Consider the following 121,896-nt stretch of genomic DNA (forward strand, 5'->3'; position numbering starts at 1 on the left):
GGAATTGTTCCCTGGCCTGTAGGTACTGAACCTGCATTCATTCATCATTATTATTATATTATATGTTCACATTGATTTCCAAGAGACTGTACACAGCTAAGACTGAATGGGGATCTTGTCCCATTTCAAATAGAGATAGAGGGATGTAGAAGTTTGGAACATAAAGTGCTCAGCTTATATTCTCAGAAACTCTAAAATGATTCAAGATAGGCTTACCAAAAAAGTGAATCTTGAGATCTCTGAAAGGAGGGAGAGGGTCCTTGTTGTGGGAGAAGTGAAAAATTGATTGTGTTCCTCTTGACTTATTTGCAATATATTAAGATGAATTTCAGGGGGAAAGAAGGTCTTGTCTTATGCCCTTTGTGATGAATTGCACCTTTCTTTGTTGAAATAATAAACCAGGCTGTGCAAACCCTATAAAAATTACCACCTTGGGCTTTCATAATGTATGGTCTAAAATTATGGTTCTAAAAACTTTCTAAAATTACCTGCATATAACTGATGCCCTGATAGGCTAATTATAGGCCAGCTTCTTTAATCTTTCTGCACTTTGTTTTTAAAATGCATCCTTGACTGGCCTTTCCATATATTTTTATATATTCTGTTCCTCAGTATAACTTATAAGAGGCCATGACTCTCCAATTTTTGATATAAAAGAATTGGGATTTACTTCCTGGTGACAGCAGAGTGGTCCTCTAAATAAAATATTGACTTGAGGATCAGGAGACATGGGGCTCTTCCTGGGTCCACCATTGGCTGAATGTTGGAATTGGACAAGTTATGTAATGATAATAATGATAAATGTGGTATTTGTTAAGGGCTCACTATGTGCCAAACACTGTACTAAGCACTGGGTAGATAAAAGATAATCAGATCCCACATGGGGCCCACAGTCTAAGTAGGAGGTAGAAGGGGTATTGAGTTCCCGTTCTGTAGATGAGGGGACCTGAGGCACAGAGAAGTTAAGTGACTTGCCCAAGGTCACACAGCAGGTAAGTGGTGGAGTCAAGATTAGAACCCAGGTCCTCTGACTCCCAGGCCCATGTTTAAACATGCTATGACTGATTCCCTAGCTCATGAATACTTGCCTCTTATTCCACAAGGATATTTTGACGATTCACTTAAACATACACTAAAGGACAGCTGCCATCAATGTGGCTTTTTCCATTCATTCAATCATATTTATTGAGAACTTACTATGTGCAGAGCACTGTACTAAGTGCTCGGAAGGTACAATTCAGCAATAAAGAATGACAATCCCTGCCCACACCCAGCTGGCTTTGGCTCTCAAGAAATGCATAACAATCCACAAAACATACAAGACACATACACTCACAGAGCCCGCTACAACTACAATTCCACAAATATTCTTTTACAGAATTACAATTGTGATGCTTTTCTCCTGACCTTGGATGGCGGGAGTCCACAAAGGAGAATTCCAGACTAAGGGAAGACCTCCCACTACTGCAGTAGAAGTGTTCATTGGTAGGTCTCACTGTTGCTATTGCTTAGCTGAGTCAACATTAACAATACCATTCAATCAATCAATCAATCAATCATTTATTGAGCGCTTACTGTGTGCAGAGCACTGTACTAAGCGCTTGGGAAGTACAAGTTGGCAACATATAGAGACGGTCCCTACCCAACAGTGGGCTCACAGTCTAGAAGGGGGAGACAGAGAACAAAACCAAACATATTAATAAAATAAAATAAATAGAATAGATATGTACAAGTAAAAGAAATAAATAAATACAGTAATAAATATGTACAATCATATATACATATATACAGGTGCTGTGGGGAAGGGAAGGAGGCAAGACGGTGGGGTGGAGAGGGGGACGATTCAATATTCAACTCCTTCAATGTCTGTCCAACAGGAATAACAACACTTGCCAAGTCGTCACCTCAGAAATAGCCTTATTAAAGTGATCTTAGCCTTATTAAAAGCACATCTCCTCCAAGGGGCCTTCCCGACTAAGGCCTTATTTCCTCTTCCACTCCTTTCTGTCGTCCTTACACTTGGATTTGCACCTTTTATTCACCCCTCCCTCAGCCCCATAGCAGTTATGTATGTATCTGTAATTTATTTATTTATATCAATGTCTGTATTCCCCTCTAGACTGTAAACTCCTTGTGGGTGGGGAACATGTCTACCAACTCTGTTATGCTGTACTCTCCCAAGCCCTTAGTACGGTGTTCAGCACACAGTAAGTGTTCAATAAATACGACTGATTAAGGAGTGTGTTACCAGCTTTAGCAGGTCACATTTAAGACTGCCAGCTGTAAAGTGTACTAAAAGTTTCATTATCATATTTTTCCAGCTAAATTTGCTCAAGTGAATTCCTGGGCTGCATTCTCTTCCTTCTGATACAAATATGTATGTGCATTTTTTCATATTCATTTAATGATGTCACAATATTAAGTAGCCAAAAGGGAACCTTAATAATTGCAGGTCACTCAAAGATCAATCAATCAATCAATTATATTTATTGAGCACATACTACATGCAGAGCACTGTACTAAGCACTTGGGAGAGTAAAATAAAACAGAATTAGCAGACATGTTCCCTGCCCACAGTGAACTTGCAAGTCTAGAAGGGGAAACAGACAAAGATAACATGATTTTAAAAAAAACAGTGCTCGATAATTACAGTATGTCTTTCAGGCTGTCCCTTCACAGACCCTAAAAGATGCTATTGTGTCCATAAATGCCCAGATTGGTTAAAGAAAGAAGAGCAAGGGATAGAGGGAACAAAACTTGGGCTCTCTCAAAAATCTCAGATGTGAATCCATTGACTGTTGAAGGATGTGGGAGAAATGAATGGGAAATATGCTTTGGGTGGCAGGAAAAGCAATGGGAGCTGGAACTGAAAAATAATAGCAGAATAGAAAGGACTGTGAAAATCTGACCTAGGAGAGAGACTTGAGCAAGAGGGAGACTTTTCCCCACAGGTTAGAAAAAAATTACACAGGATCTCCTCGAAAGAGGAGAGAGGGGGCAGGAGAAATATGTAATAAATGCATATTATCTCACTTTAGGAGTGGGATTTGTCACCGGTTCCCACTGGCAAGTGCTTGTTTGTGTAAGTTAGGAATTGATCCAGGGAATGGAGACCTTGCCCCTCTGATCTATAAGAAAGTATGTCTCCTCTAGATTAATAGCTCTGGGAGCATTTTACAACAGCCCAGTAGCCCTGAATTTTTTCTCAAAAGTAATCCCAGAAGATAAATAATATGTACATGTACGCACCTTTTACCCCTCTCAAGATCACACCTGGAGAGTTTGCAGTACTCTACCAGTCTTGGCTACAGGAGGGAGAGTCAAGCAGAGGCATACACATTCCATTCCTAGCTTGGGAAGTGGCTAGCGAGTGGAAGGCTATTGGCTATAAGTCAAAACTCACCCATGCTGGGCAGCAGCGGCATGGGAGACAGTAGAAGGTAGAGACTCAAGTTTACTGCACGGAAGAAGGCAATGGTAAACCACTTCTGCATTTTCACCAAGAAAACTCTGTGGATAGACTACCAGAAGGATGGCAGATGGAGGCAGGCCATTCTGGGAGAGATGTGTCCATGGAGTTACTATGGGTTGGAAATGACTCGATAACATAAGGCAAGACACAACTTTTAGTCACCTATCCTGTTCTGTGTATTCATCTTGAAATGCTGATAAATGAATTCATTCATTAAACCTCTGAGCCTTTTACAAATTGGGAAGGGAAACAAATGTAATAAAGAAATAACATGCTGTTTTCAATAGGCAACAATTAATGGAAAATGCTCTGATATCTACAGAAAACTCAACTGCACACTGATTTACCTCCCTCCTAATTCCCTCAGGAAAGTTTATGAGTAAACAAATGTGCCAATTTGCTGCATGCATTTGAATAGACCCTGCTCCAGGAATTTGCCTAGAGTGGCAGAACTAAAGGAGGGGGATGAGTAAAATGAAATTTTAAAAGCGAAGGTGTGGCCTGATGTTATGGTTTGGGTTTGCAAAGCTCCATTTTTCCTATTCCACCACACACACACACACAAACACACATATTTTTGAAGATGAAGTTATTGATGGGGAAGTCCCACACAGCAGAAAAAAAAAAGTGATTCAGGACCGAAAAACTCTCCAGCATTGCTAACAGGTAAGGATAATACCTGTTGCACTAGTGGGTATCTACGAGTGGGTCTGTTTTTGTTTTCAACTCTGTCTTCCTACAACTCGGTGTTCACAAAGACTTAACTCTATGAGAGCAACCCCCTCTACCGATTTCTGCCCGCCCACTAGCCTGGTCCATCTGTCACAGTGGTCTTTCAGAAGTCCACTGCTACATGCATTGTTTGAGATTATGCTTCACCAAATTTTTAAAATTATTTTCTGCCATCGGGGGTGGTGTGTACCCTCTTTCAGTCACCCATACAGCAGCTGCTGGAGTATGCTGCTGTCATCCATTCTCTTCATGTCCCACCCAGCATTGTCTCAGTGCTGGTGAGCAGGCTGCATTTCAGAATCAATCCATCGATTTGTGGTATTTATTGAGTGCTTACTGAGTGCTATACTAAAAGCGCTTGAGAGAATACAGAATAACAGCACCGGTAACCATGTTTCCTGGCCCACAAGGAGCTTTTGTTTTTGGTAATCTCGTACTGCCATTTAACGTTGAGTGTGGTTCATAGATGATGATGCTGATAAAACTCAATCCAGCTGGACAGTAAACTCTTTGAGGTCAAAGATCATGTCTTCTATCTCTATTGTACTCTCCTAAGTGCTCAGTACAGTACTCTGCACAGAGTAAGGGCCCAATAAATACTACCGATTGATTGACTATTGATTGATTTATTCAAAGAGGAAATGAGCTGGGTTCCCTTCAAGGAGTTGCAGGGTCATTAACATTCATTTTGATTCACTGCAGAACATCAGCATGGCTCAGTGGAAAGAGCATGGGCTTGGGAGTCAGAGGTCGTGGGTTCTAATCCCAGCTCCGCCACTTGCCTATGTGACCTTGGGCAAGCCACTCAAATTATCTGTGCCTCAGTTGCCTCATCTGCAAAATGGGGATTAAGACTGTGAGCCCCACGTGGGACTACCTGATTGCCTGGTATCTCCCCCACTGCTTAAACAGTGCTTGGCACATAATAAGCACTTAACAAATACCATCATCATTATTATTATTTTGACTAGCAGGTACACATGTTCATCAGTAGCATAATAAGCACTGCCGCTAGCCTCTCAAAAGAGACAGACACATACCTCAAACCAAAGCTATATCTATGTAACTTACAGTCTTTCAAACTACATCCCAATGCATAGCCCTTTCTTCCAAAATACATATTTGTCTCAAGACCTCCTGTTCCCACTCATGTTCCCAATGAGTTCAGTCCCCTCCCCTTTCTGGAGGCCCAGTCCGTTGTCATACTCAATACTTACCTTGCTTACAGTACTTTCACTCTAGTAAATCACCTGCTCAGGCTCCTCCACTGATTCAAGGGCCCAGTCTGTTCATTCATTCAATCATATTTATTGAGGGCTTACTGTGTGCAGAGCACTGTACTAAGTGCCTGGAAAGTGCAATTCAATCTGAGGTGATAATAAAAGACTTTTAGTCTGTTGTCTCTTGTTATTCCAGGGTCTATTTTACTTACTACTTACTTTCAAACTAAGGCCACCCCAGTATAACACCCATTCGGCCCCCTCCCATCACTCAAGAGCCTAACTAAAAAGACCACCAATTAGGGTTCCAGGTGTGGAGGAGGGAGAGGCAGTGGGAGAATGAAGGAATCCCATCAGCATCCAGCTTATCTCTCATTCAAGTGTCCAAGCCTATTAGCTTCTGGGAGCTCAGAAAGTCAGGTGACTTTCCCTGAGAAGCACAGAAGCAGCATGGCTCAGTGGAAAGAGCACGGACTTGGGAGTCAGAGGTCATGGGTTCGAATCCTGGTTCTGCCACATGTCTGCTGTTGACCTTGGGCAAGTCACTTAACTTCTCTGAGCCTCAGTTACCTCATCTGTAAAATGGGGATTGACTGTGAGCCCCACATGGGATAACCTGATCACCTTGTAAACCCCCCCAGTGCTTAGAACAATGCTTTGCACATAGTAAGCACTTAACAAATGCCATCATTATTATTATTATTATTGTCAACTGTGTGACCTTGGGCAAGTCACTTAACTTCCCTGGGCCTCAGTTCCCTCATCTGTAAAACAGGGATGAAGACTGTGAGCCCCACATGGGACAACCTTGATCACCCTGTATCCCCCCCAGTGCTTAGAACAGTGCTAGGCACATAGTAAGCGCTTAACAAATACCACCATTATTATTATTATTATCATTTCCCTAGAAATTACCTTCTCTCCCATGATAATATAATCATTTAAAATTCCTTATTACAGAATCTTATCGAAGACCTTTTGAAAATCCCAGTATACCATGTACATTGGTTGCCTTCTCTTGCTGTGTTTACTGCCCTTTCAAAACACTCCAACGGTCTAGTGAGACATGATTTTCCCTTATAAAAACATGTGATTTCTCTCAGCAGGTTGTGTTTCTCTAAGGGCTCACTGGTTCCAAACAATCATTGATTCTAGCTGTTTGACAGATATGTATGTAAGATTCATTAGGGGATAACTCTGAGGCCACCTCTGGGGGCCCCTTGAGCCCCCCAGTTCAGGGGCCACTTGTAAGAATAGGTTGCACATTCATGCCATGAGTTCTGCAATATAACCACCAAGTTCCAAATCCAGTATATCAATTTGCTTAAAACCCCTGCTGTGGTCACCACAGCTGGATACAATTCCTCTGCCTGTCCAGGGGGTCACCACTTATCTGCTGTATGACCTTGGACAAGTCACTTCACTGTGCCTCAGTTTCCTCATCTGCAAAATGAGGACTTAATACCTGTTCTCCCTCCTACTTGGACTGTGAGCTCCATGAGGGACAGGGACTGTGCCAACCTGATTAGCTTTGTATTTACCCGAATGCTTAGAACACAGCTTGACATACAGTAACAACTTTACAAATATCATAATCATCGTTAGTCAATGGAACCTATTGAATATCTACAGTGTGCAGAGCACTGTACTGTGCACTTGGAAGAATATAACTGATGTAGGAGACATGATCCCTTTCCACAAGGAATTTACACTATTTTTACTGAACCAAACTTGGTTATTGCCCCAGTCTCAGCTCACATTTCCGACTCATTTTCCTCAGTCTGGCTGAGTGATCTGGTGTATAAACTATGGCATTTGTATTAAGTTTTGAATTTATACCCTTAGGAATTGCATAGTGCTCCTCTTGTCTGATAGAGTTTTTACATTGTTCTTCACACAGTGCCACTAGAGACCTACCTGCTCACCTCTGTCCTTATTTAGATCTTTGAAGACTTGAGACAACTGAATGACTCATCTTTTCAATAAACACGTTCTCTATTGCACAGAGCATTTAGTAATGGATAAAACCCAGCACCTTTGACTGTCCCCAGTTCTACTGTTCAGGGCAAAGGAATGCTACATATAGCGCCCCAGGTTTCTCCACCAATGAAGCATGACTGCTTCCAAGCTACTCCTCACAGGGTGTCTGTAGAGATTAATGAAAAAATGTTGTCAAACTACTCTCAACTTCCAAAAACAAAGGCACAATGTAAATGCAAGGTAGTACTGTCAATAGAGCAAGACTAATGGAAAACACATTTGTTATATTGGAAATGTCTTCAAAAGAGCAATAGAAAGAAATGAAACCATTTCCTTTGGAAAATAGGAGAATATAGTTCTAGATAATATATGCATAGATAAAAGAGCACATGCCAAACCTGATTTCAGTTGACATCATAAATGTACTAAATATGTATGTATATGTATGCATATACAATACTTGATGTGTAAGCATAAATCTAGATGCATCTACTGGAGTAAGAATGTGCCCCGAACATGATATTTCCCTGCCTGCTGTTAGGCTTGCTGGGTACTGTAATTGCCAGTCATTGTCACAAACCTTAAATTTGCTTTGACATCACAGCCTCAGCAAATTGTAGGCTATCTGCAGACACAGTTCACTGGTCTCTGCTCATTCATTTTCTTATGCAACACAATCATTTCCCAGCAAGAATACAATGGTAAGAGAGTCACTTCCCTGTCAGACCCATGCAACACTGTAGTTAAACTCCAGGGGGTTATACAAATACAAATAAAGTCTGAATTCTAAAATTTCTTGAGAAGAGTTTTAAAGTGCAGAACAAAGAGTAACTTTCTGAAGGAAGAAAGTAATTCAGGCTCCTCAATGGTAATTGGTTTATATTTTTATAAACTGTAGGAAAACCACAGAGTAGCTTGTTTTAGGGTACCCTCAGCATCAAGATGATAATCTCCTAAGTAAATTAGTAGGTTGATTGGATTTGGTGCTGGTAAAAGATGAACATAATAATAATAACAATAATGATAATAATAATGGTATTTATATAAATAAGGTCAAATGGCCAAAGCACTGGACAAGCTCTCCAGAGACTAAATCCTTCTCTACTCTTCCACTGATTCCTGGATCATATCTGCATTGGGAAATTGAAATAATAGCCAGAAGAAAAATTCAAGGATTCCAGAGATTGTCTTAAGAATGCTAATGATAACTGATTTATTAGTCAGCTGTCATTAAAGGAATATGATGCTAGTACTTAATTTCTAAAAGCATGCTCAAATTGCAACTATGCCATATGCTACCAGGCTATGTGGAAACAGTAGAGAAGCAGCGTGGCCTAGTGGATAGAGCATGGACCTGGGAATCAGAAGGATCCGGGTTCTAAACCTACTCCACCACTTTTCTGCTGTGTGACATTGGGTAAGTCATTTAACTTCTCTATGCCTCAGTTACCTCATTCATAAAATGGGGATTATGACTGTGAGCCCCATGTGGGACATGGACTGTGTGTAATCTGATTATTTTGTGTCTACACCAATAATTAGTACAGTGCCTGGCACATAATAAATCATCATCAATTGTATTTATTGAGCACTTACTGTGTGCAGAGCACTGTACTAAATGCTTAACAAATACCATAAAATAGAAAACAAGGCTTTTTTATTTTATTGCTACCTCATAATTATCTCTAATTGATCCAGGAGTCTTCCCGATTACATGCTCCATCACATAGCCTTATCCTATACTCTGGTGGCTGATCAGGAAACTGAGGCACAGAGAAGTTAAGTGATTTGCCCAAGGTCACAGAGCAGGTTAGCAGTGGAGCCGGGACTAGAACCCAGGTTCTCTGACTCCCGGCCCGTACTCTTTCCACTAGGTCATGCTGCTTCCTATTCATATTTCCTTCACCGCTCCTTATTCTACTCTGGATGGGAGGCATTGTGATAGCCAAGTTGGACAATACGCACACACAGAGATGCTCTGAAGTTTCTGGGAGAAGTAATTACTCACTCCTGGCTATTTCTTCCCAAAGGGAAAACTACTCTTCATTGGTACCAACACTTAATGGGTGGCTCCACCTGGAGCTCAGCCAATCATAGGATGAATTAAGGAAAAAGAGAAGGGGATTAACTAGGTAGCGGAACATTGTGAATTAGGAAAAAACACCAGCACTCTTGCAAGGAAGTAAGAGTGTCTAGGGGTGGAAAAGTCACCCCTTAGCTAAGGTATTAGCTGTAAGGGAAAGTGTTTGGATCCAGATTTTGTTTTAAATAACTGTTGTTAAAAATATTACTCTTTTGGTCATGTCTGTGTTGAAACCAAAGGGGCTATTCTGGTTCTCTATATATTTTAAATAACTGTTAACCAGAAATGAATTCAAACCTGGCTAAGATCATTAAATATAGAGTCTGTTGAGTGGCGGGTTGGTGTGGGGGGCTTGCAACCTCTCAGAAGTCACATTATAGGGGCAAAGCAGAGGAAGTAAGAGAGACATCTCTAAGCTTCAGCAACTAGCACTCAGGAAGTGCAACTAGCTAGCTGGAATTGAGATTTTATCCTTGGCATCAAGGGGAAACCACAGAGTAAACAGAAGGCTAGCAGTAGTAAATTGAGCCATTAATTGGGGGGTTACATTGTGGTATAACCTTGGGGTGTAAAACTAGATTGTAAACTCCTTGAGGGCAGGAGTCATGCCTATCAACTCTATTGTATTGTACTCTTCAACCCACAGAGTATAGTGCTCTGAACACAGTAACTGCTCAATAAATGCCTGATTGAGTGATCCATCCTGAGCCTTAAAAAAAGGAAGAAAGGGAAAGAAGAAAAAAACTTGGGGCTTTAAGACTTTGGGAACATCTCCTGCATCTGAGCCCTCTTACTGGGATCTTCAGGGCTAATTTCAGTCAGGGGTAAGAGTGGGAGATTACTGAACTGTCACAAATGCAAAGAAAGACTAGAACCCACTGTACATAGGAAAGAACTTTTAAGTTATCTCTGTTGCATGTGAAGGCTCCTAGTTTTAGCAGAATCACAACCACCAGGCCAACTATTGGGGTCTTACCGAAGAGATGCTTATAGATATCTCTTAATATAAAATTTGCCTGTAGTAATTCTGTAGGGTAATAAGGGTTGGGGAAAGGGAAGGGGCAAAAAAAAAAATAGATACAAAGACCTGAAAATCCAGGGGTGCTTGTGATGGCGGCAGTTGTTCCGGATGGCCACCAAGTCGCCGGGCGACTAAAGAATTAGTCAGACAGCATGTGACTGCCGAAAGTTTTAATAAAGTTTTATTGGTAAGGCCGAAGACCGAATCGGGGGTAACGCACCCGGCGGGCTCATTTCCTTAAGGGAAAAGGCCCCGAGTGCCCGATATAACGGGCTTATATACTGCTGTTGCTGATCACAGTGATTGGTAGATTTGAAAACAGTGGGGAATGGATTGGTGCAGATTTGGTACAGAGCTGGTCAGAGTCTACCTCCTTATTTGGTTTGGTTCCTGGACCCAGCCAGTGGGCTGCAAGGTCTAAGGCCCATACCAGATATGGCAACAGAACCGCGTACATTCGAACAATATCTGCAACCTTTCCATGGTGCATGAGGGGGCCCCCATCACTTGTATCTGTGGTAAACTCACAGGCTTTCTTTAAATTTTCACTTCAGCTTCACCCTCTTCACACTTCCCCAGCCGTGCTGCTGCCAAGAGCCCTGCACCAGGTTCCAAATATTCACACAGCCATTTGACTGGAACACAAATACAATGGAAATAGATGAATCCAGTAATTAATGCATTAATACCGGTGCATCTAAAAGCAGTGTTATTGGGATTTGAGACTACGTGATTTCTAATAAGTTTGGTTATGATTGAATGATGATCTTTTCTAATGCTCTTTTCTGTATAACACTTCACACACTGTTGCCACTCAAGAAGCATTCAATGGAGAGAATCGTTTGATTGAAAACATATTTTAAATAATCAGTTTTCACCTCCAGAAGCCAATTTATTCTTGGGCAGCTTCCACCTTGTCATTCCTTTCACAGATATTGCTCATATTTACCCCTTCCTGTTTGTACACTCTCAAATTCACACTACAACAGTTATAGAAATAGGTAATTTACATATAGATTAAAAATTACCCGGAAGCCCATTTACACGCTGAAGGGCCAAAAACAATATTGATGTATGGCTTCCATTAAACCTGAGCCCTGTGAAATATTAGAGGACTAAAGAATTGGGCTTCAGCATAGATACTCCCATCTACAAATGGGATACTAAAAAGTCACCACGATGGTGATAGTTAAAAAAGAGGCTCAATCAGACACTAGTTGTGATACTTTAGGGCAGGTGTAGACTTGAATTTTAAGCCACTGTCCACCTCCTTATTTACTTTTTGGTCTGACTGAAAGAGCCCACGGGTCTCAATTAACACTTGGTCTCACTTGTAGGTAAGTAAGATATTCTCAGTTATGACATAATGTGTGATATGTTTTCACTCTGCATTTTGGGCTAGGACATTGTTAGGGGATTGAGTAACATTCATTTGACAATGCGAGCCTATTCAGATACAGCAGCGTGAGAAGCAGTGTGGCCTAGTGGATAAAGCACGGGCCTGGGAGGCAGAAGGTCCTGGGTTCAAATCCTGGCTCTGCCACTTGCCTGCTGTGCGACCTTAGGCAAGTCACTTACTTCTCTGTGCCTCAGTTACCTCATCTGTAAAATGAGGATTAAGACTGTGAATCCATGTGGAACTGGAACCCCAACCAACTTGATTACTTTGTATCTACCCCAGTGCTTGGAACAGTGCCTGGCCTCCTAGTAAGTGTTTAACAAATACCATAAAAACCCAGCATGCCTCAGTGTTGGGGAAAAAATGGTTTGTGCATATGTAAGCATAAATCTAGCACTACACGGTGAGTTCTACAAATCGAATTTTTCTTAAAGCAGGACTTTGCAAGAATGCAGCTCCTGTGTTAGGGGAGAATTGTGTGTATTTTCAAAACCAACTCAGTCAACTAGCAGTGAGGGAAGTAACATGGCCTAGCGGAAAGAGCATGGGTTTGAGAGTCAAAGGACCTGGGTTCTAATCTGGCTCTACCATTTTTCTGCTGTGTGACCTGGGACAAGTTACTTTACTTCTCTGTGCCTCATTATCTTATTTGTAAAATGGGGATTTAGACTTTGAGCCCCATGTGGGACATGGATTGTGTCCAACCTGATTAGCTTCTATCTACTCCAGAGATCAACACAATTCCTGGCACATAGTAATTGCTTGACATATTAATAACAATAATAATTATGATCTGTGTTAAGCACTTACTATGTGCCAGGCACTGTACTAAGCACTGGGGTGGATACAAGCAAATCAGGTTGGTCCCATATGAGACTCATAGTCTCAATCCCCATTTTTTTCAGATGAGGTAACTGAGGCCCAGAGAAGTGAAGTGAGTTGCCCAAGGTCACACAGCAGACAAGTGGTGGAGCCAGGATTAGAACCCACAACCTTCTGACTCCCAAGCTCGTGCTCTATCCACTGCCGCGGTGTGAGCTCTATGTGGGACAGGGGACTGTGTCCAAACTGACGAACTTGAATCTTCCCCAGCACTTAGAACAGTGCTTTGCACATAGTTAGCACTTAACAAGTACCATAATTGTTAACTTGCCCCCCCCGCAAAAAAATCTGTATCTAGCATTTTTCAACAAACCAATTTTAATTAGACTCAAGGGGAAAAAAATGTTTCTTTTCAATAAGAGCTAGGGTTGACTGACTTGATTACCTGGTCCCTTGTCCTTGTACTTGTCTCTTCTCTAATTAAATCAAATAGAAATTCATTAAAAAGAAGGCTGTCAAGACAGAATTTCTAGATATGTGTCTTGCTTCTGTTATACTCTCCCAAATGCTTAGTACTGTCCTTTCCACTCTGCAGGAAATGCCATTAATGATAATGATGATGATGCAGACTGGCACTGGTCTGCAATTTCATTTTTATAATCCACTAATTCATTCATTAAATAATGCAATAGTATTTACTGAGTAGCTACTCTATGAAGGGCATTGTACTATATCCTGGGGAGGAACACACAAGGCTGATCATTCAGGTAGTATCCCTGCCCCACAGGATCTCATGATCTAGGAGTGAGTAAGGATGTGCGTTGGGGGCAATGAACACACAAGGAAAGACTGAAATGATAAAAACGCAAACAAGTATAGAAAACAAGGGCAACAATACAAATGATAAGAGCCACAGTTCAGTGGAGCAGAAGGAGTGGTTTTCCGGGTCCTCACCACTCCAGCAGGCAAGGGAGGATGGGCCTCCACTCTCCAATCACAGGCCTGGGGCTAATCCATCTTGCAGGGCCCTCTCAACTGGTGTCATTACTTCACATGGGGTCATTTTACATGTGGAGTCATCAGAGTCATCTCACTGAATTTGCCCCACTCCTGCCTCCATGCCAAAGCAATTCCCCTTCCATGTGTGGTGGGGTGGGCCACTGAGTGAAGCTGTGGGGCTCCAAATTATGTAAGCTCATGTCTCCTCTAGCATAAGAAAACCCTCCCTTGATCCTATGGCTCCCTTCTGTTATCACCCCATCTCCCTCCAACTGTTCCTCTCCAAACTCCTTGAGCATGTTGTCTACATACATTGCCACCACTTCCTCTCCTCCAACTTGCTCATCTACCCACCATGATCTGTCTTCCATACCCTTCAGTCCACGGAAACAGCCCTCTCTAAGGTCACCAATGACCTCCTACATGCAAGATCCAAAGACTCCTACACCATCCTAATCCTCCTCAACCTTTCTGCAGCCTCTGAAAGTGTGGGTCAGCCCCTCTCCTGGAAACATTATCTAACCTTAGTTTCACCGACACTGTCCTTTTCTGGTTCCCCTCCTATCTCTCTGACCGCCTTTTCTCAGTTTCTTTCTCTGGCTCCTCCCTCTGCCTCCTACTGCTGAGGTCCCTCATGGTTCAGTTCTGGTTCCTCTTATACTCTCCATCTACACCCACTCCCTTGGAGAACTCATTCCCTACCATAGCTTCAGCTATTACTTCTATGCAGATGATTCCCAAATCTGCCTCTCCAGCCCAGATTGCTCTACTTCTCTTCAGTCTCACATTTCCTCCTGCCTTCAAGACATCTCTACTTAGATGTCCCACCGACCACTCAAACTTAACATGTTCAAAACAGAGCTCCCCATCTTCCCACCCAAGCCCTCTCCTCCCCCTAACTTTCCTGTCGCCATAAACAATTCCACCATCCTTTCTGTCTCACAAGCCCATAATCTTGGCATTATCCTCAATTCATCTCAATCGGACATGAAATCTGTTCAATGTGACATGAATCTGTTGACATGAATCTGTTCAATCTGACATGAAATCAGTCAATCAATCAATCATATTTATTGAGCACTTACTGTGTGCACAACACTGTACTAGGACCTTGGGAGAGTACAATACAACAAGGGTGGTAGACTCATTTCCTGTCCAGGGTGAGTTTATAGTCTAGAGGGGGACACAGGCATTAATATATCTGTATTACTGATATGTACATAAATTTTGTCAGTTCTACCTTCACAGCATCTCTAGAATCTGCCCTTTTCTCTCCATCCACACTCCTACCATGCTGATGCAAACACTTATCATTTACCACCTTGAATACTGTATCAGCCTCCTCAATGACCTCCCTGCCTTCTGTCTCTCTCCCCTCTCCAGTCCATGATTGTCTCTGCTACACAGATCATTTTTTCTGAAAAAGTGCTCAGTCCATATCTCCCCACTCCTCAGAAATCTCCAGTAGTTGCCCATCCAACTCTGTATCAGAGACTCCTTACCATCAGCTTCAAGATCCTCAATCAGCTTTCTTCTTCCTAACTTACCTCACTGATCTCGTACTACAATGTAACCAGTACACTCTGCTCCTCTAACACCAACCTACTCTCTGTACCTTGATCTCATCTATCTCACCACCAACCCCTTGCCCACATCTTCCCTTGAGCCTAGAACTCTCTCCTCCTACATATCTGACAGCCCAAACACTCTCCTCTCCTTCGAAAGCCTCCTAAAATCACAACTCTTCCGAGAGGGCTTCCCTGAAAAAGCCCTCATTTCCCCTACCCACTGATCTCTCTGCATCCACTATGCACTTGGCACTTTGATACTCCAACTGCACAGCATGTATGCAAATATCCTTATACTTTGCCACTTCCTCTATCTGTAATTTATTTTAATGTCTGTAGGGATCACTTCTACCAACCCTATCATAGTGTACTTTCTCAAGTGTTTACTGTAGTGGTCTGCACACAATAAGTGCTCAATAAATACCATTGATCGATTGATTGATAGCACTTACACTCTGAGTTTCTGGATGCCAGGGCGCATGCAGATTCATCGTGGGACCCATTTCCTAGCTACAAACTGAACTTACAAGGTAGAAAAATGGCTCCAGGCTGTGGGGCTCTTTGGATGGGAAAAGTTTGGCAAGTCTGGTGGACTGTGACAAATTTTCAAAGCCGTCATTCACCTCGGTGACTTGACAAAACTTTTATTGCCCCATTGCATCTCAATCATCGTCACTATCATTATCATCAATGGTATTTCATTCACTCATTCAATCGTATTTGTTGAGCATTTACTCTGTGCAAAGCACTGTACTAAGCGCTTGGGAGAGTACAATATAACAGAGTTGATAGACATATTCTCTGCCCACAATGAGCTTACAATGCCTAAGTGCCACTTAAGGTATTGGCAACAGGCTTAGAGACAGCATCTTGGTTGTTGAATGTAATCATGGTAAAGTCTAGTTCTGAACTAACCAGCAAAGGGGCCAGTCACTTTTTTGACTTTCTGAGTCTGAAACTTCTTTAATGTTTTTGAATGGTTAAAATTATTTAATTCACTCCTCAGGAACATTAACATTCAGTTTACCATTTTATTAAGTGCAACTTTCCTTTCCTGTAGTCTTGGATGCTTAGCAATTTGGTTATCCCACTTTAACGAAGATGTAGAAAAATAGAGAGCATCCAAAGAAAAGAGAACTTTGCAAAAGGAATAAAGCATAAATTAAAACAGAGGAGATTTTGGTTAAAAAATAAGAAAGAATACAGAAATAGATTTCTGGGGGAAGTTACAGAATTTCTACAGGTCCGCGACAGAGGGCAGTTATTTGCACAAGAGGGAAGGATCCTTTCTGTGGACAAAGCGTCCCCCATGGACCCATAATAATAATAATAATAATAATAATAGTATTTGCTAAGCAATTACTATGTGTCAAGCACTGTTCTAAGTGCTGGGGTAGAAACAAGATAATCAGGTTGTCCCACATGGGGCTCACAGTCTTATTCCTCATTTTACAAATGAGGTAATTGAGGCATGGAGAAGTTAAGTGGCTTGGCCAAGGTCACTCAGCAGACAAGTGGCGGAGCAGGACTGGAACTCAGCTCTTCAGATTCCCAGGCTGTGCTCTTTCCACTATGCCACTCTGCTTCTCATAATAATAATAGTATTTGTTAAGTGCTTACTATGTGCCAGGCATTGTACTAAGCGCTGGGGTGGATACAAGCAAATTGGGTTGGACACAGTCCCTGTCCCACGTGGGGCCCACAGTATCGATCCCCATTTTACAGATGAGGTAACTGAGACACAGAGAAGTGAATTGGTTTGCCCAAGGTCACACAGCAGACAAATGGCAGAGCCGGGATTAGAAACCACGACTTTTAGGCTCCACTACACCATGCTTCGATCAATCAATCAATCAGTGGTAGTTATGGACCGCTTGAGAGAGTACAGAGTTGGTAGACACGTTCCCTGTCCACCTCATTCGGGATCACGATCAAACCCAGATGTATTTTTCCATCTCATTTTAAAAAACGAAAAAGAACACAAAACACAAGGGGGCGTGTGAACCCAACTTTCCCACTTTCCCCACTTCTGATGGGAATGGTGAGGCCTAGGTGCTTTCCTGCTTGCCTAGGTGCTTTCCTGCTTTCCCTGCTCCAGAGTCCGATCTGACCAGCTGGGACCGTGAAAGAAAACACGCGTGGGAGTCCCCAGTAGACAGTCTGTGTGCCCGCAGTTGGCTCGGGTTTCTTTCGGCCGAGTTTCACGGAAAGTCCCACCTTCCCTTTCCCTGGAGCCACCCCCACCTTGGGAGATGGGGTGACCTCGTAATTTAAACTATGAAGTGATCAGTCAGTGGGCATTATAAACTGCTCATTTATCATATCACCTTGAAGGATTTTGCCTAACGTTTTGAAATGCAAAAATGTGCCAATCTATCATGGAACTGTGTCTACCCCTGGAGGCCTTTCAGATAGAGATAGACAACTATCTTTCCTTGGATAGTTTAGTCTTGCACCAGCTTGGAGGTGGAGGGTAGATTATGATGCTTGCTCTCTGTCACTTCCAGCTCTATGATTCTATAATTCACTGTGTCTGTGAATCAACACAGGAACAGGAACTAATAGTCCAAAAGAAGAAATTGCAGAACTCTGATTTGAACTTTTGTCAGAAGAAAAGTGCAGTGAACATTTTGTAATTTTTAACACTGTTGTGAAATCTGTTACACTTAGATACAGAAAGTAGCCCACAAGCAAATTTGTTTTTTTCATGAATCTTCCATTCATCTTTTATAACAAATTGGAGCCAAGGCCTAACTAGCAGATTATTAGTCAGGTCACTAACTCTAATAATCATCTGAAATATTGCTATAAACACATGTACAGATACACAAGATGATGAAGAAATCTAGTTTCTTCACTGTGTTAATATACCTATCCAGCGAAGTGCTTGTAAATTCTAAGTCAGGCAAACTGCAGTTATCCAGGCTAATTAGGATCATTATCATTTAAATAATCTGCAATTTGGACAACAGAAGTGGACCACCGCCTGGCCAAGTGGGCTAACTAGCTCCCAAGTCACCTGAAAGAATAAATGATACTCTCCTATCCCCTTCTCTTTATCACTTTCCCTCTCCCTTCACTCTCCCTCTCCATTTGCCTCTTTCCTCTTCCTCTGCCCAAGAGTTGACTATAATTTACTACCAGAAACTTACTTAAGAAGCAGAGATGTTGGCACCATTAAAATAATTAATGTCTAATTCCTACTTCTTGCATTTTCCATCTACCTCATACCTAGTAATGCACTTAAAAGGGCCCAGGATTACAATCCTCCAGCATGTGTCTCACCTAATGATGCTTGTGCTTGCAATAAAAAAAAATAAAGTTTAGTATTAAGTCTTTGAAAGTCTGGTTTGGCTCTCTGGAATCTTAATTAAGTTTCACAGATATAGCCATAAACCTGCTTTTAAATTTTTCAATAGTCTCAGTGTATTTTTCTTTAATTTTTTTGGAGTCCTGTATGTTTTTCAATTGAGATACATAATAATTGAAAAGTGCTAAATGTTTGAGACTGGGTTAGGACTTTTGGACTTTAAATCAGGTCAAACGATTTGAAAGAACAGTCAGTTCTCCTGTAACATGGGATTGTGTTCTTGTGGAAGCCTGTGTTAAGGAAAACCCATGGTGTAAACTCAGCCCATGTCTGAAGCCACAAGCATGTACAGAACCACTTATTCCAACACCACATCACACTGTATCCAAACAGACAAGTGGAGAGGCAGTGTGGCCTAATGGATAAAGCACAGGTCTGGGACTTAGAAGGGCCTGGGTTCTAGTCCCAGCCCTGCCACTTGTCTATTGTGTGCCCTTGGGCAAGTCACTTAACTTCTCTGTGCCTCAGTTACCTCATCTGTAAAATGGGGATTAAGACTGTGAGCCTGAATGGGGAGACAGACAACAAAATAAATTACAGTTAGGGGAAGTAGCAGAGTACAAGGATATGTACATAAGTGCTGGGAGCTGGGGGTGAGGTGGTTATCAAAATGCTCATGGGGTACAGACCTAAGTGTATAGTGACATGGAAGGGAGGGAGAATAGGGGAAACGGGAGGTTAGTCAGGGCACACTTCTTGTAGGAGAACATCATCATCATCATCATTATCAGTGGTATTTATTAAGCTCTTAACTCTGGGCAGAGCACTGTACTAAATGATTTTATTAGGGCTCTAAAGGTGGGGAAAGTAGTGCTCTATCAGACATGAAGTGGGAGTTCCAGGTCAGAAGGAGTAAATGAGCAAGGGGTCAGCAATGAGAGAGACGAGGTGAGTAGGGTGGCATTAGAGGAGCAAAGCATACAGATTGGGTTGTAGTAGGAGATTAGTGAGGCTAGGTAGGAGGTGGTGAAGTGATTGAGTGGGGAGAGCTGATTTTAACCTAGACTGTAAGCTCGCTGTGGGCAGGGAATGTGTCTGTTTATTGTTATATTGCATTCTGCCAAGTCCTAAGTACAGTGCTCTGCACATAGTAAACACTCAACAAATACGATTGACTGACTGACTGCTTCAACCCATAGCTCCAAGCTGACTGAAAAATGGTTCACATTCAGTGCATGCCTCTAGAGCAGTCATTTGCTTTGAAAGAGTTTTCAAGGAGAATCAAAAGCTTATTCTACCACTGCCATCTAGATCCTTTGTTGCATCCTCCACCATGGCTGCACAGAATAAATTGAGTAGGGCTGGGCTTCCTATACAACCCTACTTTCTACCATCGATGAAAGGAAACAGATCAGACAGGGCATTCCTGGGTCTGACACAGTTAGCCATGCCACTGAGGTGCAGTTTTAGACTCTTAATTAACATCATAGGGCAGCCAAGTTACTAAGCAACTCCCAGGCCCCAAATCTACTGATGATGTTCAATTCTTTTGTAAAGTTTGTGAAAATAGTATAGAGGTCTTAGTGCTGTGCTTCCCTAAATCTGAAGGGCTATGAAGATCATGTCTGTTCTGCTACACTGTAGTAGAAAGCCACATTGTGATTCCAGGAGCGTATGGTCAATGATATTCTTCAGAAACTAGTCCAGCAGGACCCTAGCTAAGATTCTATGGGCAGTGGAGAGCAGTGAAATGCCTTAATAGTTGTCATAGTCTTACCTTTCACTGCGGCATTAGTGGTGACAACTTCAAGATCCTGTGGTATCCCCTCATTGTTCTATGTAGTGTATTTCACAAGAATAGCTTGTGAAAGTATTTAAGCAGGGTGTCCCCTCCCTGATTGTAGATCTTAGAAAGTATGCCATTGAGTCTTTTTTTAAAATGGCATTTGTTAAGTGCTTACTATGTGCCAGGCACTGTGTTTAGCACTGGGGTAGACACAAGCTAATCAGGTTGGAAACAGTTCCTTTCCCACATGAGGCTCAGTCTTAATCCCCATTTTACAGATGAGGTAACTGAAGCACAGAGCCATTAAGTCACTTTCCCAATGTCACACAGCAGACAAGTGGCAGAGCTGGGATTAGAACCCGGGTCCTTCTCACTCCCAGGGCCTGTATAACTACCTCTCTGAGATGACAATATTCCTTATCAGTTTCAGTAATGCCCATTTGAAAATGAAATTTAGTCCATCTATTTCTGGATCTTTGGAATGGGGGAATGGGGAAGAGAGGGGTAAATGTCATGTCTTCGCCTTGATAGGTTTTCTAGGCATTATAGAACCTCAGCTTCAATAGGAATAGGTGTTTTCAGGAGAACACTGAAGTACTGCTGCTATCTCCATAGGATGTCTGCCTTCCTTGCTTCTAATAAGTTTCCTTGTTCGTAATGAAACTAGAGGCAGCTTCACTCTTCAGAGATGTGATAGTATGTATGGGTAATTTAGATTCCTTAGGGATATGGAGAAGTGCTTGGTTTGCTGGCATTCTGCATCTCTTCACTTTTTTGTGTCCCTTAGCACCATTTGTATTCATTCATTCATTCAGTCAATTGTATTTATTGAGCGCTTATTGTGTGCAGAGCACTGTACTAAGAGCTTGGGAAGTACAAGTTGGCAACATATAGAGATGGTCCCTACCCAACAACGGGCTCACAGTCTAGAAGGGGGAGACAGACAACAAAACAAAACATGTGGACAGGTGTCAAGTCATCAGGATAAATAGAAATAAAGCTAGATGCACATCATTAAGAAAATAAATAGAATAGTAAATATGTACAAGTAAAATAAATAGAGTAATAAATCTGTACAAACATATATACAGGTGCTGTGGGGAGGGGAAGGAGGTAGGGCCTGGGGGATGGGGAGGAGGAGAGGAAAAAGGGGGCTCAGTCTGGGAAGGCCTCCTGGAGGAGGTGAGCTCTCAGTAGGGCTTTGAAGGGAGGAAGAGAGCTAGCTTGGCGGATCTGTGGAGGGAGGGCATTCCAAGCCAGGAGGAGGATGTGGGCCGGGGGTTGACGGCAGGACAGGTGCAAACGAGGTACAGTGAGGAGGTTAGTGGCAGAGGAGCAGAGGGTGCGAGCTGGGCTGTAGAAGGAGAGAAGGGAGGTGAGGTAGGAGGGGCGAGGTTATGGAGAACCTTGAAGCCGAGAGTGAGGAGTTTTTGCTTGATGCGTAGGTTGACTGGTAGCCACTGGAGATTTTTGAGGAGGGGAGTAACATGCCCAGAGCATTTCTGCACAAAGATGATCCAGGCAGCAGTGTGAAGTATAGACTGAAGTGGGGAGAGACAGGAGGATGGGAGATCAGAGAGGAGGCTGATGCAGTAATCCAGTTGACACATTTTGTATGACACAATATAGGCTTCTATGGGTGTCTGTCAGTTTTCAAGGTGCTGTAAGTCTATTCATTGTTTTGCGGTGATTTAAAAAATCAGTCAATCAATGGTATTTATTGAGTGTTTATTGTGTGCAAAGCCCTGTACTAAGCACTTGGGGAATAATCTTAATATCTCTGCCACTTTCATCTAGCCAGTCTTGATGGTAGAGGATTTGTTTGCTATTTATATTAGAGGTTTGTGTTTGGGGGTTCCTTGATCCATCAGGTCTGGTTCAATATTGCTGCTGAGCTCCCTGAAAGGAATCTTTGTTCTCTAAGAGCCTATCCTCCAGCTCTCTTGGTGATTTGGTGACCACTTTTTGATGCAAAACTGCATTAGCAGGGTAAACTTAGAGAGCATCAAGTGATAACCTGCTTCTGTTTTTCATATATATATTATATATATATATGTACACATATAAATTCACTATAGCACCATCTTCTAAATCAAAGTGTTCCGCACTATGAAATTTGTCCCATAATATGTAGGAGATGCAATAGATAATGGAATTAAATGAGATGCTACAGATAATGGAACTAAATGAGACACTATGGATAATAGCCCAGACATTCATACCTAGCCGTTCATAGGAACAGGTCAATAAAGGGTGACATAATGTATTAGAACAATGAGAATTATTGACTCTTTCTAGATTTATTTGCATAATCAACCACAATGTCAAAGGATAGGTCATAATAATGAGGTGATATAAACAGCAATAAAAAATGAAACTCGATTCAGTGCAGTAGAAGGGCCTAAATTTCATGGTGCTAGCATGCGATGCAGTGACAGTTATTATGTGTCCATTTCTAATTGCACAATATGTTCTCCAATGAAAACATAGTTCACTAAAGATCATGTCTCTCTCTGACCTTCAATGGCTTCTGTCAAGAACATTCTATGCTTCTCTCTAGGGAATGGATCACTTGGATAAAGAACTTTAGGGCTGCCACCTGAGCATATCTCACCTTCTTCATCAATATCATGATCACCACTAAGCCAATGACTCTACTGTATTGCTTTTGTTTACATGTATCTCTGCAGTACTGCACTTCGTGAAGACTGCAATGAAAGAAACAGAGAACAGAGAACAGGCAGCTGGTGTCAAGAAGTAAGGGGCATTTCTTGAGTGGCGTGTCTAGTTGGCTCAGACAACTAGAGGATTAATTCATTCATTCAATCGTATTTATTGAGCACTCACTGTGTGCAGAGCACTGTACTAAGCGCTTGGGAAGTACAAGCCGGCAACATATAGAGACGGTCCCTACCCAACAACGGGCTCACAGTCTAGAAGGGGGAGACAGACAACAAAACAAAGCATGTGGACAGGTGTCAGGTCATCAGAATAAGTAGAATAAAGATAGATGCACATCATTAACAAAATAAATAGAATAGTAAAAATGTACAAGTAAAATACATAGAGTAATAAATCTGTACAAACATATATACAGGTGCTGTGGGGAGGGGAAGGAGGTAGGGCCGGGGGGGGAGGAGAGGAAAAAAGGGGCTCAGTCAGGAACAGGCTAGGAAGATGATGTGCTATCCCAGAGAAAAGGCACACACAGAAGTAAATACTGACAGAATGGCAAGGAGAACCCACAGTGCACCCAGAAGAAGCCAGGGAGAGCCAGGTGCATGCTGAGTAGGCTGCATAGATGCATTCATTGGTAGCCATCAGAATAAATAGAGGATGCAGCCACTAGAGGATGCGTTCAAACCTGCAGCTGGTGTTACCTCAGGAAGAGGGCTATCATATACCCAAACACCAAAGCTCTCCAAGATCACTTATCTTCTTACCCGGATATGTATGTGTGCAGCCTTTGTAGTTAATATTTAGAAACATTCTCTTACATAGGATTCCATTTAGTAGAATGGGAATGGGTAGGTAGTCCCTAATTGGAAAAGCTCTCCCCATGATTGAAGTGTTCTTTCTCATTCATAATTATTTGTGATTAGTGAACCCAAAGATCATGGCATGGTGTCAAATGTGGTAATTGGGAAGGACACAGAAGGGAGAAAGAAACTTGCACGGGATTGGGTGAACTGAAAACATAGAGAAGAACCACAGCTCATGCAGAAGAGGAGAGGACAAAGATATTAGCTACTGATGTCTTAAAATCCCCATTAGGATGTCAATTGCCTTCCAATCTCGGAGGAAATGAGAGCTTTCAGGCAAAGGTTTGCATTTTGTAGTTATAAGGGTCAGGGGAAGGGGTTGAGTGAGAAAGTAAAATCTTCCATTTTCTTATGCAATGAGACAAGGCAGTACTGGGAATCTAAAATAATTTCAAATTTGAGAAAAATAAAAATAAGGAATTGATAATAGTTGTGGTAATAATTATGGTACTTGTTAAGTGCTTACTGTGAGCCGAGTGCTGTTCTAAGCACTGGAGCACTGAGCCACATTTTTTGGATTATTGCCTCCTCAGAGACAATTATGTTTGAAAGGCCCGAAAATCTTCATAGAAATGCGAAAACCAGATGAACGCATACAGCAATTATAGAGGCCATATTTTTCATTTTGAGCATTAGTTTTGAGCTGAGGGAAATGTGAGTGAGGGGATGGAGAAGGAGAGTGGATTGTGAGGTACAGTTAGTAGGCCATCTTGGGAGGAATGAAGACAGCAGGTTAAGGAGCAATAGGTTAAGAATGGAGATATATAAGGTGGGGTGAGTTGCTGAAGAGCCATGATGCCAAACGTGAGGAGTTTTTGCTTGATTAGGAGGGATATAGGGAGCTAGTGGTGGGTTTGAGGAAGCAAAGAGCTGTGTACTGAACATTTCTTTAGAAAAATGTACTGTGCTGCAACATGTGATGTAGATTGTAGAGGGGAGAGGCTGGAGTGAAGGAGGCCAGCAACAGGTCTGTTAAAATAATCTAGCCACAGTATGACTGCAGTAATAATTGCAATAATAATAATTACGGTATTTGTTAAGTGCTTACTAGGTGCCAGCCACTGTACCAAGAGTTGGGGTAGATACAGGACAATGAGGTCGGACATAAGTCCTTGTCCCACATGGTACTCACGGTCTAAGTACGGGGGAGAACAGGTATTGAATCTCTATTATACAGATGAGGAAATTGAGACGTGGAGAAATTAAATGACTAGTCTAAGGTCTCACAGTGGACAGCAGCACAGCTCGGATTAGAACCCAGGTCCTCTGGCTCCCAGGCCCATGTTCTTTCTACTAGGTCGCAAAGCTTCCACTTGGAAGCTTTTTAGGTAGAGAGAAAAGAGCAGATCCAGGAGACGTTAGTTAGGAATAACAGGCCAAATTTGTCAGGAGCTTGAATATGAGAGTTGAAGAAAGGCAAGGAGTCAAAAATGATGCTGAATTCATGGGCTCCTGGAACAAGCAGAATGATACTATTAGTGATTGCATAGAGCAAACAACATGTATTAGTGACAGACAGGAGCATCCATTTTCAAGAAGGTATCTGTAAAGTATCCTTATCAGTAGTATAGCGGGTTATCTTTACATTCTATGAAAGAAAGTTGAATGTGTGTTTAGAGATAAACCCATCTCCTTCCTTATTTGGATCTCAGAATTTTCTTCGTTCCCAGGAAAGATTCTATATCAGAGGCTGTGGCAAGGTTAACATATTATTGCTCAGCTGCATCTTCCATCATAAGAGTTTTATTTTTACCTTTTCCACTCATCCATAGACTGGAGCAAGTCAATTTGCATTCATGCGTTTAAGACTCAATTATTTCTTGATTGCAGCTAGCAGTTGTCTTGTGACAGTTTGTTTTGCTTTGTTTTCTTCTGATCCACCCTCTGTAATTAATAAGCCATAATGAGCCATAATGGGGGTCACCTAATACATCTTTTCTATTCCCCTTTCCCCCTTCTGCCAAAACTAAGTAATCCTTTGGGAAGCACAACCAACTGTTTCACAGAAGATCTTCAAGCTTCATTATGTTGTAGTTCATTGTGCACTGATAGGCAGGGTTTTCAGAGGGAGGGAGTACAGCAAACCTAAGATAAAGCACTTATTTGGGAATTTTATCCTGCGGGTACTCAAATACTGATTAACTGGACAACTGATGCAAATGACTAGAGGTGAATTTTGAGACTAAATATTTTCTCCTTTCTATAAAATGATCTTAAAAACAAATTCTAAAGGGTGAATGAAATGCAGTATAATACACTTGTTTTAAAAAAACTTCAGTGTCCTAGATTTCTTTGTTAATTGGAAAATGAGTTAGAATAAAATGAATTCTGCTTAACCTAGGAACATCTACAACCCAGTTTTTAATACGTTCTTAAAAATAAAAAAAAATTTAAGTGACATAGCAATCTCTCCAACCTATTACTGTTGGGTTATATTGGACTCTCCCAAGTGCTTAATACAATGCTCTGCACACAGGAAGTGCTCAATAAAATGACTGATTGATTGATTGATTGATTCTTCCTGAGGAAGTTGATAGGGAGCTGACATCCATACACAAAACTAAAACAAAAAACACTGATCCATCTTCACAATAATAATAATAATAATAATAATAATAATAATGTTTGTTAAGCACTTACTATGTGCCAAGCACTGTTCTAAGCACTGGGGTAGATTCAAGGTAATCAGGTGGTCCCACATGGGGCTCACAGCCTTAATCCCCATTTTAGAGATGAGGTAACTGAGGCACAGAGAAGTAAAGTGGCTTGCCTAAGGCCACACAGTAGATAAGTGGCAGAGCCAGGATTAGAACCCACATCCTATGACTTCCAAGCCTGTGCTCTTGCCATTAGGCCATGCTGCTTCTCAAGGCAATGAAGGTAGCAGGTTAAGTGACCATCAGGTTCCTAGTCTAAAAGACTCCACTCTCCAGATGAAGGGTCTAGAACATTTTTCTGCAGAAGAGGTAAATTAAATGCAGCCTTTGAGAAGTTGGTATGCCAAGAGCCAATTACACAACTTAAACAGAAGAAGAGGAAGAGGAGGAAAGGTAGAGAGAGAAAGCATGAGACACAGAGAGCACAAGAGACAGGGAAAATGAGAGGGCGTGAAAGTGAAATGAAAAGAGAGTAAAATAAGAAACTTATCTCAGGTTGATTGGGAAGGGTGGAGAGTAGGTGCCAGAGGGGCAGAGCATCTCACTCCCTTTCCTGTGGCCTTTTCCTGTGCCACCTCCACCATTCTGGACCTGGATCAAGTGGGGGCTGAATATTTTCCTCCAGCGCATGTGGAGATCCTGGCTCTTGCCATGGAGGATCTTCTTTTCCCTTGTCCAAAGTGCACCAGTGCCACGCCCAGCACAGGGGCAGTTTTTGCCCCCTGCTCCTGCATTTATATACCCAGCATACTGTTAGCCACGACTCCATCTTTTTACATTTCACGCAGCACCCATGGAAGGGTTGAGTACTCACCTTCCCTGACCAGCTTACCTCCCCTACCTCAACACCACTTCTGCTTGTACAGGTGCTAGAGGGGAAGGGCAAGAGCAGCTCCAACTGATCCTGCTATTCGGTGAGAACAGCAGGAACCCCACAGTTCTCTGACTGGGATCGCATCGTGCCAGAAGAGGTCAAAGAATGGAACCACCATCTTGACTCCCGCCTCAGCCCCTTTCTGGCAGGTAGGGAAAACTACTGCTTGCTCAGAAGGTTGTGAGGGAGAATGTAGTGGCATCGCCCTCATGGTGTAAAGTCTACCCATAGAGGGGACACCTATATTGAAGAGCCACATCTGGTATCATGAAGAACCACATCTATCTCACAAGCCATAGGCTCCCAACCCCTGATCTAGAACTCCAAATCAATCAACAAATTAATGGGATTTATTGAATGTTTGGTGTGTGTAAAGCACTGTACTAGGTGTTTGGGAAAGTATAATACAAAGTATAATAGAATACAGTCAGTGCTTAGTACATTGCCGGCACATAATAAGCACTTAAGAAAATACCATAAAAAAGGCACATATTATCTTGGTAGCCATAGATTAGTGATGGCTATGCTTGTTAACCACTTTCCAAGCAATGTTATTTTTCATTGGTCAATTCATCTATACCTCGTGAAGAATACACTTTAGCAAAGTAAAAGAACCTCACTAATTACCATTTAGACAGTGTTGTGGATAAGACTGTGTTTTTAGAATCTGATTTTTAATCTCTCTTTTTGGTTCTACAATTTAGCAACTATGTTTATTTGTATTTTCACACACATTTCCTTCTCAAAAACATTTTGAGATTTTTAATCTTTTCTAACTTTCCTTATGAATTAAAAGCTGAAAAAAACCCACAGAACTGTATCTTGCCATATACCCTTAAATTGGACTTAAAAGTGATAGTCACCTGCTTAATTCTGACTCATTTGTTCACCTTTGACCATTATTTGTTTCCTTAGGTCAACTTCTGAAGAGGAAAGACATAATTATTCCAATTTCTTTGCCCAGTTTTCATTCAAGCAGACTTCTTTCCTAAGGAAAATGGGTGCATTCTCATTGTCTGCTGCCTTTTAGCTATGATAATTTCTAGTCTTAGAAAAGCAGAACTAGCTGGAAGGAGATGGAAACCCCCTTCCCTCCAGACAAAATGAAAATTTAGGGAAGTAGAGGAAGGGAGGAGGAGTGGCACAGAAAGGATTATTAAGTGCTTTTTGGCACTGGCCACTAAATTGTCATTTAATTATGGCAGCCCTATTCTTAAACAGAACATTTTCCTCAAATGTGCTAAACATTTATAGACAAACATGCTTTATTAGCCTTGCATAAAGCCGGTGTCCAATCCAATAAAAATATTCATCTCTGGAAATCTTGAAACATAGTACTGAGGTGGTTTAGGTTTGGTTCTTGAAGAGGTCGGTCAAGAATCCCCCAAGTTCTCTAATTTTAAGTGATAACACTGTAGGCCCACCTCTGAAATAAAAGTACCTTTCCTACAAAACTATTTCTATCTTTTAAGTATTTCTGTATAGCACCTAGCACAAATGCTACCAGGAGCTTAATAATTGTTTTTAATAACAAAATCAACTTCAATGGCATTATCATTAATCCATGTGCCTGTTTACCCAGTGCTTTACTATTTTGGAAAAATGTATTCAGATCACAGATATGTGTGATCTGGTGTTAGAAGGTGAAGTCACAGCCAAAGCAGTTCACCTGAAAGTCCTTTCAATCAGGCTCAGCAGGATATTTGGAGGGAAATAAACACAAGTAAAATACAAAGTCCATAGTGCAAAGGTACTAGTTTCACCTAAACTTCCCAGAAGCTACTGGGACATTCTGTGAGGAATTTGCTTCTCTACAAATAGTGTGAGAGCTCCACTTCCCATGTGAGTGGGGTAGTATTTTTGTCAGTGGAAACTCAAAGAAGAAGATGCAATTTGTTTTCACTGCTGTATTGTGTTGTTCTCCTTCTACTCTGCTCCTGGTTGGAACCACACCAGAAGAAGAGTTCCCTGTGGTAATTCATTCCTCTGTGCTTAAACTATACCCGGAATTCAAAGGAAAGCTAGGGTGAGATAAATTGGAGTGATTTTTATCTCTTTATCATTTATTTTTTTGCTCTTTACCATACACTTCCTCCAAGCAAAGCTTTTAAGACAGCCATGCAGCCAAGCACATGGAAAGTGACTTCTGGTAATCAGGCAATCAAGCTTTGCATTTGCAGCGTTAAACCTCTATGGCTTTAATTGTCATTCTGTAAACCACAGCTTTCATATATTTTGTTGCTATTTCCAAGCTACAGCATTAAATGAATCTTGAATTTGGCCATCATTGTGTTTGTGAATCCGGTTAGGGCTTTCATAGAGGTATCAGCTGGATCTTGGCTGGAGTTGCTAATCCCTTATCTTCCTTAGATTGCTTTGAATACAGGATTTTTCACTTTAATAATAATAATGATGGCATTTGTTAAGCGCTTACTATGTGCCGAGCACTGTTCTAAGTGCTGGGGAAGATACAAGGTAATCAGGTTGTCCCACGTGGAGCTCACAGTCTTAATCCCCATTTTACAGATGAGGTAACTGACGCACAGAGAAGTCAAGTGACTTGCCCAAAGTCACACAGCAGACAAGTGGCAGAGGCAGGATTAGAACTCACGACCTCTGACTCCCAAGCCCATGCTCTTTCCACTGTGCCACACTGCTTCTCTAGTACCTAGGTTGGTGTTATACAGCTAAATTGAACCCAATATCAAACTCATGAAGTTTCCAGGTCTAATACCAGGACAGTTACTAATCCTATAAAACTTTAAAATGTAAGCCTTTGGTGTTTAGACTGTGTATGAGCAATCACTCTACGGAAAGGACCGTTATTATAAAAGAATATTTGCATTCTGTAGAGGCATTTCAAAGACTGCAATATCAACTAAAGCAGCATGGCCTAGCTCATAATGGACAGGGAACATGTCCACCAACTCTGTTATAGCATACTCTCCCAAGCGCTTAGTACAGTGTTCTGCACACAGTAAGCGCTCAATAAATACAAGTGCTGTGTGACCTTAAGTAACTCACTTAACTTCTCTGTATCTCAGTCACCTCCTCTGTAAAATGGGGATTAAGACTGTGAATCCCATGAAGGACATGGACTGTGTTCAACCCGATTAGCTTCAATCTACCCCAGCACTTGGTACAGTGCCTGGCACGTAGTAAGTGCATAGCAAATACCATTAAAAAACTGAAAATATTAATAACTAAAATGCTTCAGGCCCTTCAGTGAAAGTGTGACCATGTGGCATACACTAAGTACTGCACTAAGTACTACTACACTAAGTACTACACTAAGAAATAATTCTAAAGTTAGGGGGAATGTTTTAAAGCAGGACTCTCTCTCTCCCTCTCTCTCTCTCTCTCTCTCTCTCTCCCTCCCTTTATTTCATAGAAACTAAGACAATACAGACTGAATTAAAGTCAATAAATTGATTACATGACAGGTTCCAATTATTCACCAGATTTTCATTTGCCCCAGATTTCATGTTTCAGTCAAAATAGATAACCTATCTTGTGGCTCTTTCTCCTTTAATTGCTTCTCTTGCCTTCTGTATCACCACTTGGGCCCAATGCTTCACTAGGGAAGTGGATAGTTTTGACAAGTGAAAATGATATTTTCTATTACTTTTGGGAAAGTAGACAATCTCCCGAGACAGGCAAAAATGTTTTTCTTTTCATCTGAGGACTTTTAAAAAACTTTTCATGTTAGTATGTTGTCTTCTGGCTTTTATAAGTTTGGGTTTCTTTTCCATACTACTATTAATTCACCTAAAATTAATGAAACAAATTGTTCAGATTTCAGAACAGGTTCATTTGAATACACATCCAGACTGCAGTAACTACCCAAAACACTGGTTTAACACAATGGAAGCCAAGCTATTTCACCCACATTTAGGAATCTTTTCCATTGTATCTTCATCTTCAAGGCATTTATCTGATATAGGCCCCTATCTGGGTTTGACAAAATTCCAATGAAACTTGGTTGCTAGGACCAAGTCTAGGTATTCAATTCCACTTTAGACTTGAGGGAATGACCCTCATTCTTTTCCCTGAAATTTCTCCAAACATCTTGCTGATTCACAAGATTGGAGAGGGCATGAGCGAGGGGGGCAAGTAGAAAATCATGAGTTTTCCTCTCCTTCTAAGGATCTTGTCTGGCTTGTGCAACAGATTCTGCTTTCAAAATGTGATTACTGAATCTTTCAAACCACACCCCCAACTTCTTGGTCTCATAGTTGGGCTCAGACTAAGGTAGTCATTCTTCCAGATGAATACCAAGCAATTCAGTTTTCTGCTGGTCTGTCCCCTGTCCTGTGCCCTCTGTGAGTGTAAGCTGCTGGCAGAGGGGTGACTGAAATTCCTGAATGTTGTCAGTGGCCACTCTAGCTCTGGTCCTTAAGTCAGCTGAACTGCTTTTTAAGGAAAAAAAAAGACTAGTTTAGGTTCTGTCCAGGCTTATAGTAATGACCCAAGGTAGTGCTTTTTAATGTTAAGCCCCAAAACTTTTAACTTTGTTAAAACTCTAGAGTGGGTAAAATATTCACATATTCACACATACAAAACAAAACAAAACAAAACAGTAGTTTTAAGTTCAAATCTCAGTAATGGGGGTTTGAGGGTTGGGGGGGATATTTTTTTATTAAATTTGGGTTAGGACAGATGGATGTGAGAGTTTCTTTTAAGCTTTGGAAATGATATGAAATTATTGGTATTTTTTTCTCAGAATGAGTTGGAAATATTACTTTTAAAATAACACCACAAAGGTTGACAGAGAACTTTAGATACGTTGTATGTATTTTAGCAAAGCTTGAGTAATCCAATAGTGGCATAATTAGCCTACTTTTATAGAGGTAAAAACATGATTTTTCAAAATCTTAAGGGTAAAATCATTTTAAGCCCGCCCTCCCTTTTTTTCTCCTTTCTTAGCCTTTCTCACCCTTCCATTTTATTGGATTATTTACAATTGAGTAACTTGTACCATACCTTGTGAAAATTTCCAGGGTGGCCTAATGTCAAACAGACCTGTAAACAAGCCTGGATAGTCTTGATGAAATAGTCTTGATGAAATAAATCATCATTAGTGCTGGTAAAGCACTGGGAAACAAATCATTTAAAGGTGAATATCAAATCTATAAATCATTTAGGGATGGATATCAAACCAAAACTCAAAATTGATCACTTTGAGACAAATATCAAACCAAAACACCAAAGCAAATCAGTCACCTCAACCTATCAAACCAAGCTAAAACACGTTCCACCTAGGGCAAGATGGTGTAAATGGCCAAATATTTTTCCACTCGGCATTTTTTTGTCAGCTGGTAACCCAGTTTGTGAATGAGAACTCTCAGCTTCCCAGTGGTGTGCCCAAATAAATGCTATTTGGGAAGGGGGAAAAATATCTGTAGTAATTCACTGGAAAATATCCAGTATAAATTAAGTAGGCTGCTTCTAAACCTATTTTGCTGACACGTGTGGATTAGCTGACTTAATGGACAGAGCATGGGCCTGGCAGTCAGAAGGACCTGGGTTCTAATTCCCGCTCCAGCACATGTCTGCTGTGTGACCTTGGGCAAGTCACTTAACTTCTCTGGGCCTCAGTTACCTCATCTGTAGATTAGGAACTAAGAGAATGTGAGCCCCATGTGGGAGGACAGGGATTGTGTCCAACCTGATTAACTTGTAACTACCCCAGTGCTTGGCACACAGTAAGGTATCATAATTATTATTATTTCCCAAGTCCATTTTACAGGTGAGATAACAAACATAATAATAATAATGATAGCACTTATTAAGCGCTTACTATGTGCCAAGCACTGTTCTAAGCACTGATAGCTGTTATTATTTAACCTTCATGCAAGGATGGCCCTGCAAGATGAAATACCAAATATTGTTAGAGGGAGCCTCTACCTTACAAAAAGAGAGACACATACTTGTTTCTATTAATAATGATGGTATTTGTTAAGCATTTACTATATGCCAAGCACTGTTCTAGGTGCTGGGAGGGATACAAGGTAAACAGGTTGTCCCTCATGGGAGTCACAGTCTTAATCACCATTTTACAGATGAGGTAACTGAGGCACAGAGAAGTTAAGTGACTTGCCCAAAGTCACACAGCTGACAGGTGGCAGAGCTGGGATTATAACCCATAACCTCTGACTCCCAAGCCTGTGCTCTTTCCACTGAGCCACGCTGCTTCTCTATTGGTATCCAGATGCAGAGAGAAGGAAAGAGACTGTCCATAAGACAATAATGCACACAATAAGCGCTCAATAAATACAATTGAATGAATGAATGAAAGATTGAAGATGTACAGCAGTGGGATAATAAGCTTAATTGTACAGAACACCTGGTACCAAAGCCAGTCCAGATAACTAAGCTTGTCTACTCTGTAGGAGTTTAGCCTACTTGATTGTTTCCTTGAACCTTGGAGTCGATCAGAATCACCCTTGAGTTGGGTCACTGACCACAGCTGATCCCAAAGAATCCTAAATTTAGGAGTTACACAGACCTCAGGGACTTTCTGGCAAAGGAATCTGAACTTTGGGTTGATTCTAAATGTTAATTTCTGATTATGGTATAACACCTTGGTCTTCTCCAGCTCATTTCTGTCTATCAATCAATCAGTCAATAAATAAATTGTATTTAGTGAGCACTTACTGTGTGCAGAGCACTGTACTTGGGAGAGTACAATATAACAATATACAATAAACAGAGTTGGTAGACACATTCCCTGTCTACAATAAGCTTACAGTCTATCATTTAAATGAGCTCCTACCTGCACTCCATAGTTTTCCTAGTCATTTGGAAAAGAGATGATGATTCCACTTTCCCCACATAGCATCTATTCCATTCTTAACTTGTGTTGGAGAACCAATCTTAGACAAAATTAAGTCCAGGGGCTTTAAATAGAGAACATTTAACCCACTTAGGGCCCCCATAAAATGTGGATTTGTTATTCTGATCACTTTAATAATAATAATGATGGTATTTGTTAAGCGCTGGGGGTAGATACAGGGTAATCAGGTTGTCCCACGCAGGGCTCACAGTCTTAATCCCCATTTTACAAATGGGGTAACTGAGACACAGAGAAGTTAAGTGACTTGTCCAAAGTCACACAGCTGATAAGTGGCAGAGCCAGGATTAGAACACACAACCTCTGACTCCCAAGCCCATGCTCTTTCCACTGAGCTATGCTGCTTCTCCAAATTCTCTAAATTCACTTTTATTAGACAGACACATTTCTCCTCTGATGGGCCCAAATGTGCATGCGTACACCACTAAGCTGAGCAGGATAGGTAGTTTTGAGTAGTAGAAGTAGTAATAGTATTTATTAAGCACCTACAGTTTGCAAACTATGGTATTGAGCCCTGGGAAAAATGCACAGATGAAAATTAGATATAGTCCCTGGTCTCCAAGGGGCTCACAATCTAAGAATAATCAACTCATGGTATTTTTTTCATTCATTCATTCATTCAATCATATTTATTGAGCACTTACTGCATGCAGAGCACCGTACTAAGTGCTTGGGAAGTACAAGTTGGCAACATATAGAGGTGGTCCCTACCCAACAGTGCGTTCACAGTCTAGAGGGAGGAGACAGACAACAAAACATATTAACAAAATAAAATAAATAGAATAAATATGTACAAGTAAAATAAAAAAATAAATAGAGTAATAAATATGTACAAACATATATACATATATACATATATACAGGTGCTGTGTGAAGGGGAAGGAGGTATGGTTGGGGGGTGGGGAGGGGGAGGAGGAGGAGAGGAAGGAAGGGGCTCAGTCTGGGAAGGCCTCCTGGAGAAGGTGAGCTCTCAGTAGGGCTTTGAAGGGAGGAAGAGAGCTAGCTTGGCAGATGTGCAGAGGGAGGGCATTCCAGGCCAGGGGGAGGACGTGGGCCAGGGGTCGACAGCGGGACAGGTGAGAACGAGGCACAGTGAGGAGGTTAGTGACAGAGGAGCGGAGGGTGTGGGCTGGGCTGTAGAAGGAAAGAAGGGAGGTGAGGTAGGAGGGGGTGAGGTGATGGAGAGCCTTGAAGCCGAGAGTGAGGAGTTTCTGCCTGATGCGCAGGTTGATTGGTAGCCACTGGAGATTTTTGAGGAGGGGAGTAACATGCCCAGAGCGTTTCTGCACAAAGATGATCCAGGCAACAGCATGAAGTATAGATTGAAGTGGGGAGAGACAGGAGGATGGGAGATCAGAGAGGAGGCTGATGCAGTAATCCAGTCGGGATAGGATGAGAGATTGAACCAGCAGGGTAGCAGTTTGGATGGAGAGGAAAGGGTGAATCTTGGTGATGTTGCGGAGGAGAGACCGGCAGGTTTTGGTGATGGACTGGATGTGAGGGGTGAACAAGAGAGCAGAGTCGAGGATGACACCAAGGTTGCGGGCTTGTGAGATGGGAAGGATAGTAGTGCCGTCAACAGTGATGGGAAAGTCAGAGAGAGGGCAGGATTTGGGAGGGAAGATAAGGAGGTTTTTTTTTGAGTACTTACTGTTTGCAGAGCACTGTACTAAGCACTTGGCAGAGCACAATACAACAGAGTTGGTAGACGTGTTCTTGCTCCAAAGAAACTTACAGTCTAGAAAGGGGAAAGAGTGTCAGTGACAGACACATAAAGCAAGATGAAACAATGAAAACACAAATGCACAGTCAAGGATGACAATAAAGTTCTCTAGGCATGATGACTGGAATACGAGTTGTCACACTTAAAGGTTGTGACTATGATTTATACCCTGATAGTCTAGGTGTTCTTCCTTTTGTCAACCAAAATCTCTTCTGCTTCAATTTAAAGCCATTAACTCATTAATTTCACTGGTTTCTAAATTACAGGCTCTTCCTTTTAAAGTGCATAGAGTAGTGGTATTTCTTAAGTGCTTACTGTGTGCTCCTCCCCCTTTTAGACTGTGAGCCCACTGTTGGGTAGGGACTGTCTCTATATGTTGCCAATTTGTACTTCCCAAGCGCTTAGTACAGTGCTCTGCACATAGTAAGTGCTCAATAAATACGATTGATGATGATGATGATGATCACTGTACTAAGTGCTGGGAGAGAAGACACATATCTGTTCACTTTGCTTTGCCCAGTGCTTACTCAGATCCTTGTTCTTAAATTGCTGTTTGATGATGATGATCAAGCAGTCAATAGTAACTACTGAGTACCTATTGTGTGAACAGAACACTGTACTAAGTATTTGGTAGAGTACAGTTGAGTAAATAGATAATAATCATTGCCCTCAAGAACCTTACAATGTTGAACTTCAAGACTAAAATATTTGGGAGACAATATTCCCCCATTGTGTGCACTGCCATCATCCCTCTGACCTGAGTTTTCAGACCCATGGACTAATCTTGGGTTGAATGCTCATTATTATGCAAAGTATTAAGCTTTGTTTTTGCGACTTAGACTTCTTTAGTCAACTTGGTTTCTCCCTAAATTGATTTCACCCTTTGTATTTGGATTTTATATCATGTTGCAAATAAATGTATTAAACCAAAGGAGCCTGTATCCCCATAGAAAGCATAGTCCAAATACATAATTATCTAGTATTTCAAGCCGAAGTGCACTTTAGCCTTAATTATCCAGATGCATATACTCAACATCAGTTTGTAGTATGGTTAAATTTCAAAATTAAGTGCATATAAAAGTCCTCCACTCTTCTTCTGCAATACTACCCAGTGGAAAAATACTGAATATGGGGAATCATGATTACTATGATTACTATAATCAGCAGATTAAACTCCCTGCACAAAACAGCATTTCCTTCATGGGAATGTGTATCTTTTACTTTGATACTAATGAATAAAATTATATAAACTAATCTTCATACTCAAAGAGACCTAAACAGTCACTAGAATTTCTAAATAGTAGATCAAGAATTACTCTGCTCAATAACCTGAAATGCATAATAGCAGAGTTTCTCATCCTGTTAGCCTTGGCCTTAGTCCAAATGTGTTCTTTGGCACCATCAAATACTGTACTGAAAAATCTAAGTTTACAGAAGGTGGAAGGCATAGAGAGGAGAGAAGATAAATTGAGAAAGAGAGAGAGGATAGTTTTCAGACAATGCTCTCTCTACTATAACAGCATTCTTCTGATGAACATTTAATAGTGTTCTCTTCTTTCGCTGTAACTTTTGAAAGACTCTTAAATTATTAAGCAACAATCTCCAGTAAGAATTAATTCCTTTGAAACTGCAGTCTTCTCTGCTTTGACCTTCTCTGCTCCACCCAACTTGTTTTCTCAGAATGTAACTGTCACAAAGCCCATTTGAAGGGGATTATGAAGTGAGTAATTGCTACTAATCTCATCTCTGCAATTTGGGAATGTTTAGCATCTTTCTCTGGACAACTCAAAGCAGTGGAATTGATTTAATCATCACCATAATTGTATGAGATGAGTAGAGACAGTATTATTATCCTGATTTTCCTAGATGCTCAGAGAATTTATGGGATAATAATAATAATGGTATTTGTTAAGCACTTACTATGTGTAAAGCAAAGTTCTAAGCGCTAGGGAGGATACAAGGTGATCAGGTTGTCCCACGTGGGGCTCACAGTCTTAATCCCCATTTTACAGATGAGGGAACTGAGGCCCAGAGAAGTGAAGCGACTTGCCCAAAGTCACATAGCTGATAAGTGGCAGAGCCGGGATTTGAACCCATGACCTCTAACTCCAAAGCCCGTACTCTTTCCACTGAGCCACACTGGGATTGTTGAGAGGGCTAGCTACTAAAAGTAATTCTGAAGCTCTTTGAAAAATGCTGCAGAAATTCAAAGTGAAATAAAGCTAATAATCCACTTACACACTTCCTTTCTTTGAAGTAGCTAATTCTAAAGTTCCAGAAGCAAATGATAACTAATCATATTAAGGAGTCCTAGCAAAATTTTAGCTCAAAGTTTTAGAATTTGATAGCATTAAAATGTCTTAAAATTCTTACAAAACCAATGTCATTTCAGCAGCACTCTACCCAAAGAGGATAATAATAATAATAATAATAATAATAATAATAATAATAATGACATTTATTAAGTGTTTACTATGTGCAAAGCACTGTTCTAAACACTGAGGGGGTTACAAGCTGATCAAGTTGTGCCATGGGGGGGCTCACAGTCTTAATCCCCATTTTACAGATGAGGTCACTGAGGCACAGAGAAGTTAAGTGACTTGCCCAAAGTCACACAGCTAAGTGACGGAGCCAGGGTTTGAACCCACGACCTCTGACTCCAAAGCCCGTGCTCTTTCCACTGAGCCACTCTGCTTCTCTATGATGACCTCTGCTTCTCTAGGATGACCTAAAAAGCCTAAGAGAAAAATATTCCCATATTATTGAAGATTTTATTTTATGCTCAATGATAGTGTTTCTGAGAGGGACCTTAAAAATGATGGGTAAGTACAATGGGTGGTGCAGTAAAATCTCTGTAAGACCCTGGCTCTAAACTCAATAGCAAATATTAGTGTCACTTCCCATTGGGGATTTAATTGGAAAGAACTGGGGGTTTTGACTGCAAAATGGCACGCCAACTAACCCTCACAAACCTGTAAATCTTGAAATGGATTGGCCGCAAGCTTAATCTGACTCCAGCACATTTAAGCTTTCCATAACAATAATTCCTAAAGCAATATAGTCTTCCACAGAGACTGCATTCAATGAAATTTTTGATGAAGTCTAAATTCAATGAAAGGTCTGATGAACTTAGAGGTACAATTTCATCAGGCATTCTTGCCCTTAACAAGAAAATGTGATGTCTGAGAGGCAGAGGAAAACCAGCAGGAAACAGGATCCCAAATTAAAGTGAAAGATGAAAAAGAGTTAAAGGGGATATTTTGGAAAGGGCATTTGTATGATTTCCTCACCAAGGGAAGAATATTGACCTGACTTTCTTGATTTACCTTATCAATACCGCTAGGGTCCACAATGTAGAGATGAAAGGGGATTTTTAAAAACCTCAACATGTGCTGGGACTCCAGTACAAAAGGACACAACCTGACAAACAAAACTTTAGCCTTCACTGAAGACAATTTTCCAGTAAAACTCTAGATTTTACAACAAAAGAGGAATGAACATAAAAGGAATGGAGAGAACTTGGTGAGGGTTCAGAGAAGAGACAAAAAAGGATGGGGAAAAAAGAACCTAAAAGGAAAGTTGAAAGTAACTGGGATTCTTCATGCATATAAAATCTTCCTATAAACAACAGGTATCCATCTCCACTGAGATCAGAACCTGAGGAAGTGGGGTTAAGGTTTACCATGAGCATAGGTTAAATAGAAAGGAGAAGTTTTGGATGGTAGCTTGGTTAAACATTGAATAAGTCATGTAATTCCCCTTTGGGAAGTACTTTAAAAATAGCCTAGAATTTCCCCGATTGGGTGAGTTTTTAATGTGGTCCTATTTGAAAGTCCTTTTGAGGTCCCATCTATTCCTGAGATTCTATGGTTATCAAAGAAATCAAAGCAATGGTTAGCTTACTCTATCTCCTGAATTAATACTTTTAGACAACAACAATCTGCTACTAGACTTATAGGGGTATAAAAGCTTTCTTCTTATTGTGGTCTGTATTGTACACTAGAAACTTTGTATCAGTCAACTAGTAGTATTTATTGAGAAAATATCATGTGCAGAGCACTGTACCTAAAACTTGGAGGAGTTCAATACATATAGCAGAATTGATCCTTGCTTACAAGGTCTTTACAATCTTGCAGATGAGATAGGTAAAAGCAGCATAGCCTAATGGAAAGAGCATGGACTTGGAAGTCCGAAAGACTTGAGTTCTAATCTCAGCTCTGCCACTTGTCTGCTGTGTGATCTTAGACAAGTCACTTAACTTTTCTGCGCCTCAGTTACCTCATCTGTAAAATGGGGGTTAAGGCCAGGAGCCCTATGTGGGACAGGGATTGTGTCCAACCTGATTAGAACAGTTCCTGGCACATAATAAGCACTTAACAAATCCTATCTTTAAAAAAATGCTTAAATAGTAGAGTATGTAAATTGATATGAACAAAAGCATAATGGAAGGCTGTGAGTGCTAAAGTGCTGAGATGATAATTAGGAGAATGTAACCTAGAGGGAAAAAAATTTAATCGGAGAAAATTTTCTGGAATAGGTTGGATTTCAGGGGGATTCAATGGGCTCTTCATAAAGGCTGTTAACATGTTAGTGCATGTTCCACTTTAAGCACATGTCGCAGAACTCTACACTGCCTCTTGATGTTCAAGGCCTCTTCAGCTCAAGGAGAAGAATCCCAGTTCCCCTTCCAGAAAGGACAATGAGGACTGTGGGAGCTAAGCCATTTGAAGCAGGAAGCAGCCATTTGAAGCAGGACTAGCAACCATAGCTAGTCCCTTATTGCAGGATCAGGGTGAATGGGCACAGTAGTAGATGCAGGGTATAAAACAGGAAATTAACATAGATGAAAGCATTATTATATGGCTACTTAGGGAAGTGCCTTATAAAAATATCCAGTTATTGTCAAACTGTAATGGAATGACTTATTATAAGTAACATGAAGATTCATAGTTCCTTCCCTTAAGCTTATGTAAAATAGGTTCCTGTAAAATTCTTCTTCACACAGTAGAATAGACAACTTTGGTAACCTTTTGGGCTTCCTTATCTGTTTTCTTAGGATGGCAAAGAGGATGACCATCACACTGTTCCTCCAAGTATCCTTTGGTGCCACTGTCAGAACCAGAATAGTGTGGTGGAAGGGCCATTTGTCTAGCATTTCTTATAAAACTTAAAAATTCCTGTAACACTTCCTCTATAGTTTCTTTTTAATCTCACCTGCTCCCCATCTTGCCCCTCCCAGAAAGGTATACCATCAGAGACTGGTGCTGGGACTCCAGAGTAGATTTACCCAGCAATCTTTAATTCCAGTCAGCTGAGTCTGCCTTATTATTGCTAGAAATGCCAACAAACCCTACAGGCAGATATAAATTTCACCCAGAGTTCCTTCTGGACCCAACCCTTCAGTTTAAGGGACTCTCTACAGTAGCCATAGGCTTCACCTGACACAGCTTAAACTTTATTACACCAAACTCAATTACATTATCATCATAATAGTAGTAGTGACAGTATTTATTAAGCATTTAGTGTGTGCATAGCACTATACTAAGCACAGGGAGAGAATACACAGGGGGGAATCAAACATGGTCCCTGCCTCTCAGGGGACTCACTGTACTCTCCTAAGTGCTTAGTACAATGCTTTGCACACAGTAAGTGCTCAATAAATACCGTTGATTGATCTTGCAAATATCTGTCAATGTTTCCAAATTATGTCCACTAATTGATTCCCTTCACATCTAGTAATGGAATTTAGAGTCATTCAAGTCATCACCTCTATGCCTCATATCATCTCCGCTTGCTGCAATTTTAATGTCTTTTAGCATCCAAGTGAATGAGTGAGTAGTAGTATTTACTGAGTGCCTACTGAGGGCAGTGACCTATACTAAGCACTTGGGAGGTACAGTAGAATCAAGAGGCACATCTCCTGCCCACAAACAGCTTACACCCTAATGGGGGAGAGAGATGTAACTATTTTCAATAATCAGTAGAAATAATAAAAAAGTATACACAAGTGCTAAGGATGGAACGAAGTATAGAAATGCTAAAGAGGCTGGTGAAGTGATTTGACTGGGGATGTTGGGAATTAATCGAGGATGGCTTGTTGGAAGTGGGATTTTAAGAAAACTTTGAAAATGGGGAAAGCCGTGATCTGCCGGATTTTCAGGAGCAGCGTGAGAGAGTGGAGGTAGTGATTCAAGAGTGAGGTATAGTTAGATGGTTAGCTTAAGATGAATAAAGAGATGAAGAGAGGAGATATGTAGGATGAAGATTGTTGGTGCTTCAAAGCCAGTCGCAAAATGCTTTTGGTTGACGTATAGGGAAATCAGAGAGATGTTTGCTTAGCATTTCTGGAAATGGGTCTGTGCAACCCTGTGTAGTATAGATTGGAGTGGGAAGAGGTTGAAGGCAGGGAGGTTAGCGAGAAGGCCGATGCATTAGTCTAGCAGTGACATGATCCAAGCTTGGATCAGGAAGGTTAATGAGAGGAGTGGGTGGATGTGGGAAATGTTGGGTAGGAAGAACAGGCAGGATTTGGTAATAGATTGAGTATGAGAGCTGAAAGGTAGTGAGGAGTCAAGGACAACACCAAGGTAGGAAAGGGATAATGGTGGTGTTATTGAAAGAGATGGAAAAGCTAGGAGGACAGGGTTTAGCAGGAAAGATGAGTAACCAAACAATCAATAGTATTTTGAGCATCTATTTTGTGCAGCGCAACATGATAAAGGGCTTGAGAAAGTACAGTGAGAGAAAAGGTATGACTAGAATAGAATGTCTAAATACAATAGGAGAAAACAGTTATAAACCATAGTCCGAAGAGTCTGGGGTATTCCAAATATGATATTCCTACTGACTAGTATTGCACTCTGCTGACTAGAGAGAGTTCAGTTCTCACATATGTTGATTGCTTTCCTCTGTCATTTTAAATGGTAGGTCACCATGACATAATGTTGCTTTATATACAACCCCCCACCGTGTGAAATAATCGACAACATGTTATGCTAATTATATTCCTAGCCATCTAATAACCTGAAAGAGAATTAGCTTCAAAGAAAATATCATAATGCTTTTGAAATTCACAATATCACTATGGGGTGATTTCCAGATGCATAAGGTAGAGAACTCAAAATGATTTTGGTTTGTTTATGGAGTTTTTTGAAGTAAAAATGGAGATTTATTATTTTTTCAATTAAATATTGATAGTAGTAGAGTTTGTATTGTTAATAGTTGTATTAACTAAAGTCAGTATTTACCCTTTACATCTATCAATCTTGATGTTCTCAAATCATTAATCTATTTTTTTCAAGGCCCAAATCTCCATATAAATGGCAATTTCCAAAGTACAACAGGCAGCAAGAAAATTCACAACTGTTGATTTAACCTCACACAGTGATAACACTATTGATGTGGAATACTGTCTTTAGAACTACAGAACTACTGCCTATAATATGGGCTGATTTTAGGGTTTGAAGATATTACCACTGACAGTATACTTTTGCCCACAGGTGTAAGTGTGGCTGAAAAGACTGAGCAAAAGATCAAACAATCGATCAGTGGGATTTACTGAGCATTTACTGTAAGTAGAGCTGTACTCAGTGCTTGGCACAGTACAATACAAGGACTTGTCATGGTCCTTGTCTATTACGTTGTTTTTGTTTTTTATTGTTTCATTTTTCCTTATGTGTTTGTTGCCAGTCCCCTCACACCCTTTATTCTTAGCTTGTGAGTCTGTTGTGAGCCAGGAACCGTGTCCAATTCTTACTCAGGTATGTTTTTTCCCAGTGCTTTTCTTACAATGAAGCGCTCAAGAAATACTGTTATTACCATATAAGGAAGGAGGGAGTCATAGGAAAGAGGAGATGGATAAACAGGGAGAGAAAAGGGCCTGGGTGAAAGGTGATGAGAATGAATGGGGAAGAAATCAAGGATGTGAACGGGGGAAAGACTGGGGTAAGGAAGAACAGGGCCTAGCACTTTTTTTTTCTTTTTCTTAATGGTATTTGTTAAGTGCTTATTCTGTGCCGGGCATTGTACTAAGCACTGGGGTAGATACAAACTAATCAAGTTGGACACAGTCCCTGTCCGACATGGAGCTCACAGTCGTAATCCCTATTTTACAGATGAGGCAACTGAGGCAGCAAGAAGTTAAGTGACTTACCCGAGGTCACACAGCAGACAAGTGATAGAGCAGGATTAGAACCCAGGTCCTTCTGACTCCCAGGTCTATGCTTTATCCATTAGGCCACACTGCTTCTCGTGGCTCTCCCAACTAGACTCTGTCCAAACAAAATGTTTACAGGAAGCACGGGTCAGGATAAAGGCATCAGCTTTAATCAGTTGAATGGAGGTTTCGATAGGCAACAATTGTTCTATGGATGTGTTTTGATGGTTTTTCTCCCTCTTTTAAATAATAGTAATAATAATGGTGGCATTTGTGAAGCGCTTACTATGTGCTGAGCACTGTACTAAGGGCTGAGGTAGATACAGAGAAATCAGGTTGTCCCAGGTGGGGCTCACAGTCTTAATCCCCATTTTACAGATGAGGTAACTGAGGCACAGAGAAGTCAAATGATTTGCCCATTGTCACACAGTAGACCAGTGGTGGAGGAGGGATTAGAACCCACAACCTCTGACTCCCAAGCCCAGGCTCTTGCCACTAAGCCATGCTGCTTTTTTTACTCCAACTGATGTTAGTTAACAAATTTTTCCAAATCCAATCTGAAGTTTTCCAATTCAACAATTTATCATTATACAACGGTCATCAGATGTTGTCTCCCAGCAGTTCACAGCTGTGTTACATCATTTGAAGTTGTGCTTCATTATATTTAATTTTTTAAAATCCTCTTTGCTTGTGACCCCACATTCAATGGCAAGGAAGAATTACAAACACTGGAATCTGGAACACCGGCAATCAATTAGTATTAAATCAGTGCTCATTGCATCACTGATTCACTGGGTGGAACATAGAATAATAATGATGGTATGTATTCAGCATTTACTATGTGCCAAGCACTGTGCTAAGAACCAAGGTAGACACAAAATAATCAGATTGGATAGAGTTCCTTTCCCAAATGGATTGGGAGAGGAGGTTCAGAACAAACATTTCAAAAACAGCTGTGCACAGCCTCAAAAAATGAGGCCAATAGATAAAAGCAGCAGGGCAAACCAGATGGGGAAAAAAACAGCCAAGAGAGGCTTGTTCTCCCCAAGGAGAGTACAGTGCAGTACAGTGCTCTGCACACAGTAAGTGCTCAATAAATACGATTGATGATGATGAGAGACTACAGGAAGATTGAAATACCAAGAGGTAGTCTCAACAACAATAAGAGTACAGCAAAGAAGTATCTTCCAGTGCTCACAATATGGAATTTTGAGCCCACTGTACTTAGGTCTTTTGAGCCATAGCCACACACAGCTAGACATCACTTTTGGAAAACTGTCACACACACGTGTATATGTACACTAAATCAATACATTCGATGCAGCGTATGCACAGGACCTAGAAAAAAATGACAAGAGGAACTTCAGTAAATTCATTCAATCGTATTTATCAAGCGCTTACTATGTGCAGAGCACAGGATGGGCACAGGGATTTCAGGGGGCACCTGAATGCACACATGGCAGTCTGGAAAAGTTCGGAGCTATGGGGAATTAGTCAGTACTCCATGTAGCTGATGTGCAGCTGACATTTTGGCCAGCTCAATCTCGACTGTTCACAGTTATTCTGAGATGCATACAAACATGAGGATGAAAGCCAAGGCTGACAAACAGTTTCAGCTGTCTTAATTAGACACTAACTATCTGGTTTGGCTGGATACTAAAGCTCTTGCTGTGGCAAAAAGCACCACTGTAAAACACCTTCCTGAAACAATTTGTGATGTAGCTCCAGTTCCACTGCTGAAACCTGTGTTTACTCCCAAACACATAGAGCACCCCCAATGACTTAACTGGAATTTATATTAGATTATTTATATTAATGTCTGTCTCCCCATCTAGGCTGTAAGCTCTTTATGGACAGGGAACGTGTCAGCTAATTCTATTGCATTGTACTCTCCCAGCGCTTTTAGTACAGTTCTCTGCACACTGTAAGTGCTCAATAAATACCATTGGTTGAATAACTGATTAACCAATCTAGACTGTGAGCCTGTTGTGGGCAGGGATTGTCTCTCTTTATTGCTTCACTTTCCCAAGTGCTTAATACAATGCTCAGTACACTGTAAGCACTAAATAAATACGATTGAATGAATGAATTGACTGATTGATATAAAAAGACTTTATGTCCAGTCAGGGAGCTCTCTCAATCAATCAGTGGTATGTATTGAACACTTACTGTGGGCAGTGCATTGTACTAAACACTTACTGAGGGAATTGAGCTCACTTTCAGACCATACACTTGCTTAATCTAGACAATTTGGTTACTTTAGAGGCTCAGTGTTTGGTATAACCAGTTTTTATAGCTGAATTTACTTATTGGTCTTCAATATTTTTATGTTTTAATAATAATAATAATAATAATAATAATAATAATAATGGTATTTATTAAGCACTTACTATGTTCCAAGCACTGTTCAAAGCACTGGGGTAGATACAAGGTAATCAGGTTGTCCCAAGTGGGGCTCACAGTCTCAATCCCCATTTTACAGATGAGGTAACTAAGGCACAGAGAAGTTAAGTGGTTTGCCCAAATGACTCAGCAAAGTGGGGGAGTCAGAATTAGAACCCACAACCTCTGACTCCCAAGCCCGTGCTCTTTCCACTAAGCCATGCTGTTGCCAGCAATCCCCCATACAGCAACACTCAGAGGAAAGTATAGTTCTCCTATTGAAGGTCATGAATGTTTCAAGGTTGAAGAGTTAAAAAAGATCATTCTGTAGGCTAACAGGAAGCAGTTTAAAGTTGTCATACTTAAACAGAAAATATCAGGAAGCAGACTTTATGGTGGATAAAGTAAGAATGAGCCCGTCCATTGGGGAATTTCGTGATGGTGGGGCTGTGAAGAGAATGCTCATCAGATCAGAGGAAGATTGGCTATGGAGCTTGATCTGCTTTATGAATAATAATGAGCTACTTCCAGTATGTAGAGAAAATATAGATTATTCCCAAAGTACAAAATTATCTCATGCTCCAATTTACATTTGTCTCTCTAAGCATATTTTCTGGGAACACTTTACATAGCGAGAAAGAGAGCTGCTGTGCAGTGCTTTACTGGACAGTAATTGCTATTAACTAGAACTTTGCCAACTGGGAAAAAGTAAAATCTGCCCTGGACAGAATGAAAATTAAACTGAACTAAACTTGAACTGAAATCATCTTGACATTCAATGCCATCCAGAACTGACCCTTTTGCCCAGGAGTCTGCTGAATTTAGCTGTCCTTCAGGTTTGAAGATGACGCTGATAGTGAACAATGGTCGTGTCAATTGTTGAAAAGCCCAATATGTCACCAACAAACAGTTCCTTCAATGAAGTGACTCTGTAGGTATGGGTGATTATGCCTTGAGAGTCCCTCCTATAGGCCAAAGTTCACCTCCATCCCACCCTCCTCAGAGCACGAGTTCTCCTCTTCCTCCACCACATCCTTTCTGCCTTAGCAATTTGAGGGCTATTTTTAGCCCAGAATAATGATCAGGTCAGAAGCCAGAGCAGGAGGAGGGAGCAAAACTGTCGAGATAGCTGTGGTGGATGCCCCGGATCCACTGTAGTGAGTCTATCTGGTGCCTGTAAGAAGCAGCATGACATAGTGGACAGAGCACGGGCCTGGGGGTCAGAATGTCATAGGTTCTCATCCCAGCTCTGCCACTTGTCTGCTGTGTGACCTTGGGCAAGTCACTTCACTTGTCTGTGCCTCAGTTACCTCATCTGTAAAATGAGGATTGAGACTGTGAGCCCAACACGGGACATGGACTGTGTCCACCCCAATTTGCTTATATCCACCCCAGCGCTTAGAACAGTGCCTGGCACATAGTAAGCACTTGACAAATACCAATTATTATTATTATTATTATTATTAGGGCCTAGGAACAGCCACTCTTGTTCCAATGGGTAAATGACCCTGTGCACAGATGATGATTCTTCAGTGCTCTGCTCTAGCCTTTGTCATTTACAGTGCCTGGGGCTGTTTTCAATTCTTCCTCTTAGTATCAAGGTGTTCCCCAATCTCTGTGTGGCAGTGGAAACAGATGCACTTTCAGGTCAACACTTAGGATATTAAGCAGTCTTCCCCATGAATAGGAGACAGCTGAAAGGAGTAGATAAAAAGGAATGGTAGGGCAGAGGTCTGGGAGTTAAACTGATTGGAGAATGAAGAGGCTGGTTCCAGGTAAATTCAAATTGTAAGGTTGTTTTTTGTTTGTTTTCTCATAAGCTTTTCTACTTATAGGATGGTTGGTGGGTCCCAAAGCCAGATTCTGCCCCAAAAGGGAGACTTATGTTAACAGACTGCCTTGTTTGGAGAGCAGATTTCCCAGAAAGAGTGTAAATTTCTCTAGAACTGGGGTTATGTCTACTAACTCTATTGCATTGTACCCTCCCAAGTGCTTAATATAATACTCTGCACACAGTGAATATTCAATATATATTGTTGATTGATTAGGAAGGAGGCTTAGTCACGTAAAGGTCACCTGGACAAAGGGGTATTTGTCCTACAAGATCACTCCTTTTAAAAAGAGATCATGTATTACCACTTTAGCAATGGTTCTAAAATGAACAGATCTTGAGGAACTCCAAGAAGAGGGTGGGTGGGGGGAGGCTGGAGTTGGTAAAGCAGAAAAGAGTGGAAGCAAACTGCTTGGGGAAAGAAAAAAACATAGGCTAAGCTGTGTGGTCCAGTGGAAAGTATGGACCTGGCTTCAAATCCTGGCTCTGCCACTTGTTTGTTGAGTGACCTTGGCCAAGTCCCTTAACTTCTCTGTGTCTTTTACTGCATGGGTGAAAGGGGGATTAAAATGTGAATTCTATCTGGGAGAGGGACTGTGTCCAACCTGATTATCTTGTATCTAGTGTGGTGCTGGGCACATAGTATGTGTTTAACAAATGCCATTTAAAAAAAGGCAGTGGCGAGGAGGACAGAAGCAAGTGCTGGATGAACAAAGAAGACAATGGGGAACTGATGGATAAGATGATAAATCTGTAGATAACCAAAACTGGGTCCTGCACCCTGATTCTCTCCTGTCATCCAGTGTTTGCTGCTACTCCCTATGTCCTTTCAACACTGTTCTCCAGGTCATACACTGGGTAGGACTGTTACCTAAGACCTAATGTTTCCTGCTGACAGGGCTTAGGAGGTGATGGCCATAAGGAGCCTTGCTGGTGAGTTTTGGGTAGTAGTAATAGGTTGTAGTGGTAGCCAGAGGCCAGCATCAATTGACATGGTATCCCGGCTACTTGCCAACACACAAATTGGCCCCTCTAGGTCAATGAGAGGAGTTCTTGGCACAAGCTGCTGACTGATTATTTTTTTTCTGGTTCTGACAAAAACTCAGCCAGAAAGAATAATTCAACCACAGTGGCAATGGAGGCAGCAGCAGTGAATGTTGATATCATCATCCTCCCAGCTGATAGGTTCTCTCTAGCTAACCTGGCTAGAACCGTGACTCTTGGTGGGTTTACCTGAGGAGGATGTCAAGTTCTAACTATCTTATTAAACCTGCCTGCTGCAGTTCCAATGGACAATTGTCTCAGATGCTGTTTGAGTAGGGATACCACTCTCTGACTTGTGCTTCTTAAGCCATTGTTCAGCTGCCTTACTGCCTTCCACATCCCTTACTTTTGCCTAGTGAGGCAAGATATCTAGCCTGTGCCTGCCCTCTGACATTGGTATAGGAGACCCAGCCTTTCTTGATTGTCACCTGCCAGGCCTCATGGGAATATCTTTGGAAGACAAGAATCAAGAAAGTACTGGATCTTGCCTCTTATGAAACTGCCCTACCTGCCTGATGTTGACTAGAAAAACCAGAAGGAATAATAGGCTGTGACTAAAAAAAAAATGGAATCTTGTTGCCTACTTAATTTACTAATCCAAAAAGGTCTTGGACCTCTTCAAAACAAATGTCACCATCCTCTGCTATTAGCTCTTTCAGGAGTGGCTCCTTTCAGTGCTACTTGGCATGAGCACTTTGAGGGTTACCATGTGAATCAATCAACTATATTTCTTGAGTATTTATTGTGTGCAGAGCACTGAACTAAGCACTTGGGAGAGTACATTATAGCAGAGTTGGAAGACACATGCAGTGTCTTCCCCAGAGAAAAAAGTTGTATCTTGGAGGGCAAGAATATTCTGTTCCACAGGACTGTCATTCTATCCATTGCAGATAAGGAGTACTGCCCTGGGCAGATGGATGAGATCATTCTCAGTTTGAAACTGACCAAATGAATTGAGGGATTTGTATTGTACAGTATTTGGTCTATGATATGATATATCAGTCCTATATGTGTATCTTTTCACAGAATTGGAGTGAAGAGAGTGCTGCACCCTTGTAGCCTTGAGCTTGAGGTGCGGTTTCTGCATATTGTTTTCAGTAAAGTATGTTCTAACATATTTCCTTGAGAAATCTTCCAACTGTTTCCTTTAAGAAGAATAATAAAGTTTTGATGATTCTTCTCATTGCCTAATGAGTATGGTGAAGGAGTGATAGTGTGTTGGGATATAAATTAATGAAATGAGTTGAAATTTTGTCAGGATTAAGGATTAAGCAGAATTGTGAAATCTTCTACATAAAAAAGGAGGATTTGGACTAGATTCAGTTTGAAGAGGAGTTTGCTAAAATCCACCCTTTCCCCTCAATCCAAACTGCTACTACACTGATCCAAGCCTTTATCAAATTCTGCCTTGGCTTACAACATCACCTCCTTGCTGACCTCCCTGCCTCCTGTCTCACCCCTCTCCAGGCAATAAATTGACCCGTTCCTGGACCACATTTTTTTTTTAAAGTTCAGTCCACATTTCCCCACTCCTTAAGAGCCTCCAATGACTGCACATCCACTTCCAAATAATTATTGTTATCACTATTACTTTATGATATCTATAAAGAATTTACTATGTGACAAAGACTATATTAACAAACTGGGGTAGATACAAGATAATCAGGTCTCATCAATCAAAAACTCCTTACCATTGGCTTTAAGACACTCAATCAGCTCATTTAAATCAGCCAATTGACCCAAGACCAAACATGTAAATTACAGGCTATGCTTGCACTGCCCAACTATGCACTCTCCTCTTTTTTACAATGTTCCCTGCCCTGCCATCCTTTTGTAAACTCAGGAATGTAATTTCTGGGTTTAGAGTAATAAATCAACCACGAACTTTGAGAGTGTGACTTGCAAGACTACTACCTGATCCTGTTTCTTCTGCACTCTGTGATTGATTGGGTTCATGTGGCATTTAATAACAATAATAATGGTGCTATTAAGCACTTACTATGTGCCAAGCATTGTTCTAAGCGCTGGGGTAGATACAAGGTAATGAGGTTGTCCTACATGGGGCTCACAGTCTTAATCCCCATTTTACAGATGAGGGAACTGAGGCCCAGAGAAGTTAAGTGACTTGCCCAAGATCACACAGCAGACAAGTGGCAGAGCCAGGATTAGAACCCACGACCTCTGACCCCCAAGCCTGGGCTCTTTCCACTGAGCCACACTGCTTGCCAAGCAGCTCTGAAGGTCTGCTTCCTCTTCCCCCAGGCTGCATGACGATGTTGCTCAGTGGAGATTCTCACAGATTTCGAACGCTGCCAGTGTTCTTTGTGGCTAGGAGGTGACTTAGTGGAAGGGACATTCCTATTCTACTAATGACTCTGCCACCAACTTCCTACATCGTCAAGTCATGTGGTTTGCAGAACTTTAGCTTCCTCCCCCATAAACTAGTGCATACTGTTCTGACAAGCTGTTGAGTCTTTATTTAGAATGCCCAATCAATTTCCTATAGGACACTATTTCCTACTTCATTTATTACTTTCCAGAGGACTGTGACCAACTCATTTTCTCCATCTCCACTAAGACTAGAACAGCAACAAAAAAGAGTGGGGAGTTGAACATTAGAAATAGCTGTCTAGGTTGTGAAATCTCATTTTCCAGTGGTCTTTGAAAATAGGTGGATTCTCATCTGTCTGATTTGGTTTCCCAAAGGCTTCAGTAGAATTAACTGCATGTGAAGCAGAGTGGCCTAGTAGTACACGGGCTTAGGAGGCAGGAGACCAGGGTTCTTAACCTGCCTCCACCACTTGTCTGCTGTGTGACTTTGAGCAAATCACAATTTCTCTTTGCCTGTTTCCTCATCTGTAAAATGAGGATTAAATACCCATTCTCACTTCCCTTTAGACTGTGTGCTGCACAAGGGACAGGGACAAGGTGCTTATTTTGGATCTACCCTAGCATGCAGTACAGTACTTTGCACATAGTAAGTGCTTTAATTACCACAATTAACTGAAATGACTGCATGTAGAGCACTGTACAAGCACTAGAGGTAGACAGCAGTCCCCAAAGTCTTAAATGCCCACGATGCACTATCAAAAGGGAGGGGCAGGGGGAAGAATTGTTAAACCTCAACTCCCTGCTGATTTCCTTGTGCAGGTAATTTTTAGAATAGAATGGAGTGGCAGTTAGCCCATTCTAATAAGAGCATGGGGCATATCTCAGAGAAGGGCCAAGAGCCAAAAGGGCCACATCTTTCTGGAAGTGAAAGACTCTACCGGGAGCAGTGGTTGAGAGGTAGCCATAGACCACCTAGAGGTCCCTCACAGCCCACCAACCGGCCACCATCTACACTCTCTGACAAACACTAGGCTGAATGACCTCATATGGATTTTTGGGTTTTTTTTTCTAGGATTCTATGATGTAAAATTGGTACCCCTTTAAACTTTCATATCTACTATACACATACACTTTCATGTCTACACAGGAATGGTTGTGTCTCAGTGAAACTTCTAGTGGAAAATTCCTTTTAGGGCCCAATTCTGGATTATTTGAAACCTGGTACTTCTGGTCCCAGTAAAAAAGCCTGTCCCAAGAATCCTGACTTTTGCATGTCAATCTGATTGACAGATTTTAGGTTCATCTGTTTTCAGCTGCCAACTCTTGTCCTACTGCCATTCAGATTGCAGGCAGGCTGGCAGTGGGCTGAACCAAATAGTCTCCCCATACGGTCACTGTAACTTGGGGAAACTTCAAGATTAGTTAGGAGGCCTGCTCACACCTATTAAATGAGAACATAGAGAAGCAGCGTGGCTCAGTGGAAAGAGCATGGGCTTTGGAGTCAAAGGTCATGGGTTTGAATCCCAGCTCTGCCGCTTGTCAGCTGTGTGACTTTCGGCAAGTCACTTAACTTCTCTGTGCCTCAGTTATCTCATCCGTAAAAAAGGGACTAAGACTGTGAGCCCCATGTGGAACAACCTGATAACCTTGTATTTACCCCAGCGCTTAGAACAGTGCTTTGCACATAGTAAGTGCTTAATAAATACCATCATTATTATAAGCAAGGCCTTTAATAATGATAATTTTGGTATTTAAGCGCTTACTATGTGCAAAACACTGTTCTAAGCACTGGGGAGAATGCAAGGTGATCAGGTTGTGTCCCATGTGGGGCTCACAATCTTAATCCCCATTTTACAGATGAGGTAACTGAGGCACAGAGAAGTTGTGACTTGCCCAAAGTCACACAGCTGACGAGCAGCGGAGCTGGGATTTTAACCCATGACCTCTGTCTCCCAAGCCCGTGCTCTTTCCACTGAGCCACGCTGCTTCTCTATGGATCAGACCAGTGGTGCACCCAGCCCAGTATTCTGTCTCCCATTATGATAACAAGATGCTTAGAGAAAGTATATTGATTGCCCTTCTCAACATCTGTCCTAATGGTTAGAGATCACCATCTAATCTCCCAAACTATTCCCTCCAGTCACTCATTAGCCATGAATTTATTTGAACCACCCTTAAACATGCTGTTCTTTTGGGTCTGTAGAGCTTCCTGAATTTCACACATTTCTCATCTATTAAGTGACGTGTTCCCCTGCATTTGTTTAGAGGCTACCATCATCAAGTCTACCTCTCTAGCTCACCAAATTGTAAGATTTGGTGAACTACAATTCTGTCTATGCTCTGACCATACCCTTCACGATTTTGTAAAACTCAGTCATGCCTGCAGTCAGCCTTTTTCTCTCCTAACTGGTATCTTAATCTTTTTGGTTATCCTTAGGCAGTATCTGCCTCATTACCACAGTCTCTTGAGTTACCTGTCTCCGTACATTCTTTAGTTTCTATTTCATCTTTCCTCACATGTGGCAACCAAAGCTAACCATAGACATAATATGGTTTGATAGTGGCTAAACTACATATTTTAATAATAATGATGGTATTTCAGTCTTTACTATGCATCACACACTGTTCTAAGCACTGGGGTGGATGCAAGGTAATCAGGTTGGATACAGTCCCTGTCCCAAATGGGGCTAACATCTATGTATTTTGTTTTCAATACCTCTTCTGATGATGCCCATATCTGCCCCCTCCTCTCCCATCTTTTATTCTTGAAGCTCTCATTGATCCCTGATGCCACAGTAGGTGAACAATAGTGTACTTAGTCTCAGTTGCTGCATCAGTAGTGAGTGCTGGCTAGTTCTTATTCAGAAATAAAGGCAGTGTACCATAACTTGCATTAATAAGTTCCCAGTGGCAGTTGCACCACAAAAACTCATTACTTAAAGGAAATTAAATGCACTATGGCTTAGGCTGTAATATCCCTCATCCATGTCCAACATTTGATCATTCACATGCCAGTCAGAGTTAAATCCAATTTGCAGTAATCCTGGTAAATGGCAGTTTATCAACATGTATTGGGCCCGGGCTCAGAAGCTGCACATATTATATTTCTGAAATATTTTAACAAGCAATATTTGTCTCGAAGTTGGAAAGAAGGATGGGCATGGGATTCTTGAAAATAACTGACAACCACACATCTATGCAGCTGGAAGGGTACTGTGAAGATGAAACTGTTTTGGCCTTAATTTTATTAGCTTTAAGCCTTAAAATTTGAGTATAGCAAGAACATAGAGAAGGTGGCACCCAACCCCCTTCATTCACCCTCACCTTCCCTACCTCTTAATCTACCCCATGTCATTTGCCCTGTTACTTGTGTGGTGCCTTTACAGTCAAAAACTATACGGCACTTTACCAGTCAGTGAGTCAGTCAATTGTATTTATCAAGCACTTCCTGTGTGCAGAGCAGACATTTGGGAGAGTACAGTATAACAGACACATTCCCTACTGTGTACAGGTAGAAAAGGCTAATGCATCAGGATTGGCTACTTTATTGAATCCTGGCTATCATCAAGTATTTTGGAAGCAATTAAAATAAGAAATGATGTTTTGCTTAATTGCTTCCAAAATACTTGATGATAGCCAGGATTCAATAATTTAACCTGACTAAAACATTGCCTAAAAACAACCTAAGTGGATTTAAAGGAAACGATCCTTGGTCCTAAAACATTACTATATTGAACATAACTTCTCTATACTTTTACTTTCATTGGATTTTCATGGGTGATAACATGAGTGATTTGTGGAGAAAGGAGGTGGTATTGGAAAATGTTTCAGTTCAGTTTTCAGGCCTTAGAATTTTTGCAGGTTTCATGACTTTAAAAACTCTGCAAAGCTGAACCATAATATAAGCTGTGTTGCCTTAATTTTGCTCTCCCATGCTGTTCGGGACTGACTTTTCTGACTCAAATACAGTGAATCCTCCTTATGGAGATCATTCAAGGTTCCCAAAATAGTGAGCATGGAGTAGGAAAAGAGCATGTCACCGTGAGTCAGAAGTTCTGGGTTCGAGTTCCACCTCTGCCACTGACCTTGGGCAAGTACCTTTATCTCTTTGGGCTTCGTTGTCCTCATCTGTAAAACAGGGATAGATTGTAGAATAGGGATCTTGTTACCTTGTACCAAACGTCTCAGCATTTGGCACAGAGTAAATGCTTAATAAATGACTCTAGAGGTTCATCACAAGAGTGTGTGAGCTACTATTTGCTATTAAAACTTGCAGTAGCATGATTTTATTATGGAGCTGAAACACCATTTTCTACCTGGCACATCTCCTTCCATCAAAGGGATGGTGTCTGAGGTCCCTTTCAAACCGACCACTTTGTGACTGATCATCATCATTATCATCATCGTCATCAATCGTATTTATTGAGCGCTTACTGTGTGCAGAGCACTGTACTAAGCGCTTGGGAAGTACAAGCTGGCAACATATAGAGACAGTCCCTACCCAACAGTGGGCTCACAATCTACAAGGGGGAGACAGAGAACAAAACTAAACATATTAACAAAATAAAATAAATAGAATAGATATGTACAAGTAAATTAAATGAATAGAGTAATAAATACGTACAAACATATACATATACAGGTGCTGTGGGGAAGGGAAGGAGGTAAGATGGGGGGGATGGAGAGGGGGACGAGGGGGAGAGGAAGGAAGGGGCTCAGTCTGGGAAGGCCTCCTGGAGGAGGTGAGCTCTCAGTAGGGCCTGAGCTCTCAGTAGGACTGATTTGTTTGTCTGTTTGATTTTACACAACGATGGCACGATTCGAAAACGTACGGCCCGCACTTTGAAAAGGAGAAAGGGGCGGTGGGGGAGAGAGAGCGGGTTCCGCCAAAAGTAAAGATGGCGAACGAGTCCTCTCTAGCTCCGACGTGGGGCGGGGCCGCAGATGGGGAAAGAGGAGGCCTAGAGCCGAGTCGGTGGAACGAGTGTCAATAAAGTTCATTGACAAAATTTGGAGGAGGGAGGAAAAAAAATTAAAATTAAAAAAAAAAAAAGCCGTTCCAAGGAAGGAGCCGCTTCGGCGGCGGGGCTCGTTTCTAGGGGGCGGGAAGGAGGAGCGAGCGCGGAGGGAGGGGCGAGCGCTAAAGCCGGGATAGGGGGAGGTGGTGGCGGTCTTTAAGCCGGAGGCGGAGGGTGAGTGTCGCTTTCGACGGTGGGTGGGGAGCAGTGGCGTTAGAAAGGGCTTCTCCAGCTCTTGAATTCCGACGCGATCGGCAGCAGAATCTGGATTTTTTTTTTTTTTGGGGGGGGACCCTTCTTTCCCTTCCCCAAATGGGGAGGAATCTGCCCTGTTCTCCAGCTTACCCCCGGCGCGTGGGGGTGATCGGGAAGGAGGAGGCGGGTGGGACGGGAGACTTGCTTTTCTTTGGAACCCCCCCCCCCAACTCACTCATCAATCGCTCGTATTTATTGAGCCTCTGCCCGTTCCTACGGAATTGGGGGTGCGGAGAGCAAGACTTCATATATGGGAGACCGTTCCCTTGGCGTGTTGTGAGTGGAGGTGGCGTCAAGAGGGGTGTCCGTCGCCTTTCCGCCCGCTTCTCCAGCCCCAGGTGGCGTCAAGGAGAATGTGCCCTCCTGTCGTGCGACGGGCGCCCATCGCGATTGCGATCTCCTGCAGGGAATCAATCAATCAATCGTATTTATTGAGCGCTTGCTGTGTGCGGAGCACTGGACTAAGCGCTTGGGAAGTACAAGTTGGCAACATTGGGAAGAGGGAGGAGTTGGAACGATGAGGCCCCTGCTTACTGCAGATGGGCAGGCCGGGGTGGGGCGGGGACTGAAGCTGTTGATCCTGCCGGAATGTAGCCAGTGTATAATAATGGCATTTGTTAAGCGCTTCCTAGGTGCAAAGCACTGTTCTAATCACTGGGGAGGATACAGGGTGATCAGGTTGGCCCACGTGGGGCTCACAGCCTTAATCCCTATTTTACAGATGAGGTCACGGAGGCACAGAGAAGTTAAGTGACTTGCCCAAAGCCACACAGCAGTTGTGTTGAAGTGCTTATTATATGGCAAGCACTAGGCTGATCGCTGGGGTGGATGCAGTCCCTGTCCCACTGTGAGCCCACTGTTGGGTAGGGACTGTCTCTATATGTTGCCAACTTGTACTTCCCAAGCGCTTAGTACAGTACTCTGCACACAGTAAGCACTCAATAAATACAATTGATGATGGGGCACCCAATCTAAGGGGGAGAACAGGGATTGAATCCCCCATTCGACAGATGGGGCAACTGAGGTGCAGCAGGCAAGGGGGCATAGTTGGATTTGGAACCCGTGTCTCCTGACTCCTAGGCCCTTACTCTTTCCGCCAGGCCATGCTGTTTGCAGAGTGAGTTGATGTGTTGGATCTGTGCAGTCCTATTTAGGATTACTATTGCTTCCCCTTCCCGGGAAAATGATCGGAAATAGTGCTTTAAATTTCTTGCACCCAGCAAGTGAGGCTCACCAGATTCTCATCTAGTGATGCCCAGACAAATGGAAAATTACCTTTCACGAAGAAAATAATAATGGTATTATGGAGCATCCCGTTGCGACAAGACGATGATCATGGAAACCAGAGTGACTGTGGACCAAGTGCACGTGAAGTGGCCAAGCTGTGCTTTGAGAGAAATCAGATTTCTTGATGTATACCTCAAGAAGAAAAGGGCCATTTTCCTCTCTTTCTTGAGAAATGTCTGCTCTAGACTTTGCAATCAGTTTCTCAATGTTCCCGAACATGTTGAGACATATTAGTGGTTTCTAAGCCTACCCTTCAAGGAAAAGTATGATGCATATCCCCATCGGAAGTAACTAACCCTCCACGAGTTCCCTGGGACAGTGAGCATGAGGAGAGAGGTTTTTTAGGTATTTAGGCTATCTCAACAAGTAACAGGCTTATTTTTAAGGGGGCAATGGAAGTGTTCATTGCATATGTGGGAATGCTGGTGTATAGAGAAAATAGGTTTGGAAAGATGAACTGTAATGATCTTTGGTTCCACATTCTTGAAAACCTTATTAACCTCTTAGTAGTAGCAGCAGCCGTAGCAGTAGTAACAACATTTATTGAACACCCACTTAGTGCAATCCACATTGTACTAGGCCCTTCAGAACAGTAGGATAACAAGTTCCCTGCCCACAAGGATCTTAAACTTTGAGGGGGAGATAAAATATTTGAACCTAGTGTGGTCAAAATAAATAGAGCAGATATCTACACGTGGGTCTTAAGGCATAAATAAATTCCTAAGTGATATGTGGCTGAGGGCGTAATTTGCAGGGAATGTCTGCTTTTTGTTGTACTCTCTCAAGTGTTTAGTACAGTGTTCTGCGCACAGTAAGTGCTCAATAAATATGATTGACTAATGTGGCCCAGAGTGCTGAGATAATGGGGAAAGTTTGTTGGAGGGGTTTGAATGTGGAGAGAGCTGTGGACTGAGACCTCATGGGTGCACCCACAATCCCCAAAAGTGCTATATCGTTATATTTTTTATGGTATTTAAGTGCTAAGTGCCAGGCATAGTACTAAGTGCTGCGGTAGACACAAGCAGCAGCATGGCCTAGTGGATAGAGCATGGGCATGGGAGTCGGAAGGACCTGGGTTTTAAGAACCCAGCTAGAGAAGCAGCGTGGTTCAGTGGAAAGAGCGCAGGCTTGGGAGTCAAAGGTCATGGATTCTAATCCCAGCTCCGCCGCTTATCAGCTGAGTGACTTTGGGCAAGTCATTTAACTTCTCAGTTCCTTAGTTACCTCATCTGGAAAATGGGGATTGACTGTGAGCCCCATTTGGGGCAACCTGATTACCTTGTATCTCCCCCAGTACTTAGAACAGTGCTTGGCACATAGTAAGCACTTAACAAATATCAAAATTACTATTAAAGTTATTAATTCCAACCCTGTCTGCTTTGTGATGTTGGGCAAGTCATTTAATTCTCGGTGCCTGTTACCCCACCTTTCAAGAGGGGAACAAGACTGTGAGCCCCATGTGGGACTTGGACTGTGTCGAAGCTGATGATCTTGTATCTACCCCAGCACTTAGTAGAGTGTCTGGTATGTAGTAAGCGCTTAACAAATACCATTAAAAAGTAAATAAAAAGCTGATCAGGTGGGATACAGTCCACCATGTCCCACATAGACCTCACTGTCTTAATCCCCATTTTACACATGAGGGAACTGAGGCACAGAGAAGCTAAGTGACTTACCCAAGGTCACACAGCAGACAAGGGGTGGAGCCTGTATTAGAACCCAGGTCCTTCTGACTCCCAGGCCTGTGCTTTTTCCCCTAGGCCATGCTGCTTTATTGCCTCCGTCACCTTGAAGTTACTTACAAACTAGCTATCACCAGATATCTTCCACTATGATGGACGACACTACCATCCTCCCACTCACGTTCTTCCCTGCTTTTTGATTTGCTTTTATGATTTTGTTTCTGGCAGGACTTAAATGGTAAGCATTTTAATAGGAATCTCACCCTCCCCTTTCCTCCTAATTATAGTGTGTATGTCTCTTAATGTAATTAGTGGTTTATTCATAGTAAGCTTTTCATGAGTGGACAACATGCTTTGCTGGAGGAAAGGACCATTTAACTTTATTAAGTATGCTTTTTGAAAATAGTTTTTTGTTAAAAATTGTTAGATATTGGGACATTCTAATATATATGATTTTTTGTTAATTCACTTACCAAAAATGATGGAAAAAAATGTTCAGACTTCCATTAAATTGCCATATATATGGGCCAGTGCATATTTCAGGACATTGGCCATGTGCAAATCTTTCTGAGTCACACTGAAATTGGGCAATGTATGTTTTTCATTTCATCACGCTCTAATGTCAATTTAAATCTCATGTGGGGGGATTTTTTTTTTTAGTCACATGGATTAATGTGCAATTTCCTGTCAAAACTTGGGTGGTGTAAACTCATTATGGGCAGGGAATGTGTCTGCTAATTCTGTTGTATCACACCCTCCCAAGCGCTTAGTACAGTGCCCTGCAGATAGTGCTCAATAAATGTGTGTATCATTTGAGTCATCAATATTTTACTGATTTAAGTTGACTTTCTGATTCCTAAAGATTGAAGGAAAGTTAACCCTTATACTCATTTGTATTAAAGCATCACTTTTCTCACTGAAAATAAGCAACTTCTTCAGTGACATAATTGAACCAAAAATGTGTATTTTAAAAGGATATTCTCAAACTCTTCTCAAAATAGTTTAAATTTTTGATGTTTGGCGAACTTAATAGGAAGGGCAAAATCTCCTAAATATAAATATTGTTATACCAAGAGACGTAACCCACGTGGGATGGAGTCTTGACTGTGGGATGATAAACCCCAGAGTCACTTAGTTTTAACCCAGGATCCTCCAAGAGGTAAACCATTCTGGAATGGCAGGTTGACAGGAGTCAGTGGTATGAATTCTGTTGACCTTAGACAGGTAAGGCCAAGGGGCATTGGAATGGAAATTAGGAAACTAATAATAATACTTGTGATATTCGCTAAGTGATTTCCAAGCTCTGTACCAAGTACTGGGGTTAGTACCAAATAGGCCAGTCACAGGTCCTGTCCCACATGGGGCTCATAGTCTAGGAGGGAGAAAGAAGAGGTATTGAATCCCCATTTTACACATGAGGAAACTCCTGAGAAGTTAAGTGACTTGCCTCAAGGTCACCCAGCAGGCAAGTGATGGAGCTGGGTTTAGAATATCCAGGTTCCCTGTCTCCCAAGCCGGTGCTCTTTCCATTAGGCCCTGCTGCTTCTCCAAGACTCTCTTTCTAATCCCAGCTGTCACTGGTCTGCTGTGTGACCTTGGGCAAATCACATAACCTCTCTGGGCCTCAATTTTCTGATCTTTAAAATGGGTATAAGATGCTATTCTTACCCTGCCTCTTGAACTGCGAGGCCTGTGGTAAAAAGGAACTGTCTGATTGGATTGTCTTGTTTCTATTTCAGTGCTTTGCAGTGTGCCTTTTTTTATGGTATTTAATGGCTTACTATGTGCCAGGCACTGTCCTAAGCACTGGGATAGATATAAGCTGATCAGGTTGGACACAGTCTATGTCCCATGTGGGTTCACAGTCTTAATCCATTTTATAGATGAGGTAACTGAGGCACAGAGAAGCTAATTGACTTGTCCAAAGTCACACAATAGACAGGTGGTGGAGCTGGGATGAGAACCCATGTCCTTCTGACTCCCAGACGTGTGCTTTATCCACTAGGCCATGCTGCTTCTAGCTTGTAGTAATAATACGTGGTACTTGTTAAGTGCTTACTGTGTTTTAAGCAATGTGCTAAGCACTGGGGTAGATACGAGTTAATCAGGTTGGACATCGTCCCTGTCCCACATGGGGCACGCAGTCTTCATCCCCATTTTACAGATGAAATAACTGAGGCCCAGAGAAATGAAGTGAGATGCCCAAGGTCACACAGCAGACAAATGACAGAGGTGGGATTAGAAACCAGGCCCTTCTGACTTCCAGGCCCGTGCTCTATCCCATAAGCCACACTGCTTCTCACTAAGCTATGCTGCCTCTGTTTAGATCTACAGAAAGGCAGTTTGGACTGGAATTCCCTTTGTTCATTACTAATTAATGTACTAAAAATACTTGCAAGAAGACTTTTAAACATTATTGAGATCTCATATCTCAATCTGCCTCTCCCGCGAGATTGTCCTAAGCTCCTTGGGGGCAAGGAGAGTGAAAACAAATTTCGTAGTACTCTCCCGAGTGTTTAACACAGTCCTCTGTACCAAAATAGGCACTCAGTAAATACCACTGATGGACTGATTGATCCTATGTCAAAGGACGGTCTATAGTCTTGTTATACACTGAACTAGGGTGACTGCATATTATAACTATGAAGAGAAGCAGCATGGCTGAGTGGAAAGAGCATGGGTTTGGGAGTCAGAGGTCGTGGGTTCTAATGCCGGCTGTGCCACTGATCAGCTGTGTGACTTTGGGCAAGTCACTTAACTTCTCTGAGCCTCAGTTCCCTCATCTGTAAAATGGGGATTAAGACTGTGAGTCCCATGTGGGACAACCTGGTTACTTTGTATCTACCCCAGCGCTTAGAACAGTGCTTGGCTCATAGTAAGCGCATAACAAATGCCAGTATTATTATTATAACTATTAAGTAGGGTGAGGAAGCATGACTTTCCACACTGTGGTTTTGTTCATTTAAAAGGGATTTATAGGTATTTTCTATGGGGGCGATAATTCAGCAGGGAAAATGCCTGAGATGTGACTTTAAATGGAAAATAAAATTAACCCACGGAAAGTTTGCTGTTCTCAGGGTGACAGATGTACAGTCCTCCACCATTTCCTTTTAGTGAATATTAGTGAGGGGTTGATGGCACATTACTAGAAAGCCCATCACCCTGGTCCAGACACTCATCATATTCTGTCTCGATTATTTTATCAGCTTCCTCGCTGGTCTCTCGGACTCCAGCTTTTCCCTTCTGTAGTCTTTGCTTCGCTCTACCACCCGGATCATTTTTCTAAGGCTTTCTGCACATGCACATTTCCCCGCTCGCAAACCGTTGATATCTATCCAGTCCTCTTCCACCAAGCAGAACCTCCTGACCAGTTGCTCTGTGCCTTGCTGTTATGGCTCTTCTCCTCCCACACCCCAGCTCTTGCTCTTCTTTCCACCCAAACAAACCTCCTTGTAACCTATCGACCCACCTGTCTCTACCTTGCTCACACCCTTGTTCCTTCATGAAACTGTCTCCCTATTCAAACTATCAGACCACAGCGCTCCCCATCTCCAAAGATCTGTATACATCTCATCTTTTCCAGGATGCTTTTATCAGGTCCAGTTCTCCCAGTTATCACTTCAGGACTGAAGCACTCACAGCCACCAGAGCACTACTAGACATAGCAGTAGTCTACTACTTCAGCACTTGTTTATCTCTCATCCTTTCCCCTCTACCCCCATTTGAAAATTTTGTGTCCGTCTTTCCCCTTACCAATCAGTGGTACTGAGCATTTACTCTGTTCAGAGCACTGTACTAAGTGTTTGGGAAAGTACAGTCCGACGGAGCTGATAGATATAATCCTTGTCCACAGAGGCACTTATATCCTACAGTGGGAGACAGATTTTAAAATAATTACAGAAAGGGGAAATAGAGTATAAGGATACATACATAAGAAGCAGTGTGGCTCAGTGAAAAGAGCACGGGCTTGGGAGTCAAAGGTCATGGGTTCAAATCCCAGCTCCACTGCCCATCAGCTGTGTGACTTTGATCAAGTCACTTAACTTCTCTGTGCCTACCTCATCTGTAAAATGGGGATTAAGATTGTGAGCCCCACATGGGACAACCTGATCCCCTTGTATTCTCCCCAGCACTTAGAACAGTGCTTTGCACATAGTAAGCGCTTAACAAATACCAAAATTATTATTGTAAGTGCTGTGGGGCTGGGGTGCATATCAAAGTGCTTTAGATTAAGCACCTTGGAGAGTAATGGTTTTTACCTCTATCGTACTCTCCCAAAGGACTTCTTATAAAGCTATGTGCACTGTAAGTGTAGGTTAAATAATAAACATATTAATCTCCTATTTGGAGATTTAAAAAGAAAAAAATGAAGCAATGTCAAACATGATGTAAATGCCTTAGGGGCTTTACTTTCTCTTCCTCTTTCAACATCCTCAGTTGAAAAATAAAAAGCTAATCCCTGTAACTTTCTTTGTCATTCTCTAGGTTACTCCTGGAGCATTTTGATAATGTGACTATTAGAATGCAGTCATGTCTGCCCTCTGTCCACCACCATCTCCTGCTGTTGCCAAGACAGAGATTGCTTTAAATGGATATTCACCATTATTAGCAGCTACTTTTGCATACTGGGATAATATTCTTGGCCCCAGAGTAAGGCATATCTGGGCTCCAAAAACTGAACAGCTGCTTCTCAGCGATGGCGAAATCACTTTTCTTGCTAACCACACTCTAAATGGGGAAATCCTTCGGAATGCAGAGAGTGGAGCCATAGATGTGAAATTTTTTGTTTTATCTGAAAAAGGAGTGATTATTGTTTCATTGATTTTTGATGGAAACTGGAATGGTGACAGGAGTACGTATGGATTGTCAATTATACTTCCCCAGGCTGAACTCAGTTTCTACCTCCCCCTACACAGAGTGTGTGTTGATAGATTAACACACATCATCAGGAAAGGAAGGATCTGGATGCATAAGGTGAGTTGTTTTGATATAACCCTTACTTTCATTTTACATTTTCCTTCTAAATGTATGCCTCCACAACACTCCTATTCAATGAAAACTGGTACATAGAGTAAACAAGTGAATCAACCAAAAAAAAAAAAACACAGTTTTTAAAGCTTTTGTGTATTTATCCCTTCTCTGAGCATTTTTTCCCTGAAAGCAGGGAAAGAGTAATTAGTTGCATCAGTAATAATAATGATGGCTTTTGTTAAGCGCTTACTATGTGCCAAGCACTGTTCTAAGCACTGGGGGGGGGGGGGAAGATACAAGGTCATCAGGTTGTCCCACGTGGGGTTCACAGTCTTTATTCCCATTTTACAGATGAGGGAACCGAGGCCTAGAGAAATGAAGTGACTTGCCCACGGTCACATAGCTGATAAGTGGCAGAGTGGGGATTAGAACCCATGACCTCTGACTCCCAAGCCCGGGCTCTTTCCACTGAGCCACGCTGCTTCTCAGTACATGCTAGTATAAGATTTCTTAAAACCCAAAAGCCTAAAATATCCAAAATGAATATACATTCATAATGAGAGTAAAATAATTTTCCAAAATAAAGTAGAACATTTTAGAATGTATTAACTGATTTGGGGGGAAGAACTTAGAGACTGTAAAGAAGCATACATTTATAAAAATAAGGAAAGTGAAGACTGTTCTTATAGTATTAAAATTATTCAATATCTCCATTTGGACATTACTGTAATCTCGTTGTGGACTGGGAATGTGTCTGTTGTACTCTCCCAAGAACTTAATACAGTGCTGTGCTTGAGCACATGGTACATGCTCAATAAGTACAGTTGATTAGCAAGTCATTTTGATATTTCAAATGGCCTTATCGATCTCAACATTGCAACTGAATCTGGTGGAAAGCCTGTTTTACTCAGTGCTGTTCAGATTATGTATCCTGAAAAGTTCATGCAAACTTCTTTAGCTCATATTTCTAAGTGTCTCGTTTATTGTAATAGGAACTGCACAGATCCTATGAGGCTAGAGGTGTTGTAATACAAAAGGCATTACTTCACAACCTATGCATACACTGAAGTCTCATAGTGGGCATTTACTTTTGTTAGAAGACTTTTATTGTTTATTAATTGATTTGATATCTGTGTATATGGTCCTACTCAGGATAAAAAAAATGCACAGGCCTGCTTTTTTGAAGGAAGGAAGGTTTCATCATGATTTTATTTAAAATCGTTCATTTCTCTTTGTTTAGAAACAATACCGATCCTTTTAGTGGAATTATGACGGTTTTCCTTACTGACCCAGCTGACACATAAAATGAGACCTGCTGTTGGTTTAGAAGCAGCATGGCTCAATGGAAAGAACATGGGTTTGGGAATCAGAGGTTGTGGGTTCTAATCCCAGTTCTGCCACTTGTCAGCTGTGTGACTTTGGGCAAGTCACTTGACTTCTCTGTACTTCAGTTCCCTCATCTGTAAAATGGGGTTTAAGACTGTAAACCCCACGTGGGACAACCTGATTACCTTGTATTCCCCCCCAGTGCTTAGAACAGTACTTTGCACATAGTAAGCGCTTAACAAATGCCGTCATCATCATTCAGGAGGCCTTCCTTGATTAATATCTAATCTCCCCACTTTGTATTGTCCCCTACTGCCATTTCAGCACTGCTGTACGACTCAAGCCATCGGAGTACTTATGCACTTATCTATTATTTCCTCCTTTCTAATGTATTTTAGTGTCTGCCTTCCCCTGCTAGATTTTTAAGCTCCTTGAGGCAGGGATTATGGCTATTATGCCCTCTCAAGAGTTTACTATGGTGCTCTGCATGCAATAGACACAGTTTTTGGGTTTGTGTTTTGTTGTTGTTGATAAACACATAATCTCAAAATAATTTGATAGTGTCCACAAGTGGTTAACTTATTTTATGACAGCAAAGATATGGCATCCCTTTTTGAAAATGCTGATGCAAAATCCCCATGCATTTGGAGCTGTGTTAGTTTGGAGAAAATTATCCATTGTTTATTCTCAAAAATCCTGTTGTAGAATCTTTAACATTCCAATTGTTAGTTATCAATAGTTCCATAATTAGCACGTTTGTAAAATTTTTGTAGCACAATAGACTTGATCAATTATAGTATGACTGTGAAGCCTGGACAAGTTTATTTAGTTAACAAAGAGCTCTTTCCCTACATTCTGCTTCTTGTAATGTGGCTATTATGAGAAGCTTTCCTTTCCTTTTTTTTGTTCTCTCCCCTTCTCCCCTCAGTGGTATTTAAGCAAGTACTGTGTCAGGCCACTGTACTAAATGCTGGGGTAGATGGAAGATAATTGGGTTGACACAGTCCCTGTCCCACATAGGGCTCAGTCTTAATCCTCATTTTACAGATGAGGTATCTGAGGCACAGATAAATTATGACTTGCCCAAGGTCACACAGCAAAAAAGTGGCAGATCTGAATTAGAACCCAAGTCCTCTGACTCCCAGGCCCATGTCATTTTCACTAGGCCATGCTGCTGTTTTTAATAATAATAATAATAGCATTTGTTAAGTGCTTACTATGTGCAAAGCACTGTTCTAAGCGCTGGAGAGGATACAACATGATCAGGTTGTCCCACGGGCTCACAGTAATAATCCCCATTTTACAGATGAGGGAACTGAGGCACAGAGAAGTGAAGTGACTTTCCCAAAGTCACACAGCTGACAAGTGGCAGAGCTGGGATTTGAACTCATGACCCCTGACTCCCAAGCCCGTGCTCTTTCCATTGAGCCACGTTGCTTCTCACGCTGCTTGTGGTTACTCTGCTCTTTGCTATATTGTTCCAGTCTCATAATTTAATACTTAGTCCAGTTTCGAAGCTACAGAAATTAAAAGACATTCTTGAAGGATCCTGCTAATTTTTAACCTTATTAAAAGACACTCAATTTGAGAGTGTTTGTTGAGAAGCAGTGTAGCTTAGTGGATAGAGCACAGGCCTCGAAGTCAGAAGGTCCTGGGTCCTAACCCTGACCCTGCCATCTTTTTGCTGTATGACCTTGGGCAAGTGACTTGATTTCTCTGTGCTTCAGTTACCTCACCTCTGAAATGGGAATTCATACTGTGAACTCCTTGTGGGTCATGAATTATGTCCAATCGGATTAGCTTGTATCAACCCCAGTGCTTAGTACAGTGCCTGGCACACACTAAGCACTTAAAATACTAGGCGCTTATTTTTATTAAAAATAAAGACTATCTTGTCAAGATAATGTTTGGTGTTAATTTGTAATATCGTAAATATATTTTGGTAAACTAAAGCTAGTCTGTAGCCCGCAACCAAGTTTTTTGTGTGTTTTATGGTATTTGTTAAGTGCTCTCAGGGCCCGTGCTCTTTCTACAAGACCGTGCTGCTACTCAGTTGTCTTAACACAAAATCTGTCATAAGAATTACTTAGAAAAATGTGTTGTTTTAATGTTTAATTTCATATTTTCATTTTCTTTGAGTTGTAACATTTTTATGCAAATTTAAATGACTTAAATAGAAATATTTTCAGCCTTATCTACTTTATTCCAGAGTATGCACCAAAATCATTTAAAATGAAGAACTATTTCCCAATATTCAAGTTTTGGGGGAAGGTACAGATGAATTCATTGTGAAACTTAGTATAGTTAACTCCTCTACGAGTTAGAGGAGGAAGAGAAAGAGGAGGAGGATGATACTGGAGTTTCCTGTCAGGAACAGTAAATTAGCCTCGGTCCTGAAACTTCAGGGTCGAGAATCTGCACAGAGGAATTGATTGTAGGGCTAGTGGTTTTCACAGAGCCACTTGCACCCTTTTGTCACCTCCAGTCACATTCCTGCTGAGGCATGGACTGCAACAAGCAAGGAGGCAGGTAGGGGTGCAGTACGTTATGAAATGCATGTGCAGTCTACACTAACTATAGGCAGATCCACAGCTAGAACTTGAGTCTCTTGATGTTTTCATTTACAAATACTGCAATTATTATAAAGTGCTTACTACCCATGCCAAGTACTATACTAGGAGCTGGGGAAGATGCAAGATAATCAGGTTGGGCACAGTCCCTGTCCCATATTGAGCTCACAAGTCTAAATAGGAGGGATGTTCTTCCCCATTTTATCATCTAAAGAATGCCTTCTACTTCTTTCCACTCCTAAATGGAAAATTTTCCCATTCAACTGGTAACCTATGACAGGGAACGTCAAAAGAAGAAAAAGAGTTAAGTATGTTCGGTAAATGAATGTATGGTTAACTTCAATCCTTACTTTTTTTTTTTTTAATTTACTGCTTTTGTTCAGGAGAGACAAGAAAATGTCCAAAAGATTGTCCTGGAAGGCACAGAAAGAATGGAAGATCAGGTAAGAGTGTCCATAAATGGGTGTTACACCATCAAAAACTTTTATTACTGGGCTTCATGAGCAGAAACGTTTCATGTTACATTTGGAAGGCAGAAATTGTTTCGGCCTGACTAAGTGACATGACAAGAACAGGGGAAAAAAAACATTGTGAAGATAAAATGGAGGATCGACTGAAAAGTTGAAGGGAAAGTATCTTATCCGTTTACCTTTGAAGTAGAATGTGTGACTTAGGAGAAGACGATCAGTTTCATAGTAGTAGCACCCATAGGCTTACAGTGGCCAACCTTTTTCCTTCACCTTGAGGTTTTGAATAATTCAGTATAATAACAAATACCATTAAAAAATTCACTGATATGTCAGGTCAAATAATTTACATCTGCAGGCTATAGTATTATGCAGTGTAACAATAATTGTGGTCCTTAATAATAATAATAATGATAGCATTTATTAAGCACTTACTATGTGCAAAGCACTGTTCTAAGTGCTGGGGAGGTTACAAGGTGATCAGGTTGTCCCACGGGGGGCTCACAGTCTTAATCCCCATTTTACAGATGAGAGAACTGAGGCGCAGAGAAGTTAAGTGACTTGCCCAAAGTCACACAGCTGACAAGTGGCGGACCCGGGATTCGAACCCATGACCTCTGACTCCAAAGCCCGTGCTCTTTCCACTGAGCCACGCTGCTTCTCAAGTGCTTCTTAAGTGCTTACTATGTGCCAAACACTGCTCTAGGAACTAGAGTAGGTTCAAGATAATCAGATTGGACACAGTCTCTGTCCCACATGGGGTTCACAGTCTAAGGGGGAGGGAGAACAGGTATTCAGGCCTCATTTTGCAAGTGAGGAAACTGAAGCACAGAGAAATTAAGTGTTTTGCCCAAGATCACACAGCTGGCAAGTGATAGAACCAGGATTAGAACCCCAGTTGTCTGACTTCTAGGCCTGTGCTCTTTCCACATGCTGTACCTTGAGTGGTACAGTTCATATAGCAAAGAAAACGAAAGTTTATGTTTGGTTCTGTCTTAGCCTTCCTCATTATTCCACATTCTGTCTCTAATAAGATCTAGTTAGGAAAAGTCTTCCCTTTCCTCAAGCTTACAGACATGGCCATTTGTGTGCTTCTAGGCTAATGGCTGTAGAACATTGAAGTACTGGCTTCTGTCTGGCTTTGTCAACCCTTTCCCAGAAAAAAGACAGTGTGCCATTCTATTCCTTAGCCTTTTGAACGATACATTGGACTACAATAAAAGGTGCAGGGATTTTCAGGTACTCAGGTAACACAATCACATGGTTGTTTCATTGTAAAACACAGTTCTTACATAATTATGGCAAAGAATGATGAGGTAACCCTATGATTGTGACTGGCCCGGAACTGGCACCAGGCTGAGAACTTTTGTGCTGCTGAGTTCTAATGGAAGGAACTACCCACATTGCAGGCTGAGGGAAGCTCCTGAATGTGGCAAGACAATTACAGTGATATTCTGAACATGCCTTCCACTACTGAAGAGGAGGCCCTTTCAAGCATAGCATATTAACCAAAATGTGAAGGTGTAGACATAGCCTCCACTTTTGAGGAAGCCACTGGTTAGGCAAAGCCATGAAAAATAGTAAGATCTGATGGTATTCCCCCAGAAATCTTCATACAAGACTGGGTCTGATCTGATTATTTAGTCTCTACCCCAGCACTTAGCACATTACTTTGGCACATAGTAAGCACTTAAATATCACATGCAAAAAGGGGAACTGTTTAGACATCTGAACTAGCTCTTCCTCAAAAAAAATCTACAAATCGCTGAAAAATGACATAGTGGTAGTTGTATTGCATGCCCACATGGCATGATGCACCGTACTAGGTGCTTGGGAAATACAGACTAGTAAAGTGACATGTTCCCTGCCCACAAGGAATTTAGGTGCAACAGCATTAAATCACCATCTTTCAGAAGAGAAGCAGAGTAGCCTAGTGGGCCTGAGAGTCTGAAGGACCTGGGTTCTAATTCTGGCTCTGCCATTTGTCTGCTTTGTGACCTTGGGCAAGTTACTTCACTTATCTGGGCCTCAGTTACCTAATCTGTAAATGGGGATTGACTGTGAGCCCCATGTGGGACAAGGACTGTACAGGCCAACCTGATTTGCTTGTATCCACCCCTGTGCTTAGTACAGTGCCTGGCACATAGTAAGCACTTAATAAGTACCATTATTATTCAAGAGACTGTTGTGAAAAGAGTATCAGGCCATACAAATAGCAAACACAGCTGCTCAGCAATGAACTTTCTGTGTTTGCAATGTAGAATGAATTGTCAGTTGCACAAAGGTCTTTTTAGCCATATCTGTGCTCATATTTATTACTCTATTTTATTAATGATGTGTATATATCTATGATTCTACTTATTTTGATGGTATTGACACCTGTCTACTTGTTCTGTTTTGCTGTTTGTCTCCCCCTTCTAGACTGTGAGCCCGTTGTTGGGTAGGGACTGTCTCTCTATGTTGCCGAATTGTACTTTCCAAGTGCTTAGTACAGTGCTCTGCACTCAATAAATACAATTGATTCCAACATCAGTAGCATTATCTCTGAAAACATTCTTTCAAAGCCCTTAATAATAATAATAATGATGATGATGATGATGTGGAAGAAAAAATTCATGAACTCTGCATTGAGTTTCAAAGGTTATGTCAGAGACTCATCCAGCACTAATAGGGAGAGGCGGTTGAGCAGCAGAGATTCTCCCTGCTAGTCAAGACCAGCTTGGTTTTGGGTAAACCAGAGCTTCTTTTATATTGTACAGCATCTAATTTAATCAAAGTACAATGCAGGATAAATGCATCAGAATAGGTGGCAACACCCCTTGGGTGATCAGTTAGACCCACTCAGCACTACTAAAGGAGTAGCTTCATCTTGTTTTCAGCTACTTCTACAGAAACAAAGTGAAGGGCTGTGAACGGGGTTGCCTTGGTAACCAGAGGCAGACCTGCAGCTGAAATGAGAAGAGGGAAGGGGGCAAATGTGGGACCTTGACAATTATGCTTCCACAATGATGATGATTGTGGTATTGGTTAAGCGCTTATTATTCATTCATTCAATCAATCATATTTATTGAGCGTTACTGTGTGCAGAGCACTGTACTAAGTGCTTGGGATGTACAAGTTGGCAACATATAGAGACAGTCCCTACCTAACAGTGGGCTTACAGTCTAGAAAGGGGAGACAGACAACACAACAAAGCACGTGGACAGGTGTCAAGTCATCAGAACAAATAGAATTAAAGCTAACTGCATTATAATAATGGCATTTATTAAACACTTATGTGCAAAGCACTGTTCTAAGCACTGATTCAATATACACATATCAAACATAGTACCTGTCTCTCACAGGGCTCACAGTCTAAGGCAGAGGGAGAGTAGGTATTTCATCTCCATTTTTCAGATGAGAATACTGGGGCACGGAGAACGTAAGAACTGATTTGCCTAAAGTCACATAGCAGGCAAATGGCAGAGCCGGATTAAAACTTGGGTCTCTTAACTCCCAGGCCTATGCTTTTCCACTAGACTGCACTGCTTATGGGATGGGAGATATTTCATTTTCTTCCAAATAGATTTTCCAATTTTAATCTTTGCCACCACTCTGAGAAGATTGAATTACTTATTGTTAGCACATATTCTTATGATCTCCTAAACCGAATGATGTTTTGTTGTGTTTTATTATGCAGGGTCAGAGTATCATTCCAATGCTCACTGGAGAAGTTATTCCTGTAATGGAACTCCTTTCATCTATGAAATCACATAGTGTTCCTGCAGAAGTAGATGTAAGTTCTTATTTGTATTTCAAAAAGGAAGCCATTAGCATTATCATTTTTCCCGAAATGTTTAGAAGGATAATTTGAAGTAATACTGTTAATTTGTGATCAACCCAGGTAGCCTTATAGGTTATGAATAAATGGTATTTACTGTGTTCACTGTGTGTAGAGCACTGTAGTAAGCACTTGGGAAAGTACAGTAGAGGTGGTATACACAATTCCTGCCTACAAGGAGTTCACAGTCTAGAGGGGAAGACAGCCTCCAGACTAGAAGAGTTATTCTAGTGCTTCTGAGCTTTCTCTGAAAAGGGGTAGTTTCTGTATTTGTGCATGACTTCATTTGGTGTCACCTCTTTTGATGTACACTTTGAACATTAGAATGTTTGAAAATTAATTCAATCATACTGAGCTCTCACTGTGTGCAGAGCACTATACTAAGCACCTGGGAGAGGACAGTGTAACAGAGAGAATCCCTGCCCACAGCAAGCTTACAATTACTATTTTTAGGGTCAGGTATATCCTTTTTATTTCGAATTTGTTTGAGAGGTGTAACTGTGGCTACAAAGTTCTAGTCATCTTTTCTAATTAAGGATGAGAAACTTTTCCTAAGCAGTAGTCTGACCTGTTAAACTATGACAGAATCAAGTCATCCTAATCCTTTAAGAAGTAAACAGGAGGATGAGTCTCATTTAGTGATGATTCAAAATTCTCAGCTGATCAGACTGCCTCATTGAGCGGCACTGTATAGAACAGCTGAAACTAGGGTGTTTTGTTTTTTTTTTTGAATGCTATTTTAGTGCTTACTATGTGCCAGGCACTATACTAAGTGCTGGGTAGACCAGCTAATCAGGTTGGACAAAGCCCATGTCTCACATGGGGCTCACAGGCTTAATCCCCATTTACAGATGAGGTAACTGAGGCCCAGAGAAGTGAAGTGACTGACCCAAGGTCACACAGCAGACAAAGCAGTGGAGCTGGGATTAGAACCCAGGTCCTTCTGACACCCAATCTCTATCTCTAACTGCCAGGCCATACTGCTTCCTATGCCGCTTCCAGTTCCAGAGGAATTTAGATGATCAAGGACTCTGAATTTAGGGAACTTGGCATACAAGATATACCCTTGATGAATTAGCATCAGAGAAAATCAGAACTCTGTCAGTATAGTAACCTAATAATAATAAGTGTGGTATTTAAGGACTTACTATGTGTCAAGCACCATACTAAGATTAGCAGGTCTCATATGGAGCTTGCAGTCTAAGTAGGAGGGACAACAGGTATCAATCCCCATTTTGCAGATGAAGTAACTGGCACAGAGTGGTTAAGTGATTTTTCTCAAGGTCGCATGGTAGACACGTGCAGAAGCCAGGATTAGAACCTAGGTTCTCTGACTCCCAGACAAAGCATTGAGAAAAGGGTTGGTTCCTGAAAGCATTGGGGATGCTGGCACCCTGAGCGGGGTGGGGGGAGAAATGAAATATTCATTAAGATTTTTTATGCTTAGGTCAGTTAATCCTACTTCGTTTTCATGCTATTAAGGCGACCTAATGTTTATTGGCTATGCTGAGGGAAAGGGGGACAGACATTTGTTGTCGTAGCAGTAACACACAGTTTCACCGAATGGCTTGTAAGGTGAATGAATGAATGAATGATAGCGGAATGTCCAAGCATCTGCTGTGTAGGGAATGGAAGTGGTGTGAATTCAAGCTGGGAAGGAAGAACAAATGATATAAAGAAATAGTGAAGAACAGTCAATCACTTAATGGGGGAAGTTTATTGTGCACTTACTGTGTGCAGAATACTAAGTACTTGGAAAAGTACAATAGGGTAAATAGACACAATGCCTTCCCAGTTACATTCATTCATTCAATCGTATTTGAGTGCTTACTGTGTGCAGAGCACTGTACTAAGCATTTGGGAAGTACAAATCAGTTACAAACAATGTGATATTGTAAGTGGACTTTTGGGAGGCAACAGCAGCAAATACACCAGTCTGGCACATGGTAATCAGGAGTGGAGTTATTCTCTCTGAACATCAGGAAACCCAGAGAGAGCATAGCCAGTGAAAGACCATTTTTGAATGCACCCAGTATGGAATGAATTGATAGTCATGTATAAGTACTTTTTAGCCACACACACCTATTCACCTGGATAATTGTTACCTTCAGTTACAAGGAGCAGCTCAACCCAGTGGTATCACAGCAACAGGAGTGCAGAGGGTGGGACACGAGTATTTAGACAGTGTCTGACTCAGTCATAAAGATGAGCACTTGCGAGTAAGCTGTGCTTCTTGAACTTATTAAACCAACGTAGCCTGCTTTTTCTCTGTGATTTTTGGAAAGTGTTCCTGCATTGCAAAGGGATGTTTGGAAAGTTGTTTCTGTGATGCATAACAGTTTCTAAACTATCATATATGTTATCTTGAACCTATTTAGTTTCAGAAATCTTTCCAAAAAAAAAAAATCTTGCTGTACGGTATTCTGGACCGACTAACTTAATTGTTTTCTTCTGTGTTCTAGATAAGGGATACGGTACTTAGTGATGACGACATTGGAGATAGTTGCCATGAAGGTTTCCTTCTCAAGTATGGATTTTACGTTATTAAAAGTTTGAAGTTATTTTAATGCCATGTGAGATTTTGTAGTAGTAATAGTATTTATTAAGCACTTACTGTGTGCAGAGCACTGTACTAAGCATTGGGAAAGAATACACGGATGAGGATAAGTCACGGTCCCTGGTGCTCTGAGAGCTAACACTTTAAGGTGGGGAAGGATTTGATGGCAGACATAGTGAGGAAAAATTAAATAATGTAAATATAAGACAACATAAAAGTACAGAGTACTTCCATGTTTGTCACTTTTTTAGGTGAAGGCAGGGCGTGACAAGCAGCATGGCCTAGTGGATAGAGCATGGGCCTGGGAGTCAGAAGGTCATGAGTTTTAATTCCAACTCTGCCACTCGTTTGCCGTGTGACCTTGGGCAAGTCATTTTATTTCTCTGTGCCTCAGTTCCCTCATCTGAAAAATGAGGATTGAGACTGTGAGCCCCACGTGGGACAGGGACTGTGTCCAACCCAATTTGCTTGTATCTACCCCAGTGCTTAGTATAGTGCCCGGTACATAGTAAATTTTTGACAAATAACATAATTATTCATTATTATTAAGGGATCCTATGGGGGTAGGGGGGAAAGTAATCTATTTGTTCCCATGGATCTTCATAGGACCCCTGACTCTGTACCTAGTCACACACTGACTTTACTCACTGTCTTTAATTGTTGGTAGGCAAAATGTCTTCTATTCTTTTTAAAGAGTGTAACCGAGGTACCGAGAAGTTAAGTGACTTCACTGAGTTGACAAGCAGTGGCAGAGCCAGTACATAAGATCTTCTGATTCAAGTCAAGTGTTCTTTTCATTCAATTTCTTGGTTTCCTCTGCTCTTTCACAGATTTATGTCTCAATTAAATTGTCCTTAAGGATGAAGTTTAATAGCCTAATTTAAATGGTTTGGTGTGCAAATAGTTTTGAAAGGTCATTAGGTCCACAAATTTCATTTGGCCAACCACACCTCTACCTGCCAGTTTCTCGATCAAGTCCAGATTCATTTAAACAAAACTAGAATGGAAAAGAGAAGTGGAATATATTTGAAGTCCAATGCCTGATTTTCTTTGCCCTTTCTCCCTTCCCCTGCCCCCATTATTCCTTTTAGATTCTGGGCATATGTTTATTTTCATGACAGAATTAAACATAGCATATTTGCTATAGAATTATTGATATGGAATTCTGTTTTCCGTAGCCATTAAGATTCAATGGTATACTTTTAAGAAAAACTTTTTTTTTTGCGGTGGCTTCATGAGTATTTATTGAGAACTTACTATAGGTACTTTGGAAAGTACAGTAGAAATTAAAGGCACACTTCTGCCCTTAAATTTATAATCTGATGGGAAGACATGTGTCCACACATCAAAAACACATAATAGGTAAAAGCATATGAGCATGGATAAAAATGGTAAAATGATGGTGCGTTAAATAGAAATATGCATGAGAGTTTTGGATGTTCTGATGGGTTAACATGACTAGGACATGGCTAGTCGGGAAATGCCTCATGGTGAAGTCTGCTTTTTGTGAGTGCTTGGAAAGTAGAGAGAAATGTGGTTTGGATTTAAGCGGGGAGGGAGTTCTATCCAAGGGGAAGACATGAGAGACAGCAGGTGGAGAGCCTTAAATCCAATAAAGAGTTTTGTTTAATGTAGAGATTTTAATGGTGAGCCATGGGGATTTGGAGGAGGGAAGTGAGGTGTTCTGAACAGAGTTTTATTGAGAGTCAGTCTTTCATTTACATGAATGTGTATTATCCAATTCATTCAATTGTATTAAGCGCTTACTGTGCATAGAGCACTGTACTAAGCACTTGGGAAAGTACAATACAACAATTAAGAGTGACAATCCCTGCCTATAACGAGCTCACAGTCTAGAGGGAGGGAGACAGACATCAATACACATAAACAGACATCAATTCAAATAAATAAAATTACAGCTATATACATAAGTGCTGTGGAGCTGCGAGAGGGGATAAGAGCAAAGGGAGCAAGTCAAGGTGACGCAGAGGGAGTAGGAGATGAGGAAAAGTGGGGCTTAGTCTGGGAAGGCCTCTTGGAGGAGATGTGCCTTCAGTAAGGCTTTGAAGGCAGGGAGAATAATTATCTGGCGGATTTGAGGATTTGAGGAGGGGAGGGCGTTCCAGGCCAGAGGTAGGATGTGGGCCAGGGGTTGGCAGTGAGACAAGTGAGATCAAGGCACAGTGAGAAAGTTAGCACCAGAGAATTGAAGTATGCAGGCTGGGTTGTAGAAGGAGACAAGTGAGATGAGGTAGGAGGGGGCAAGGTGATAGAGTGCTTTCAAACTAATGGTGAGGAGTTTTTGTTTGATGCGGAGGTGGATAGGCAACCACTAGAGATTTTTGAGGAGGGGGTTGACATGTCCTGAACCTTTCTGTAGAAAAATGATCTGGGCAGCAGTGAAGTATGAACTGGAGTGGGAGAGGCAGGAGGTTGGGAGGCCAGCAAGGAGGCTGATGCAGTAATCTAGGCGGGATAGGATGAGTGATTGTATTAACGTGGTAGCAGTGAAGATTATCTGAGCAGCTGTATGTAGGTTAGGGTGAAGAGGCGAGAGGCTTAAGGCAAAAAGTCTATTGAAATAATACAATTGGAAGATGACTTATCTTGAACCAGAGTGCTGGCCGTTAAGGAAAGGGTGGATTCAGAAACTATTATAGAAAAACCTACAGGATATAGATGCAGAATATGAGAGGTGGAAGACAGAGGAGTCAGAGATGACACTAGGATTGTGAGCTTCTGGGGTAGGGTGTTTTCAGCAGGGATGGAAAGTAGTCCTACCTGCTCCACAGCTGCACCCACACACACAAAAAAAATAAAATAAAAACTACATTCCCAGTCTGACCCATAGCTTTGTTGTGGGTACCCATGGATTGACTGGGTAAACTATGGGAAATTAGGGAGGAGAAGATGGTTTAAGAAGGAAAGATGAATTCATATTTTGATCACTGCCATCAGGGATGATAATAATAATGATGGTATTTGTTGAACACTGGTGTAAATATAAACAAATCAGGTTGGACACTGATCCTATCCCATGTGGGGCTCACAGTCTTGATCCCCATTTTACAGATGAGGTAACTGAGGCACAGAGAAGTGAAGTGAATTGCCCAAGGTCTTACAGCAGACAAGTGGCAGAGCTGGGATTAGAACCCTGAAGGCAGGAGGAGATAGGAAACTGAAGCAGTTGAGAGTTCAGAGCCAGTGCCCTAAGTGGTAGTAGTAATCACTCAGTGGTATTTATTGAGCATTTACTGTGTGGAGAGCAATGAACTAAGCACTTAGAAGAGTACAGTACAACAGAGCTTTTCTCTGCCCACCAGGAGCTTACAGTCTAGAAGGGGAGGCAGACAAAATAAATTACAGATATGTGCATATGTGCTATGGGGCTGATTGGATCATTTTTCTAAAATGTCATTCTCCACATGTCCCCCCTACTCCTCAGAAACTTCCAATGGCTGCCCATTCCTCAAGCCTTATTGAAGGCACATCTCCTCCAAAAGGCCTTCCCTCCTTTCCTCTTCTCCCACTCCCTTCTGCATCACCTTGACTTGCTCCCTTTATTCATACCCCCTCCCAGCCCCGCAGCACTTATGTACATATCTGTAAATTATATTAATGTCTGTCTCTTCCTTTGTACTGTAAGCTTGTTGTGGGCAAGGAGTGTGTCTGTTTGTTATAACGTACTCTCCCAAGAACTTAGTACAATGCTTTGCACGCAGTAAGCGCTTGATAAACACGATTGATTGACTGAATGAATAATAAGAAGAATGGTGGTGACGTCAACAGTGATGGGAAAATTGAGGGAAGGAAAGAGTTTGGGAGGGAAGATGAGAAGTTCAGCTTTGACCATGTTGAATTTGAGGTAATGGTGGGACATCCAGGTAGAGATGTCCTGAAGGTAGGAGGAAATGTGAGAGTGCAGAGACGTGGAGAGGTCTGTATAAAAACCAGAAAGCTAGTGGAGCGCCTTGAATCCAATAGGTCTTCTGTCTTGTATCCTTCCAATCCCTCAGTACAATGTGCTGCACACAGTAGGTGCTCAATAATTGACTAATATTTTATACTCTTCTTTATTTTACAGTGCCATCAGTTCACACCTGCAGACATGTGGCTGTTCTGTAATTGTAGGTAGCAGTGCAGAAAAAGTGAATAAGGTAATTCTTTTTTTTTCCAACTTAATAAATTGGATTTAAATTATTAGAATTTCTGGTATTTTCAGGTACAGTGGAGTTTGTCATTACCATCGAGAAATAGCATTTGGTGGCAATATAATCTGACTTAAATCCCATTAGACATGACAGAAAACAGGCTTTATATGGTACAAACTAGTTTTGATGTAGGAGAAGCAGTATATCAACTGAATTCCAGCAATCAATTTTAGTTGGCTCGGCATATAAATCAGTTTATATGGAACTGAGATATTTGCAGTTGGCTAAAACCTGCTTTTCCTAGTCCCACGTTTCCTCTTTTAGCACTGTCTTCCTCTCTCATTCCTTCCCGTATCCTCACTTTCCTCCACCCGTGACAGATTTGAGCAGCTGCTGTGCCAATAAAAAGGGACTATGGCAAGCTTGGTACTGTGCTGCCCCAGTTTCTTTCCATTCCTATTCATTCAATCATATTTATTGAGCGCTTGCTGTGTGCAGAGCACTGTACTAAGCACTTGGAAAGTACAGTTTGGCAACAGAGACAATCCCTACCCAACAACGGGCTCACAAGCCCTGTGTGTCTAATGAGATCATTCCTTCTCTCCCAGCTAATCATTGTAGTCAGTGCCTATGTGGTGCTCAGTTCATCACTACCACCCTTCCTTGATTTTGCAGCCTCATAGATTGGGAAAGAGCCAGAATCCTTATAGGCAACTCTGACCTATGTTTGGCCCATCATGCCAGTGGAGGCCATGACTGGCTAGCCAGATTCACCCTATGAAAATTACAGTATAGAATTTGCCCAATTAATATTAAACTGGGAATAAAAAGAAAACGTGTTGAACCGTAAAAATAAATCAATGAATAACACAGATAAACATTTCTTCTCTTTGGGGTATTGACCTCATTACCCCCCCTATTCATTAGATTTTTAGAACAAGTGCAAATTCTAGGCAATGACAACTACGAACAATTCTCAGTTGTTCCAAGGCCAATTTGTGAAATACTTTTCTCCCTACTTTTCCCTTTCTGCTGTCTCCCATTTGGACCCTCAGCACTTCTTGCGGTGGGAATACATTGAATAGGAGAGAAAGTAAAACTCAAATTTTCCCATTTTTACTAATTTCAGGAAATAGAGGTAGATGCTTGGCTGAAGTGGGATTTTTGGATTGTCTTATTGACTTATCTATGATAAATAACTCCAGCCCTTGGTAGCACACATAATTGATAGCTGTAGAAGATTTCTACTTCTATCAACTCTGAGTCTCTCTTGAATATCCACTTGTATCAACTGGTAGTCAGTGTAGTGAGCAAATGACCCAAGGGAAATGCAACTTCTTCACTCTGTAGGCTCAAACAATGCAATGAAAGTTGCTGAAATTGAAGATTAGACTATTTAAAGTTGATAACAAAGCTGGTATTATTAAAACATGGGTCTTAGAAGAAGGGTATTGATTCCAAATTTAAAATTGGCTGTAAAAGGGATTCTTTCAGTTGAATCGTCCTTATAAATCTGACTCCCGAGAGAGAGAACACGAGCAGTTTACAATACTCTTTTGGAGGGTGTGTTTTGCTAATCCTCATATTATTGGACAGAATTATCTTTAGTCCTTTCTACATCCAAGATAGCCACATACTTTAGAGCTAGGCCCATATCTTTCTACTCAATTTAACCTAGTAAAAATACATTAATCTCCCAAGCCTATCCTTTTATTTTACATATTTAGTATGTTGAAATAAGTGATTGCAGAGAACACTTCTGTGACTGGGATATTAGGACCCAGGTCCTCCACTACCATTTAAGTAATTTACGGTAATTACTAATGGACTTTGCTTGTTCTTTACTGACCCATAATACCAATTTGAATCCAGAGATAGGGGCAGTACAGCATTGACCAAGACCATGTAGTAATTATATTCTCATTTAAATTTGTGCTTTTACTTATGGTTTTTGAAGTTGTTCAGTATTCATGGAAAGATAGGGAAGGGGGAAGAGAGAGAGAAACATACACATATCAATATCTTTATACACTTAAATATCTTAGCACTGCTGTGAAACATTTTGCATCTGAAAGTAAAATAAGCTGTTTTTCCTAACTGCTATAATAAATTTGCTATAAAATAATGAAATTTTCTATTTGGAGTTGTATTAATGGTAGATCAAAATGAAATATCTAGCAAATATAGTTAGGATTTGGTACTCTGGAAAACCAATGTCATTTTTACTCTTTAAAATAGTATTTTTATTTCACAGATTGTGAAAACACTGTGCCTTTTTCTGACTCCTTCAGAACGGAAATGCTCCAGGCTTTGTAAAACTGAATCTTCATTTAAATATGAGTCAGGGCTCTTTGTACAAGGTTTGCTCAAGGTAAAATATTAATTTGCCCTTTCCTCAAATGAAATCAGTCTTAAATTACCTTGTAATTCATTTAGCAATACTTTGTGTCCAAAATTTTACTACATTGTTTCATGCTTGAAAATTCTGAAAATATTTAATAATTACATTTTTTTTAAGTGCTTACTGTGTGCCAACCATTGTGTTAAGTGCTGGGGTAGATATAATTGGTTCTCATAATTCAGGGGTTGCATTTGTTGAAAAATCCCACAAGAAGGAAACCTCTTACTGCAGTATTTACTTGTTCTGCCGCCACGTATGTGCTCACAAACTGTTTCTTCTGACCCTGCAACAAACATCACAACGTCAGTCCTCTCTGTACTGTAAAATAGCTTCTATCTGTCTAAACTGTATGCCCTATTGAGTTATTGGGTCCACCCTTCCCAGGTAGTGAGGGCTCTGCTTGGCCACAAAGCCAACACATTTTGGTGCATACCTGCTTTGGATGGCCTCCAGAAGCCCTCATGTTTTGCGGGGCAGGACCTTCAGTGTAGGGACTGGGACCGCAGCGAATTAAAAGTGAGCCCAGTCAAGACAGGGGTAGCCAAGATTATTTTTCCGAGGGCTCTGTCAAGCAAGCATTCCATGCGTCTGTGAGCTCCTCAGCTTTTTTTTTTAATGGTATTTGTTAAGCGCTTACTATGTGCTGGCCATTGTACTAAGCGCTGGGGTAGATAGACACTAATCAGTTCGGACACAGTCCGTGTCCCAGGTAGGGCTCACAGTCTTCATCCCCATTTTACAACTGAAGTAACTGTGAGGCCCGGAGAAGTGAAGTGACTTGCCCAAGGTCACACAGCAGACAAGTGGCAGAGTTGGGATTAGAACCCAGGTCCTTGTGACTCCCAGGCCCGTGCTTTAGCCATTAGGCCAAGTGGCTTCTCAGTGGATACCCTACAGTCTCTGTGAGCACTGGTAAAGTGAGAAGCAGTGTGGTGTAGTGGGAAGAGCATGGGCCTGGGAGTCAGAGGACCTGGGCAACTGAACAATTTCATTACAATAAAAGTCTGAAGCAGTATGAACTGCGCAGTATTAAATTGCTGTAATTTTGAACTATTTTTTTAGACCACTGTTTCCAAATTTGTATAGTGAGATTTTTTTTTTCATTTTTAATCTTCTTCCTTTCCTGTTATTGTGACTGCATGAAACCAGCAGGACAGAACTAAAATTTCAAAGCTGTAAACAGTCATTGTTTGTATCCATGATTGTAATTCCATAGTCAGAGATTCAAAAGAGGTAAACAAACTGCATTGTTGTTCTTGCTCTGATTTTTGTTTTCATTAGAAAATACAAAGTAATAGCTTGTTTGAACAGCGTTTGAGACTACACTTTTTTTTATATAGGTTTGGTATGTAAATGGAGCAGAAGTAAAGAGAATAAAAGATAGGATTTTTTAAATGCAGTAAGAAAGGGTTCACCCTGCATGATGACTGTGTGTACACAGGCAAATTTTACAGGTAATTCAGGCTAAACAAGAACTTTAACATAAAATTATTGAAGTTAAAGTATGATTGGTTTTTTTTTTTGGTCTATTAGATGGATTATCTCAGATGCCTAGTGTCTATAATTCATGAGAAGCAGCGTGGCTCAGTGAAAGGAGCATGGGCCTGGGAGTCAGAGGACTAAATTGTAATCTCAGCTCTGACACTTGTCTGCTGAGTGACTTTGGGCAAGTCACTTAACTTCTCTGTGCCCCAGTTACCTCATCTATAAAATGGGGATTAAATCCTCATCCCTTCACTTAAACTGCGAGCCCCAAGTGGGACAGGCACTGTGTCCAACCTGATTATCTTGTATCTACCCCAGCACTTAGAATGGTGCTTGACACATAGTAAGTGCTTAACAAATACCGTTAAAAAAGTGATGGTAATAGTGTGGATCAGGCCATTGTGAGGAATATTGGAAGCTGAGTTTTGTGTTTAATTCTTTAAGAAATGTAAATTTAAAATTACATTGCACAACTATGGATGCAGCATAGGAGAACCAGGACTTCCAACTTTTGTTTGAATGAATGAATTTGAAAACTTAAGCCACACCTGTTGGGGAGGTGGTTTATCAATAGCACCAGCATTTATTTAGTGTCTTCTATATGCTGAGCAGTGTAATAGGAGGAGTTGTTTACGATGTCTTTTAGAATGATCTCATGCTTTTTTTAAAAGGGGACTTAAGCACTTACTATGTGCCAGGCACTGTTCTAAACACTGGGGTAGATACAAGCTAATTAGGTTGGACATGGTCGCTCACATGGGGCTCACCCTCTTTAATCCCCATTTTCCAGATGTGGTAATTTAGGCACAGAGAAATTAAGTGACTTGCCCAAGGTCGCGGAACAGGATTAGAACCCAGGTCCTTCTGACTCCCAGGCCCGTGCTGTATCCACTAGACCATGCTGCTGCTTGTTACGGGAAAGGTTTCAATTGCCAGGGACAAGACCAAAAAGTGGTTTAATCTCCTGTGTGTTGTGGATTTTCCCCATATGAGAAACATAGGATGACAATTCTTAAAATGTTATTCCAATAGGTAAATAGTAAAATCTTTGTTTTCATTTTCTTGTTTTGTTGTGGAAAAACTCATTCTCTTTTCAGGTACATGTTCATAGCCATATATTCTGCTGCTTCCTTTTCTGAAATTTGGGATAATATCTAAAATTTTTTTTATTCAGATTATCCTTTACTCTCATTTCTGATAATGAATCTACAAACGCCGTCATTTGCTGTGTGAAGACTGGGACAGTGTTCTATTAGGTTCATTTATAAACAAATTTTAGAACAAACAAAATTTTAAGCAAAATGTTTAGGAAAAAATCTTAAAATATGACCAAATATCTGTTAAACATTTTTTAAATTACAGATTATGTAGAGATGCTTTTACTTTTTTTCTGACAGGATTCAACTGGAAGCTTTGTGTTGCCATTCCGTCAAGTAATGTATGCTCCGTATCCCACTACACACATAGATGTGGATGTCAATACAGTGAAGCAGATGCCTCCGTGTCACGAACATATCTATAACCAGCGTCGATACATGAGGTCCGAACTGACAGCGTTTTGGAGAGCCACTTCAGATGAAGAGATGGCCCAAGATGCTATTATCTACACAGATGAAAGCTTCACTCCTGATTTGTATGTAATATTTTCCAAATTGTATTCATCAAGGGAAACTGCATATCATTAATAGAATTTGACCATTAGACTACCACTAGTAACCATGCTCTATATGTGCTAAAATATCTGTACCCAAATCCAGCTTTTGTCATCATCATCATCGTCATAGTATTAAGCACTATGTTCTATACTGTACTAAGCCCTGGGGGAGATACAAGAAAATCTGGTCCCACATGGGCTCACAGTCTAAATAGAAGGAACAGGTATTTAATCCCTATTATACATGAGAAAACTGGGGCATGGAGAAGTGAGGTCTCTCACCTTGGGTCACACAGAAGGCAAGTACCAGACCTGAGATAAAAACCCAAGTTTTGTGACTCCCAAGTCCATGCTCTTTCTACTAAGACACACTGCTTTTCCATTCATATTTTTTTCATTTAGTAAGTCAACTGCATCAAAAGAATGTGATCTCTAGTATTAGCAGCCAAATAGTTGAAATAACTTTTCAAGTTGAAAACTGTATATTTACGTATTTTTAACCTTCAAGAAAGCCTTATGTCTTCCTATGTGTTAATCTTGATTAGGTCAATTAGCCCCTAAAATGAGAGTTGTATACCAATACATAGCCCCAGTTAAAGGCCAGTAGTCATAGAAGTAAAAACATTTGTTGATCAAGTACTTAATGCAGTGCACTGTTCTTAGGTGCCTGGGAAGTATGGAACAATAACATGACTTGTTCCTTGTCTATAGGGAGCTTGCGCTTTATTAGGGGAGACAGACATAAAAATATTTACAACTAGAGTGGTCAACAGTAATTTTTTTTAAAAAAAGCAGGCATAGAAGCACAAGAGCTAAGGAGGGCATATATTCGTTCTTCAGTGCTCGAATTGACCAAAGGGGTGGTATAGCTCAGGGTGGTGGGGAATTGTTGGGAATAGCTTGTTGGAGGACATGGGGTATAAGGAGGGACTTGAATGTGGGGGAGAGCTGCCTGGTATGAGAAGGGAGGGACTGTGAAGCTGAGGAAATAGCCTGAGCAAGGGGATGGAGGCAAGAGAGTTGAGAGGGAAGTACAGCTAGAAGACTGGCTTGGAAGGAGTGAAGAAAAAGAAAAAATAGAAAAGTTAGGGAGAAGTAGGTTTAAAGGGAGTTCAGTTTTTGACATGCTGTATTGTGGTGCCAACAGGGCAAGCAAGTTGAAGGTGTTCTGGAGGCAAGAGGTGATATGGGACTGCAGGTCAGGTGAGCCTCAGGGCTAGAGAGCAAGATTTGGGAGTCCTCCAGTTGAGGTGGTAGCTGAAGCCATGTAAACTGATGAATTGCCTGAGAGAGTGGGTGTAAAATGAGTAAAAAACCTAGACTAGAGCCTTGGGGGATGGCTACAGCAAAAGGATGACACACACAGAAGAGGCCAACAAACAAGAACCAGATAAAACAACAAAAGAATGAACCTGAGGGGGTGGTTTTGTTTTTTGTTTTGTTTTGAGATAATATTGCTTACTGCAAAACCAAATGCATTAGATGGAAGTTGAACTCTATGGCATCTTTTTGTGTGTGCTTGAAGTAAGTTCGTGTTCCACCCACTCCAATCATGAAAAATGAATTGCAAATTCAACAAAATATATAATTGTAGAACTTCCTGACAAATATTCATCCCACAGAGGGAAGCCGTGACAAGAACTGTTAGAGAAGGCTATAACATGGGGAAATTAGATATTAATCAGGGATGGCTAACTGAAGATGTGTTTTCAAAAAGGCCTTGAAGATGAGAGAGCTGTGGTCTATCAGATGTGCTGGGGGAGGGCATGAGCAAGAGAAGTGGTGGGAAAGACAAGAATGAGGCACAGTGAGTGGGTTAGCTTGAGAAGAGCATAGAGTACAAGATGGGGTGTAGTGGGAGAAGAGCTGAAAAGTAGGGGGATAATTAGGATGAGCTAATCATGTGCATTAGTCAGGAGTTCCTGCTTGATGATATGGAATGGAATGGACAGTTATTGAAATGTTTTTGAGGAGTGGGGAGACACACAGAATAATGTTTGAGGAAAATGATTCATCCAACAAAGGAGAGGGGAGAGACTGGAGACAGGGAGGTCAACAAGGAAGCTGATGATACAATAGTCTAGTTAGGATATGACAAGCACCTGGACCAGTTTGGTGGTCATATGGCTGAAGATGGGGAAGGTTCTGATAATAGTTGTGGTATTGGTTAAGAGCTTACTATATGCCAAGAAGCCTGGAATGCCCTCCCTCCGCACATCCGCCAAACTAGCTCTCTTCCTCCCTTCAAAGCCCTACTGAGAGCTCACCTCCTCCAGGAGGCCTTCCCAGACTGAGCCCCCTCCTTCCTCTCCCCTTCCCCCCCTTCCCCATCCCCTCTCCTTACCTCCTTCCCCTCCCCACAGCACCTGTATATATGTTCGTACATATTTATTACTCTATTTTACTTGTACATATTGTATTTTATTTTGTTAATATGTTTTGTTGTCTGTCTCCCCCTTCTAGACTGTGAGCTTGCTTTTGGGTAGGGACCGTCTCTATGTGTTGCCAACTTGTACTTCCCAAGCGCTTAGTACAGTGCTCTGCACACAGTAAGCATTCAGTAAATACAGTTGAATGAATGAATGCTATATGCTAATCAGATCATGCAGAGTCCCTGTCCCATGTGGGGCTCACAGTCTAAGTGGAAAAGAGACAAGTATTGAATCCCCACTTTACAAATGAGGAAACTGAGGCACCAAAAAGTTGTTAGTTGCCCAAGGTCCCACAGCAGGCAAGTGGCAGAGCCGGGATTAGAATATTTGTCGTAAATCCCGGTCTTGTGCTTTTTCATCTAGGCCATAGTGCTTCTGGATATATTTGGAAGGTTCTGGAAACTTTGTGGAGGAATAACTGATAGGATTTAGTGACAGACTGAATATGACAGTTGAAAGAGAGAGGGGAGTCAAGGATAACACCAAGGCTATGAACTTCAGAGACAGAGAGGATCCCTTAAACTATGATGGAAAAGTTTGGAGGAGAAAAATAGGGAGTGAAGATGAGGAGTTGAGTTTTTAACATGTTGAGCTTGAGGGGCTGGTGGAACATTTATGTAGAGATGTCCTGGAGGCAGGAGAAAATTTGAGATTGCAGAGAGAGGTCAGGACTGGCAAGGTATTTTGGGAAGTCATCTGCAGAAGCAGCATTGCATAGTGGATGGAGCATGGGCCTGGGAATCCGAAGGTCATGGGTTCTAATCCTAACTCCACCACTTGTCTGCTGTGTTACCTTGGGTAAGTCACTTAACTTCTCTGTGCCTCAGTTACCTCATCTGTAAAATGGGGATGGAGATTGTGAGCCCCACATGGGAGAGGGACTGTAACCTACCTGATTTGCTTATATCCACCCCAGCGCTTAATACAGTGCCTGCCACATAGCACTTAACAAATATCATAATTGTTATTATTATTATTGTGAGTTGGTGGTTGAAACCACGGGAGCAATTGAGCTTTCCAAGGAAGTGAGTAAAGATTGAGAAGAGAAGGGGATGCAGAATAGAGCCTTGGTGGGCATCCACATGTAGGGAGTGGGGCATAGAAAGAAGGATGGAGTAAAGTCCATTAGATTTGGAGGAGGTCTCTGACCTTGATGTAGCGGTTGCAGTGGAATAAAGGAGTTGGAAACTGGATTGGCGTGGGTCAAACATCGAGGAGAGGAAGCGGAAGCAGCAGGGGTATACAACCCAATCTTTGATTTAGGATAGGAACGGGGAAGGGATATGGGCTAGTAGCTGGAAAGTGCAGTGGAACCCAGAGAAGATGTTTTTAGGTTAAATAAGACATGGGCATGTTCGAAGGTATAGGGGAAGAAGTCTTCAGAGAGTGAGTGTTTGAAGATGAGTCAGGGAGAGGAGAGTGGGCAGAAGTGTTTTTAAGAGGTGAGAAAGGGTTGGAGTTGCCAAGTGTCAGGGGGTAAATTTTGAAAACAGGCAGGAGATCTCTTGAGAGATGGCCAAAAAGGATGAGAGTAGATGAGGAGGTGGGAGGGAGCTGGGAAGGTAAGGGAGATACGGGGCCATTCATGCCTGAAAAGAAAGTAGTAATAGTAGTAATGCTATTTACTGAACACTGACATGTGCAATACTTTATACATAGTGATTGGGGGCGGGGGGGGGGGGGGGAGCAACAGGAGCATATACTTATTCCATGCCCACAAACACTTGAAAAAGAGAAGTATGATTTGGATCAGTTGTCTTAATATTTGTCCAGTAAACACTCTAGTTGAGGAGGTTAAAACTGTTGGCCAACAGGTTTTTGGATTGTCTTTGGATTTCATTCATCCATGTACACAGGATGGTGATCATACCTGGCGTAGGAATTGATTCAACTGGGCCAGATCTGGGGCCTGGGGTACTATTGATTTGCAGTAGCCAACGCACTTTCTACCTCGGTAGTTTCTAACTAGATCCGAGGCTGCTGTGCAGTCAGCAACACCATCCTGTTGCTTCTCTCCAGGCTGCAGTATGTGAACGGTGCTGACTGCATTTGTATTAGACTTGGAACCAAGTAGGAACTTCCAGGGACATTAGTGGCTGCATTTAAACACTCCCCTCCTTGCCTTTAGCTCTCACTCTCAGGAGGAGAGGAGTCTGTGTGCAGCTCTCCACAGTTCTGACAAGTTGGTAAGCGGCCCTCTGGCCAAAATAACTGCCACCCCAATAACATCTTTCTCTGCCATTATCTTGGATAGTTATTTGGAAGTTAAATCTTTTTTTTTCTCTCTCTCTCTCACACACACACACACACACACACACATATCCTTGCATAATGCATTTTGGATAGAACACTGGGGGATTAGATAACTTCTGACAATATGTTTTTATATGGGTAGTTCCTCTGCATTTATGTGTTTGCTCCACACTTTCTCCTACAGTATATACTTAAGGATTATTCCTTGATGTGCTGACCCATTTCTGCCATACATGACCTGTCTTTACCTCTTGAAATATCCCAAACTTTCACAAAAGCCTCCACTTGAGAGGAATCCCTCTCCCGATTGCTACCTGCCAGGCTGGTCTGTCTACTGTGGTGGTCTCCCAACAGTTCATTGCTTTATCCCATTATTTGAGACCATGCTTCCCTACATCTTTAAATTGTTTTGGGTTTTTCAGGGTGGTTTTTTGTTGTTGTTATATTGTTGTTTTTTTGCCCTCCCTGCTTGTATGTGCCCACTTCCAATTGACAATACAGCAGTCAAACATTCTCCTCCTTTGTCCCACACAACAAAGCCTTATTGCACTGAGTATTTCTTCAGTGCTGTTGAGTTGACTGCATTCCAGGACCTCACTGTTGGTAACCTTGCTTGCTTTTTTAGGTTGGGTATTACTCTTAGATGATGCTAGTGAAGCTACTGAAGAAATGTCATCCATGCTAAGTCTAGGTTTCCAAGCCATATAGATAGGTGAACACTACTACAGCTATAAAGACCAACTTGGTTTGGAGCTTGATGACCTGTTGTCATCAAACTCTAGCAATCTCCCAGAAGCCAAGCTGACCCATTTTATTTTCTTCTCCACTTTTTTTGTCAGTGTTTCATTGGATAGTGTACTGCCTGCTAGCAGGATTCAGTGACAGTACCAAGTTCTGTGTTGCTAGTGAATATTTTTGACTGTGTGAAGGTGTTCCCAGGTACAGGTTAGTGTATAACCTCCGTTTTCTTGAGGCGTATTGTCAGACCATAGCACCGTTGGCTCTACAAAGATATTTGTAGTCCTATGATTGTCATCTTGTATACATACCTCGAGCACAGTTATCAGCATACAGTAATTCCAGAATGACTGTCTCAGGGAATTGTAATAATTCTCATAGTCTGTTGGGTTGGAAGCAGGGACAACAACTCCACAGGGGCAAATGGACCCATCATGTACTTGTGATTGGCAGCTTATTGGGCTTTGGAACTGGAGCGGGACCAGAAGTGGAGTCAAAATGCCATCTCCACTTTTTGTCAAGCCTGGCACCTGCTGAGTTCCTGTCATCCTCATCAGACTCCAGAAGTGGGTCATGGGTTTCTCTCTCCCCTGGATCCTTTGCTCAGTGAAGATGAACCAAACCCCTCCCTCATTTTCAGCCAGCCCAGAGAGTTTTGGGGATGTTCGGGGGTCATGGCAAGTTTTGGGACTCCCAAGCCACTGTGAAGATGTGAACCACATGGAGCCAGGTTTCAGAACTGCCAGGCCACTTCCTGGACCAGAACCACTGCCACGTGGCTAGTGGAGGAGGTAGAAGAGCAGGTGGCAAGGCAGTGGAAGGCAAGTATTTTCCTCCCTCCCTCTTTTTCCCTCTGCCCCTTTTACCCTCTTTTCCCTTGCCCTCACTTTCTGTCTCACCCTGCCCCTCCAATCTGTATCTCTCAGTGCCCACCCTAAATTCATCCCCATGTCCACAAAGAAAATGTAACATTGCTGGTTGGAAGAGTTTTCTGTTAGTTCAGAAATGTGTTCTGACCGCAGGCTCCAGAGCCCTCATTGCCCTCTCAAATATGGCAAAATAGAATTGAACAGGATTGGCTCTACCATACAGCCCTGCTTTTTCTCCAGTGGGGTTGTAGAAAGGGTCAGAAAGGCTCACCAGAAGACCACACAAAATGAACCTTAATCTTGAAATGTTCTAACACATAAACTAATGAAAAGAAAGAAAATAACTGTCTGGTCATGGAACATCGGGACACAACTTGACAATAACTAATCATCCCTAAAGAAAAACTGCGTTTGTTGACTTCATATCTGGCCAGGTATTGATCCATATCACTGCCTAAAAGAAATAGACATCCTGATGCACAAGTTGAAGAGACGGGTACTGAATGCACCTTGTTCTGGATAGTCCTCCTTCTGAGTGAGGACTTAACTAAGGTGTGGGATTTGCAGTCGGACAGTTCTTAGTGTATGGATTTCCAGAGGGATAAGTGACTATGATGACCCTATGCCTGCTTCTGAAGAAAAATCACTTTTCTATTATCATTAGTACACATACCCCAAAAATGACAAATCACAACAGAGGGGGAGAAAATTTGAAGAATAGCTAATCATCATAAGGCATTTCAATTCATGGGTGGATAGTGATGCCAAATCCCAGGAAACATCTTAATGGGTTTTGTCTCCTTCCACTCAGTGAATCTTTCCAACATCAGCTCAAAATCACCAAAGCTACCTTCTGCCTTGCAAATGAAAGAAATCTGAATCAACAGTGACAGCATATAGATTATTGTCTTCCATGAGGTCTTGAAATATATAGTCAGACTACCAGCTCAAACATTATTCATTCAATCGTATTTATTGAGCACTTACTGTGTGCAGAGCACTGTACTAAGCGCTTGGGAAGTACAAGTTGGCAACATAGAGAGACAGTCCCTGCCCAACAGCAGGCACATTATGCATTTCTGCTACCAGTACAATGTCTATGTTGATAAATGGCATCCAAACTATCAAACCGGCTAAATATCAAGGTTTGGAGAATTAAGAAGGAAATCTGTAAGGGACTCGCAACATCATTTCAAGCATATCGGAATAAAGAACCCCAAATACAAGTAATGACGTGAGGTGTGAACAGGCATCTCTCTGAGACCATGAAGACTGCATGTGACAAGGAGACTCCACCAAGCCCAGTTTGATGAAGATGATTCAGATCTTGCAACAAAGCAGGAATTGTTTTATCAACACCTTGCAAAGTAGCAAGAACATTACAATGATCATCCCCATTGGAAGGTTTGGAAACCAGCCAACTTGTGAGGGTATGGCTCCAGCTTTTGAGGATTACTTAACCAATCAAAATCAGAAAGGTAAAACTCTTGGATCTGATGGCATTTCTGCAAGAAGCGTACAAGCAGCGTGGCCTACTGGATAGAGTATGGACTTGGGAGTTGTCTTTGAAGGAGCTGGGTTCTAATTCCTGCTCTGCCATTTGTCTGCTGTGTGACCTTGGGCAAGTCACTTAACTTCTCTGTGCCTCTGTTCCCTCATCTGTAAAATGGGGATTGAGACTGGGAGCCCTATGTGGGAGAGGGACTGTGTCCAACCTAATTATCTTATATCTACCTCAGTGCTTAGTACAGTGCCTGGCGCATAGTGCTTAATGAATACCACAATTATTATTATTATTATCATTATTGCAAGCAAGGAGAGGACCTAATACTACAGTGTTTGGACAAACTCCTCAACATTTGGGACACTGAAAATATGTCACAAGACTTCGGAGATGATAATCACCATCCTCAAGAAGAAAGGTGAGAGCTGACTGGAAATTATAGGGGAATTTCCCTTGTTGCCACACTCTAGCCAGAATCCTTGTATACATACTACTGAAAAACATAGTAGTTTGTCCAGAAGGATTCCAGCATGGGAGAAACTGGGTCCCTCATGGCCGGAGTCTCCTTACCATTGGGGATTTTAGGAAGTATCTGGGACAGCTTCTTTCCTTCTGTGCAATACTGTGGAAGAAAAGTCCCACCTCCCGTAGGTGCAGGAGGTGGGCAACAACCAGGGCATATGTGTGACCGTAGTCTTTTCTGCCCCCGACCCCATTGGCTGGGGCAGCCTTTCTCCTTACATGCAACATTCCAAAGTGATGCTTCCACCCCAACCTTTACTATATTGGGTTGGGTGAGGTAGTCTGTAACCAAGGACTGTTTGCATGGAGCCATGAGGAGCCTGAGGACTGTCCCTTTCAAATACAGTTTAGCTGCTTATTTTATTGTTCTTAATTTGCTCCTATCATTACGCTTTATTCTTATTGTTCTATGTTATTTTTTCTTCCCTTACCTAGACTGCAAATCCCTTGTGGGACAGGACCTTGTCTTTTTACCCTAGTGCCTAGTATATTGCTTGACACTGTAAATGCTTAATAAATTCTGTAAGTAATAATAGTCAATTGTGCCTTACACCAAAGTGTAGTACTCCAGGTATGATCTTTGAAGCATGACAGATGAGGAAAAGTGCAGAGAGCAATATCAAGACCTGTGTTCATTGACATGACAGGGAACATGTCTACCAACTCATTATATTGTACTCTCCCAAGTATTTGGTACAGTGCTGTGCACACAGTAAGCGCACAGTAAATATGATTAACTGACAGAAGCATTTGACACCATCTACAGACCACAATTCTGGCAATTGCTAAGCACATTTAGTTCACCAAGTCCCTTGACCTACAGTACCACTGTGGAATTGGTTGTCATCTGTATTATACACGTAGATTATTAATATCATGAATCAAATGAGATTAAATCATTCTGATTTATAGAATGAATATATGTGGTTGTATATGTATACATATATTTGTTCTAGAAGTAGCAGTAAAGGTATATATTGAGCACCCAGTAGGTGCAGTGCACTGTACGATTATGTCTGGAGAAGATAGAATAAACATACTTACAAATAGAGTAGTTGGAATAAATAATCATGCATTTGATTTATATATATATATATATATATATATAATCCCCAGGACTAAGGAAGAGTATTAATATGTCACTGCTAAAGGTAGTGACTGGATTGATGAGACTTGGGTTGTTGGGAGTAAATTGGCAAAGGCTTGTTGGAAAAGGTGGGGTTTTAGGCCCTGGTGACAGGCTGGTTTCTCAGGGAATGGGATAGAAAGATGATGAAGAGAGATGCTCTGCCTTCCCCAGAGGGTTCCCAGAAAGTGAATGGGTAGGAGAGAGGGAAAGTAGAAAACCAAAGGGGTTCTCGTAAGTGTGACTGTATGTGTTTGCCTGAGTTTTTTGAATGAAATTCAAATCAGACCCCTAACTCACTTGAATCAGTTTATTCAATTTAGGGAACTTGGAGTGGAACCCAAAAGAAGTTGAATAAAGTTGATTCAATCAAATGTGATGTCTGAGCTGAACTTGATTCACAATCCACAGGGCTGCCACTGAAGTAGATACTGGTAGTCGCAAGAGTTACCGGTTTCTGGGAAATCTGGTAGGGTGGCTGTTCCACAGCTGATTCTTTCCTCCGGGGAAGGAAGTTGAGATTGAACTTCAGCTGTGGTTGAGTTGTGGCAGAAAAGCCAATGCAGGATCCAGGGTTCCAACTATTCTGTGCACACACAAACAACCACACACAAACCCACGGTTGCTTAGCTGTCATGTTTGTTCTTTAGGCTATAAAAAAAAATCATAGGAAAGATAGAGATGGGCACTTTGTGAGGAATAGCTAGAAAATCTCTACCGAACAAAAATATCAGCATTGAAGTTGGAGGACCTGGGGGCCAATTCTAGCTCTGCCACTTGCCTGTTGGGTGACCTTGGGCAAGTCGCTTCTCTGTGCCTCAGCTTTCTCACTGTAAAATAGGGATTGAATACCTGTTTTGCCTCTCCCTTAGATTGTGAGCCCCTTGTGGAACAGGGACTGTGTCCAAACGGATTATCTTATATCTACCCTAGTGCTTAATACATAGTACAAAGTACTTAAGAAATGCCACAAATACCCCAATTAATAATTAGAGACTACCTGACTAGAGTGAGGAAAGTGAGGAGGAAATGTTACATGAGATTAAGAAAGCTGTAAAACTAGTGTTGAGTAAACACATTAGGATGAAAAGTGGAGATACGATTCAAAGCAATCACGACAGCATTTTTTTTTTTTTGCATGCCAGGTGTAAAAGTTGTAAAGATTTTTAAAAAATATTCGAATACAGTTGTGGTTGAGAGGTCAGCAATAAAGTGTTAGAAAGTAAAAATAGTTATGTTGAAAGGTCAGAAAATTACCTAGAAAGTATGCAGTTATTTTTCTTGGAGGGCCACATTAATTTGGGCAAAGCATGCTTTTACCACTGTCAAGGCAGAATATTGGACTGGATTGCCATTAGTCTGACCCAGTAATGACAGGATTTAGTTGTAATATTGTTGTCTGAGATTAAATTCCTAAAACTGGAATTTATTTGCTTCTCAGCTTAGAATTATTAAGTCTATCTTGCTAAAACTATCTGACATATTTCATTCTTATCTTTCTAGGAATATTTTTCAGGATGTCCTACACAGAGATACGTTGGTAAAAGCTTTCTTGGATCAGGTAATAGTTATAAATTCAGATTAGTCAGAATGAATGTCATGTTTAATCATTTAATACTAGTTGCATTACTTTTATTAGAACATTCTTGTAAAATGTCACTTCAGTTTTTTGATGCTGATAATTTTCCAAACAGGTATGAAGCTTATTTTCATCAGTTTTAATGGAAGCCTTTCAAAAGTAACTGTGAATGTTGGAGGATTTCACATTTCTGGGGTGTGTTTAATTTATGGTCCCTGGCCACTTACATATAATGTTAGAAGTAGTGCTGGTCAGCTTTGTGATTTATTCCAAGTAACTGAAACTCTCTTTAGCTAGATTCTGTTGAAATGGCAAACTACCTTGTTTTGGCTGTTCTTTGAAAAAGGCAAGCACACTTCCTGCACAGTTGAAAGTGTGTGAAAAACCATTTGGGAATCAATCAGTCAGTGGTATTTGAGTGTTTACTGTGTACAGAGCACTGTACTTCAACACTTGGGAGAGTACAATACAATAGAGTTGGTAGGCTGGATCCCTGCATTATATAGCTTAGTATTTCCCTATTATATTTATTTGGAAGAAAAACTTGTATGCATACAAAGTAGTGGTATGCTATGAAATGGACTTAATCTACTGAAGAAAATTATCTTTATCTCTAGGTCTTTCACCTGAAACCGGGAATGTCTTTGCGTAGTACTTACCTTGCACAGTTTCTGCTTGTCCTTCATCGCAAAGCTTTGACGCTAATAAAATATATAGAAGATGACACGTAAGTAAAAGCCTGGAGAGGTGAAGATGTTTTTATATTCTATATACGATTTTCTGTACAGTAACCATTTTTTTTTTTCTGTTTAATTGATAGGCAGAAAGGGAAAAGGCCTTTTAAATCTCTTCGTAACTTGAAGATCGACCTGAATTTAACAGCAGAGGGCGATCTCAACATAATAATGGCTCTAGCTGAAAAAATCAAACCTGGCCTACACTCATTTATCTTTGGAAGACCGTTCTACACAAGTGTGCAAGAACGAGATGTACTGATGTCATTTTGAAAGCACATTAAGTGTATCTTGTTGCAGTCGTGCATGTGGCTCAAAGAAACTTAGTGGTTTGAAGTCTATCATTACTATCGGTCATATTCCCTGTGTTATGCTCAGTAAATGCATCTAAATAACTACACTACAATCCACATGGGTCATAGAGAATATCTCATCATTGTAGAGAGAAAGCCCTTTCTCATAATCGTGCACTTTCTCTAAAGAATAATACTTTGTGTCCATTTTCAATTGTTATAATATTGCTGATTTTTTTTGTAAAAAGGACAATATGATAAAAATGAACCACAGTTGCAGCTTTCAAAATATTCAAGGAAGTTTATTCATTGGACCAATTAAAAAATATTAAGCAATCAGTCAATGGTATTTGAGTGCTTATTGTGTGCAGAGCTATACCAAGCACTTACGAAAATGCATTAGGGTAGGTAGACATGATCCCTGTCCTCAAGGAGCATACAATCTAGTGGGGGAGACAGACATTAACATAAATTGCAAGTGGGAGGGAGTTCCTCCTCTCAGGATAGCACCTAGAAAGCTTCCCGTACTCTACCAGTCTCAGCTACGGGAGGGAGAGTCAAGCAGAGGCCTACCCATTCCATTCCTAGCTTGGTCAGTGGCTAGCCAGTGGAAGGCAATCTGCTACAAGTCAAAACTCACCTGTGCTGGGCAGCAGCAGCATGGGAGAGAGTTAAAAGTGAAGACACAAGTTTACTGCACGGAAGAGGCAATGGTAAATAAACGCCTTCCGTATTTTTTTACCGAGAAAGCTCTAAGGATATGCTACCAGAACCACTGCAGATGGAGAGTGGGGGATTCTGGAAGAGGTGTGTCCATGGTGTCGCTATGGGTCAGAAACAACTTGACAGCATAAGACAAGGGAGGGAGTAACAGTATAAAGAAGATAGATTAAAGGCAATTTTGTTAGAACACCTTTATGCTCCTTGTGGGCAGAGAATGTGCCCTCCAACTCTATTGTGTCAAACTCTCCCAAGTGCTTAGTTCAGTGTTCTGCACACAGTAAGTGCTCAATAAATACCATGGGTTGATTGATTTTTGTGGATTTCTATCTTTTAAAATTTTTTTCCTTTGACAGGGTGGTACAGAACTGTGTTTTCCATTCAGTTACACCGGAGGTACTGTTTAGAAGAAGTATGTGAAGTTACACTTTAAAATCAATGTTTTTCAACTTGTGTCTGTCTAGAAGAGCCCAACAGTATTTGGTATCCCTGATTCTGGTGTACCATACTAAATGTCACTTGATGACTCATTATAATTGAACAAAGGATAGTGTTTAGCTGATGTCACCTTTGTTTAAATTGTAAAAAATATGCTTCTTCACAGTGAAGTTTAATCCCCTCCCAAATGATCATATTTTCAATGGAGGCAAGAAGGATGACATAGGAGGTCCAAGTCAGGTGCTATCATATTTTTTTTTTTCCATGAACTTACCCTATCCTAATTTAGACAATCAGTAAAGCCCTGGCTATTTAAGTGGAAAGGCAGAGTCCAATGGTTATAGGCCTCCAATTATCACTTCATGGAGGAGCTTTTCTAAAGTTAGGGAAGGTTTCCTTACATTAGGAATAACATACCCTTTATACCTCATGAGACCATTTTGTCACTGAAGGTTAGAAAGAAGATTTTTATTACCAAAAAAAGGGAAAACTTCATAATATTTTTTTTTAATCTGAAGTCTTCAGCCACAAATACTTTTTTGTCCTACATAATAAGGAAAGAATGCTTTTTCATTTTCTAAGTACTGTACTTAAATTTTAACATGGAAAGCACATGAAAAAATGTCCACTTGGCTGCCTAAGCACTGAAAAGTCAAATAGGAGCTACATCTGTGGGACTTTCCCAGTGTTTGTGGATGCACAATATCTTACCAACATAATTTAATGCCTAGAACATTACTGACAAGCTGGGTGCAAGTGCACAAAACTCTTTCCAATGCAATTTGCACTAGAAAAGGAAGAAAATTAACATTTTCACAAGGGTAAAATTGATGGGATTTTTCTTCTTTCTGCGTATGGAAAAAGTTATTTTTAAAATTCTTAATATCCTTTCAAAAATAACTGGGGTGGATGTCTTTGGATTTTAGGTACACGATGCACTGTTCTGCAGAGCTTGAAAACTTGACACTACTTATTGCTGTATTCACCCAAAGTCTTTTTCAAAGTTGAATCTAAATTGAAATCCTGAATATCGTTTACCATTGTGTGGAAAATCTACTGTACAGTGAAATAAGTTATTGGTGCATGTGCAAATTGTTGTATATTGTTTTCCCTAGCAAAAGAAAGTTTCTAATAAAATTATATTTGAAGTTTTATTTGCTGTACTTGTATTGCAGCCTTTGAAGGAACTTAATAGTCTGTTATTCATTATTTCTTTTCAAGTCAGAGAGAGAATTAATATTTTCCTCTGGAGTGTGCTTTCCAAAAATAATTTTATTGAATGCCTACTGTGGTCAGAAAATGATATTAAGCCATTGAGAAAGTACAGTAGAAGTAAAACATCTGGTTCCTGCCCTCAAGGAGTTTACAAACAATTGGCATTCTCCAATTTTGACAGTCCAAAAAAAGACACCATTTTAAATTATTTTGAGAGAGTTGGTTATAATTCTCATTCCTTGTTTGCCTTTAGGCATGAGTAAGGATTGGTTTTGTTACTGTTACAATAGTAATTGTGGTACTTAAGCACTTACTGTGCACAAAGCACTATATTAAGTGCTGGGGATAGTTACACCATAAGCAGATTGGACACAGCCCATGTCCCACATGGGGTTGACAGACTAAGAGAAAGGGAGACCAGGCGTTTTATCCCCATTTTACAGATGAGGGAACAGGCATGGAAACGGTAAGGATCGTGGCCAAGGTCATCGAGCCAGCAAGTGGCGGAATCAGGATTAGAATCTAGGTCTCCTGATTCTCAGACCCATACTCTTTCCACTAGGCCAAGCTGCTTTTCGGAATGACTGACTTGCTGTAATTGTTGACAGGGTGTCTCAGAACAAGGACTAGTGCTTTTCAGTTTTATGTGTATTCCACATTAGGTACAGGCATGGATGTTTTGGGGCTTTTGGGGGGTATAAACTTTGTTAACGTTTATACAAAAGTTTGTTAAAGTTTTTCTATCTGTTTCTCAGGGAAACTGGTCCTTCAGAGATTAGGAGAAGAGTCACTTTATATGGCAGGGGCATTTTGAGAATTCTATGTTCCAAAATCAATCATTTGTATTAAGTGCTTACTATGTGCAGAACAACCAATGGTATGTATTGAGCACTTAGTATATGCAGAGCACTGTACTAAATACTTGGGAGAGTAAAGTATAACAGAATTAGCAGACAAGTTCCCTTCCCATAATGAGCTTACAGTGTGGAGGGGGAGGCATTAATATAATTTAAATATAGAACTTAAAGGTATGTATGTAAGTGTTGTGGGATGAATATCAAATGCCAAAAGGTCATAGATCCAGGTGCATAGATGCAAGAAGGAGAGCACTGTACTAAGCACTTGGGACAGTACAATATAACATAGTAGACATGTTCCCTGCCCTCAAGGACCTTAGTCTACAGGGGAGACAGACATTAATATAAATTACAGCTATATACACAAGCGCTGTAGAGCTGAGGGTGGGATGAATAAAGGGGGCAAATCCAAGAGCAAGGGAGTGGGAGAAGAGGAAATGAGGGCTTAGTCGGGGAAGGCCTCTTGGAGGAGATGTGCTTTTTAATAAGCCTTTAAATCCTCAAATCTGAAGCACTTGCCTGGGTTTAAAGATGCTTAGCTCATAGCTCACCTCGATCTCGTCCATTTCACAACTGACCTTGTCTATGCCCTGCCTCTCCTGGAGCTCCCTCCCCCTTCCTATCTGACAAACCATCACTCCCCACCTTCAAAGCCTTATTAAAATCACATCTCCTCCAAGAGGCCTTCTCCTACTAAGCCCTCATTTCCCCTACTCCCTCTCCCTTCTGCATTGCCCCTGCACTTGGATTTTTGCCCATTATTCACCCCACCTTCAGGCCCACAACACTTATGTGGATATCCATAATTAATCTTTTTTTTAAATAGTATTTAAGTGCTTACTATGTGCCAGGCACTGTACTAAGCGCTAGGGCAGATACAAGCTAATAAAGTTGGACACAGTCCATGTCCCACATGGGACTCATAGTCTTAATCCCCATTTTACAGATGAGGTAACTGAGACACAGAAAAGTTAAATGACTTGCCCAAGGTCCCACAGCAGACCACACTGCTTCTCTTAATGTCTATCTCCCCCTCGATACTGTAAGCTCCTTGTGGGCAGGGAATGTGTCTACCGACTCTGTTGTACTCTCCCAGGCCCTTAGTACAGTGCTCTGCACACAGTAAGCACTCAGTATGATTGATTGATAACTGCTCCATGGTGAGTTGAATTGGGTAACTGTAAATAGAGTGTCAGAAGAAACACTTCAATGACAGGATGAAGCAAAACCACAAACAGTGTGGCCTAGCAGTTGTCAGCTGATGTGGCAGAAGACAGATCAGCCTTGTAGACAGCTGTCAGAAATGAGGTGACTGGCTTGGAGCAGGGACTTAGGAAAGACTGTGATACCAAGAGGGAGAAATGAAAACAGTACTAAGCGCTGTAACAATTGCAAGAGCAGTGAGGAGCAATCTTTACATGCACACAATGAAGAAAGGACTACAAGCAAGTATTGATGTTATCAGCTATAATTTCACACACCAATTAAAACTCAATGTTGAGAAAACATTTGAAACTGGACCACTATATATACTAGATGAATATTCCATTGTGTTATACCACTATTCAAGGAAAACATGTATTTACAAGGCATTCGTATTAGTAAAATCTATCAATATGATTCAGGTAAACTGCCATAATCATTTTAAGATTTTGAAAGCATTTGTTTTTTCTAGGCAAAACTTGGCACTGGTGCATGTTGCCTTGGAAAAAAAGGAAGTTTAATATTTGAGAGTTGAAATAAGCCTTAATATAACCTACCTATTCAAATAGGAGATATAATTTGATAATGTAGTTACAACTGGAGAGGAAACTGATAGTTTCCATTGATCACCACGGTAGAAACACAGAAACAGTAAACTTGATCAGTGGCATTTATTGAGGGCTTACTGTATGCAGAGCACTGTATTAAGCTCTTCGGAGAGTACAATGTAGTTTGTAGACATGATCAAGCAGCTCTCAATGAGCTTTAATTTTGTCATATTGTACTCTCCCAAGTGCTTATAGTACAGTGCTCTCCATAAAGTAAGCACCCAATAAATACAATTGAATGAATGAACGAATGAGCTTTCAGTCTAACTCCCACTTGTAGTCAAGGAAACAAACTTTCAAACTGACTTCTGATACCGTAGAAACTGGTAATCAAACTAAGTTCCAAGGCACTTGCGTTAACAAGGAAAGCCCTGTACATCTCCAAAACTAAACTAATGCTTCACATTTGCATGAGAGTATGGAAGTGTGACAGTTCATCTCTTCTGATCTCGAAATCACCATTGGTGTAAGAACTTCTGGCAAGCTGCCTAACAGGCTAGCCAAGGCACTGAAGAATGTGTCTACTTAAAATGCCACAATGCTGACATTTCACCTGTGCCTGCTACTCTCCTGAAAGGTAATTTGATCTTAAGGGTGCAACTGAATAAACAAATAGCTGATGTATATGACAAATAATATTTACACAAGGTCAGTGGGGTTGAGTTCCATTTAAAAAGAAAAACAACCTGTTAACTCAGTCATCAGTGTTCAATTGAACATCTACTCTGGGCGGAGCACTGTAGACCACTGCTCTCCCCATCTTCAAGGCCCTTCTGAAATCAGCTTCTCCAGGAGTTCTTCCTTAATTAATCTCTCATCTACCCATCATTATCCCTCTCCACCCCAACTGCCATGTAGCACTTCCATTCTTACAACCATTAACAGTTTAATCAATTTTTTCACCTGAGTCCTGAAATCTCACAACCAAGACTATCCATCATTCGTAACATAAGACTCCAGAATCACCATTAGCAATAGCAGCATCAAGTGCTTAGTACAGTGTTCTGCACATAATAATAATAACAATAATGATGATGGTATTTGTTAACTGCTTACTATGTGCCAAGCACTGTCCTAAGCACTGGGGTAGATATAAAGTAATCAGGTTGTCCCATGTGGGGCTCACAGTCTTAATCCCCATTTTACAGATGAGGTAACTGAGACACAGAGAAGTTAAGTGACTTGCCCAAAGTCACACAGCTGACAAGTGGTGGAGCTGGGATTAGAGCCCACAACCTCTGACTCCCAAGCCCATGTTCCTTCCACTAAGCCATGCTGCTTCTCTGAGTGCATAGTAGCGCTCAATAAATACCACTGATCATCAACATCATTTATCATCATTTCTAAAACTAGAAGAAGATAATGCCTTGTTAGGTTAACTGAAAAATATGGTCTCACACTAAATCAACTATTTTGAAGATTGCTAATGAATAAAAAACAAAATTAACTTTTCATACAAATGCACACACGTGTACACACACCCCTGAGCCCCGTCTTTCCTCTCCCCCTCCCCCCTGCCCTACCTCCTTTCCCTCCCCACAGCAACTGTATATATGTTTGTACAGATTTATTACTCTATTTTACCTGTACATATTTACTATTCTATTTATTTTGTTAATGATGTGCATCTAGCTTTACTTCTATTTATTCTGATGACTTGACACCTGTCTACATGTTTTGTTTTGTTATCTGTCTCCCCCCTCTAGACTGTGAGCCAGTTGTTGGGTAGGGACTATATGTCTCTATATGTTGCCAACTTGTACTTCCTAAGCACTTAGTACAGTGCTCTGCACACAGTAAGCGCTCAATAAATACGGTTGAATGAATGAATGACTACTTCTGAGAACCTACACTGCCAGTGTAACTCACATTTATAAAAAAAGTATTTTTGGGAATTATAGACCAGTAAGTCTCACCTCTAAGTTTGAGGAATTAGTAAAATTGATCAGCGTTCATTTAAAAAAAATACCATCTGTCTAGGAATAGCAATGTGGATTTTGTAGGGAACTATCTTCCTTGGAGCTTTTTTATTAAGTTTTCAGCAGATTTTAGGAAATATTATTGTGAGAAGCTGAGTTGGGTTTAGTCAACAGCATTCTAACATTCTGAGGAAATGTTTTAGTAGCATTTTCCTCTAGATTTAGATTTAGGGTCAAGTTTTGTGTGGACACAATATGTTCCAAACTGGTACACACTATCACTATCAAATTTGGGGTATTTTGGTCGGGGAGCAGGGGGAGGCTCTTCTTTCATGAAGTACTGGTGTGCAAAGATGAAGTTGCAAATGGATATCCTAATGGCTGAGCTTTTCAGATCCTCAAAGTACAAAAGAAGCAGTGGAACATTCACCAAATGAGGAAGTCCTATACTGAGGAGTCAGTCTGTTTGTATGCCTCCAGTGAGATAACCATGGCCCAGCTTTAAAAAGAAGTCATATGGGCAACTGAAAATAGTTATTACTTGAAAATAGCATTTCTAGACTGTGAGCCCACTGTTGGGTAGGGACTGTCTCTAAATGTTGCCAACTTGTACTTCCCAAGCGCTTAGTACAGCGCTCTGCACACAGTAAGCGCTCAATAAATACGATTGATTGATTGATTAATAGTATTACTTGAAAATAGCATAAATTGCAAATAGCATTACTGTGCAGTTACTAAAACCACATCGTTTTCCAAACAAAAGCCAATATTATTCTATTGTATTATAGTTCTGAGAATTAGTTCTTTTGATTGTGCAAACGCAGCTTTTGATAAACCTGGCAGGCCAGAAATTTAAATCCCACTCTCTTCATTGTCTTCTGTTTCATAAGAACAACTTTTTTTGTGTAGGCTTTGCCTACTGAAACAAGTTAAAAATACCTGGTGGGAGTCTGCTATGTGCTGAGCAAGAGAAGGTCTGAAATTGGATATTTGAAAATAAGAAGGAAACAGCAAAACCTTGAGAGAGCCAAGAATTCTACTTCATTGTTGAATTTAATCGGATTGATTTTTCCACTGAAGAATCAGATGGATAGAATGGTGCACTTTGGCTATAGAGCCATGGGAATTTCCATACACTGAACCTGAACATTCTCATCCATAACCTTATTCTCTTATATTCTTTTTCCATTTGCCTTGCAATAATAAAAGGTAAAGATTAACTATAAAAAGTAACTATTTTTAAAAGCAAGTATTGTGCAGTCTAACCTATAAAAATAGTTATTGATTTTTTTCTAGCTATTTTATCAATTTCTGGTTGCTGTATTGCCACATAGCTACATTTCCATTTTAGTTGTTTCATTTTGCTCATTTTTTAATTTTTAAATGTTATTTTTAAGCACTTTCTATGAGCCAGGCACTGTACTAAGCGCTGGAGGAAATAACTAATCAAGTTGGACACAGCCCATGTCCACCATGGGGCTCCCAGTCTTAATACCCATTTTACAGGTGTGGTATCTGAGGCACAGAAAAGTGAAGTGATTTGCCCAAGGTCACACAGCAGACACGTGGCAGAGCCAGGATTAGAAGCCAGGTCCTCCTGACTCCCGGGCCTGTGCTCTATCCACTAGGCCATTCTGCTTCTAAGAATACTTTTCACACAATACCTAAAATGTGGGAAAGAAAAAGCAAGGACTTGGTTGCCTTGACAGTTAATGAGTGTTTAAGCCCTGGAAAAAGAGTTAAAAGACCTACAAGAAGCTCAGATTATAAAGAGGGGGAAGACAGGCAGAGAAGAATAGCAGGATAAATAAAATATTAAAACAATCGTCCAGCAATTCAACAAGAACAGTATCGAGCAAAATCACAGGACATCACTGCAGAGAAGGGTTAGTCAGAAAGGTCTTGGTTAAAAGCCATCAATTTTTAGCATGGTTATTTAGGTCTTTTTCAACTCCAGCTAGGATAAATTGGGGTCCATACGCATACAGATTCCATAGGGAATGTAGTTTTCATGAATGCCAGATATTGTTTTATTTGGATAAAGGTTGTTTTATTAGAGTAAACAGTTGGAACGTTAGCTAAGAAAATCCATGGCCTAGTTTTGCTATAAAATTGCTGATGTTTGTAAGAAAATGCTTAATGGTTCATCCTTAAATGAAGTTAATTGTGTCTCGGAACAACCTAAGAAAATGCGTATAAACATCCTCTATGTTCATTAGAGGAAGAAGATCAGGACCATTAGAACATTGTCATTAAGATGATAGACTAGTCAGAATCCATGGACTCCACTAGCTTTTTATTTAAGATTGCTATAAGGCTCTTTCTTTATTGAAATCACAGCAAAATGTGGCATGAAATTAACTTGGGCAAAATCCAATCCAACTATCTATCTAGCAATAATTATTAGCCAGCATTCTCCATGTTACTTCTCCCCCTGTTCCCTATCTGCAAGCAACTCAGGTGTTATTTGGATACTGGCTTGAGCAGCTGACTCCAAGCGCCACCATCATACAACTAGAACTGAGCTTATTGTTTGGGGGAGCCACAGACCCTTGTTCCCCGGCAGAGCCCCTCCTCTCTACCAAAAGACCTGAAGACCAAGAGACCCAGGACCCTGAAACCCAGACCCTGGTGTGAAGACACTGGGGGCAAGAGCAGCATGACATGTGGTTCACACAAGCGTGGCTCAGAGGGCCAAATAATATGGACATGACTATTTAAATGGGTTTCTTGCCAGTCTCTATTGGAAATGTCTCCAGCTCACTAGTATTTTGTACACAATCCTGTTATTTTGTAGAGCTGCTACCCCGATCAGGAGCACCTCAACATTAACCCCCTTCTTTCCCCAATAGTAATTGTACTTTCTGAGCACCTATTGAGTGCAGAGCACTATATTAAGCACTAAGGAGACGAAAACAGGAGCACAAAGTGTGTTCCCTGCCAACAAAGAGCTTACAACCTAAATGGAAAATTAGACATATAAAAATCAAATATGCTTATATACACCAGTGCTGTGGAGGGACATGACTACCCAAGTGTAAGTAGGGGCTGAAGGGTAGACAAGAACCAGGGTATTGATCATTAGTCAGGGAAGGTGGGGAAGATTGTGGTTTGATGGATAGATGGGAAAAGCAACCAGCCAAGAGATCAGTGGAATCTGAAAACCCCATTTCAAAAATGTCACTTTTCTGTGATCGTTCCCCTAAGACTCAAAATGAATCAATTGATTAATAATAATAATGGTATTTGTTAAGCACTTACTATGTGCCAAGAACTGTTCTAAGCACTGGGGGAGATACAAGGTAATCAGGTTGTCCCATGTGGGACTCACTGTCTTAATCCCCATTTTACAGATGAGGGAACTGAGGCACAGAGAATGAAGTGGCTTGCCCAAAGTCACACAGCAGACAAGTGGTGGAGCTGGGATTAGAACCCATGACCTCCGACTCACAAGCCCATGCTCTTTCCACTAAGCCGTGCTGCTTCTCTAAGATGAAGATGAAGGTGAATTGAGGTCCAAAATAACAACAATTTGTAAAATACTTTTGCCACTGGGCATTCTTGAGCATTCACCATCCTATTCACCATGTCCACAAGCCAGATGAAGGAATCAGGAATTCATGGAACTGGTTAATCGGAGACAAGCGAATTCCCAGAAACCAAGCTCCTCAAACTGGGACCCAATACTCAAAGTTTTTAATCTCAGCTCTGCATCTGATTTTCTCTCCATTTCACCTCCACTTTGCAAAAGGACTGTTTGTTTCAGCATGCCTCAATTCCCCCATTAACCCTTTTATTAAGGAAAACCATACTTACCTATTGTACTTTACATGGGGGTTGCAATGATTAACCAAAACAAATGGCTAGAAAGGACTGTGTAAATGAAGTACTAAATATAATACCAAATGCTAAACACTCCTGCACCTGACGAATTGCAAATCTCTAAGGGAAATTTATTCTGAGTTGATTTTGTAGGTAACTGATTATTCACTGAGGTTCACAAAGTTTTAAGTACTGCCTAGGAAACACACGCACAAAAAATCTTCGACTAATGGTGAAATAGGGCACACGATATCATGGAGTTTGCCCATCAAGTTCCATGGGCAGGAAAACACACTGCCTCTGTGGGTGGCACACCCATGCTGTCCCCCGTGACTCTCCATGCCATTTGAGGCAAGACTGGGGAGAATGTTGGCTAGTAGCCATTCTGCCGCTTGCGCAATCTCATGTAGATCACACTCTAGAGACAAGCCTCTCTGGAGTGTACAAATAGGGTGAATAATGGTTACTACCTGGATCCCCTAAAATAGCTTGGGAAATGCCCAGGCAGCCAGAGTCGTGGGGTGGTCTTTGGCTGTCTCTATGGGCAGCAGAGACTTCCCTCTCCTTCCAGGAGCTCATGGAAGGTTCTGACTTCCCTGAAACCACCCCAGAATCCAGGAAACCCTGATTCAGGGTCTGAGTCAGATTCATGTCCACTTCATTATTGTGGACAGGGAATCAATCAATCAATCAATCATATTTATTGAGCACTTACTGTGTGCAGAGCACTGTACTAAGCGCTTGGGAAGTACAAGGACCTTGGGACCTTAGACCTTGGGAAGTACAAATTGGCAACATATAGAGACGGTCCCTACCCAATAGTGGGCTCACAGTCTAGAAGGGGGAGACAGAGAACAAAACCAAACATATTAACAAAATAAAATAAATAGAATAGATATATACAAGTAAGATACATAAATAGAGTAATAGAGGAATGTGTCTACCAATCTGTTATATTGTTGTATTGTGCTCTCCCAAGCACTTAGTATAGTGCTCTGCACACAGTAAGTGTTCAATAAATATGATGGATTGATTGATTGAGCAATTCATTCTCCGAGTCAGGGAAGAGTGGGCTAAAGCTGTAGTCCAAAGATGGATGCTTCCTGTAAAGAACTGGGTTTATTTTAAGTGATTGTGGTTAATGGAAGAGTAAAATACTTTAATTCTAAGAGATTGTGAGAAAAATTCTGTATTTTTCCATTGCTTTCACTAACTACTACTATTATTAGTATTATTGTTATAATATTTGCTATCTGTCAAGCACCATTCTAAGCATTCAAGTTAAACAGGTCAGACACGGTCCCTGTCCCATATGGGGCTCCCAGTCTAAGCAAGAGGGAGAACAAGCATTGAATCTTCATTTACAAAACTGAGGCACACAGAAGTTAAGTGACTTGCACAAGGTCACACAGCAGGCAAGTGGTAGCACTAAGATTAGAACGCAGGTCCTCTGACTCCTAGGCCCGTGCTCTTTCCACTAGGCAACACTGCTTCTCACTAGCAGTAACAAGTTATTATAGCCATGGTCTAGGGGAAAGAGCACAAGCCTAGGAGTCTGAGGACTTGGGCTCTAATTCTGACTCCACCATTTGCCTGCTATGTGACCTTGGGCACTTCTCTGTGCCTCAGTTTCCTCATCTGTAAACTGTGTATTCAATGCTTAGACCTCCTTCTTAGCCCATGAGCCCCATGTGAGATAGGAACTGTCAGTTTCCTCATCTGTAAACTGTGTATTCAATACTTAGACCTCCTTCTTAGCCCATGAGCCCCATGTGAGATAGGAACTGTCTGATCTGATTATCTTGTATCTACCCCAGGACACTGTAAGCATTTAAGAAATACCACAATTGTTACTATCATAGGCACTCAGTAAGCCAGGGGAGTAAGACAGGGCAAAGAGATAAGACAGCTGATTTCACTCATCTTACTTCTAGAAGGAGAAGACTGGTAAAGAATGTATGTGGGCTAGCTTGTTTCTGTATTTATCCCCAAGGCAGGATGATGAGATATAAAAATGATATTAGATGGAATTGAAAAATCCTTATGAAAATGTTTTGTGAAGGTACTTGTTATTTTACTATTTTCTCCAGCCCTTACATCCATCTTCTTATTTGTAGTATGTGTATTATTAAGGCAGGGGAAGTCATAGCAGGAGTGGCAGAATTGGCCCAGAGGATTTCGGGAAAGGAGGCAGGAAAAATAGTGAGAGGCCAGTTGTGGGGAGAGCTGGTCTGAGGAAGACATTTCTAACAGCCTTGCTGCATTGATTTTGTAAACTTCTCACCCCCATATCCTCCTACATTAAAAAGTGAGGAGACTGGATGAGAATTGGGTCTCAGTGACATTTTAGGCGCCCACTTTTCATATTATCTTTGTGGTGCGAAGTTGTTCATTAGTTGTTAGATATAGTCTAAGTTAGCATTCAAGCAATGATTTTCATTAAACTGTTAATCATTACAATTGTGAACTCAACAGGTTGGAGAAATGTGATTCGGTATTTAGAAAATCATTCCTGGGCTCTGAGTAGACTGAAACTAGCACCTTATGGCATTTGGTTGTGGGTGGGGAATGTGTATTGCTTTGAGAAATTCAAGTTTAAAACCTTACAGCTGGAGGAAAATAGCATTTATTGTTAAAAACACCATTGTTCATTTTTTCTGATTTTTTATTCTTTATAGACTAAATCAATAAAACACTCAAGCCCCGTGTTTTAATTTATGTACCACTTCCAGGAAATAGCCTGAGGCTTGTGTTACATGGAAACTTAGAGTTTTTGATCCTTTTTTAAATCTGAGTTTTCACACAGAAGGAACTTTGCCTCATTTTTTATTTCAGGAAGAAAGGTGCTATCTTTACATCTCATTGCGAACAATTGGATAGATATACATATACATATATATGTAAATTAAATCACAGGGCTTGAGTGTTTTGTTGATTCAATGTAGGTCAATATATATATGTACACACACACACACATATATATATGTATGTATATAAATATATATATATACATATATGTACTGAAAGGTTTTGCATTAAAAAATGCATTTTAGCAGTTTTCCGAGGCTCCTATCCCTTTCAGGGTACATCACTAAAAGTCTGGGAATAATTTTGAAGAGTAGTACATGCATTAAGGGTTCAGGGTCAGATCCAAACTATCCCAAACCCTTAATTAGGGATAATTCAAAATCACAAATAATGTAATAACTTCATCATTTAACCTATAACTTTCGCCTCTTTTTCCAGCAAACTAATATATGGTATATAACAGCTGAGATTCCCTACTTTCATTCATTCATTCATTCAATCATATTTTTAAGCACTCACTGTGTGCAGAGCACTGTACTAAGTGCTTGGAAAAGTACAATACAACAATAAACAGCGACATTCCCTAACCACAGTGAGCTCACAGACTAGAGGCGGAGAGATAGACATCAATATAAGTAAAATTACAGATATATACATAAGTGCTTTGGGGTTGATGGAGGGGGGTGAGCTAAGGGACAAGTCAGGGTGACAAAGAAGGGAGTGAGAGATGAGGAAAAGTGGGGCTTAGTCTGGGAAAGCCTCTTGGAAGAGATGTGCCTTCAATAAGGCTTTGAAGGTGGGGGAGAGTCATTGTCGAATTTGAGGAGGGAGGGCATTCCAGATCAGAGGCAGGACCAGGGACAGGGGTCGGCTGTGAGACAGGTGAGATTGGGGCACAGTGAGAAGGTTAGCACTAGAGAAGCAATGTATGCAGGCTGGGTCGTAGAGGGAGAGAAGTGAGGTGAGGTAGGAGGGGGCAAGATGACAGAGTGCTCTAAAGCCAATGGTGAGGAGTTTTTGTTTGACAGAGAGGTGGATGGGCAACCACTGGATATTTTTGAGGAGGGGGTGGGGATGACATGTTCTAAATGTTTTTGTAGAAAGATGGTCCGGGTAGCAGAGTGAAATATGGACTGTAGTGGGGAGAGGCAGGAGGTTGGGAGGTCAGCAAGGAAGTTGATGCAATAATCTAGGTGGGATAGGATGAGTGACTGTATTAACGTGGTAGCACTTTGGATGGAGAGGAAAGGGTGGATTTTAGCAATGGGTGGACGTGTGCGGCCAATAGGATGAGGCCAACAGGCAACAGGATTTGGTGATGGATTGAATATATGGGCTGAATGAGACAGAGGAGTCAAGGATAACGCCAAGGTTACGAGCCTGTGTGGTGTCTCTACTGATGATTGCCTAATAGAGGGGCACCAAAAGGCAAACAGTTGTCTCTGGAAACTAGTGTGTTGGCTGTATGTGCTTTCCCCAGAGAGTATTTGTGTTAAACTGCTGCTTATCCTGTTACAGAGATATTTACAAAGGTGGGGAGCAGAGTGACCCCGTAGGTTTGTGAACCTTTCTAAACGTTGGATAACACAGAACTTCGTCCTTTTAAAAATACTTATTTCATTTAATGAAGGTGATGGGACAACTATTAATGGGTCCTCGCTTGTGCTCCCATAATGCAGGGGTTACAATTTTGATGAAACCCATTTAAGAAAAATTCACATTCTAGCACATGTGCAATGTCTGACACCACAAACACGTTGTAACCAGATGGACATGTATTGTTGGATGAACGCTCTCTAATTTCCCAAGAGCATTTTTTCTGAAAGGTGTATTGAAAGCACACACTAAGGAAGAACTGAGTGTACACCTTCATTTGTTTTAAAATAAAATGGTTTCAGCAAGGTTTGGAGATTCATTTAAACAAGCCCAGAGGCTTCTACCCCACAACAGCTTCAGCAGGATTCAGCCTCAAATTTAGTATGCTTCACATGTTGGAGCAGATTTTTCTTCTGCGTTTGTATCATTTTCCCTGTATTTTTGACAAGAGAAGCAGCATGGAAAGTGCATAGTCAGGAGACTTGATTCTAATCCTGGCTCTGCCAGTTGCCTGCTGTATGACCTTGGGCAAGTCACTTCACTTCTCTGTGCCCCAGTTTCCTCATCTGTAAAATGAGGATTCAATACCTGTTTTACCTCCCCTTTAGACTGTGAACCCCAAGTGGGACAGGGACTGATTGTACTGTTTGTGTCCCAGGGCTTAGCCCAGTGCTTGACCCATAGTAAGCACTTAAACAAATACCACAGTGATTATTTTCATTGTGAGAAAGGCAAGGCACAGGGATCACATTAAAATCCTACCATTCTCACTAATAGTAATAATAACTGTGATAGTCATTAAGTGCTTCTATGAGTCAAGCCCTGTTATAAGTTTTGGGGAAGATACAAGATAATCAGGTCACACAGTCCTTGTCCCTCACAGGGATCACAGTATAAATAGAAAGAACAAGTACTGAATCTCCATTTTACAGATGAGGTAACTAAGGCCCAGGGAAGTAAAGTTTTTTGTTTGTTTTAATGTTATTTGTTGAATGCTGGGGTAGGTACAAGTTAATTAGGTTGAACACAGTCCCTGTCCTGCTTAGGGCTCACAGTTTAAGTGACTTCCCCAAGGCCACATAGCATACACATGGCAGATCTGGGATAGAACCCATGTCTTCTGACACCCAGGCTTGTGCTTTTTCCACTAGGCCATGCTGCTCCTTTCAGTGAAGAAAAATGCTGCAGAAAAATCCGGAGGGATACTAGGCTCTCCCCACAGCCTTTAGCAAGCACTTTACCCCTTCCCCTGCTCTGAAGCCACCAGGTAAGATCCCACCAGAGAAGCAGAGGGACTTAGACTGCATTAGATTGGGATTTACAGGGACCTATAGGAACTCTAGTAGGTCCTCAGTCAGCCAGTCCAGTCAGTCAGTCAATCACATTTATTGAACACTTACTGTGTGCAGAGCACTGTACAAAGCGCTTGGGAGAGTACAATATAACAGGTACATTCCCTGCCCACAACGAGCAGAGCCTTCAGCCTACAGTCTAGAGTCTCACTAAGCCGCAGTTGGATTCTGGATCAGAGAAGATCCCAGACACGAAAGAGTAGGGCTGGGCTGGCCTCTTGGGATTCTGGATATCATGTCTAGTTCTGAAAGACTCAAGAAAACTCCTTTACTTCCATCTATTATGCCACTCTCCTAGCTGGCCCTTCCTTAACTGGAGCCTGATAGGAGAAAAACACAGCAGATTGAAGCAAAGGAGCTTCTGCTCCTCAAATCCTCCAACCCCCAACTCACCCCTGCTCTTTTTGGGACCTCCCACTAATCATCTGGGAGCTAGTCCAGCCCTGTATTGGCCAGGATATGTTCTAGGGAGAGCCAACTTGACAGCTCATCAGGAGGTTCTGTTAAGGGGCTTCAGAGCAATAGAACATAGTAAAAGGGTTTTCAAATCTATTGTCTGGATCCACTAGTTTCTAAATGCACCAGGAATTTAAAACACATGGCAATAGGTTGCCTCTCATCTCTGCAGCCCTGGCAAATTATTTCCTTCTTACAGGTAACTGAGTCACTTCTTTGATCCATTTCTGCTGGAAAGTGTCTGTTTTCTATCAACATTAGACATTTTTCCTGGCCTAGATCAGCATTAATGTGAGTAATTTGGAGTTTTATATTGCCCTAAGGGATAAGAAAAGAGCATATGTTTAAAATAACTTAAAAATTAATTCATTTGGCAACAAAAATTCCAACACGTAAAATAAACTCCTTTAGAATTCTGCAATTGCAGATCTCGAAAATGTAAGCAGCCACACAGTGCAGATTATCTGAGTTGCTGCTTGAGTGAGTCCTTGACCCACATTCTTTTCGTCAGCAGAAAGTATCAGTAGTTTCAAGAAGCTTTTGGATAAATTAATGGCTAAGTGGTTTGTTGAAGAAAAAACTGTTAAGGATGTTAGAAGTTGCATCCCTAACCATGAGGATGGATGTCAAGGAGGGCAAGTTTGATTGTCTGCTTCTTCTTCATCATTATCATCATCATCATCATCACTATTTATTGAGCATCACAAAGTCCTCTTCTAAGCACTTAGGCAACATACAATAGAAGTAAAAGATATGGCTTCTGCCTGATATAGTAGTAGATGCAAACAACATATCACCTAAGCAGCATGTCACAAGTACCCATTCAGTGAACTGTTGGCTTATATTTTCCAACCAAAATGCTTAGAGGAATAATTATGTGACGATGGTGAGGAGCCAGGGCACACTGGAACCCTAGGAAATAATAAGGATGATAAAAAAAAAAATGGGTGCTCACTGTAAGGGAGTGTCAGCCCAGATGACTGATGCTCCTGGATTGTATGTTTAACTGGTTTTTAAACATACTGGCAAATTGACACATAATCCTCTTGCTAAGGGCTCTGAGCAGCAGAATCAATGCCAACCAATTTCTTTGTTGATAGTACAGATTTCGAACACAGACATTGTGAGATTCTTGCTCAGGAGGTAGTGGCCCTGGAAAAGGGGGACTGATATAATTCTATAGTGGAAGGAGAAAGAAATCACCTCAAGTAAATTGAGACTTGGCTAGACAGGACCCACTGGAAGGAACAAAAGCTAGAGTATGGGAAAGGATTTTTCTGGCTGGGAATGCTGTAACTCAGGTTGCTAATAATAATAATATTTGTTAAACCCTTCCTGTGTGCCAAGCACCATACTAAGCACTGGAATAGATACAAGATAATCATATCAAACGTAGTCCCTGTTTCACATGGGGCTCATGGTGTAAGGGGGAAAAAGAACAAGTATTTAAGACCCATTTTGCAGATGAGAAAACTGAGGCATGAAGAGCTTCTCTGTCTCAGTTACCTCATCTGTAAAATGGGGATTAAGACTGTGAGTCCCCTGTGGGACATGGACTGTGTCTGACCTGATTAGTTTGTATCTACCCCAGTGCTTAGTACAGTACTTGACACAAAGAAAGTCCTTAACAAATACCATAAGCAACAACAACAAAAAAGAAGTTAAGTAATTTGACCAAGGTGACACAAGAGGCAGGTGGTGGGGTCAAGATTAGAGCCCAGGTCTCCTGGCACTCAGTCCTGTGCTCTTTCTACTAGGCAATGCTGCCCCTCCCTCTTCAAGACTGTGAGCCCACTGTTGGGTAGGGACTGTCTCTATATGTTGCCAATTTGTACTTCCCAAGCGCTTAGTACAGTGCTCTGCACATAGTAAGCGCTCAATAAATACGATTGATGATGATGATGATGATGATATCCAACAGATGATCACTCTCCCCACCTTCAAAGCCTTATTAAAAGCACACCTCTTCCAAGAGGCCTTTCCCAACTAAAACCCTCATTTCCTCTTTTCCCACTCCCTTCTGTGTCACCTTTGCACTAGGTTTTGTTCCCTTTATTTACCCCTCCCTCAGCCCCACAGCACTTAGGTACATAGCCATATTTTATTTATTTATATTAACGTCTGTATCCCCCTCTAGATGTAAGCTCATTATACGCAGGGACCATGTCTACCAACTCTGTTATATCATACTCTCCCCCTCCACCAAGCGCTTAGTTCAGTGCACTGCACACAGTAAACACTCAATAAATTCGATTTTCTGATAGATCCTCACCACTCTGAGGAGGGCCAACACTCACCAAACCAGAGCCACTCTTGCCTGAAGAGAGGCAGTAGGGCTAATCCACAAGAGATGGGATCAGGATTTGTGTTTCTGGCAAAGGGGTTCAGCTGTTCCCAGGTCAGCGATTTTCCATGATGCACACCCAGTTCTGCCAGAACATATGTTTTCACTATGCCCTTTGTCTAGCGTGTTGTTAGAGAATGTTGGACAATGCATTAGTCTATTTGGGCACAGGACGCTGTTGGTGGTGGTGTTGGAAAAAATGACTTGTGTCCATGCACATGTATGCCCATGCTGCATCAGGAGTAAGCAGTTAGTACAGTGCTCTGCACACAGTAAACACTCAATAAATACGATTGATTGAATGAGTCATGAACACTACAGCATGAGCTTCCTTAATGCAGGGTTTTGTGAGATTGCAACTCCTGCATTTTAGGAGAACGGGGGGTTTTTAGTAGGTGCTATTTGCAGTGGTTGCTCAGTAAATATTATTGACAGTGGTGATGCCATCTTTATTAAAAGTGTTCATTCCTAACCAAAAAAAAATGACTGCAAGCCCCATGTGCGCCAGGGACAGTGTCTGACTTATCTACCCCAGCACATAGTACAGTATTTGGCATACAGTAAGCTTTATCAAATCTTACTACATTATGGCTCCCACTTCCTGGAAAAACAGAGAGAAAGCTATGTTTCTTAAAGAGAGAAGAGCCGAATTGGCAGTGTTTTCTAGTTGATCTTGCCTCACCTCATTGCATCATGCTTTCTAGCCTCTCATTTGCCTCTCCTGTATCAGTTGGCCCCAATTTTATTCAGACCAAATCACTGCTAACCTTCGACCCTTATTGAAAATAATAAATGGCAGTTGGGTTTCACAACTATGCTCTGAAACCTTGATACCTGGAGAGTCAACCTCAAAGCAAGAAACTCCAACTCTGTATAATGATTAATTAAAAATAAGCCTGATTCCTGCTTTATCATTTTGGCTTCCTAAGGGATTTAATTGGAAGGGCTAAAGAGAGGCTGTGTTAATTGCTGTACTCTACTCTACATTCTTCATTCTGCGCCTCGATCCGTCTAATCAAATTTAGGCCGAAGCCCTGAAGCTTCAAGGTAAATGATTAGGGCAAATACAGTATTCTGTCTACTCACCAAGGCACCAAAGAGTGAATCTTCACACCGGGCAGATTACCAACTCACAACTTCTTCCTTTAGCTCCTCCAAGTTTGTCTTGGCTCTGCTGACTCTTTTGGGAGGCAGGGTTTAATCTGAGCTGCCAATATGGGTCCCATTAACTTAAGACAAGGAGGGAGCATCAACCCCAGGGAAACAGAGAGAGAGTAATGACCTCTCAGCCAGCTCGAGACAGATTTTGCTGACCTAAAGGGGCTCATTTAGAGAATCCAAGCAGATCACTCAGGCCCCCACAGAATCCACTTTGGGACCTGAATGATCCAGTTGGTATCCCATCGACTGAAGAAACCATTACCCTCCACTCCCCTTGGGCTGTGTAGATCCATCTTGGGTTACACAATCCTATTGGACAGTTTCACCACTTCATTACTTAACTATTTCTTACTCGTTTATTATTGAGCACTTACTGTGAATGAAACACTGTATTAAGTACTGGGGTAGGTAAAACATATACAATTCAGGCCCAGTCACTGTCCTACAAGGGACTCACCATCTAAGTCTGGGAAGACAGACACATAGAACAGTAGGAATGCATTATGAATAACAATAAATTACAAAAAAGAGAAAATTACAAATACTAAAATAAACAAAAACAGTACTTGGAGGGGGCAATCTCCAGGCTCCTCACCGTTCAGAGGAAACAGTCCTTGTCCCCGAATGGCCACAGTCTTTTCAATGTTCTGAAGACTGGGAAGGCGGGCCCCTTCCCTTGTGGTATCGGCATGAGGAGGGAGACTGTCTGCCACACTTGTCTCTTCCATGTGGAAAGAGTAAAAGTGAGGGGGTTTTTCAGTCAGAGAAAAAGAAGGCTGAGGCAGGTGCATGCATTTGAAGATGAAGATTGAAATGTCAGGAATTATATTTGCTGGTTCCCAAAAGCCACTAAGAGATGGACCCCCTCGGGGTAATGGATTCAATGTGCATCAAAGAAAGCTGTAGATTAAACATCAGGGAACCAAATTTGACAAGAAGATCAGAGAGAGCCATTCCAAAGGTCCCAAGAACTCTGAGTGGTTGCTAGATGGTGGGTTTTTTTTTTTATCTTGAGCAGCGTGGCTCAGTGGAAAGTGTACGGGCTTTGGAGTCAGAGGTTGTGGGTTCAAATCCCGGCTCTACTAACTGTCAGCTGTGTGACTTTGGGCAAGTCACTTAACTTCTCTGTGCCTCAGTTACCTCATCTGTAAAGCCCTCTGGGGGACAACCTGATCACCTTGTAAACTCCTCAGCACTTAGAACAATGCTTTGCACATAGTAAGCGCTTAACAAATGCCATTATTATTATTATTATTATCATCTTTTCTCTATTGCATTTGCTGCTGCCACTACACTGGTTGCCTTGCTCCCTGCCCCTCAAAACCTGCATCAGTTTCCTCATGCTAGCTGTGAATCTTCTGAATCTTCCTTGTTGATGGTTTTTGCAAATGTGTTAGTCACTTGAAAGGGCTGATTTAAGGGATTTGGATGCACTGTGACTGCATTGGGGGGCTGAAGCAGGGTACCCTGTGGTTCCTCCCAGTTGCTTTCTGTGATTCCAGGCTGCTTCTGCTTTACTCTGAAATTAATGAAATGAGGGGCAAAGAAAATCAGAGTCAGGAAAGAAAGATGCCTGCATTTGGAATGGGGACTGAAGCAGGGACACAGAAAGCAGATTGGAAATGCCAAGGCAGGAATATCTCAACCACGAACCTCAGAGGGAACCTTAAAGGAAGGATCACCTTGAAGTTTATAAAGCTTAAAGGGCAAACTTTGCATTATTTGGAAGGTGGCCATTCATCCACTTCAATACTGAACAGTCCAGTTTTTAGATATCCTGTCCCCTGCCCAATATCAACACGGAACTAGATGCTTTCAAGTCCAGTTGTATCATTTTAATTGGCAAACCTCCCTCTTCCGTGGTTCCTGCCACCTAATTTCACCATTTGGTTAGAGCTGCAGAGTTCATACGGAGCTGGTAGGAGAGTGCAATGGTTCTCAGGCAAGTAGGGAGTCACCGACCACCCCCCACCAGAGAAACGCTCTAGGACTGATGTGAATTTGTCATGTCATTACTTTATATGGCCATCAGTGGCCACCCTCTGGGGGCGGGGGTAGGGTCAGGTCATCTCACCTTGGGATGAGGAGGAACGCTTCCCTGGGTGCCACTGACAGGGGTTGCCTCCTCACCCCCAGCTGGTGAGTCTAGGTGAGAGGGGACCGGAGTAGGTTTATAGATTCTTTGTTCCCAGGGGAAGAGTCTTCTGTCAGCTCCTCACTTTCTTCCTTCCCTACTCTCTTTTCCCTCCCTAGTTCCCACCAGGCTGTTGGTGGAGGCTGGGCATGGACATTCTCCCAGTCTCACTTTCCCGCTGGGTGGGACTTGGGAGATGACGGGGTGAGGGATGGAGGTGGATGGGCTGGGCCTGAGGAATTCTGAGCTGCTTCTCCTCCTGCCAGGGCCCAAGATGCACACAAAGAGGCATCCTTAGAGACTAATTCTGAGTGTACGTTTGGGCACCTTGGGGTCCCCCAAATAGCCAGGCCCAGGATCCAACAGCCTAACCCTCCCTCCCACCTCCACCGGGATGTAGAGGCCAAGGTACTCATTCTGTCTCCCCCATTAATTTCAGCCACAGATGATAAAGAGAGCTGATTCAACCAGGAATGGACAGAAATACAGAGCCTAGTAGTTCCCACAATATAAATACATCCTAGTTTTCATTTTTGGATCTTTCAATACTTATTATTTATTGTTACTTTTATTGCTATCATTGTACTATTGTTATTTGCTGAATTAATGTTTTGGAGATCAGAACACTTGAAAATAATGAATTGAGATTATTTGCAAGGAAAAAGTATTTAATTAAAAATATGGGGGAGTTGGAAAGGGAGTCATAAAAGGGGCACCAGCATTTTCCATTGCTCAGTGCCCACCCTAATTATGGGGGTCAGAGTTCCTCGATGCACTGGAAATCATATATTTCCCTGCCAAGGCAGAGTTTGCCCCCTCATCACCAGATAAACAAAGCAGTTTTGAAAAAATGGAAGAGTTTAGTGCTTTCATTCGCTGTCAGACAAAGCCCTACTCTGTGGCTCTCTCCATGTGTACCCACCAATGCCCTCAATAAAACAGTGTGCTCATTATGAAAAGAGAATGAAAATGTCACATCAGGGCAACCCACCCCAGGTATCCATGACTTGTTGAATTTCAACCAACGCTAGAAAATATTCAACATCCAGGCTCCTGCTTTCAAGTGGAAATAATTGTTCTGGCTCATCCCCTGGGTATAGGTGGGGAGGATGTCTCATTTCTATGTTGTGCAACTTCACAAACCCTCCCCTCAAGCCAACTGCTGGCCTTACAAAACTAATGGCCAAAATCCTGTAATTACATGATTCTCCTAGATTCTACAAGAAGGCATTTATTTGCGGTCTGTAGAGGTGACAGTTTTGATGGGGTCATGCATGGGGGAGGGGAGAATCAATCAATCAATCAGTGGTATTTTGTTGACTGCTTACTGTGTGCAGAATGCTCAAGAAAGAAAGAAATGCTTTTTTGCTATCTTATCATATGCCAAATTTCTCTGCTAGGCCCGTTAACCTCTCATGTGACTATTATACATATGATGGTGGCTGCAGTCCCTGAAGGGTCATGGAATAATGTGTTCCCCCTAGGTATGGTTTTCTTCTGCATCATTCATTCCTTCAATCATATTTATTGAGCCCTTACTGTGTGCAGAGCACTGTGCTAAGCGCTTGGAGAGTACATTTCAGCAATAGAGACAATCCCTGCCCACATAGGGCTCTTAAGAGTTGTTAAATTCATTCATTGATTTTTACTGTGTATGGGTGTGTATGTTTGTGTGTGTGTTCATGCACATGGGTACAAGAAAGTGAGAAAAACAAAAAGAAAAGGAAAAAAACAGGCACCTTAGAATCCCTTGGGATTCTCCTTTTGGCAGACTGAATCTTGTTT

At 41.4% G+C, this 121,896-nt stretch overlaps 1 protein-coding gene and 2 non-coding genes across 4 annotated transcripts; all 3 read left to right on the plus strand.

The window, feature by feature from the left end:
• The first annotated feature begins 3,255 nt into the window (after positions 1-3,255).
• Positions 3,256-3,393, plus strand: LOC119948458. Its single transcript, XR_005456852.1, has one exon. It is a non-coding gene; the product is annotated as a small nucleolar RNA SNORA7 (small nucleolar RNA).
• A 53,553-nt stretch (positions 3,394-56,946) lies between these two features.
• On the plus strand, positions 56,947-98,072 carry C9orf72 (C9orf72-SMCR8 complex subunit). Of its 2 annotated transcripts, none has more exons than XM_038769705.1 (11): positions 56,947-56,976; positions 64,512-65,000; positions 69,277-69,336; positions 73,040-73,135; positions 75,643-75,707; positions 79,822-79,894; positions 82,143-82,259; positions 85,172-85,407; positions 96,376-96,433; positions 97,069-97,178; positions 97,272-98,072. In XM_038769705.1, exons 2-11 carry the CDS (start codon positions 64,557-64,559, stop codon positions 97,456-97,458), a joined length of 1,446 nt encoding a protein of 481 aa, XP_038625633.1. In that variant the 5' UTR covers positions 56,947-56,976; positions 64,512-64,556; the 3' UTR covers positions 97,459-98,072. The 2 variants fall into 2 exon arrangements, with proteins under 2 accessions (XP_038625633.1, XP_038625632.1); XM_038769704.1 differs by lacking the exon at positions 56,947-56,976 and adding an exon at positions 60,113-60,264.
• Positions 97,971-98,108, plus strand: LOC119948511. Its single transcript, XR_005456902.1, has one exon. It is a non-coding gene; the product is annotated as a small nucleolar RNA SNORA7 (small nucleolar RNA).
• Positions 98,109-121,896: the final 23,788 nt, after the last annotated feature.

The sequence above is a fragment of the Tachyglossus aculeatus genome, chromosome X4, assembly GCF_015852505.1.
Source record: "Tachyglossus aculeatus isolate mTacAcu1 chromosome X4, mTacAcu1.pri, whole genome shotgun sequence".
Classification (NCBI taxonomy): Eukaryota; Metazoa; Chordata; class Mammalia; order Monotremata; family Tachyglossidae; genus Tachyglossus; species Tachyglossus aculeatus.

Excerpts from the sequence above, each read along its gene's own strand:
- C9orf72 (XM_038769705.1), top strand. The coding sequence starts at position 64,557 with ATGTCTGCCCTCTGTCCACCACCATCTCCTGCTGTTGCCAAGACAGAG. Across the intron at positions 73,136-75,642 it reads GTGTTCCTGCAGAAGTAGAT|ATAAGGGATACGGTACTTAG; the intron begins GTAAGTTCTTAT and ends TCTGTGTTCTAG. Across the intron at positions 82,260-85,171 it reads TTGTACAAGGTTTGCTCAAG|GATTCAACTGGAAGCTTTGT; the intron begins GTAAAATATTAA and ends TTTTTCTGACAG.